General features: G+C 39.5%; 3 protein-coding genes and 1 long non-coding RNA gene across 4 annotated transcripts; 3 read left to right on the forward strand and 1 right to left on the reverse strand.

The window, feature by feature from the left end:
• Positions 1-17,957: 17,957 nt before the first annotated feature.
• LAMA4 (laminin subunit alpha 4) lies at positions 17,958-108,374 on the forward strand. The gene is made up of 38 exons (XM_015858724.2): positions 17,958-18,374; positions 39,170-39,271; positions 49,985-50,109; positions 53,757-53,837; positions 58,668-58,882; positions 61,642-61,737; positions 63,005-63,156; positions 63,295-63,405; positions 65,596-65,707; positions 68,878-69,045; positions 69,761-69,954; positions 71,492-71,608; positions 73,659-73,807; positions 75,852-75,993; positions 76,796-76,892; positions 77,418-77,534; positions 78,421-78,606; positions 81,837-81,976; positions 82,821-82,994; positions 84,146-84,288; positions 84,668-84,830; positions 86,495-86,628; positions 87,684-87,855; positions 89,251-89,382; positions 90,457-90,599; positions 93,059-93,194; positions 94,340-94,477; positions 95,936-96,069; positions 97,290-97,454; positions 98,148-98,301; positions 99,008-99,201; positions 100,684-100,873; positions 101,734-101,889; positions 102,677-102,836; positions 103,783-103,913; positions 104,761-104,854; positions 105,802-105,921; positions 107,818-108,374. Exons 1-38 carry the CDS (start codon positions 18,174-18,176, stop codon positions 107,961-107,963), a joined length of 5,484 nt encoding a protein of 1,827 aa, XP_015714210.1. The 5' UTR covers positions 17,958-18,173; the 3' UTR covers positions 107,964-108,374.
• Positions 108,375-112,539: 4,165 nt separating this feature from the next.
• On the forward strand, positions 112,540-126,934 carry TUBE1 (tubulin epsilon 1). The gene is given in 12 exon segments (XM_032443650.1): positions 112,540-112,564; positions 112,617-112,711; positions 113,967-114,019; positions 117,566-117,623; positions 118,158-118,273; positions 119,341-119,462; positions 120,795-120,982; positions 121,752-121,927; positions 122,452-122,592; positions 123,037-123,177; positions 123,959-124,133; positions 124,623-126,934. Coding segments are annotated over 12 exon segments (1,449 nt in total). The 3' UTR covers positions 124,782-126,934.
• Positions 126,470-129,426, reverse strand: CCN6 (cellular communication network factor 6). Its single transcript, XM_032443753.1, has 4 exons — positions 129,041-129,426; positions 128,451-128,693; positions 127,285-127,478; positions 126,470-126,772 (listed from the first exon to the last, which is right to left on the reverse strand). The coding sequence occupies exons 1-4, from the start codon at positions 129,414-129,416 to the stop codon at positions 126,491-126,493; spliced, it is 1,095 nt and encodes a 364-aa protein (XP_032299644.1). The 5' UTR covers positions 129,417-129,426; the 3' UTR covers positions 126,470-126,490.
• Positions 129,427-129,455: 29 nt separating this feature from the next.
• LOC116653199 lies at positions 129,456-131,452 on the forward strand. Its single transcript, XR_004306678.1, has 2 exons — positions 129,456-129,543; positions 131,387-131,452. It is a non-coding gene; the product is annotated as an uncharacterized LOC116653199 (long non-coding RNA).
• The last annotated feature ends 12,727 nt before the right edge of the window (positions 131,453-144,179 follow it).

Genomic DNA, 144,179 nt, shown 5'->3' on the forward strand with positions numbered 1-144,179 from the left:
CACTCTGCAAGTGTGAGGAGTACAGCAGGCTTGCCTAATTGAAGAGATAATGATGGTGGAATAGCCTCCTGCTGTAAAATATTCTAAATAAATTAAAATATTCATTCTGACTTTTTTAGTGACAGTATTTCATGCTAGTAACTCTAGTCTTATTAACGTATCATCATATAGAATCAAAAAGTAGTTGATGGTGATTTGTTTTACAAAATGACAATTTACTGAAATGCTGAACTGCTGATAAAGCAATTCAAATAATTTATGTTGGTGATATCCTTATCTCCAATAAGCTTTGTTAGGAGCAAGAAGAAAATTCTCAGAATTAGATTTTGATACTGTATGACTTAAATGGGCATCTTTATCTTCATCCTTCATTATCAATACAGTTACTGAAATAAATAGCCGAGGCCGAGTGCAGGCAGAAGCCCTTACATGACTGAGAATAAGGTGCAATTTAAAGCAGCTAACAGCATCAGTCTGACTGAAAGAGCAGATGTCATCAGATTTTATTAAGTTTGGCAAACTGCTTCTTTCATTTTTGGAAGTTATTTTGACAAGCTGACAATCTTCTCTTTATTTTCCGAATTATGTCAAACTCATGGAAATAAGTGGTAATGCTGCCACTTTATGAAATTTTTGTCTTCCCAGAAATCTCACATAATCCCATCTTTACAAAATGTTACATACAGCATTTCAAAAATAAATTGAGCTAGTTCTGCACTGTGGAGAGGTAGATGTAAGCATCTGAGAAAGCTTGGTCTGGGTAATTATATAAAAACACATTTATTTTATTGTTCCCTACTTGTCCTTTTGCCATCTGCTTTCCCATCTTTGTATTTGTCTGTCTTTGTCAAGCTGCCACAGACACCAGGCTTACAAGAACAACAACACTTAATGATATACACGCTTAAATTCAAAAGCTGATCTCTAGAGCTTTGTCCTTCTTCCTAGTATTGTAAGCCATCTGTGAAGAGGCTCTGGCTTACTTCAAAATAGATGCAAGTACTGCAGCCAATGGAAAATAAGAACCCATTCATTATTTCTGAGTAAGCAATTGAGTGAGTGATTTTCGGCATGAAGAGGGTCTTTTTGTTCTGAAGAGAGGAAGACTAGATGCTGTATAGCTACAGGAAGGAAATGTTTACTTGAGTGTCTGTGGGTTTTTCTTGCCATTCTGTGCCTGCTACGCCACTGCCCTGCTGGGACAGTACTTAGATACTATTTACAATTCCTAAAATAAAAGCTAGGTCCTGAATCTGATCGCTGCAAAGACCCTTCCCACACCTTATCTTTTTTCTGTGTCTTCAGGAGTGCACTTCCACAACATCATTTAAGCATCACACAGCCACAGAGTGATTTAGTATTGAAAGGATTTCTGGAGACAGCATAATTAGGAGTAGATGTCACAGACAACTGCAGTCCCATCTCCTTGATGTCAAGGGAAGTTTGAGTGACAGAGCCTGGGAAAGGGGCAAAGTGAAAAGCATGTTTCATTTCTTCCTGCACTGTGAGCAGAATCACATGAGAAGCCAATGAAAATGTTTCCTTCAGCAGGAGACCATAATGCCTTACTGTGGAAGTTGGAAAGTTCATAGGAAGCAATATGATTTCTGTAGCATTGCTCTAGAAGGTCCTCATATCCACATAGGAGGGACTGACTTCCCAGAATCTCAAATCAATCTCTTTAAATCACTTCTGACTTTCATGCCACTTGAATTATCAGTAGTAACCAATAAAGGGAAATCATACAGAGTTTAAAGACAGATGTTGAATGCTTCACAAAATTCATTTTTTATAGAGCTAATATTGTCTGATCCATTAAGAATGTCAACGGAACATTAATATGCACAGGTTGCACCAAAATAAATGCCTCTTATTTATTTTCATGGAAACTACAACAGATACAAAAAGTACAATAGCACTGTTTGATCAAGGAAATTTCCAGATACAAAACATTGTTTTTCATCATAGTCACCATCATTAGCTATGCATTTTTGCCAGTGATGAACAAGAGCCTACATGCTGCACTCACCATAGGAGAGGTAACCTACTGTTGTCACTGTTGGAACAAACCATCCACCACTTCACTGTGCCTCGCATCCACTGTTTAGTCTCTATAAATGTTCAGCAAGCATTGATGAATGTCACTGGGTGCCATTTTTTTCCACACAGGAATTCAATGACATACCTTTACTTCACACACACTTCAGATGTGATTGCTTCACAGACTGCCTCTCTGCTGCCATCTGTCACACAGAAACAGCATGTAATGGAATATTGGTGAAAAGGTTCAACCTTTACTGTCATACCATCATCATCTGCATCTGATATCATAGATCAACATCATAAAAATAGGAGGCATTACTTTTGGAGCAGCCCTCCTAGTAGGTCACATCTGGGCCCCTAAATAATGAGAGATAAGAGCAAGTAAGTGGGCTGTAGTATCAATTCAAGCTTTTTTTTCTCTAATTTTTCAGTTCTTCTTGCTGACTAGAAGATGAGAGTTGCTGACCTGTCTTAATAATAACGTCACCAGTTCAGAGTCAGACTCTCTGCTCCCCAGTTATGTGTATCCAGAGCAAGAGCTACTCTCGATTTGGAAATACTGGTGTTCTCATTAGCACCAAAAGAAAATAAGAATGGGAAATCAGCATCATTCCACTTCTGCTCTCAGGCTGTCTGCTGAGGTGGAAGGGATAGCTTGTCTGCACAGATCCAACAGTGATGTAGGGTATGGCTTGGGCAATCATTCACAGAGCTGTGTTTGTCACATGGCTCAGAGCTTGTTATTTTGGACACAGCAGCTTCACAGACAGCTGCACTCCTGGGTGGGCAGCCAGAAGAGCCACCGTGCAAGGCACAGACACAGCAAGCAGCCATGGGTTCCTTGGGAGACCGCACCGCAACCCATGACAGCAGCATTTATGAGAAAAGTGCAATCTTTTCATATTATTATGTATGACCTGGGAGTCAGCGACACAAAGTGACAGCTTTCAGTTAGCTGGGAAGTATTTGCCCTTTGACTAGGAGTACATCACATCCACAGAAGGAATTTACCCTTTGTTTGTTTGTGTCTGACCTCTGCCCATGGTTGAGATTGCAGGCAGCCCCTCCTCCAGGAGCAGAAAGCCATCTCAGAGCTGAAGTCTCCTTCCTGCATGAAGCTAATGGAATCTTTGTGCGCATAACCCCCAGAGTCTGAACATCTATCTACAAAATAAGAAGCTCTTTAGCAACACAGGAAAGAGAAGAACCAGTTCAAAGCCTGCTAAGCTAAAACAGGGAGACATAGTGTGGAAATTCCTTTGTTGCTACCTCTGGGTGAACAAAGTGTGGCTGCTGGAGTTCATCTGCATGTATTTCTCCAACTGGCATTTTCAAGTTTCATGTTGCTCATCAGAACATGATGCATGACTTTAGGGCTGCTCAAATTGCAAAGGTGATCTGGGAAAGTAAGATGAAAAAAAAAAAGAGAGAGAGAGGAAGGAAGGTGGAGAAAAGACCTTCCAACATTTGGGGGAGGAAATGACTGACACAGATTCTGCTCTTCAACACCAAAAGCCACCAGATTTACTTTTATTGAGGACTTCACCCAGAAACATATTAGTGGGGATTACAAGCGCTCACTTGCTGAAATTGGAAAGTGAGTACCACAGGAATTCAGATAAAGACTCATCTGTAGGGGGAAAAAATGGTACTGAAATTATGGTGGCTTTGCTAAGGCAACTCTTCATAGAGAGCCTGGGAGATGTCTCTCTGATGGCCAGAACGTGCTACATTTGTATGTGTGTGAGCTTCTTTCCTTCCCTGACTGCCTTCCTCAGTGCAAAACGCAGTGTTTTCGCAAATATTTAGATATCTGTTGTCAGTACATTTGCGTCAAATTTTCCAAACTTTGCTTCTTACATGTCAGAAGAAAAAAACAAACACTTTTTTATACTTTAGTAGGATATGAAAGTCAGTGTGCTGGAGTTTGTGTTGTTTTTTCCTTCTCTCACAAGGTAAATACTTAAGGACATAGTTGTCAATGCAGTCTTCATTTCACTCTTCTTACTATAGATCATTGCAAATGGGGATCTTGTAAAGAATAATATTAGGACTCCTTATCCAAGGAGAGGCACAAATGTGCCAAACTACATTTAACATATTAAAATGTGTATGTATAGAATTGTATCATCTTGGAGCTTGAAAATATTTATACTACCTTGGATACAGTCACTTCCAGATTACTTTACCATACCGGTAGTCTTTGTCAATGGGTCAACACTCCCTTTCCAAATCCCTCTGTTCGACAGTGGGGAACAAATGCAGAAGGCTGGTGTCTTAGAAGAAATAAACTATCTCCCATGGTCTAGAGAGTGTGATGGATTTCTTTTGCCAGAGAGAAAGGTATTGCCAACCAGTTACTGCCACTCATTATAGGCATAAAGCAGTGCAGCTATACTGATTGCACTGGAACCCACCATACCACATCCCACAACGTGATGTGTATTTAATGACAACCAGTGAGGAGGATATCTTCACTAAATGTGCCCAATTCTAATTTCATTGTAATTCTACTTTCTATGAATTCTCTACAACCAGAGAGGAGTAATAGAAAAAGTGCCAGCAATGGAACTATCCTTGCACTTGAAAATGCATCTGCAATCCAAGGCATGATATGATCCCTCTTAAAAAACTTCAGAAAATGTTTCAAAGGTCATCACGTGGAGATAATTTGGGCCTTGAAAGAGCCTTTGTGCTTCCAGACATGGAAAGTTTCTTTCTTATCCAAACTGAATTCAAACTATTTTTATGTGCTGACTTTTCCTCTTCTTCCTCTTTCTTCTTTCCCCCCTCCCCTATCTGGAGGAATTAATTCACAATACTGTTTTAAGGAAGTGAACTCATTTGGGTGGAGGGGAGTGAAAGATATACTCCCAAATCTCTATGTTTCTGTTCATGGAGCCTACTGTGAAAGAAAAACAGCTGCCAAGCATTAAGCCTTTTAAAACTTCAATGTTGTTGTCTCTAGAGTGACTTAGGAAGGGCGGAGAGCAACAGTACACAGTGCTAAGTAAAGCCAGGAAGAAATCGTCTCTATCTGTTTTTTATTTGTTTGTTTTGTTTTTCTCTTTTTTCTTTTTTACTAGAATCCCATGTATGCTGCAGCTTAGTTGTGTTCTGAGTGTCTGTGTATAGCTTTCAATCTTCCTCTTTTATTTCAAGTTATAGCTTTGACCTTTGAGACCTTTGCTTGGTTTTAGTGTTGAGAAATACTGATTGCATTCAAATTGTCAGATACACTGAAAGGGTTGTTTTCCATCTACCCAAACAAACAATGCTATACCAAAAAAAACAGCCCAACCTTGACAATGTGCCACGTGAGAAAGGAATCAGCCATAATATCTGCACAGTTTGCTTGTAACCTCCTCACACTTGAATTGTTTAGTGATATTATGCACAAATAAATAGAAAGACACAGTGAAAAATACAATAAATCAACTTCTGACCCTTCTAACCTGTTTGGTTCTGTGATCCAACAAATCATCTAAGAAAAGTATCTCACAGAAAGACAAACCACATTTGATTTATCTTGTAAAGAACAACACTGGATGTTTCATAGTGTAACAACTTCAGATATTCCACTACAGCATGTAGTGTCATTCACTATACTCTAAAAACCTAAAAGAAAGGTTCACTAAGGTGTTCCTTTTCTCGTAATCATCAACTGCTTTCTTGGACTTGATATTCCAATGATAAACATATATGGACAGTTGAAGAGTTTCTGCTTTGCTTCTAGTTTCTGTTTTAAGTCTATATTGTTTTTCTTCACTTATGAGCTTCCTCTTATATAAACATCTGTAACTGCATATAAAAATATGTGACCAATGCAGATGCAAAGAAAATAAATTAAGATTTTCTCCTTTTCACTCTAAGAGAAAAATCTTTTGGGTCAATATGTGGTCCAAGTAAATAAAAAACTCCTATCACCTTCAGTGGTGTCAAGAATTCACCTTATCTACTTCTTTAGAAAACCTATGAAATTCTGAAAATAATTTGGCCAGCAGATTGCAATCTTGTTATATTTTGAAGTGTTCTACTTACATTTTTTAGGGTGTGTGGGTAACTCCTAGTTACACTAAGTTCAGTTACTTATTTTGCATTTGATTTCATCAAGGAGTGTTTTAATAAATCACAACAAATTCAAAATGTGAAAACATACAGCATAGGGAAATAGAGATAAGCAAGTTATCCTAGTAAGGAAACTGTTTAATTCTAGTTTATGTTAACAAACTCCATTTAGAAGACAGGGACCAGATAAGATGAAGGATATCCAGCTTGTGAAGTAAAGTTTCCTCCTTAGAGTATTCAGTAAGCCTGCACAAGCACTGGTGCTTACTGATATTCAAGCAAGCAATGCCAGAAGTCAAACTAGTTTAAAACAATGTGATTTGTTTTGTAAGCTTCATTTTCAGGTTCTTTAGTTCCCTGAACTGGCTCACCCAGGATGAGAAAAATGCCAGCTGTAGCACATGAGAATAAATTAGAACAGAATAAACTGCCAAGAAGTTGAAAAACAAGGCTTAAAGGCACTTAGATAAAAGAGTGAAAATAGCACAGTAAGTGCTTAATCGGTCTGACCAAATTTATACTTAATGACCATGGTCAGTGTTTCCTACTTTGCTTATCATATGGATGGTTTTAGACAGCACTTTTGGAGTAAAACAGAAAGAAAGCCTATGCAAATAAGTAGTAGGGTTGTCCAGAAATTACTAATGAAAAGACCTGGCAGAGCAATTTCCCTTTTTGTATAATCAATTCTTGAGAATTTTACTATCTCATTTAATTCATAAATGGGGTATAGTTCTGTATTTAAGAGATTCTAACACAGCCTATGGCAAGATTCTGTTTGTCTTTCATTATACCATGTCTATTCCAGACATCACCATCAAAACTCAATTCTACATACCAAATCTGCAATGAAACTTTTAACTGCTGCTGGTCTGAGTTTGCTCACTTTTTTTTGCTGTTAGTTAGAGCAGAAATGCTAGGCTCATGCAGCCACACCCAGGATAGCCTGTATTCACCATCAATCAACAAGTGGTCAGAAGCAAGAAGTTCCAGAGCTGACCTTCCAGTGTTAATCCATAGTCCCCAGAGCTGTGAAATCTAACCTAAAGTAATCCCGCAATGATAAGCCCACAAACAGAGACTTAAAAATCCAGTGTTAAAAAAAATGGACAACTCATACCAGACAATGACATTCCCAGCATCCTAACCTTAAAATCCAAAAATATTTAAAATTTCTGGTGTTGCTACAAAACACACACACACACACACAAAAAAAGAGCTAAGGGAACTCCTAGGCACAAAATAACATCCTTAGATCAAAACAGTCACACGTTGAGAGCTGTGGAAGTGAAAGGGCAGGTACTACTGACATAAAAGGAAGATAAAGAATCAGAAATGGCAGGATATCACATATGATGAATAATGTTAAAACCATCAACTCTGAGAGAGGAGTGAGTCTGGATTGTCAACCCTGAAACTTGGCAAACAAAACATTTTTAGACATCTTTATTTTATCCACAAGAGAAATTTGTACTCAGCCCAGCAAGTACTGAGGACTCAAATGAGACCCACAGCACCTATTTCTGTCTTTCTTTAAACTCAACCAAGAAGGGAAATATCTTCTGTTAAATTCGATGGTCTGTAAGAGCAATTAAGCCTTTCATGCGAATCCCGTGCTCATGAAGTGTTACTGAGTGTGATGCTGGCTGTTAAGGATACACTGTGACAGCCATGAATTCGCCCATCACAATAAAATCCCATTGTATCATCTGATTCAAACATTTTGCCAACTGCAATAAGGTCTAGAGCTAGGGAAAGAGTGATGTGAAAGATCATCATAAATAGCAATATTAATTCACCTCTACCTGTGCTCATCAACTAAGTAACAATAAATATAGAAAAGAAGAGGTTAAAGACAGCTTGTGCAGCTATGAGTAAAACCTAGCTGGGAAGTGAAGGAAACTTCCTGGCAGCTAGCAGTAATTCCTAGTTTACAGAAACCAGTGATAGTCAGTAGAGAAAGTGGTTGGTTTCCTTGGAAACCACAATGGGAATGGTGTCAAAGTGTTAGTGGGTTTAATGTTGTCTCAGTACCAGGAATTCTGAAAGCGTACATTATTTTTTTTTTTACCATTAGATTAGTGGTAAGCAAAAATACATAGAGTGTTTTGGTTTTTTTTCCTACAGCTTTGGCAGGAGCTGACAGAATGATGCTAGCTTTGTAAGCCTCATCTGGACTTCTTCATAATGAGGGTAATGAGTGATGCTATTGAGACATGGTATATGTACTGGAAGAGTATAGCAGACACTGAGTCAGGGGAACTTGGATTCATTCACTGGCAGTGCTTTTAAAATAAATATAGATCCCAAAAAGTCTGAGTATGCCTTGCCATGTAGAATTTAATGACTGGTGAGGTGACTGTTTTGTTATTTTCCTGCCTTTTTATGGATCATTAAGTGCACACAGCAGCTTGCCTGGCTTGCTCCCTTCACACAGCATAGGACAAGGAAATCTGGGAACTGAGTGGAGCACCGAGGCTGTAGCCCACATGGCTTCCATCCACACAGATTATAGATCATAATGCTGTTATCAGAGCAGGCCAGGTAGCCTGTTACAGACCCACAGGACTGATCCATTATTAGGGTTGTTGATCACTTTCAACTCAGAAACCAAGTCTTGTTACATCCACCACCATAAGGAGGAAGAGTAGTTTTTCAAAAAAGATACTCTCAGCTTAGCCAAAAAAAAATAATAATTTGGGTTTAGTGCAATGTTTAGAGAAATCAAAAGAAATATCCCCAAAGGTATCTGAACAGTCCACCCAGCCTCCAAATGTCAGATATCCAACAGTGAGATTTTCTCAGGATGTCTAAGCTTCAAACTAAGAATTGAGTAGTTTTTCCTCAGAGTAGTTTGTGCCTTTAGCAACACACAGCAGATCTGTTTAATGCTCCTCACATCTTGTTTGTGATCATCGCATTTAAGTTAACACCTTTCTATTGGAACAGGCCACCACAGTAAACTTCTGATTATTGTTAAAGGCTTTGCATGTTTGAGATACAGTCTGCCTAAAACACCAGAGGAGAAACAACTGCCTCTGGTCCTTACAGGGGATGTGTACCTAAGGGCAGTTGCCTCACAGCACAGAACTCTTTAGGGTTTTACACAGTGCCTGTCCACATGCTTGCAGACATTCAGATCTCTGGTAGTTTAATAATAGTGGATAAAGCCACATGGATTCTCTCACAGCTATGAAAGCAAACGTCTAAAATGGAAGGGACTGGTTTAATCTGTAGCTGTCTGACTGCATCGCTAACAGCTTGGCAATTAGGGAACTACCAGGATTCATTTGTACGTGTGGAGAAGGAACTAAATCAGCCAATTTTCAACTTGCATGCACACTGCTCTGTCTGTTGGCTCCACCGTGGCTGGCTGGCTGGCTGCTGTCATAGCAAAACATTTTGTGCCAGCTCAAAGATGCTGCTGTCTCCCAAGCTCTTGTTCACTATGCACCATCATTCATGTGCATTACACACTAGGGGATGTCACTGCATGAAGAACATGTCCTGTACATTTGTAATGAAACTTTCCAGGGTGCGGGGATTCTCTCAAGGCAGCTGACGTCACAGAGCTGCTGCTCTTTTTCCTCCGTTCTGGACAGATGAGGATAGCACTTACACAGTTCATAAGCCATCAAGACATGCTATGGAGCAGGTTAACAGCTGAGATTTTGTAGCTGTTGCTGTCAGCGGTTTCTGGCAACGAGACAGGGGCCAGCTGCTCAGCCAGTCCTGTTGCTAGCAGACAGGCTGAGTTAGCTGGTATTGTGCCTCCTGTCAAACAGAATTGCTTAGTTTTTGTACTGAATCCATTGGCTGTCCAAGGTGAAAATCACAAAAAAATTACACAAATGTGAAACCATGGGAACTCTATGAATGACTTTCAAACCCATTTGTTGACAAGACAGGCCAAGGGAACCATTCAAAATAGAGTGAGCAATACTTTTTTTTCCACCTCCTTGCATGTCTGTTTTATACAAATACTTTAAGTTTATTATGCAAATTAAACTTTTTTTTTTATTAAAGTGAAATCATCAGTGTAGTTAAGCCCATTTGTGGTCAAGGACAAATGGAAAGTAAAATAAACGCTAAGATTAAAATATTAGCTGTCCTAGTTCACTGCCTTTCTCATTTAGAGAGCTTCTGTCATTCTCATGTCTTTGATTAAGCTCTTTTAGAAAATCCCAGGGAGCTCCAGCTGTCCATCACATACATCGATGAGCTCAGCTAACTGCATCATACCAGCCAGTGCCCTTCATCAGATAGTCAAGACTTCATGTGCATTCATTTAATGCCTGTAGACTTGACGTTACCAAATTAAGCTGTCAGGAATGCAGGTGGCACAGTGAAATTAATGTTTCTTCCTCTGTCTTGCTTACTGGGACATTCAGAAGAAAACACATCATTATCCGAAACCATATAGCTGAGAGAGAGCCTGCTCACAACTCTCTCCTTGTAAACAAATGCAGAAGAGTAGTATAGAAAACAAGGATTTGAAAATTCTCCATCAGATCATACAGCAGTGGATATTGTAGAAAAATCTGGACATTTATGAATGTTTTGAGTCTGCCTTGCTGAAGTGTTCATGTTACAGGGCAATATTTCTCTGTCCCATCACAGTACAGAAGGTTTTGAATGCATTTTAGGCTTGCTATGCAAGCCAACTGAGACTGTTTTCATGCTCTGCTGGCACAGAGCAAGTTTAAAACCTATGAAATGCTTAAAAAGGGAATGACTGAGCAGACAGAGCTGGAGGGTGTTGGGATGCTTGCCCATGGGACAAGTAGGGTTGGAAAACATCACTTTCACAAGTCCAAACTGTTATCTGCCTACATCCAGCACGTCTGGGTACGTTCAGATCTCATTAGAGGCTACAAAACCCACTCAACATGCAGGGAAACAGCTGCACTGAGCTGTTTGCTGCCTTAGTTGGACTGCTAGTGTTTTCAGTGTTCGTTCAGCTAGTTGTGTCAGACTCCGTTTTTGCTATTAGCTGTACGTGACATGCACCCTTCTGACCTCCAGCACTTCTTTTAGAGGAATAAACATGAAGAGATCTGAGGCAATTTTGTCTTTGTGCTGATAGCACAGAATCCAGCAGAAGCATTTTAACTGTGGGAGCTGGAATACCTACTTCTGTTCGCCTTTATGTCCAAGTCTATGTTAAGCATTGTAGGATTTGGGAGAGTTCTTTGTCAGTTTTATGGGATTTAGGTTTGGGGTTGTTATTTTTTCCTCCCCTCACCCCCACTTTTGGCAAGCAATTTTATGGGCACTTCTAGAGGGGATATAGAGTTCAGTGTGGATTTTTATGCAACGCATTTCTTTAGCCAATGTTCCATTATCATGATGAAACAACTACTAATGAGGAAGGGTGGGGAAATTTCCCTAGAGAGAGAATGGAGAATTGAAAAATAAATAAATAAATCAAAGTATGTAGTTTGACTTAGACAAACAAGCTGGGAGAGGAAGGGAAATATCTGAAGACTCCAGGCAAAGAGGAAAATGGTCACTGTGGTTCAAAGCATAATGGAATGGGAAGTATAAAGGGAAATGTTGCACTGTGTAAAAACACAATAATTAAATATGCCACTTTATCAGGCTGTGAGTACAAAAAACAGGTTGAGGATGACTGATTACAAATAAAAAGATTTTTGCTTTAATCTTCTTTGTTTTTGTTAGAGTAAACTCTTCCTGAATGAACTAAAAAGAATGGTCAGCCCTTTGCTCTCTATTACTGTGAAGGACACAAACTAAAGTCAGGGAGAGGATTAGATGAAGAATGTAGCTTCATGAAAGAAATGCAGCATTGAGACCTCTCCTGTAGAGGGGTTTCCAGAGTCAGTAAAAACACCACTGAAATCATGAAGAGTGGGCAATTTAAGAAATATCTTCTTGGAGACTTGGAGAAGATTGGCAAGGACAATAGCAAAAAGAAGGAAAATGTAAGGAAATTTACTGTTGGGATAGGCCTCCACTTAGTCTGAACTGGATCGGTATTGATCTGTTGTTACTCTGAATACAGCTAAAGTGCTGAAAATGATTTATCTTTCACAATGCAATCTTTTTCAGAAATAAATTGAGTATACAATTAACAGCAGGAAAAAATCCATCATCCACAGCCTAGACTATGAATAGGGTAAACATGAGTGCTGATTATGATTAATCTGTCCTATGGGTCTGACTTTGAAGCCTATTCCTATTGATTTCAAAAGAACTTGTTGACACTTTAGTTTCAAGGGCTATATCCTTCTTTTGTATAACACATTGCTGTTATCAAATAGGAGATATTAACAACCCCAGTAAACAGATACTTGCTGTGCAATAATTCTTTCTCCATAACTGCATACATTGATATTAGACACCATCATTTATGAGCAAAATACTTATGTCCTACTTTACTAACTTTATTCACTCCAGAATCACAGAAATATATATTTGAAAAAACTTGGCTTTTTCCTTTGCAGAAATAACATCTTGTGTTTCCTTTCCTTCCTTCCTTCCTTCCTTCCTTCCTTCCTTCCTTCCTTCCTTCCTTCCTTCCTTCCTTCCTTCCTTCCTTCCTTCCTTCCTTCCTTCCTTCCTTCCTTCCTTCCTTCCTTCCTTCCCCTTCCTTCCTTCCTCCCTCCCTTCCTCCCTTCCTCCTTCCTTCCTTTCCTTCCTTCCTTCACTATTGTTAGTGCTTCAACAGACTGAACTGATTTGACTTGGCTTATTTGATACTGAAAAGTAAGCAGTCACAGAAATCTCAGAATTGATATGAAAGACCATATGGAAATATCAAGTGTCGGAGGTGCAAGCCAAGGTGCTAGAGCCAAATACTGGGTCACAGGAAGCTGAATGGATTGGAATATTACAGTGGTCCACTCTTTCACAGGTGAGATGGCATGAGAATTGTAAAAGAAAATAAGATTTAACAGTTCATCTAAAGAAGACAATGTGGAAATGTTATTACTGGCTACCACCAGAAGAGGATAATGGATTGGGAAATCCACCATCTGAATCCAACTGACTTTAGCAACCAGAATACGCTGGATTTTTCAAGTATTCAGTACTACGTGATGCCATGGTTCATTTCAAGTCTTTCAAGGTCCATATAGTTCCCCAGTACAACACTTTCAGCAAGGCAGGTAGACAGCTGTTTCCCATCTAGTTGCAGTCTAGAGATGGAAACACTGAGAAATCTTTCACAGTACACAAGCTTGCCTTTAATAGTGCAGTAGTAAAGAACTGGGGCATTTTCATCAAACTTGCAAGATTTTGACATGCTTAATTGAATTTGAAGATTTTTACGGAGGGGAAAAAAATAAGCAGTAATAATGTATCAGGGCAGAAAAGAAATGCTGTGAAGATAATTGAAAGTAGTTTGGGATCAGCCATATCCTATGGTAGCTACTAACTAAAAATAAAAAGAGCAAGAGTTGTTGGCTTGAAAATGTTGTCACATGGGAAATTTATTACATTGTGCCCTTAACCAGGACAACCAAGAAGAGCATGCTCGTGTATCCTTTCACTAGCCTTTAAAGGTACTCTCCCTTTGAGCCCTACAACATAAATTCTATCTTCTACATGAAAACTTTGACTTTTCAACTAACATTATATAATCCAAAACACTTGAAATAACAAAAGTGTGGTTTTGTTTACATAACTGGTATTTTATTTGCATATCTATGACACAAACTGTGGCTGACAAGTCATTCCTTATTGCCCCTCACCTGACACAGGTCCCTAACACAGACCGTAGAATGCTTTTTTTAGTTGATGGTGCATGGATATACTGCCAATGTCTTCTAACCTTTACAAAAGTACTCAAAAACTGTTTCCGGAATATTTTATATTACTAACACCAGCCATTTGTCAACATGTCTACTGGACCATAACGCACCATCAAATGTTTAACTGGTAATATTTGCACTGGAGCTTGATTGACTGCTTGCAGATCTCCCACTGGGACCTGATAAGCCACCAGTGGCCCACACACAACAGCTTGATATTAGTTAATTTAGAATTTGTTATTTCTGATAAGTATTTCACTGGATTCTTCATTTCTGTCAAATTAATCCTAGCATCTATCACACTTGGAATCAAAATCAAATGTTAAGTCAGGGGAAGCAGTAGAAAGAACGGAAGATGATACTGTGAAAGCAGAAGGATAAACTGCTGTTTCCATACCCTGCCATATTGAACAATCCCTCTTCCAAATCCGAGATTGCTCACGCAACAAACCCATGTCATCTCTGCCAAGTATAAAGAAATGGGAAGTTCATCATAGCAGAAATTTACTTTCAGAAGCCTGTCTTTTAATAACATATCCTATGCACCATTTATGTTTTTCTTTATTTCTACAAAAATTGACAGTTTTGGAAAAGAAATACAGTATTTTTAAAGACTTAAAAGTAATTGCAGGAAACAACTTTTGTATGCAGATGTTGTTTATACATTATCTGAATCAGCTATTCTAATAATGCAAAGTATAGAAATATTCACTGATTTTAGTATATATGTTTTCTGCTCAGAAAAATTGGTTATAATTATTCTGGCATAATATGTGCTTGGGTATAATATTGGCATAATATTATTCTGGGACTAATATGTGCTTGACAGATTAAGATCGTATGAGCAGTGATGAACTGTGTAGTCTTTGGTTCCTGGTATTTCCTAAGAATTAATCATTATTTTTTAATAATTTTATCATTTTTAGTTATCTATATTTCCTTCCATATGTGGTTTCATCACACTCCAAAGGCATTATTTGGCCAATATACACAACAGCAGTATCTCAGCCAAAACCAAGTGTGCATTCATGCAATGCTCAGCTTTCCTTAGTCATCTCTGTAATAGAAAGACTATTTAAAAAATCATGTTGTTAAAGTGTAATAATTCAATTAATTTAAATTCCTCAAATACATTAATTTGTCAAAACAGAATCAGTCAACATTATGATTGATACCTAAAATTGGTCTCTTACACACTGGTACTTGTTGTGACATTCTCAGTCTTAAACTGTATCGGTATCACTTTATTAGACAGATGAAAAGACACAAAGTGAAAATACAGACCACTGTTAGAAAAGGAACGCTTTTAAAGTCTTTTATTCTAAAAATGTGTTTTCTAAAGTTAACCCCAAATGTTCTACTTATCAATGAAGCATAGCTGCTAAACTGTGAAACTGGAAGGAATCTTTTTTTATCACTGTTGCAACACAAGCCAGAAGAAATTAAAAAAATAATACAGTTGTACACCTTGTTTTTTGTTCCACTAGAACAAAATGTCTTTCTCTCCAAAGCCAAAATTATAGCAGCTAATGACTTCCGAGGAAAACTAAAGCTCATAGATCTAGGAAAAGCCTCAAGAAGGCATTTATCCATTCCTTCCCCTTTAACACTTTCATGTCTCAGATTTCTCCACTGGTATCTTTCTCTCTGTGATGGATATTGAACCAAGGATCTCCTAAATCATTAACTCATAGAGTGGCTTACATTGGAGGGGACCTTAAAGATCATCTAGTTCTAACCCCCTGCCATGGACAGAGTTGACAAGCAGCAGATTGGGATGCCCAGGATCCCTCCCAACCTGGCCTTGAATGCCTCCAGAGTGGCATCCACAGACTCTCTGGGCAGCCTGATCCAGTGCCTACCCACTCTAAATCATCATCTCATATCTATTGTCTTCAAAATTATATAATCTCATTTTCTGCCTTTAGCTTTCAATTTTTGGCTCAATATTTCTCTACTCAGGTGTAGTCTCAGATTTTACTTCCCATATTTCTTTCTTGAGCATCAGCTCCAGAAATTACTCCCAGATTGACCAAATCTTTTTGTATTCTCTGTCTTTCTGATTCATGTCATTCTTTCCAGATAACCTACATTCTTCAGTTCCTTTTTCTATTTGGCAAGAGAAATTTCTGCCCAAGTACCTGAACTTGTTGAAGATGCCCTACAAGAAACATGTAGATTTGACTTTCCAGTTCTCCTCATTTATAGGTTAATGAACATGAAGTAACTCTTCCTCAAGTTGTCATTCTCTATTGCTTTCTCAACAGTTCCTTCCAAATGGCTGGAAACAGATATAGGAGGGAGATTCTCTGCTAATTGCTCTAATTGCTTCCCCCTCAAAAAAAAAAAAAAAAAAAAAAAAAAACGGGTTCAAAAATTGTCTCTCACTTATAGTCTAGTAATTTGCTGCACAATTCATTGTGATCTTCATTGCTGTCACACTAGAAGTGATTCTGCCGCTTACTCTCAAGATGTTTTGTGCTCTCTTTTTAACTGTTGCCTTCACACCCTAAACTTGTAGTTTAACTTGGAGGCCAAATAGGAACTTTGGATCCTGGCTGGAAGTCTTCACCATCTTTTGCTCTACAAGCCTTTGGATCTGCTCCAGGCCATTCCCAGAGCTGCCACTGGCAGAAAGCTAGAAGAGCCCTGACAGCCCCCAATAACAACTCACCATCAGTCTCCTGGGAGGCAGCATACTTGTCACCATGTCAGGTCCCATCCACAGAGAGATGTCTGCATTGTGCTTAGGGTGGAATTACTTGCAACCACCTTGACCATGTTCTACTTTCTTCTGCACTCTCTGGACCTAATCCTCCCAATCCTGGGTTCCACAGCTTTTTCTCCTTGCCCACACCACTTCTGAAACACAGAGAGTTTCTTGATGTGAAACTACTTTATAGTTCCTATGTGACACTTGTGTAGCATTTAAGGGCACGGATCTTTACCTATAGGTGTGTGAAATCCACAGATCACCAGAATACTTTATTTTACCCTTAATTCTCTATTGAAAGCATCCTCAGTTCATAATTTCTTTAATCAGTTTGGAAAGGGAGGAGGGAAGGAGGAGAAAAAGTGGGAATCCACTCCTAGAACAAAGGCCTAAAAGACAATCTCTAGTACAATGGTGTCATAAAATCCTGCAAATAGAACAGCTAAAGGACAAGGTGTTGAACCCTTAGAAGGAGCAGTGCACTTTAGTATAATTACATCTTCATTTTGTCCCAAAATATAAGAAGGCTTTTGCTTTGTCTTTTTGAGATTGTAGACATAAAATTAGGTCAGCTGTGGGCAATATATTAAGCTTGCTTTCATACACTGCAGGCCTTGTTAGCAGGGCTTCACAAAGCATCTCTTGAAAAAGGAATACAAGATGCTCTTTGTAAATAAAAGTTCATGAGTCTGAGTGATGAAGTCATTTTCCAAAACTGCAGTGAACGATATTCTTTTTCACAAGCCGCTGAGAAGCCAAGAGGTGGGCTTGAGGAAAAGGGTTTGAATGAAACATGTCAGACCAACCACTTTGCCCTACTAGCCCATGGCACAGCCAGGCTTGCCTCTTCTTCCTCCCCCCATCCACAGCCTCCCCTCCCCCTGCCCAAAGAGAAGGGTCGTTAGGCAGCTTTTAATAAATTTGGCACTTTTCTGCTTTCCACTGAATAAACAAGATGTTAAATAAATAAATAAAACGTAGTCACAAATGCCCCTGTTTTGCACAGAGGGGCTGAGGGTACCCAAACAGAGCAGTGGGGGTGGTGGTAGGGGAAAGCTGACCTCACTTCTGAACGGCAAAGTTGGAGTGGGAGGGTCCCGGCACAAAAGGTAAAAAGGGAACGATGTGAACATGTGAAGGAAGACAGAGCACTGCGCACAGCGTCAGTCTGCATCCTGACAGGAGGAGATAAGGTGGCTGGGGAGCCAGCGGTGCTTTCCTGGAACACAACCTCCGCTTGACACTCTCTGCTTAAGCACTGCCCATCTGTGTGTTATTGAGCTGGAGCCTCTGGGGAAAAGAGGAGCCACAGACACAGAGAGTGAACGAGGGAGGGAGGCAGCAAAAGCGCTTTTCTTCCCTTCTTTGCTTTTTTTTTTTTTTTTTTTTTTTTTTTTTTCACCCTTTTAAATAAGGATCTGGTTAGACTGCCTTGAAGTGCCACATCTGGAAACTGAATGCTGAAAGAAAGTTAAAATAACTGAGGCACCACTAAGCCAAGGGGGGCTGATTGCAGAAGAGGGTAAACAATTACTAAGACGCTAGAAGACCACTGCTGGATGTAAGGGGAGGAAATGGCTTTGATCTCCGCCTGGCCCCTGGTTTTTCCTATATTATTCTTTTCGAGATGCTTCTCCTCCAGCACAGCCTCGAGCGCGGGAGGCGTCTTTCTGTTTGAAATTGAAGGTAGCTCAGCGGTCAGCACGCAAGAAGCTACTGTTATCAGAGGGCAGCAGCAGTCAGTAGCTACTGGAAGTTGGGTGCCTTTTGCTGAGGTACAGTAACTGCGTTCTCTCTCTGGTGTCTGCGCTTTTCTGCTTTCATCTGTCTGTGTCGAAGTTCCCATCTGGTTAACGTTAGCTTAATCATTCGATCCTTAAAGCAATGCCGGAGATTTTTGCAGGGGGTCTGAGAAGCTGCATTTGGAGACTAGATACAGTTTAAGACTTCAGAATGCACACATGCCCTGCCTGCTGCGAGCAGGCAGCTGCTATGCTTTGCCGTGAGACCAGGCTAGCACGTCTCCAACTTTTCTGCCAACATAACTAATCAGGCTTGTCCAAACAGAGCTGTTTTACAAGGGTTAATTGTCACTACACTTTTCTGCTTGCCTTATGTAGTGCTTGGGATTTTAACTTACTTAAATTGACAGAGAGCTTCTCTGTTTTGCGGGCAAACAATGTGTGGTAGAAGTTTATGCTTCTGTTTCTGAATGCCATCCACTTCCAAAAGTTCCTTTTGGTGATGAGAGCAAGGATAATAAATCAAACACGTGTAGGAAACTGCCTGCAGAGAAAACACCTGCAGAGATTTTATGCCTTCCAAAAAATATGGGGTTGGGATTAGTGACAAATGAAATTAGAGAGATCTGAGAAGAATTTTGACTGTGGAAAATTTTTCAGCAGTCACTGTGTTAGAGGATAGAGTAATACTTATGCTAGCAGGACTACATCTGGAATGAACTATAAAAAAACACAGCTTGGGAAAACAATAAATTACTCCAGCATGCACAGAGAGGGGGAGACAGTAATGTCTCATATGTGGGAGATACAAAGTAAAAGGCAAATTGAGTTACATAAGGTCATGGGAAGGGAAAGAGTTGTTCTAGCATGACATCCAAAAATGAGGTGTGATTAGCACAGCCAAGTCAGTATGACAATATCAAGATCTCATTCTCTTATATCACAAGGCTAATTCTACCCATCCACCCCCATACTCCACTTATTAGAGCTAATAGCCATGGAAATTAATGTACAAGCTTTTCAGATGGTTGGGGTTAATGCTGGACTGGGCAGAGCCCACCGCCCACATTGCTGTGGCTCCAAGCAGCAGTGCAGCCTCCCAAAATGCCTGCCTGCCTACCCTGTGAGGGACTTGCTGTGAAACATGACCCGTGTGAGAAAACTGGAGTCTAACCCCTGCTCTGCTCAGTGTAGGGACTCTGAGGAGCCATCAGAGGTTTGGATGGGCTCCATGCCATGGGATATACATCTTTGCTCTGTCGGCCTGGGATCAGTTCCTGGGAAGCCACATTGCCACCTGTTGCTTACAAAATGGAAAGTGAATGAAACGCCAGATTTTTGAGTTGAATGGATTTTGTGGATGGATTTCCTAGGATAAAAGCTATAAATCTCTTGTGGCCATTCTCAGTATGATTCTGGTATATGGTTTTCAAATAATTTATGTTAATAGGCTTTACAAAGGAATACACACTGGACTTTGCAGAAGAATGACACTTTAGCCCCATTCACCCATCTCAATCATCTCTGAAGTTTCACCTAATAGACTCACTAACTCGTGATTCTTCCAGCAGTTTATTTTAGCCCCTACAATGGGAACATTTACACACAGTTCAGATCCCATATTCCAAATGAAAGCTGCTACCTGCAGTAGTTATTGTCAAGGTTCTTGACATCAAGATGTTACTAGGGAGAAGCTCAGGCTCCTTTGCTACATGCAGATGTACCCCATAACTATGTTTTAGGACCCACCTCCATGCCTGCTACCAGAGAAGCCCAGTAGGATGTTGTTTTTGGGGTAGAGCTGATGGCTCTGTTGCAATGATTCATGAGCTGGTAATGGGAGCTTGGGAGCTTACTCTAAGGCCAGAGGTTAACTTGAAGACCAAAGAGTGATACTGGTAGTGTCTCTTCCAGCCCTTAGATGGTTTCCTCCTCCCAAAGCCCATCACCTCTCATTCAGTCCTGAGTAGAGGGCCTATTCCAGCAGTTTTGAATCAGCCTTTTCCAAGCCTGAGTTCTTAGCCCACAGCTCACAGGGAACCACAGTATAAACTCTTTTTACACAGCATGGCTTGATTCAGATCTCTCATCTAAATATTGACTCAGGCCCACAGCTCTCTGGAGCAGACAGAGGCTGTTAGTTGCGTTGAACTGTGCCAAGTTACACAAGGGGGTTGGTTAGCGAGGCAGAGCTAAGGAACCACAGGCTTGCTGTGTACAGACCTTCATGAGATCTGTGGTGCCACTCAGCTGCAAAGTCAAACAAGCTGCTCTGAAGGCAGAACACAAGGCTGATAGAAAACATGGCATTTCAGCATGTGGAGAACGTGATGGATAGTACTGGACCCACACACGAGTCTGCATTTCATAGTGTCTTCAGAAATCCAGATCTAAAACAGTATTGGCAGGAGCTTCTAATGCACAATGTGAGGTTCTTCATTCCTGGTAGGAGCTAATATTATGAACCAATAGAAGAACAGGCAACCTCAGTTAATGTAAACAAGTTTGTATTAGGGCATATTTCTTAGTTTTCCATTTCTTGTCCTCTCTCAAGTTTGGCAACATTGAACTTAGAGGCACTTGGAGAAGCAGTTTAAAAAATTCATAATTAATATTAATGTGGAGCTTTCCTGTGCCTTAGAGTTGAATGAAAATCTCTTCATGGCAGAGAGACTAACTACATTTTCACTACTAGGCTAACTTGCCATATTCCATCTCAACATGGATTGTGAGCATGAGTTGGACCTCAGGCAATACCTAAATAGTTTGGTGCCCTGGCAATAAATGAATCTGTAACTAGGGTTCAGTACATATAACTTAGGCATGTAACCTATGTGTAAACTTTCTTAATTTGAATCAGATATTGCATTCAAGTGTAAGCCCAAATTTCCCACATAGTAATGGAGGCACCAGGTTTTTCAATTCCCTAATTCCTACTGGTCTTCCCTCAAAGGAGGCTCTTCCCCTGCAAGCACTTACTTCAGGATGGCTCCATTAATTAGCTAAAGATTGGAGAACATTTAGATACTTAAATTAACTAAATTTCACCCAATGTAAAGTCATGTTATCTGCATAATGAGCACTGGTATTGGACATTATGAAATAATACTTCTAGCTCTATGCCACTGTTTCAACAAGAATTCTTATAAATTGCTGAACACTATTAAGAAGGTATCATTAAATGAATTAAATTGCTAGGAATTTGAAGGTAACTGATTCAACATACTTAGTTCAGGGGATTAATTGCATAAGGACATACACAGGCAACAGTTTTTCAATAAGAGTTTCACTGATCTAACTCATGTAGGTGCAATCACATGCAACAAGTAGAAATTGAAAGTAACTGTGTTCATACTAAAAGTTAGTTACAAATTCAAATTTTAAAAGTAATTAAGCAATGGAGTGTGGATCCAGTTACACTGCATTGCCTAGCAAGTAGATCAATATGAACAGCACTCTGTGAAGTACTCATCTCACTTGTGGAATTTAGGATGTTTAAATTCCTTGGGATAGGAGCATAATAAGGCATGCATGGGAGATGTTATGATGCTGAAATCCTGAGGGATCATGAGCCCAAAGCTCATCAGTGTAACCCTACTGCAGCTGATTGCATTAAGTTAAATATTGTTTTTTTCCAAATAAGGATGGATTAAAATATTTTGCAAGGAAAATACATCAGAGATGAAAGGATTTCAGACCAACAGCCCAACTGCAAAGGAAAGCAAACAAGTGAATTGAAAACTTGGCTTTGTGTTCAACCTGTTTGCTTTAAAAGGGCAGAAAGAAAAGGGGGTAGTGAGGAACAGAGACATGAATGAAAACTAGAGAATGAAATATGAATGAAAACTTCTGAGAAAAGTTACATCCCACTGTCTAAAACATGTCCTTAAAATAAGAGGTAGGTTGTACATCAACATTTGGATCTAAAACCTGCCGCTGTCAACATTTATATTTTCAAATTTCACTGACATGATTATTTTAATTATATAGATACAAATTTTATTTCCCAGTAGGATCAAAATTGCTCATAACCAATGGAATAGTATAGAGTCTGACTTGAGAGTAATCAGTGGGGCAAGACCTCAAGTACTGGAGAACATGGCAAAAGATTCCCTATGATTCACATTATGTATCACTCACTTTAATGCAAAATGAATGTAAGGTGATAACTGGGTGAAGTCACCTCATTCTTACATACTACAGGAGGTTCCAGAAAATAACAAAGAAAGCCCAGCATAGAAGAGCTGTGGAGAAAGGATTAGTGGAGAAAAGAGAAGATATTCTGTGGAGATATTTGCTAAGTGAGAAAAGATGAATTGAAACATGCTCTCTGGAAAAAAATTGAAGAATATAGTGCAAAAGAAAGTGAATAGTTGAAGAAGGAAAAAAGAAAAAAAAAAAACAGAGCAAGAATGAAATAATCCGAAGCCTTAAGGGTAAAATAAAATAAAAATAGAAAAATCTGAAGTAGCAGGGAGAAGGCAGAAAGCCAATTCTCAGAGTGCAGGAAAGCATGATATTGTTGGATAAATTAAAAACCACTTCCAGCATCAGTGCTTTTCACACAAAAAAAGGCAAAATAAGAGTGGTCCTTTAAAGGAAATTATTGCAATAGCCAAGGCAAAAATGAGCTATTTACTATAGAAGACAGTAAGAGGCAGAAGTAAACTGTTGGAGGTTGCACAGTAACCTCAGGTGGGAAAAAGTTTAGCCATCACTTTTTCCCACCTGACTTCTAGCAGCATCTGCTAATCTAAGTTTTCAAAAACAAGAAACAGTAACTGAGGTACTTTCTGGTTTTCTAAAGCAATAAGGAGTGCAGAAACTATAGCAACCTCACCTCTCTAGAATAGCTTACGTTAAATATCTGAAATATTATATTATTGAATAAGCAAAAGCCCTGGCCAGTTGTTAACAAATACTCAAATTATCACCAAATTGCCTTCATGGCTTTCCCAAAAAGCATTGGAACGGGAGGTCTCGCAGACTGTTTAGAGAAGGCATTGGGTGATCCTTACTTGTAGCATTATTCTGTTCAAAACAAACTAGCTCTAAAAGAAACAGCTGAAGACCTAATCCTGAGGTCTAAGCCAAAAAGGGTTTTAGCTTGACAGAAGTCTTTATATTCTTTTAAGCTAATTGAAACTGTACCTACCATTGAAAAAACAGATATTTAAATGAATTCATTTCAGATCCTTAGGGTCACATTAGGTTAACTCCCATAAGGGACACTTTGGATTTTATTTTTTTTCAATAAGGTTATGTTCTGAGAAGCTTCTGTTAGTGGGGAAGAAGTTTTACTGCAGATGTTTGTGATTCCAGCTTAAGTTTCTCATCAAAGCTTTAATGGAAATCAGCTGCTAGGAACAGAGCCATCAGATCCAAAACCTTTTAAATTGCAGGAAGCTAAAGTGAATAGAACCAAAGGACAGGGCAGATGGATAGTGGGAAATGTTCTTTATTTTGAGAAGGTGCATAAAGCACCCACCAAAATAATGCTATTTAAACTCTACTGCAGCAAATTCCCACAAAGATTTGGGCTGATACCAGAAAAGTGTACTAAAGCTTATTCAGGATTGTGAAAACCAATAAAAGGCATTACATGTCCATTCTTATTCATAATATGGGAAGCAAGTTAAGAACTAAAATTCCATGTTTTCCAGAGGTCGTGAGAAACAACAAAATAATTGCTTGATGAGAGAAAACATATCCTGATTTTATCTGATAATGCATCTACAGTTTTAATTACAGCTCTTAGCCTTCGTGAGCTGTTAAAGAAAAAATAGATCTTGTTTCCGATTAAGATATAACCAGCCACTGATAATCTACAGTTTGCTTCTGTACTTCAAACCTCCAAACATGGATGCATTTGGTTGTTATATTTTAATTGTTTCTCTCAAACATTTGGATTTGATCCCAGTTAATTTTCAGACACCAACATGAGCTGGGGATGTTTGGGTTGTGTATTATAATGCAGGATTCAACAATTGCTGAATAGTGCTGTATACAAAGCTGTTAGAGCTCCAAAGATTTTGAAATCTAATTCTTTGTCCTTAAATGATCTCTGAGAGGTTTTCTTAACTACCAGTCAGTATATATACAATGTATGTTTGGCCATGTAAGCATTGATTGTCTAAGTTGCAGTAAAAATGACCTGGTTTGTCTTTCCTCTTTAAATCTATGCTACAACTCTTTAGATGCTTATTTCCTTAAAATAAATACTTCAAATACACTAGCACTCCTTTTTTTTTTTCTTTTTTTCTTTAAATCTTTTTCATGCCAAATAGACAAGAAACAAAGATAAAAATCCAACACTCAAGAGAAACTAAAAAAAGAAATATGAGCCAAAGAATAACAAGGGGCTAGTGAAAAATATTTTATGTTACTATTCTAATTTTAAAATATTCCTTAAAGAACTGAAATGCTATTTCTTAAGTTCTGACACAGGGAATCTGGGGTGAATGGGAAGAACTGGCACATGAGCACTAAACTGAATCACAGTTTAACAGATAATGAATAAAGAAGAACCTACCTGTATGAGCAACTTGTAGTGACCTGGGTGGTTGGAAGTAGGTAATCTTTAAGGTCCCTTCCAACATAAGCCATTCTATGATTCTATAATTCCAAATACAGCCTTTTTATCTAAATGAATGATAGTTCTGTCTTCCCAAAAATAATTAATAAAAAATATATATATTTTTTTTCACCTTTCACTGCTAGTGCCAGATGTAGGAACATACATAGGGAATAAGTATCTAAACCAGATCATTTCTGGGCTATGTTGTACCCTGTTACCACCCAGTGATCCAGTTGCATCCTGTTGCTTTTGAATGAAAAGTCTCTTCACTGGCAAGTTATAAGCAGATTTCATCTTTCTTTGGGCTTATGTTTTTTTCTGTCTTTCTTCCTTCCTACCAATGGAAGAGACTGTCTGCAATGGCTCTACAGAATTACTAAGGCACCGGCTAATTAATTCTAAGTCAACTGAAATCTGGAGTTCAAATAAGGGATTTTTCTGAGGGATGGAAAAGGAGATGACTTTCTTCTTTCTTCCTGATGTATCTATTTTTCCCTTCCCTGAGACAATAAGAAAATGATTCCATCATTTGATGCTTTGCCAACCAGACAAGAAGATCACTGTATATCTCAACTGCAATTCCAAAATATCAAAGAGCTGTAAAATCAAACCAGGAAGTGCTAGAAACTTGGTGAGGTAGTTGAGGCAAAAGGGAAATCAAAGGCAGCTTCAGTTACCCCTGGCCACTTTTCTCTGGTTTTCCACATCCGATTTAATGCTGTTCCACAAGTATAGTACATGCTTTAAGAAACACTTTTATTGTCTATCTCTACAAAAATTTTGTGTCTGTCTGGAAATTAATCTGGGAATGCTGTTCTACATCAATTGATTATGGCCACCTTATGTGGAGGACTCAGGTGGACTATGGACTATGGCTCAGAGAGCACATTTCATGTGAGTGATTTTGTGGGGACTGGGTGGAGGGGGGTTAATGATGAAATGAAGCAAAATTATTTATCTGTTTTCCTATAAATTGTTTTTCTTGAATAAGCTTGGTGTTTTGTTTGAAAGAGGATGATCAAATAGCAGCCTTTCCAGCTGCAGATCTTCTATTTGCAGTAGTGAACATCTGTAACAGTAATATTTTAACTTAGTGGCTGTAGTAATAAGTACATTAGAATGGAGGCTGGTGTTAAGCTCTAATCCTTAGCCAGCTTGCAGACAGCTAAGACGTTTTAGCCCTTCCCCCCTTTGGAGAAGAATGCCTTTTAAGCAGAGGCTTTGTCTTTCTCACTGTATATGGAAAAAATGACTATGCACTTCGATGGAGAATGCGTAACTGAGAAGTGTTTATGTTGGATCCAACCCCATCTCTGTTGCTGAATGGCATTTTGTTTTTCACTTGGACAGGAGAAGGGGTAACGGTCTGGAAACATTTTCAACACAGGAAATTTTGAAAATTAAATACAATTACCTTGTTAAGGCAATAGATAATGTTGTTGCTCCACATAAAGCCATCTGGCTTTCAGCTTTGGATTGTTTTTATGGGAGTCACAGTTACTCTGTCACTATTGCAATGGAGGCATCCCCAAACTCCTCCAAGGAACAAGAATATTATGACAGTGGTCTGGGAGAGAATCTCTATGTGGCTTTTGCCTGTTGTCCATTCTCTGCTTTGCTTATTGGTTTGGGGATTACCCATGGATGACAAACCATATTCCCTATCCCTCTGACTCCAAACTTCTCTATGCAACAGGGAAAAACAGAAACAACTTTTTTCCATATCATCTCTGCCAACAGAATGCTATCTACAGTCAAAGCAACTGGTTTCAATCTTGCTAGTTTTAGTTTTAGCAACCACTGAGTGTTTTGTCCAAAACTTTGTGACGACAGTTTCTGCCAGCAGCATAATCTGATGTTCATTATCATCAGAAATGAAGATCTATTTTGGAAGCTGACAAGTTGATAACTCTTCAGGTGATACATATATATTCCCAATTGTCAGGGATAAGCCAGCAAGTGAGGTTTTCAGGTTGCTCTGTTATTTATTTAGGGCCTTGTCCTATCCCCCTTAATGAAAAAACAAATTTTCAGTGAGTTTCAAGGAGAGCTCAACTGTTCCTTATATACAAATGATGAAGACCTTATGGTGTTTCTTGTTTGGGTGGAATCAGATTAAATTCAGTCATTAGATATTCCTATTAGCAGTTGCAGACTGGCCAGACATGGCATACATGACTGCAGAGTACTGCACTTACTGAGACATCATCAGAGACACAGACAAAAAGGGATGATACTGAGATCCAGACAGAGGGGACAAGATAAAGGAGATTAGTAACAGGAGACAGTGCTTTATTTCTTTCATCACTCATTGAACTATTTGTTTACGGAAAAACATTATGGATTCAAAATCAGTGACAGGTTTTGTTCTTGTGGTTGATTGTAATGTTAAAAGATTCAGACTGCTGAGGATCATAAAAACACACCACTGCAGTTTTAATGACTATTTCATATGCATGAAAGCCAAATAAAACCCACTGTCAGATTCATTTGCCAAGTAAGGCCTTAATTTTCATTGAACTATCACACCTTGGGATTTAGTTTGAGAATATGTAATAACACTGGAGTTTTTTCACTGAATGGCATTCAGCAAGAAATAATTTGCCTTCACATTTGTAAGCTGAATAACAAAATAGAAAGCTTGTTATTGTGTAATTCAAGTAATTGCTTTAGTTTGTAATCTCATTAAATGTAATTAGAATTGAGATACCTGTCAAGATAATCAGATAAAAAAAAAAAAGATTACCAGTATTGTGTCCAAAACTTTCATCAACTTCTGGTTAATTCCTGATTTGCAGCATCAACGTAGCGCTGGAAACAATGAGTATTTCATAGCTAGCAATGTCAGAAATTGAAGCAAACAATACAGAAATTTAATGTACCACATCAGATTGTTTATTATAAAATCTATCACGGATATTTTAGAAATAAGTTTGAAATTGCAAATCGCCAACTTATGGGAGGCTTCTGTCCTTGAAACTGCAAAGTGGAGTGGCTTTTTGCACACAAACATTCATCTAACAGATGTAGTGTCCTAGTAAATGGAGTAATTAACCGCCTGCCTATGATGTCACACAGAGAATTCACTTCTCCAGTAATAATAGTTAGAATGTGACCTTTGTCATCCAGAAGAATTTGATACTGTAGACCAGAGGTAATGTAGGCTTACAGAAATTATAAATAGTGCTTGGGAGACTTAGGGGAAGCTGGTGAATAAGCTTATTTGGTTTTAATTCTCTAGGTTTGTAAGGTCTCAAAGCTCAGATTAATTTAGCAAATATCAATAGAGAAGAAATAAACTTCAAGAGATGATGTTTGGTTCTGTGTGCATATTGTGGAACCCCTCGCAGTGTAGAACAGGACTTCTGCCCATCTCTTTTTACAATGACTTTGCTGACAGAATATGTTTGGCCAGTGGGTCTTGTCAGTGGCTCTGTTACTAATTTCTCAGAGCCTCATTCTGTAGGGAAAGACAAAGATTCTTCTGAAATGTCACTACACAGGGATTTATAGGTTCAAGTACAAAGACAGCAAAGTGAAGTAAACAGAAATCCCTTGAGCACCTTAAAACCATTCCTACAAAGCTAATTTCACGTTTTCATGTGACATTTTAGCACTTTCTTTTTCTCCCTGACTAATCCAAAGAAGTTCTTTCAGCACTGGATCAAAAAGACTGAAGTCATGGGACTAGCGACAACTTTATAATCATAGCAGACACTGAAAATAAGTAATGGCTACCAGAAATGTTTGTCATATGGGGATATACATTATTCCCAGTTGTTTTCACTAGTTCTCTTAAAAGAAGTCATAGAATCATCATAGAGTCATGGAATGATTTGGGTAGGAAGGGACCCTTAAGATCATGTGATTCCACCCCCTCTGCTATAGGCAGGGATGCCTCCCTCTAGACCAGGTTGCTCACAGCCCCATCCAGCCTGGCCTTGAATGCTTCTGGGGAGGGGGCACTCACAACCTTGCTGGGCAAGCTCTTCCAGCATCTCACCACCCTCACAGTAAAGAATTTATTCCTAGTATCTAATCTACATCTACCCTCTTCCAGTTAAAAACCATTTCCCTTTGTCCTGTTGCTACCTGCTCTCAAGAAAAGTCCCTCCCCAGCTTTCCTGTAGGCCCCCTTCAGGTACTGCAAGGCCACTATAAGGTCCCATCAGAGCCTTCTCTTCTCCAGGCTGAAGAGCCCCAGCTCTCTCAGCCTGCCCTCATAGTGGTGATTCTCCAACCCTCTAGTCATTTCTATGGCCCTCCTCTGGACTTGCTTCGACAGCTCTATGTCACTCTTGTTTTGGGGGCCTCAGAACTGGACACAGTACTTCAAATGATTTGTTTCACTGATGTGGATTACAGTGGGTACACAGAGGTTCTTCTTGTGAAAGCTAGAGCTAATGGAAGGTCTGCAGATCATGTTCTTTGTTACTGCCTTCCTGAATTTGACACCAACTTGGGGAAACATGAAAAAATATGAAAAAATATGAAATATATGAAAAATATGAAATATATGAAAATTATGAAATATATGAAAAAATATGAAAGCCTGTCTTGATTTAAAAAAAGAGAGTGAGAGAGAGAGAGATCTGTCTGAATGGGAGCAGAGTTTTAAGAAGGCCTGAAGCCATGGGTGTGAATACTAATAATTATTATGGAAATAAAGCTGTTATGTAGCACTTCCACTAGCACACAACAAAGCCCTTTCCAAAGACCACTACTGACATTGTTCCATTTCACAGATGGAAAAACTGAGGGAAAGACTGATGAGCATAGTCACAAAAGACAAGCAGAATAGTGTATTTTATTGGGTCTTGGTATCTTTATGAATGTAGTTAGAGACAATGGAGCCCATGCAAAGAAAAAAGGCAATAATTTTCACAACTACACAGTGAAAAGCAATATTTTTCTTATGTTACTTTCAAACTTAATATAATGAAACTATGACTGTGTAGGTTTTAGTAGACTAGAGGTGATGGATGTCATGAAGTGGATGAGTGACTAGAACCAGGTGCAGGGAAATGCCAAATGGATAAGAGGGATAAGAGGACCAATGGAAATCCAGACCAGGAGGACACTAGCAAAGAACAAGACAGCAGCAGAAGGTCTGTGGGAGCTGAATGGAGACAAATGGAGACCCACAACCTGTCAATATAATGTTCTTATGCACCATTAATAGAAACAGCCCAAGTACAGAGGAGCTGTTTCCCCCATGAAGGTCCAATAAGCAACCGTCTCATCTGTATGACATTTACTGTAAGACCATTTAAATGACATTCAAGCCTTGTTGCCAATGAGAGAGACACATAATACAGACAGGACTAAAAGGTATCCTATAAATAACAACTGAAGTGAATAAATGTTATGAGTATAAACTGAGGAGCCACGGATTTAATTAATATCTCACTATAAATAAATTGACCTAATGGAACATGCTGTCTGCATTAAACCCCTCAAGGCTACAAGTAGTCACTAAGCTTTTGAGGAAACTTGAAACAACATAGTTCTCTATCAATAAAATTATTCCGTTTCCTTTGGAAAACTGAAATACATCCATATTTGAGGGACTTCAGAGCCAGAAGAAGAAACTGATATACAAATTATCAAGTTATCGGGTACTTTTATATAAGGAGCCCAAGGATGACTTCAAGAAATATTATCTACTGCCAGCCTCAAAAAATAAAATACAATAAAATGAAATAAAATAAAATAAAATAAAGCTGAGAAAATTTCATTAGGTAATTTTTATCCCAAATCACATGGTTCAAATAGGATTTGATTCTATCATATCCTTTCCCCACATTGCCTATGCAGAGTTGCATTAAATGTAATTGTAAAGATGGATCCTTTTGGCAGGTTTGAGGAGTAACAAAAATCAAAGTGTTTAAATGCAGTCATCTGATACCTCAACCATTTCTGCTACTGGGAGATGAAGAAATATCTCTCAGGCTTCTCCTGTAGAAGAGCTGCGCCAAGCCACTCATGCACATGGAGTGTACTGTACATCTGCCAGATTTCATATTTTGTGAGTAAATGGGTAGGAGGGCAGGAAGGTCAGGACAGTGGGGCACAGGGTCATTACAGCTTTTTCTTCATGAAGTTTCCCAGCAGACTGAAGAAGAACTAAATTTCTGTGTCTATGTTCATGAATAACATGTCTTTGACTTGAGGAATTTGAGACATCTGTTACTCTGCTCCAAGGGAGCAAGTAATGGTCAAAAGTCCATCAGTCTGTAATTGGCAGTCTGGATTTTTAAAAGTCTGTGTTTAAAAGTAGTAGACATCAATTATTCCTTGAGCTGAGAAGCAGAGGTAGAACTCATGTTGGTGCCTCCAGTATTTGCTAGCTGAATGAAACACTGTAAGTAAGAGTCTCGTACCTGCTGGAAGTAAAAAAGTTTGCTGTGTAATTAATACTCTACAAACATTATAAGCTGTAAAAATTGTGCCTAGTCACAGTAGTAGGGGTCAAATGCTTTGTTTACTTACATCTTGAGCAGTATTTTTAGTGCAGAAAAGGCATGCTTTTTGGAGGGAACCAGAATATATCCTCAGAATGGGGTTATGCTCCTTTCTTTGCTAACGCTTTGCTCTGTAGCTGTTCAAGGAATTGCCAGACACAAATTCTGCAGATTGTCCAAGTCGCTCACAACAACTCAGAGCAATTCTTCCTGGATGCATCTGCATTGCTCAATTGCAGCTTGAGCCAGGTGTAAACGTAGCAACCCTAATATGATAGTAAGGATCAATTTTATTCCTTGTAAAATGAGATAATCTTGTATCTCACAGGCACATGTTAGAACTAAAGTCACTGTTTTCAATGAGCAGAGTATCTCAGGTGACAATAAAAAGCCTGAATAATAACTGCCTACAAGTTTCTTTCATAGAACCACAGAATCACCAAGGTTAGAAAAGACCTAAAAGATCATCCAATCCAACCGTTCACCTATTACCAATAGCTCCCACTAAACCATGTCCCTCAACACAACATCCAATCACTCCTTGAACACCCCCAGGGTTGGTGACTCCACCACCTCCCTGAGCAGTCCATTCCAGTGCCTCACCACCCTTTTCTGAGAAGTAATATTTCCTAATGTCCAGCCTGAATCTCCCCTGCTGCAGCTTGAAACCATTCCCTCTAGTCCTATCACTAATGACACTTCTTTCATACAGTCACAGAACCTTAGAACTGTTTAAATTGGAAAGGACCTTTAAGGACCACTTAGTTTAATTCCCCTGCAATGAAAAGGGACACCTACAGCTAGGTGAGGTTTCTCCAAGCCTGCCTGATCTTGAATGTCTTGATTCCATGCTGGGTCATCCACCAGCTCTCTGAGCAGCCTGTTCCAGTGCCTCGCCTATTGTAAAAACCTTTTCCCTTATGTTCAATCTAAATCTCCCTCCTTTCAGTTTGAAACCATTTCCCCTTGTTCTCTCCTAATATGCTCAGTGCTGCCCAAAGCCATCAAACTGAGATGGGACTCAGTTATTAGCAGCAATAAGATCAATTCTCAGCAGTGCTCAGCAGTATTTTTTAACTCTTCATAAGAATTACAGCTTTACCAAAGGCGTTAGCATATACTCATACTTTATGCTCCCACTTCCAAGAAGAAAAACATATCTCAGGAATGGGTTGGAAATATTTGTGGATTTTTGAATGCACAAGTATTCAGTGGAGATGGTAGCACCAGTGCAGGGCAATATAATAGAAAGCTTTGAAAGCTAGCTGTAAAAATCAGAGACACTGTCTGAATGAAGGGAAACATACACTTTAAACTGGCCAGAATCAAGATTACTCAAATGTAGCAGTACAACTGCTTGGTTGATTCACCTACACCTGAACTAGCAAGTCTCCCTCTGCAATCAGTGATGAGCAATAGACACAGCTGACCTACTTTAGATGCATATAAAAGGAATTCAGCCAACCAAAGGAAATCTAATTAGCTTCTTCTCATGTTTATATCTCCACACTGATGATGCTCAGCCTGTTGTGGTTTAGTTGCCTTACACAGGCATCCTACTACCCAGCTGCAAGGGCTGCTGGCTGAGATGTCCATAGGTCAGCACAGCGTGCACCTGGGCTAAAGAGGTCTTATGAGGTTCAGCCTAGGCCTTTCTTCATGACGATTGCTATGATTCATTGCTGACATAGGCATGCCAGTGATATCTATTAAACACTGAATTTTTTCCTGTGGGTACTTGGTTGGAGATTGGGTATTTCCAAATGTGAATGTGACATTGTAGGCAATAAAGACTAGGAATTTCTTTGGCAAGGAATCATACCTATTCTGAAGAAAACAGAGAAAGGTGGAATAGCATCAAATGTAGAGGACTGCTTTTTCAGAGCTCTCCGTCTAATGTTCTAATTTCCAATAAATAATTAAATAAATAAAAATACCAGGAGATATCCAAGCAGGAAAACATCTTTATTTTTAGGAAGGGCAATTTGGCCTAAGCAAACAATCTTCAAAAAGGCCCCAGTACTGCATCTGCCAATTGCAAATACTGTACAGTAAAAATAAATAAACAAAAGCAAGTGTGTTTGGGTAGGGTTGATCCCCAGGGAGCAAATGGCTGTTGTTTCTGTGGCAATGCCATGTATTGCAGCAGACTGGTCATTCCCACAGACCTACAGATTTCAAAATGAGTGGAAGATTTTTAGAGTATTCATTCACCCCTGCATAGCAAAAGATTCCAAGTTTCAGAGAATTAATATTACATTAAGTCCTAAACTTCTGTTAAGCTAAACCATGCCTCCCAGAAAAACATTATATCTTGATGTGAAGCTGTCAAGAAGGAAATCTATTGCTTATTCAATGGGTCTAGTTCTTTTAATCAACTTAATGAAAATGTGCGCTTTACTAGTCGCGTCTGACTTTGACAGTTATCAGTGGCTAATATGATGCCTGATATGTCACAGGAGTAACGTTTTTCTGTTTTCCTTTTCCCATTCCCTAGTTTCTGAGGTGAGGCTTCATAATGTAGGGTTTCTTTTTATTATTATTTTTTTTTCCTTCTTTTCTTGCACTCAGCACATTGTACACTCAGTACAGTGAGAACTTTGAGATCTGAGCGCAGACCTGAAACCCTTGATCAATCTATGTCAAGTGATACTATTACACAAATAATTCACAGTATGTGTCACAATTCTCCACAGATATATTCTGTAAGTTGACATCATATCAGTTGTCATAGTTCTCAGACTGGGTCTTTCAAGAATATGTGTTCTGACAATATTTTTACAGAACAGATCAGTCTGCAGAAAAATGGAAACTCTAAAGCACAAAAAGTCTTTCAAACTAAAATTACACCTCCAATGTACTTGTACCATAAAGATAAAACAGGTGAATAAGCTGTAGTATGTGGGCTCAGCCACAATGTCTGTGTATGTCCTTGAGCATCACCAGATGACTGCTAATGAGAATTAATCTAATTCCCTTTCAGTGAAGGTGAAAATAAAATATTTTTGCAAGGAGCTAAGAGCATGCTCAGGAGCAGTCACCATGGGTTGGCTAGCACATCTTAATTTAAGCTATGGACAGTTCTCTACCCTTTTAACATTTGAAGAAGTATAGAAAAGCGGTTGCCAGAAACTAAAAAATTCTTCATTTTTTCCTCACAGAATCAAAAATTACAGAAAATCCAGGTGCTCACAACAGAAGTTATTTGTATTTTAATGTTTGGGATATTAATATTAAGCAACACCATGAGGTTTGATCCTTGCCCACCTATTGGAACATCTATGCAGCCCAGTGAGGATCCTCCCCAGTCTAGGGGGGAAGCATACCTTTGACTCTGTCTATAGTACCAAGGCAATAAATAAACAAAACCAGCTACAGCGTAGTCTCACAGGATACTAAACATACCAGTGACATGGCAGCTAATGAGCCTTGACTGTTACATGGGTGCTGTTCTTCAGCTTCAGTTCCCCAGGTGCCCTATGTGCCTCCTCTTTTACAACAGTCCTGGAGGCAGACACCATCTTTTTCTTCCAGACTTGTTCCATGTCAGATCCAATGAGGTCTCTGGTACAAGACTGGAAGTTGTGAGTATAAGGAATATAACAAAGGCTGAAGTTGTTTAATGTAGACCATTTAGCCTGAAATCCACATCTGTCCATATACTCCAGCACTCAAGAAAAAACCCTGGAAATAACAAATACTGGTAAGGAGAGTTCTATTGCCAAAGAAAGAGACCCTTTGTGCTTTATATATTCACAGGAAAGTCAAAAGTTCCAGTACTAACTAAAAAAAACATGCTATGTTTTTTACTGTTAGATGTCAGAGTCAATGGCTACATCTGAATTACTTAATAAAGCAGTCTGGGGACCTCCCTGTCAAGTAGCATAACACAGCCCATACCCATAGGCTTAAACTCTGTATTTGCTCTAAAAAGACCAGTCCCAGACATACTGCTTCATGGGAGTGTGTCCTAAGAGATGCCATGCTCTGAGCTGAGCCTGGACATTATCAGGAAAAGCACAATCTATCATCAAGTACAATCAAGGCAGAAAAGGAACCATCAATCAGTTCATAAGCCAGTGCCTGAAACCACGCCTTACCCTTCTTTAATTGGCTAACATGGATGAAAACACAGAGAACACTGAGTGCATGTCACAGCACATTTCTTTTGGGAAAAGCAAGCCAGAAGAGACAGTATCACAACAAACAGACCTACCCCAACATGGCTGCACCAGTGCTGCTATCTGGCAGCAGGGAAGGAATGGGGAACCAAGACCAAGAGCAGCTGCAACTAAATTGATGAAACTGTTTGGATAGCAATGGCAGTAAACTCATATCCTATGTATCGGGACTGCCATCTTCAGTCCTAGCTTACACTCATACCATCAGAAAGGCCTAAAGGAACAGAACATGGCTACAGGCTCCACAGCACTTGCAGCACCACAGCTGGTTCTTGTTTGTAAGAAATGTAATAACTAAAGCCAGATGCAAGGGGAAAAAAAAAAAAAGAAAATTAAATGCTCTACAGGGTATAGAAGATTTTCAAGAGCTCAGCAAGATCCACATTAGATGGGACTTTTCAGTTTGAACTGGAATAGACAGTGTCCCATGGGAAAAAAAAAAAGAAAAAGAAAAAGAAAAAAAGAATTGCGAAGGTGTAATTGCTAATGCAGACCTAGCTTTTCTGGCCTACTAATTGTTTTCACCCTTCAGAAACACCCAGTGGATGGAAATGTTCCTCACTCAGTTGCCTGCATAACAGTTTTTCGTGGGGAGGTATTTCCATTTTAGTTCCAGACCTGTTTGTGCTTTGCATACCATTATTTTCTGCTCCCAGAACATTTGGCCATTTGAATCCCTCAATTAGCTCAACTCTCTGACACTTCTTTTTATAAATACAGCATTGGCTCATGCCCTGGAACAACTAACAGATCACTCCATTATCACTAGTAGGGCAAGGAACAACACAAACATGTCAGAATAATTGAGAATGCCTGAGAAAATTTCTGAAACCCAAGGAAACAATCTGCATCCAATTTTCATCTCATTCCCATCTCCCTCATAGCACTTGTTGTCAATACCTCATTTCTGGTTTAAATTGATGCAACCCAGGGTTTAAAATATCATCTCCCAAGATATTGTGATGAACTGAATAGTTCTAGGAAGATGACGTTACTAGAAATTACCCAGGTGACTTAGGCGCCTGCATCTCATCTTTAAGTGTCTCTAACAGCCATGATGGCAGACACTCCAGACTGGGATAGATGTCTCTGGGAGCTGAAAAGTGTGTCCACTCAAAGTAGGAGGTAGTCAGTTCCCAGTATGCTCCTTCACCAACCATGCAACCAGGTCCATGCAGCTGGTTCCAGTGATGCTGTGTTATCCTGCTAACTTGCTTCTTCTGGGTGAGAAAACTGGCTGCAGGGCAGACTTACCCCTAGCTGAAGTTTAAAGCAAATAATATTTATGGCCATCTGAAGAACTTGTTTAGACACCTTTGCACATAGACATACATTTCCATGGTCCACATTCACCATCTTATGTCACAAACAATTCTGCTTAGGCCTGCACTGCCAGGCTTCAGGCAGACCTTCATGGATCATCTAGGACCACCCACCAGTTGCAGGGCATCAGAGAACATAGCATGCCTTATGGCTAGAGAAATATCGCCAAGAAAGACACTGTGAAAAGAATCTGTTTTCAATTTAGAAAATAATTGTCTGCCTTCCACAGTGTGTGGCGTAATCATTCAGCTGAAAACCTTAGTCTGGTGGGAGTCAGTCTACAGTTCTGTGTTAAGACTAAACAACTGAACGAAACAAGCAGCACAAACGGATAGTATTTCTGCTGTTCCAAAGTGGCGAGGTAAAGGCTTTTCCTCCCGGGAGCTATTATCTATGAAAGTGTTTCCAAAGCAAACTAGATAAAATATTGTGTGTATGAACATTAAAGGCAACTGAGTTCTCCATTTATGTTCATCTCAGATCCTCAGAGCTCTCTGGCATAAGATTGGACTAATGATTCATTTGTAAGCCTCATTTTTAAATCTTGTAAGTCATCTCATAAGATATGTTATTTCCTAAACTAGAAGTTCATCATCCATCCACCCTTGAGAAAGGAAGCTAACACACAAATGAACCTCAGTACCTTTTGGTATCTGGTGCTCCACACAGTGTCTATATCACCAGGCAGACATCCAAGATCCATGGCCCTGGAAACAATTCAGCTGTAGCTGTGCCAGGGTTAGCTCCAGCCACCAGCAGAATAGGGCTCAGGCTGGCTTCTGAGACACTGGAGGAATCACCATCCTGCACCCATGTTGTAGTCCTGCTGTTCACATCATCGCTCAGAGGGGGCATGAGAAGAAATGATTAGGCCAGTGCAGAAGAGAAATCATCCTTTATTTCAGGGCAACTTAGGAAAATGAGGAAGAGGGAGATCCAGAGGAAATTTAACCCTGATTCTATGAGTACAGTATACTTATTTCATACAAATGCAAACTATGTAAGATCATACCCTTCTGATTCCACTGAATTTCCCACTTTTTGCAGGAATAAGTGACATCAGGAACCAGGAAATACAGAAAGTACTGAAGAGGCAGCTACAAAAAATATTTCAGGAGAACCTGGTGTATCTCAGGCTCTTACTGTCATATCAGAGACAGTCTTCTTCAGTGCCAATTAAAAGAAGTTGGGATAAATAATTTCTGGAGATAATTCCCATCAGCTCCGAAACAACACTATAAGAGTTACGCAATGGTAACAGCTTTAAAATCCAAAACCACAAATCCATTGGATCAAACATCATCTATATAATGCAGGGAGTTTGCTACACAGGGTGAGCAGGCGCTGTCTGAGCAGCAGAGGTTGCTCCCAAGACCAGCTCATGAATGTCTCACCAGCTGCACAATGAGGTGTAAAGTCCTCTGTGGAGAACAAGTTACACATAATAGACCACACAAAAGCAATCCTCTTTCATTTTCTTCTTATCTTCTGGTCTTAGAGTAGCATCTTCATAGCTTTGTGTTTCTGCCTGCTTATACTATTGCTGTAATTAGCATTTAAAATAAGTGAATTTAGCTATTTACAATCTTCTGTTCTATTTTGATAAGCACAGTTACGTTAACTGGTGTAGGCCAAGCACAGCCACACCTTCATGAAGAAAATAAAAAAAAAAAAGGAAAATCTTAGCCTTCATGCAATCTCTCCCATTTATTTATTGTGCTGTATGAAGAATGACTGAAGAACTGTTGTGTCTCCCAGGGACTTATATAGCGCTGGCATATCCCACCAGCTCTCACTCAGATGGATTCTGTTCTTTATAGATATGGCTCTGCCTCCTCAGGGCTCTTCATTCAAAGCTCATAAAAGCCAATATGAAGACTGGTTTTAATAAGTTTCCTAAGGCTTTTCTAAGTAAAAACTTTTCTTATGGATATACCTTCTTTACTGAATAAGTCATCACTCCTAGCTGACCCATCCTCTAGCTCAAAATGCAGCTTCTTGTCCCCACTGCTTTAGGCACCCACTGCTGACCAGGGGCTAGATACAGGCAGGAATGCTGGCAGCTTGAACACCACTAAGCAATATGCAAGCATCATGGCAGAAAACAACAGAACAGACTGGAGCAGTGTGTGTGGTCTTCTGCGAAAGGGCTGTGGAGTATACTCAGAGGAAACCTGGTGGTTGTAATTCTTTCTTTCTCCTGCATCTTGCTTTCTCCTGCCAAACCTAACCCTCAGAATACATCAGCAAAGGCAATAATTTATTTTTATTTTCTCATTGCAGGGATGCCAAGAAGGATTTTACCTTACCAGCTCAGGAAAATGCTCTCCTTGCAACTGTAATGGTAATGCAAATAGATGCCTTGATGGATCTGGAATCTGTGTGGTAAGGAATTCTTGTCTTCTTAGTCATTCCCTCCCTCAACAACAGCACATTTGGTTTGGGGTTTCTATTGGTGATAACATGAATCCTTTCGCCCTTGCATGGGGCTTCACACAAGGAAAATATTCCCAGGCAAACTCAAGAAATTGTGGGCCATGATCTGACTCTTCTATTAACGCCAATGCTCAGTTTCAGTACATAGCAAAAACAGTGCCTGTCCCACAGGAGTGTTTTTTGGGTTTTTTTTGTTTTTGTTTTTTTTTTTCCTGAAGGGCAATCATAAGCAGGACCAAGATCAAAACATTAATAAGATTATCATAGCCAGATTTCATTCTCACTTACTTAGGTTATCCCTGCAGATTCCAAACACTTTCTTCCTATAGTATTTGCAAGAGTCAGTATACTGGGGAAAAAATTTAGTCCTAAGAAATATGGGAAGAGTTTTGTATTCCCCAGAGAAAAATGCATAAATTCAAACACAGTTCATTCTCCCTTTTACAAATACAATACTGTATATCATACAAATAATTTACAGTGGTGAGTGACCTCTGTGAACATATGTATATATGTTATCCATAGTAATTCTGCTGCATGGCAGCCTCCTGCTGTGAAGGAACAACATGAGGAGGTTGAAATAATACACCAAGCAAAGAAGATGCTGAACTCCAAGGTAGTACAATTTCCCACATGTTCAGGCACACTCATTATCAGCTCATACAGAAAGCTGTGAGTGAGCGTTAGTAGTTGATGACTCGTAGCTCCAGAGCAAAATTCAAGGCAGTAAAACTAACCCCAATTACTAATGGGTAATTTGAGCAGTAATACACTAGAGAAAGGATGGAAATTAATACTTTATTCTATCTGAACCGCATAGCAGGAGCGGACATTAGTGTTCGCTTTACAGGCTTGTATAGAGCCCAGAGCCCCTAGTTTTGCAATAGACTCACTGTGTTACTTTTGACAAGTCATAAACCTTTGCCCTCCATTTGTCTCTTCATAAAATGACCTTACAATATTCACATACTTTACATTGTTGCAGCCTCTGTCAAGTTTTCAGTTATATATAATTCCATGCTGCATGGCATATTTCCCATTCCATTCCCACAGGAGGAACACGGTGCAGCTGTTCAGCCCAAGAACAATTATTATGGTTTGGGCAGTGTAGCGTGCAGAGGATTGGTTAGTTTCTGCAGAATACATATTGACTTAGTGGATAAATATTACATTTTTTAAAATAGTTTTACACTGTAAAGCATTCCCAGCCATTCTCTTTCACATCGACATGGTTTTTGGTCATGAGACAATGAGAAGAGGAAATTTCCAATGGAAGAGTTGGGAACAAGAGTAAGAGCTTCTCAAATGTCTGCTTCTCATGATTCTGTAGAGCAGAGAATTTCTGGAGTAGAATATATGCACTAGGAAAGTGGTTATATCCTCAGTTTACAAACACAACAGAAGATTTGCTTCCTGCCTTCTACAAAAAATGAGGCCATTGTCAAGAGCTGAGAAAAAGAAAAAAAAAAAAAAAGAAAAAAAAAGAAAAAAAATGTTGCTGTATTAGCAGAAAATAATCTGAAAGGGTGTGTGTATTTGTGACTGATGTCCCTCTGGGATACTAATTCCATGAAGTGATGAGGTAGTAAGAAGAAAACTAAGGGCTAAAGCCTGGCTTAGTGCTTGAGTTCAGATAAACCATTTGAAGGCTGGTCTGAATGATTTAGTAAGTCATTACACTCAGGCCATTTACTTCTCAATAAAGATGAACAGAAAAAATGCTTAAGCAAAATAAGAGTCAAGGGGAAAGGGAAAGAGTGTATGGCTGTAAATTTCTGGGAACTGATAGAACGATGTGGTATTGAGAGTTCATTGGTTTCTCCCTCCTCAAACTTTTAGGAAGTTATTCCAATAAAAACTGCAGTAGCAACCACCACACTTGATAATAAGATATAAGACTCTCTGCATTGTTAGTTTTTGAAAGACTGATAAAAACAAAAGATAAAGAGAGAGAAAAAGATTCTGTACACTTCCTTTATTGTTGTTGTCATCCTGCATTTATATCCATACGAATCTCTTATCTCCCTGCTTCTGATATACAACTCTGTTCTGAAGTTTTATCACTTATGGACTCCCCAGTGGCACCTCAGGTTACCCAAACCCTGAGTTACAGACGTTACTGAACATCCTTACCAGAAGATCTTTAGAATAACTGATATCCAGCAAAGCTGAAAGATTGTATGTTCACATGTTTATTCACACAGTAGATTTATTTAAATATGAAAAACATATATATACTTTAACTGCTAACAATGGTGGAAGACAACAACAAAGTAATTGTAACACAGTATTCAGTTGGTGAATATTTTTTGCAGTTTAACTAATAACTAAGTTGTAAGGTCAAAATAAATGACCAAGCCTCCGGCAGTATGAAAATGAAAAAGTACTCTACTTTAAAAGGAATGAAATATAAGGGCCAGATTCCACACAATGCTCTGAGACCTTCACATTATGCAAATATGTGTGCAGTTCTCACTCGCTGCATACAAATTAATGAAATTTTCATTGACCTTTGCCCTGAATTTGAAATCAAATAAAATTAGACCCTTATCAGTGATGTGTTATGATAAAGTACTTGCATCCTTAATTCTGCTGACATTAATATCTAATTTCTGCTCTTGTTTTTAAACTTCTCTCAGCTTATTCACTGAGTGTAAATCAAAGCTGTGAGTCTCTAAAAGCTTATCAAATGACACAATCAATAAATCAACAATCTCATTAGGTAACCAGATGAAGAAATTAGTGCAAAGAGAGTCATTATTGCATAGATGTCCACATAAAATTGGTGCAGAAATCAATCATGTGGTCCCGTGATTATAAATGAAGAGCCACTCAGTCCATTTTTTAGTGCAGAAAATCACCCAAGTATTAGAAAAGCAGTCAGCATAGCATAAACTCCATTTATGATAAAATACATTACAGATGTCAAATAGTGCTTCATTTCAAATACATTATCTGGTGATGCATGTAAGGCCAATAGGGGAAGAAACACATTTTTTATACTGATGTTATACTTTGATATTTTAATGTAACCTTTTCAGTCCTAGCTAAAAGAAGAAAAGGAAGGCACTTGTAGGACCCTGCAGCTTTTCAGTTTGGTAATGTGTATTTAGGTGATGTTAATTGGATGAAACTGTAATAGCTAAAAGTGGAAATCTCCACATAAGTGTTATCCATTCCTCCTGAATAAAGCTTAAGGAGTTAGGTTTCATTACCGATAAAATATGAATATGTAAAGTGAATGTTTTGCTTCTGTCACCATCCCCAGATCCTATAACACCAGCAGTCCACAGCAAAGTTATTTCTTTAGAGTGCCTCTGTTAAGAGATCAACTGCTGAAAATTCAGCCATGGGAGTATGCCTCTAATGACTTCCAAATGACAGGCTGAGAGAGCTGGAGCTGTTCATCTTGGAGAAGGCTTCAAAACGGCCTGATAGTGGCCTTTCAGTATCTTAAGGGGGGCTGTAAGAAAGATGGGGACAGATTCTTAAGTAAGGTCTGTGGTGATAGGATAAAGGGAAATGGTTTCAAACTTATAGAGGCCCAGAGAGGTGATGGAAACCTTATCCCTAGCAACATTCAAGGCCTGGCTGGACCAGGCTCAGAGCAACCTCATTTGGAGGTAGGTGTCCCTGTTCCCCGCAGGGCAGTGGGACTAGATTACCTTTAAAGGTCTCTTCCAACTCTAAGGATTCTGTGATTCTATGATGACTTTGTAACTGAGCAGAATGTCACAGCAGCCATGATTGGAATTGAGTGCCCCCTTAGCAAGTTTGCTGATGACACCAAGCTGAGTGGTGCGGTTGACACAGTGGAAGGAAGAGATGCCATTCAGAGGGACCTCAACAGACTTGAAAGGTGGGCCTGGGTGAATCTAATGAGGTTCAACACAGCAAAGTGCAAGGTTTTGCACTTGGGCTGGAGGAATCCCAGGCATATATACAGACTGGGAGGAGCAATCCTTGAGAGTAGCCCTGCAGAGAAGGACCTGGGGGTCCTGGTAGTTGAAAAATTTAACATGAGCCAGCAGTGTGCTCTTGCAGCTCAGAAAGCAAATGGTATCCTGGGCTCCATCAGAAGAGGGGTGACCTTCAGGAACAGGGAGGTGACTGTCCCTCTCTACTCTGCTCTTGTGAGGCTCCATCTGGTGTAGTGCGTGCAGATCTGGAGCCCCCGGTAAAAGAAAGACAGAGGGTTGTTGGAGAGGATCCAGAGGAGAGACACAAAAATGATCAGAGCTGGAGCACCTCCCTTATGAAGACAGGCTGAAAGAGCTGGGCTTGTTCAGCCTGGAGACAAGGCTGCAAGGTGACCTAATTGCAGTCTTTTTGTACCTAAAGGGAACCTATAAGTAGGAGGGGAGTCAACTCTTTGAAAGGATAGATAACAGCAGGACAAGAGGAAGTGGTTTTAAGTTGAAGGAGGGAAGATTTAAGTTGGATGTCAGGGGGAAGTTCTTTACTATGAGAGTGATGAGGTGCTGGAACAGGCTGCCCAGAGAGGTTGTGGATGCCCTGTCCCTGGAGGTGTTATATAAAGTTATTATCTGCTCCATATATTTTATCTGTATGTATTGATGGCATCCAAACACTACACGAGAATAGACAGACAGATAGATAGATTTATGGGTAGGTAGGTAGGTAGATAAGACTTCTGAGGGAGTAAGAAAGGATAAAGGATCATAACAATGGAGAGTATATATTTGCTGATATCCTTTCCAGACATTTATGGGATTTTTCACAATAGAGCATATTGTCATGTAAGTGATTTGTGTTTTAGTGTTTGGGTTTACAGTTGAGTGGAAAAGTTGGAACTGATTTGGCAGTTCTGCCCAAGAGGATAACTTGTTCCACATGATTGCCACGGCAGGTCTGGAGAACTGCCAGTGGATCTAAAACCATCCATCAAACATGAGCACAAAGCAGCAGAGAGCCAGCAAAAGTCCTCAGCTTCAGTAGGTACTCCAGGCTTCATGAAGAGCCTTGCAGCTCTCACAGTTAATCATTTCCTTCTTTAACAATGGACTACATCTTTAAGTGTCTGAGATTATACATGTTTGGAAAGCCAAAGAGAGCTACAGCAGTCAAAATGGCTGTCAAAATGCAGCCATTGTCCAAAGCGGTTTTGTACTCATTAACTGTCAGAAATGCCACAGGTAATAGTCTCAGTGCCTCAGATGTAGATGCTTCCCTTCCTTTTGGCTTTCTTTTAACACATTTGTTGTCTTTACAGTTTTACTATTGCAGACTTGTAACAATACCACTAGCATGTGTGCACTTTGTTTTCTTTCCCTGAACAGCTTCTACAAGAGTCTTCTAGTAAGCCAGAACAAGGCTGCAAGGAACTCTGCCCTTGCTCATGTGCCAGCTCAGCAGCACATCCCACACTAAGCCAAGCCAAGTGGCGAAAGAAAAAAGCAGAGGGCCAGGTGTTTTGGCAAAACATCCCCTCCCACTTCACTAAATATAAAACAAGTTCTATAAACAAAAACTTTGACACTGATTGAGTACCTGGACCTAAACCAGATCAAAAACTGGGTTTTGTTGCTATTCTCACTATTTTACAAGTTCAGTCATCTTTACTTTAGTAGAGCTGTACAATATTTAGTATTCCTTTCTAGTCCTCATCACTTACATATAAAACTCCTACAGCTAACACTGCAGCTCATCCACATCTGCTGGAAAGAGAAGGATGAAATCATAAAGTTGAAAAAGCTAAAACATAAATACCACAGCTTTCAAGTCATTATGCTAAAGCAATTTATTTTACTATTATTTTGGGACAGCAATGAGTTTTGGCATTCTGATGTGGGCAACACTGTGTAGATCTGTAACCTCAGATAGGAGGGCATCACCCATATTTGGAAATGTCTAAATCTACATCCAGATATCAGGCCAATCTCTACTGGCCTAGCAACAAAATACAGCATGCACAACAATGTAAGCCACTGTCATCACTCCATCTGTAGACTTTTTTATTTGCATGCAAATGTATATGTATTCTGCTTTATCAATTGCTCTATTTACAACTATTACAAGACTACCTCAAAAAATCATAATTTTAATAAATAAATAAATAAATAAAAAGCCAGTATCTGGTAACAGGGACTGTTTTCAGCTGCAAATTAATATTCAGAATTCCCAAGCAAGGTTTGAGGACAATTCCAGATTTCACAAATAACATTTCAGAAATAGGATCTTACTTTATTTTACTTTTTGTTCACTTTGTTAGCCTCACTGGAAGCAGTGCTGGCTATGAACTTCTGTTGTCCTGGAGAGACTCAATACCACCCAGCATTAGGTGCCTAATATCATTCTGTGATGGGTCCTGTCTTTTTCCTTTAACTCTAGAGGAGAAGTAGAAAATTTGTTGGATATTTTATTTACCTGTGGAAGAGCTACATCCTGCTTAAATTGCACTGGAATAAATAGAGGAAATAGCCTTCCCAAAGTAATTGTCTAAATGGCACATTTAATGAAGCCACTGCCTTTGAGACAATTAAAAAGAGCTCTGTTCTCTTCAGGATCTTAATTTAAATTGGAGCAAATTCTACAATTTCTAGTAATACTGATTTGCAGAAAAGCATGTTTGTCTTTTGCTGGGGCAAATTACAATTTACTTCTCACTGTACCATTGCCTGAAAAGAATGAGGAAATTCTTCATTATTATTTGTGCACAAGCGTTATTACAGAGCAGAACTGTATCACACTAAGTGCTCTGTGATCTCAGAACAGCAATTCCAGCTTTGCTTTCCAAGCAGATGAGCACAGGAGCTCAGTGCTGACAACCAATCCCAAATGGCTTCACACAGCACCTTTTCATGTGCAGATGTGTGAAGTATGGATGGTTACAGTACGGGCCAGAGGTAGAAATGTTCATCCTGATTGATGTTACTCCATGAGACCAGTGGAGGCATTTTCTAACAGGAAAGTGTACTTCTGCCAATCAGTCATATGACAGGTTACTGTTGGTACAATGATGGTGAATGATGGTAGGCTGTAACCTCATATAAAAGCTTTCAGAAGCCAGGATGCAATTACATTGGATTACTTTCTCTGAAACTGAATTGGCCATGAAGGCAATTCTTCTGCCTATTTTTGTTCTATGAAAATAAAGGCTGTACTAACATGGGCATCTGGAAAGATTTCAGCTTAGAATTCCAATTTCATGTAAATTGAAAACATAGTTTACAAATCCCAGAGCATTTGAAACAGTGTTGCAATATTTTTCTCTGCATGGCTGTGTCTCTTTTTGTGAACCGTTTCATGTCTCACTCTGTTCTGTACAAAGATAGGCAGCAATTTTCTGTTAGCTTCAGTGCTTGATTTCCTAAGAGATATATCTAATGACTATTTTCTAGAGATCTTTCCTTCAGTCTTCCTTGCTGTTCATAGGAAACCTATATATATATATATGCTTAGAGTTTAATCATTTGTAAAAGTAAATGCCAATATCACTAGCCAGGTTGCTACAGATTTGTAAATACCTTTGAAAGAACCACTGAGACAGGAAAGGCTGTAAACAATCACACATAGCCAGCTTTATGACACCTACTGTAAATGATGCCTTTCATTCTGAAGCAGGTATGAATACTGGGAAAATCAGTACACTTTGTAACTCTTAGAGCAAAACACTTCTTTAAAATCCAATTTCTCAAAGAAGGCTATAAATGAAATCCTATTTTTATTCCCAGCATTATTTCTCTGTTAGAAGTAACTGGTTCAGCAGTGAAACATTTTTTCAAACTACCAAACTGGTGCCTCTCAGCACTGAGAATCCCTCGTGGGCTACAGGAAGAGTGTCCTACCTGCCTCAGAAATGTCTCACAGGCTTACTGTAGTCAGCAGCTTTGTATATAAGTATATAAAGACACTTTTTATCACTGTAAAAATGTAATTCTAAATACCCACAGGAGTACTGATTTGTTAAATAAGATAAAGCCACTTTTACATAATCACTAACCAGAGAAAAACCACAGAAGTGCCTCCAGCATTCAGCAACCAGGGCTTTTTGGATAAGAGGGCCTTTTAGCATTTCCCTTCAGTTTAGAAGATGAAAAGTACTGCAGATGTATGGAGCAGCATCAGCTACCCTGAAGCCCTGCTGTGTTCCTTACAATAGAATCTGTGCTTTGGAAGCCACTAATGGATTTATTCTGCTAATGCCCCAGTGTTGTTTGGGGAGCTGAGGCCAAAGGAGGTGATGTGAATGGCTCAGAGCAATAACGAAGAGCATGACGAAGGCTGAAAATGAATGCAGCCCACCTGAGGCCTCTGCCAGCACTTTAGATACAAGATTTTTGCTTCTCTTTGAGCTCTCAGTTCCTACACTCTCAACTCTTTCTTGCAGTATATCCAAATTGCATTTGCATTGAAGAAGGACAAATGCAAACTATTTTTAACACGGTGTTTGCCTTCTGCTTCCTTCTGGTTCACACTGCATGCCACAGTGGCCACACAATGTCTGTGCTCCCACAAGAGGAAAGAACAAGGGCCAGACATCTCCCAAGTGCTGCCCATAGCTCTGCCTTCATTTACTGTTCTCAGCTTCTCTGCTCTCACCAGGCTTCTTTCCTTCCCCTCCTCAGAATCAAATGTCCTTCTTCCCTCATCTTAGAGCCATTTTGTTAACAGTACTTTCTGGTTTTGTGCATACTAAATACTCTCTTTATAGCACGTATTACTGTGAAAAAACAGTTAATTCTGCAGCTTTTGGTCTCTAATATATTTAAAGACCCATGGAGAAATAGATTGACTCTTTTTTTTTGCTTTCCTTATCATATTCCACCTGCTGTAGGGCTCTCTGGCCAAATCACAGCTTTGTGGAAATAAATAGTTGCTGTGCAACGGGTTCTGCATGACTACAATAAAAAAAAAAAAAGAAAAAAGAAAAAAAAGCAGTAACATATGCAAAGTCTCTCTGAATCAAAAAGAGTCTAAACTAAATTAATGAGTCCTGGGGACATTTATGCGATTCAAATGAGGAAGATTGGCAACAAAAAATAATCTGATATGCTTTGTGCTCTGACAAGGATAATTGTCTTTTACTGAAATTATGCATTTTCAATGGAGATAGATGATAACTGCACAAAGATGTATGAAAACAACCCACCAGTGTTGCCAAGAGAAAACTCTGCCGCTAAAGTAAACTCATAGGATTTAGAGACGAAACTAATTTAACAATGCAAGCACAAGAGAAACATAACTATTTGTTTGCATTAAACATCTTCCCTAATCTCATTTCTCTTTTCTCATTCCTTTTTTCTTCAAAGAAAATGCTGTAGTTGGAGTAGAAAGTAAGGTTCAGATCTGGAGTATCTTGGCTCACCAGAAAATCAGTGAGCAAAGCCCACCACCCCAGCCAGAGCTACTGAATAAACTCTGGCACAGACAGTCCAAACTGAAGGCTCACCAGCAGTCCTGAAACCCAGCACACAACTTGCCACTTCTTCAAGGCACTGCCTGCTGTTGACAGCTCAGGGATTAAACATCTGCCTGTGGAGAAGCTGGGGGCACCATGGTCATTTCCCACCACCTATGCGAACTCTGAACGCAACGCAGGCATTTGCAGGGCCTAAGCAAAGGTTTCTGCAGCCCATACTGGGACTTCAGTGGTGGAAAAAGGACTTGTTTGGGGATAGCCCGTTAGCCTGGCCTGTGTCTGATGTCTCTTTGCTTCATACTTCATAAATGCTTATTTGGGCTTGCAGAACTTCTGAATTCAGTTTATAATTGTGTGCAGATAAATTTGACCTTTTGGGGGCATTGAAAATGTTATCTGAGAGGCAAAGTTTTGTACCTAGCATGATGAAAAATTTTGAAAAATACTCTGTATAGATTACCATAGCTTGAATTACTGTCATGGAACTCCAACAGTATCAACCAGTGGCCAGTTTCCCTCTGTGTGGTGAAACATATTTCCTCAAAAACATCAAACTGTTGACAGGAAATTTGCTTACAAAGTGAGTGATATTTTGTACCATTGCTCTGTAGTTTACAAAAAGGCCATTGCAAATGCAGTTTGTCATGAGAAAGAAATGTGTTAGACTCCTGCTTCTTCTCTCCACTTAACAGACCTCCTTTAAGAATAAGAAGGTGTAGTGATGAAACATCCCATGTCAGGAGAAAAATCATCAGAACCACACTGTGCATTAGCCACCATCTGCCTGCAGATTCCCCTAATGCCCTTTTCCAATTATCAGGTCTAAGAAGCAGCCTTACTGAAACCTATGGCTACACTGAAATCTGCTGACAGCATTTGCCAGAAGATATTTTTCATGTTGGTTTGGTAGCAGAAAAAGAGATCTTTCCTACTGGCACTTACAACTCAAAGCTGTCAGCTACACCTGAGTGCCCATAACATCTCTGACAATAGCCAGTGCTCTTTCTGCTGCAGCACCCTGCACACATATATCTGGTTTGTCCTGTCACATACCTTGCCAACACTTGTTGGCTGGCCAACATAATCATATGGAGAATCATATTTTTATTCTCAGCAGTAATAGTTACTACAGGGTCTTGCTTCCTCCATCAGTGCCTTGAAGGGCTGGGGTCTGGCATCAGCCCCTATTCTGCTTGGTCGGCTCTTTGAATAAATGATTTCTTTCTGAATTAGGCAGCACCTTCATTTAACTTTCATCACTCTCTCTCTTTTCACTGAAGGACTGCCAGAGAAACACAACAGGGGAACACTGCGAGCAATGTCCAGACGGCTTTGTTGGTGACGTTGTTGGAGGAGCACCCACATTCTGCCAGCCTTGCCCCTGCCCCCTGCCAGAAGCTGCCAAGTACGTAAAATAGTCTCTGCTTTGATTTGTGCTGGTCTGGGCCCTTTGTAAGCTTGAGTAAGCATCCCTGCTTGTATGCAGCAGACAAAATTGCTGCCCATCCCAACTGAGAAAACTAAGAGCTGCTTCCATTAATTATCACAAGAAAAAAGAAAAAAAAAAAAGTTTGTGACCTCTGAAGGGTAAAATCAACCAGGAGAAAGCACAGCTTGACAGACTTCTGTGCAAACAGTAGCTGAATCTGCTTAATGTGGGCACAACTGAAAAGAAAGGGTGGGAGGACACTGTGACCAGTATGGTACCACTTCAGTAGACACAGCTACAGGGGCTAAAAGCTTTGAAGCCCAAAAGAAAACCAAGACCAAGCTAAAGGACTGCAGGGTTATCCATTTTGTGTCTTCAGAAGAAACAAAAAACCACAAACTGTGGCCAGTTAGTAGAAGTCTAGAGGCACATTGGTAAAGCATCCGAACAACATATTATTAGCTCCCTCTTGCTTGAGATCTGTGCTACGTGAGAGGCATCCAGGCAAATTCCACTGTAGTGCACTGAGGAAATGCTACTAAATACTTGCCAACAGGTTGAAGCTATTTTTTACTGAGCTACCTACTCCCCGTGTGTGTTTTTTTTTTTCCTATTCCACTTGCAAGCAGGGCTCCTCAGCAAAGGGGAATTTTCTTGTGGTGTTTGTTTACAGTTGCTATAGCATTTCTCATCCAGCCCCAAGGTGGGATGAGCCTCACTTTGCTCAGCTGCTCTGTGGCACAGACTCAAAACAGCAACAGAGATTAAAATCTCCCCAGCCAAACTCCACAGATTACCTTGGCTTTCACAGTGAGCTGTGAACATGAGGAGGGTCACAGGGTGGATAACAGCTATAGCTGAAAACCTGCAGCTTTGACTGGGTTAGAAAGAAAACCCTCAAGAGACAGGGGGAGAACCTGGTTTTGCTTACAAATGAACACACAGACAAAACTTCCTGCTTCCTCCACTTTCAGCAGCATAAGTAATGCCAGAAATAGGAACAGTATAACAGTTGGAAGAACTGGTTTCTCCTTAGCAAAAGAAAGTTATTATTTCTAACCTTCTGGGCACAAAATGTGTAAGGAAAAGCACTGCCTACCACAGCCCATGGGCATCCCCAAGGCTCCAGCACATCTCCAGGCTGCCCTCTGTGCAGTGCCACTGGGTAGTGTGCATGGCCCACCTGCCTCTACCAAACCCTGCCCACACCCCACTGGGCTTCAGAGCAGTTACCCTGCCATAGGCTGCTCCACAGATATGGGGAACCTGGGATTAAGGGAGCTCTGAACTCCAAAGGGCACCAATGTGGGGTAGGAAAGAGAGAATAAAACTTGCAAGGAGCAAGTTTTTGAAGCATCCTTTGGATGCTTCAAGAGCAACAATATGTCACCCTTTTAAATCTATCCCAGTAAAAATCCACTTCAATTTTTTAGTGTTTTCCTTGGAGTCAAGTCCTGAAAGCAACAGTTAAAAGAGTGTCCTGTCCCTGTTTGCTTTATGCCCGTATCTAAGTAACATGTAGACATTCCCTGTGCAGTGTCTCGCGTGACAGAGACCTGGCCACAGCAATAGCCTTCAGCTGCATGTAGAACACAGGCAAATATTAATGACTGAGCAACATTCAGCTTTGCATAAGTAAATTCAAAGAACAGCCATCCTTTCATATTCTTGTATTTCCATCCATTAATCCTAATTCATGTCTACTAAGGCAAAACACTGTAACTCTACCAGAAATCAGAGAAGCATTAGAAGTCTCAAATAAAGAACTGTGTTGGAAATAACCAATGAACCCATAATAGTTAGATGAAATGACCAAATCTGTAAACTGACAGACTTATCAGACACATACTTTTTCTTGGGATTCATCTGTGTGTCTCCAGATTTTCTGGCAAGATCATGCCTATATCTGCTGTCCTGCAAACTTTTGGAGCAAACTACATGAAGCATAATGTCATCTCTTTGGAACAAAAAAAAAGGGGGGGGGGATGGACATTGCTTCACATTCAGCAGATGTTACTTCTTTTTAAACCAGAGGGAATTTTATGAACTTTTTTCCTCTAAAAGATCACAAAAAATATAAAGCCTGAGGAAGCTTTCAGCCGTATTTCATAACTTAAATTCACAGTGTGATTTGTTCAACTGCATGAAGGAATTAGCTTCTGTTAAAGAAGAGGAATGCTGCCAAACTCTCATGATTTTCTCAACATGTCCTCATAAGAGCCCTCCTGAAGTTAATTTGTGAATTCTATGAGAAGGATCACATTTTGTGTTCTCTCTGGTTATATGAAATGCTTTGAGACAACTCAAACCCAGACACAGATGTATTTGACCCTGGATATCCCACCAGCTAAGAAATGCTGCTGGGAATTTAAATTTTGCAGGAATTCTTGTCACCTCTTAATGCTGCTGATTCCTGGAAAAAGCATTGTGTGGATCATACTCTTTCCCATCACTCTGAGTCTTTTGAAATCCTGTGCAGAAGGGATGCAAACCGCCACAGCTGCACAGCACAGCTTGGCATCGCACTGAAACATGAGATGGACAAGAAGACAAAGACTTACAGTCATTCTTGATGCTGCCAGTTCTCAAGGGGCACACAGCCATTTAGGAACTGGAGCTGGTACTGCTCGGGATGAGGTTAGCAGTAGGACTCACAGTCTCTACTTTAGCAATCATGGGCCTACAGCTGGCAACTGCTGCTGCTCAGTATGCTGGTTGCCTTCCAGTGCTGGCAGGAATTTGGTCATGCAGATTGGAAACTAACTGAAAACATCTTTAGGACTGTATGCCTTATTACAGCAGATGTATTTAAGTCATGAACTTCACTGTATTTGGAGCGAATGGGATTTGCACTTTCCATATCTGGCTGTTGCTGCTCCTTGGATGTTCTATTTTGTTAAACAGTTGTTAAATCCTGAAAACATACAAAAGCAAGAGATCCGTGTTTTAGAGTCTTAGCAATGGAAATTACTGCACAAGACATTTCTGCACTCAGCAGAACTTATTGGCAAGATGGTCACACAAGAGGCACTAAGATCTTTCCCACTTTCACACCACTTTCACAGAGAGATGGTAGAGCAGCCTTTGTTGCCGTAAGTGAGGACAGCACCGATGAGTTCAGTATTCACTACTCACTAATCCCAGGTGAGATCTGAGGAAAACGGTGAGATTTGCAGAGGAAATTATTGCACCCATTCCAAAGTCTGAAGGGCTTTCAGCAGTGTTTTCTGTAAACAACATAATGTCCCTTAGAATAAAAGACAGGAAGCAATGAGGTTTGCACTATATACGCATCTATCCTAAATCCCTGATCTAAAACGTGTAGCAAAACTTGCTGGTGTCTCTGATCTACACTGCAAGACAGAAATTGGAATGTATCTGGGAACTATATAGCTCCATAGTTTTGTACACTAATTAGTGGTTCTACATTAATTAAAAAGACTAGACAAGGGGTTTAATATGCATCACATACAGAGCTTAGGGAAACCCATGAAGGAATATTCAACAGTGAAAAATCAAGAGCCAGAGTTTGCATGGACAATCTGTGACCATTGTTTGTGAAGAAACTCTCACCTGTTTGTCACTGCCTGCTATTCTAATGAGTCACTCTAATGAAATTCCAGCTTTGCAGTCTCCTGTTATCGGAAAAATGGAAATGTACGCTGTGTCTGTAAGGAAAACTATGCAGGACCCAACTGTGAAAGGTAAGAAACTAACAAGATGACTTAATGGTCAAAAATACTGAAGTTCTGGAGTCTTCAAGGGAGCCTTTACATACTGGGGAGAAACCCTGCACAGTAGATTCATTTGATTGAAACACTCTCAAAGAATCTCATTTAATTCCTAGTAAAATCTATAAAGACTCCCTGTGGAGACATGTCAGGTAAGACAGACTTTTACATCCAATGTTCTTTGACCCACTCCTTGCACTCTATGTACCTCTACATGGTTATCTTACTAAAAGGAATACAATTTAAAAATGAAAATACAAACCAGAAAGAGCAGCTGAAGTGAAAAATCACCACCATAGATGCCTCTTGCAGTGCTCCACTCTGACAACATAACAGGCTTCTGCTGATTAAATGTCTCAAAAGCAAAAGAGGAAATGCCTTACCTGGTCAAATTCGTGATGAGCAGATGCTTTCATTAAGTGTACTTTATATGCATTGTTAAACAAAGTCAAGCAAACAACCATAGGTCAGTGTTGCTTTTCAACTCACAAGCAATTCCAGTAAATGACGAAGTACACAAACAAATGGAGATTTGCAGTAGAAATATAACTTACTCTCCTGTCTTGTAAAGGGCCGTATTGCCATGGACACACGTGGACAATGCTACTGTGAATGTCAGAAATGGAATTATAATTCTCCTTGAGCAGACGATAAATTAAAACCACTCTAACACAAAGACTAAGGGGTATAGGACAGTTCAGACACTGAATTTCACAATGCTTTATTTTGACTTTTCTTAAAGCCTCTGTACCATTTAAGAATTCAGTCCACTTTCTTTAATGAGCACAGTTTGCATTTAGATGATACTTTACAAGAGAGGGAGAAAGGAGATGCTCAATATGCGAACAGAAATCAGTGTGTAAAAGGTAAGATGAAAAAGAGAATGAAGACTTTTGCCCTTACAGAAGATGCTAAAACATCAACGTATTACCTCTGCATCACTAACACAATGACAGCAATAGTGAAAGCCCTCTAGACAGATGGCACAAAATGAAAAGAGAAAAAAAAAAAAAAACCTTGTTTCCAGGGCTATGGCTGCATGCTTTTGTTCTTAGGAAATGTCAAATGTATACACAGAGGATAATGCAGACAATTAAAAGGTCATTGAGGTTTCCTAATGGTTATTAAAATGTCATCCTAGACTACAAGCAAATCACATCCCATGAAATGAGCAGCAGATTCACAGCAGCAGCGGAGAATGGCAGCAGCTTTCCTTTCTAACAGCCTCTACCCAGCCTTACACATGGCAGCTGTTTCAAAATATGTATAGATGGGTTAGAAAAAGTTACTAAAAAAAAAAAAAAATCAGCCTGTCCTGGTCACTGCTGTAAGCCCTTTGCAAACTGCTGCGGTAAGTGGCTTACAGTGACAAAGAGCCCTGTCCTTCAGCTAGGCTGCTGGTCCTGCTCCTGGTTCATGTCAGACAGGACAAAAAGCATTTCAAAGACTAAAAAGAGATGCTTGTCCCTGTTCACTTGTCAAAGAACAAACTAACACTAGCTGCTGGTGCTGGCAGCCATTGCACCATAGAAGCACCAAAGGAGACGGGACACTACTCCTGCCTATCCCACATCCCATAGGGCAGCTTGTGTACCCAGGACAGAGGAAGCCTACATCTTATCACCCTCCTCCTCCCCATGCCCCTCTCCCAACTGCCTGCAGCAGGGTTACAGGGCAGTGAGACACCCTTCTTTGGGCAGTGCCTGCATGACAACCTGCTCTGATCTCCTGGAATTGTGTAGGAGTCTTCCTTGTGCTATGTCAGGGCCTTGGCACAAATCTAGCTGGTTATGTGTGCTGGTGAATTATGTGAAATTATGGAGGTCTTTCCTAGGAAGTGTGAAAACCACCTCAAAGTTTAGCATTTTAGAATGAGTCATTTTGCTCCTGGACTCTAGCAGTAAAGAGCTGAGGTGACAGCAGATGAAATGCAGGTTTTGCTAATGTCCAAATGTTAAAAAACATAATTGAACGAATTATGCTTTAGATTCCAAAGTGAATAGAAGAAAATAGTCCCTTTGGCATTGCCAGGGAAGGGGATGTTAATTTCTTACTCACCAGTAAATGCAGGAAGCAAACAAGGCTGTAAAATGAAACAAAGATAGCTTAGCAGCTTTGATATTTCCACAATGCTGAGAAATCACGTGGGAGAAGAAATATTCTTTCTTAGCAACAAAGAGCCCCTTACTGATGCAGCAGAGGAAAAAGACATTTACCCCAGGCTTCTACTTTTTCAGACCATAAAGCACAAAGATGGAGCAATAAGTTTTCATTTAGTAGTCCCTCCTCTTCTTATGTGCTACCAACCATTCAAAAGAGGAAAGGCACAGTCCAAACCTCTAATGTGCCCTGAAAAGCAAAGAGAAGGGAATAGTGAGGGTGACACATTTATTCACAGCTCTAAAAATTCCTATTTGTTTTAGACAGCTACTCTAGATTAGCAGATATGGCTAATAACAGTGAGTTGTAAAAAGCAGCACTTGCTTTCAGGCCCACAGATTTATCTGTGAGGAACTGCCCACTGCATTTCTGGCAAGTGAACTGAATGGAGCATTTCTGAAAATAAAATAAAAAATCACCTTGTCCTTATGAGAAACCACAGGCCTGATGGGAATAGCAGGCAGTCATTGGTAGTTACTGTCTGAAAGCCTACACTGGCTGGTGGCACACTCTCACCTGAGCACTGCCCAGTGGTTTCTGTGAGCTGGTGGACACATCAGACAGATGATTCACTTGGAAAATTATCTAAGTACAGAAGATAAAAGAGAAATGCTGCAAGGTACTGAGTGCTCAGAATATAACAAATGGCTCAGAAGATTTAAACAACAACAGCAGAAAAAAAAAAAAAAGATATATTTCTTCTTTTTCAAACTTCATATACAGCTTGAAAATTTGAAATTTTGGACAATATGACTATCTCACTTTGTCTGAAATGTTAGAAAATTAGTAAACCTTTTGGCATGACTAAAAAAAAGCATCACACATAACTGCCTGATTTAACTCGTGTGGAAAAGGGGAGTAATTCCGCTCCAGTCAGTTAAATCACAATCTTATTTGAGTACAGAGAACTCCCAGTCACATTTTTATTCTTTACATCTGGGTCACCCAAGTGATAAGATCTGCAGCAAAGATTCTGGCAGCGCTGCAAAGAGACAAACAGACTCTTTGCCATTGGCAAAGACAGTATTTGAGGAAGCCAAGTGGTTTATGTTAAGATGCTTAAAATTTTATATGTGTTTTTAACTGTGGGGGTTCAGGACTGGGAAATGAACAAAAGAGCACTGAGGAAATTATTTTCCTTATTTTAAAAAAAAAAAAAAAAAAAAAAAACTTCAGCAAATGTATGAATAGAAAACTTGAAGCTCTTATCAGATCTCCCACATTTTCATTGTTGGGACAGGGCAGAACCAAGATTTGTCGATGTTCATATTTCAGGAGACAACAGATCTCATCTTGTGTCCCCAGCCAGAATCTTGGGAAAATTAAACTAAACTGCCTGAGAGCTCGCCCTCCTCACCCACAAAGAGCAGAACAAACAGTATCTGAATGCCAGGCTTAATGGATGGGAGAAAAGACAAGGACAACAGGGTGATAAAACAGGATAACAAAGATAACTCCTTAACTAAATCACTCCAACAACCATTCAACCCTCTGACTTCAGTGAGCAATCATTACACCAGATAGTTTCCCCTTCCCTGCAGCCATTCTTCATTCCCAGTTTGGGGCCACAAGTCCCCAGCATCTGTGGTGCAGACTGCAGGGTCACAAGCTCTTCTGCCACCCTGCAACAATGCCTGTGGCTACATAGGCTGTCTCCATCCTGCCAGCTGGCAGCCCTGGTTTCCTCTGCTTCCTAAATACCTGGGGCAAGTGGGAACAAGCATACTGCTGCCAGTAGAAACTTCCTTAACTGAGCGCTTGCCCTTTCCTTCCAGATGATGACACTAAGTCTATTGCCTGTTGTCTTAGCAGAAGGTCACAGCTCACCCAGGAGTATGACGTACTGCTGGTTCGTCTAGACTTCCAAAAAATCACCAGTTTTAATACCCATCCCATTTCATGATGTAGCAAGCATTCAACACAAATGCACCCCAAAAATGACCAAACATGAAATGCAACTTCTCTGCAGTGCCTGCTGCTTGTGTCCTGCTCTCCCTCTGCAACCCTCCAGAGACATCCTCCCCTCCTGGGCTCAAAGACATTCTTACTCTTAGGCCTCAGCCAACAGGCTAACAGAACAAACCAGAAAAATGCTGTGGATGTAAAGGACTGGTTCAAGACCTGTTTGGTTCTGCAAACACCAGCAGCCATCCCAGTGCCACATCACAGACATATTTACTTAGCCTTCTTCAGGTCAGAATTCTACTATCTGCATCATAATGAAAATAACATCTGAACTTCCTCTGAGTTTCCACATCACGCAAAGCAGTCTCTTGCCCGAGTTTCCTATATAACACAATATAGTTGGAGAGATCCAAAGCTGAAAGAGACCAAAATAAACACCAGAACTGCCTCTCTGCCAAGGTCATGCTGTTATATTTTAAACAATGGGGAACAAATCATTGCCCAGTTAAGTATACAAAAAATATAACACAGACTAGAGTGACTGAACCAGAAGTGTTCAAGAGGGAAAAATAAATAACAGGACAATATGAGGTTGGAGCATAAAAAAGCCTCTGCAGGAGTACGGCTCCTAACTTCTGTCCTTATCAGTTCGTGAGAACATCAGTTAGATAAGATAATAATGGTACTGCAGATGAGAATGTCATTTCAGGTCAACTTTGGGCTTGCTTCTCCTTTCAGGTGTGCCCCTGGTTACTATGGGAATCCTTTGCTAATTGGAAGCACTTGTAAAAAATGCGACTGCAGTGGCAACTCAGACCCAAACCTGATTTTTGAAGACTGCGATGAAGTGACCGGCCAGTGTCGCAACTGTCTGCACCACACCACAGGCTTCAAGTGTGAGCGATGTGCTCCAGGTTACTACGGGGATGCCATATTCGCTAAAAATTGTACAGGTATTGTCTGTAGTTCAATGTAACGGAAATGAATGAAGTAGGGTACCGCATGGGATACAGACTGTCTCCCATAGATGTTTGAATCAGTCATCAGATGCATGGGAGTGGGCCTGGGAAGCAGGGGGGTTTCTGGCCACACTCCCAGTGCATCAGTGTGGATGCTCCATCAGCTGAATAATCCCTAATACTAGACTGTTTTCCACTGACCATAAGAAAGTCTCAATAGCCCAGACCCCACATTCTAACCAAATGCCAGACAGCACTTTGACCTCATGCCTTGTCATTGTTTTGGCTCTGGGAGGAGAGACTGCATCTTTCTCCAAAGTGTTCAAGGTACAGTCCCTGGTGTGTTTGCAGTGTCTTGATAAAACTTCTATACTTCTTGCAACTTGATATGCACCTGGAATTTTTATTCATTTACTACAGTCTTGAGTTTGGGTGCCTGGATTATAGAGGCTGTGAGGACAGTCTGGACTCAAGTGTCTTTTGTCATCATTTATGTGAACAGTGCATGATACAGTTCCTTCTTGTTTTGTTCCTGTTTCCAAAGTGTAATTTGCTTCACTAAGTTACATTAATTCAATTTATGCTCAACAGGAAGAGGAGGTAATACACTGTAACCCCCAAAACAGATCACAGGTATCCAAACAAGCCAAAGACAGTGGCTGCAGGGAGCTGCACATCTTGAAGCTCAATTCATGTCTGGATCTGGGCACTCAGCATCTGCCCACAATTTAGGTTGTAAAAGCAAATCCTGCTTATGCATTTCACTGACTAACTTTGCTCAGCGCAGATGATGTAACTGAAGTTCTGCAATAGAGAATGGCAGTGTACTTCATGGCTCCTGAGCACCATGAGACAGAAGAAATGCATCAAGCTTTTTATCTCAGCCACAGCAATTGCATGTGCCTAGGCCACGTGCAAAAGCTGAGCTCCAAACAGCCAAGAGCATCTTTGCCAAAAGTCTGAGGATTATAAGGAGTTTCAAATGTCTAATTTGAAATACATTGAAAAATATCATTTTGGAAGGCCTATCTGAACATAAAGCATCCAAACAGAAGTTGTCACACTTCCATCAGCTCGATATAGTTTTGGTTTGCACCAATAATGAGTTGCAGAAATTAGGGTAAGAATGCCTCTGTAGTATTTAACTTTCTGATACACAGTTTAAGAAAAAAAAGCAAAAGAAAAAGAAGGCAATTGCTTCTATCCAGCTAAGATCATGATTTTTTCTTTCATGCAGAAGAAAACTTTTTTGTAGTTGTCAATAGCAGTTTTCAGCCTCCTTTCATTAAATTTCTTAATTATGTGTCCTTATCCACACTTCAAAGCTACCTACAAATGTCCCTCAGAAATGCAGGTAAATTAGGAACTTTCTCTACCAGTAAACCATGATAGCACTGAAACTATCAACTCCCTGTTAAAAATTTGGTACCTCCTGAACAAGTTGATGAAATATTGTCAGAACTGCTTTTTAAATGAATTTACTATACACATTTGTGTAACAAGCTAAGAGTTATCTAGTTAAATAAGAGAACACAATTTGATTTTCTTGAGTAGTAACCTAATCCAAACTAGAGCTACTGTGTAGATCATGTGGTGCAGATTAAGAGAAATCTCTGCTTTCAACTGAGATTTCTCTTTCATTTCTTAATGGAAAAAAAAAAAACAACAAATTAAAACAGTGTAGATTCAGGAACTGCATTACGCCAGTTCAAACTTGTGGAGAAGTCAAAAGGCTGATTACCTCACAACATTCATAACCAACTTCTTTCATTACTAGTACAATGAATGAATACGTCTACTAACTTTGGTTCAGTTACAAAGAAATACTCTAATGTTAGTGTGTCATGTTGACTTAAAGGTTACATTACAAATTTTCCTAGAAAATTCCTTGAATGTTCAATGTGGAATGTAAATATAAGGGAAAACAATCACATTATCACAGAGAACAATGAATGGGCTGCAGTAAAATGGCACTAAACAATTTTGTTAGTTATAACATTCCGCTGAAACCATGAATCACAAGAGTAAAACGAATTCCAGATAAGTCGCTGCTGTTCCTCTCTTTTACTAATTTTTGTTATTCTATCAAAGTGTTCCAAGAATATTTTAATCTTGAAAATAATATATTTTAAAAAGGCCAATTAAATCTTGAGAGAAACACTTTAGATTAAAAACAAAACTTTTTAAAAAGCCACTTGTGTTGGCAAAGGAAGTACAGCTTACTCAGTTTACAAAAATGTTAAACCTCACTTGTTCTTCATTTTAAGTGGCAGGAGATACTTACTTTTTGATATGATCAAGCTGGATTTAGAGTCCACTATCACTCCCTGACAGCTGGAAACTTTATGTGGTGGGAGCCTGACACAGCACTGAAAAGTTCCGTAGGCCTGCAGAGAGATACGTAACAAGTAATTAACATCAGCTGCTCTACTTTCCTTAGCACATCTCCTAAATGTCACCCTCTGCAAAATGTAACATACAATGGCACCACTGGACAACTCTGGCCTTTCTGCTTCTGCTTTTGACCATCTGGGAAGCTTTGAACAGGTCATTTCAGCACATACTTTCTGTGTTATGGCTCATATTTCATCTGGTCCGATCTATGTAATTAAGGAAAAATTAGTCAAGAAAGCCCTTGATTTTGGTTTGATTACCTTTGCACAATCCTACATTTCATTAGTATTGGAATGGGAAAACTGGGTTGAACGTTTTTAAGATTACTACTTTAAAACCCTTTTTATTTTTCTCCTCAGCATGTAACTGCGGTGGGAGAATGTGTGACAGCCAGACTGGAGAATGCCTTGCGGACAGTCCTCTAGTTTCTACTGGCACAGACTGCCCAACCATCAGTAAGAATAATATTATAAGAACACCAAAAATGAAGATCACTCTCAGATGTTTGCAGATACTAACTTAACAGCTCAGCTCTCTCTCTCCAGTGCACACTTGTACCTTGGTTCTGCAGGGTACTTAAACATGTAAAGATGCAGCGCCCTACCAACTGTGTACTTTAATTTGTACTTACTTGCCTGACTGAACATGTTCAGCTCTGTAAAACAGGCTATATGCTTAGGCACAAACTGCTGAGCAGTAGGGATATATCATGAAAGCTACTTCTCTAGGCCTAGAGCTACAGAGCCTGCAAAAAAGCCACTCGAGCCCTTAAACACTACCTTGCATATCATTTCTGTTTTTCTCATTTTATATGAAATATAAATTGTTACTGTTGAATCTGACATGCACACATCAGTCAGTTGCTTTGCAGCTATCTGCTCTATTCTAAATACAGGAAGCCTGGGGATTTTTGCAAAGCACTGTTATAACTTCTATTGAATACTGATACTTTTAAAAAGATAGCATGAAGACTATAGTATTATATAGACTACATATCACCTACAGACTCCTAAGCATGTTTCCAAGAGGGATCACGTGTCTAGAAGCACAATCAGAAGGAAAACATTTGGCAGCTGCTGCCATCAGGAATACAGACTGTACAATACCAAGCAAAAGTTCCTACAGGAATCTGTATTTCACATACATCTAAGTCTCCTGCTTTCACTGGTGGCACAAATGTCACTAAAAACAAGGTGGCATTGCAAGCATTCATACAGGACAAGGATGTAGCTCTGCTGCAGCACAATTCAACATGTCATAACTCCGCTTTGAGAAGTTGCCATTCTAATCAGATAGACAGCCGTGTGTCTGGCTGCTGGACATCCTTACTTCTCATACCACCAGATTTAAAATGCAGAGTTCTGGCTGTTTGGCAAAATGAACTTGTTTTTTTGACCCCCATCTGTTGTTCTTTGGGACACAAACACGTGGAACCTCTAGGGAATAGCCAGGAAATGCCTCATCTCCCGCTCCCTACTGATAGCAGTGCTGCCTCGATGGCCCTTCAGAGCAGTCCCATCTGGTGCTGCTCAGCTGGAAGCATCGTGGCTGTGCTGTGGGACCTTGGGAGTGGGTGGATGAAAGGGAAAAAAAAATGGATATAAATCAAGACCCATCCCTGTCAGAGAGAGGAAACCCCAAGGGGCACTCCAAAGTAAATTTAAGATGTTATTAAGTTTCACAAGCACTAAAAGTAAAATGACATTTTTATTTTCTTATCAGGCTGCGATAAATGTATTTGGGATTTGACAGATGACATCCGGTTAGCGGTCCTGGCTATTGATGAAAGCAAATCAACTTTATTGAGCATCTCTACAGGTGTTGCAGCTCAGAAACGCTTGAATGACCTGAACCTCACTACTACCCATCTCCAGGTACAAACATTGATGATGTTGTGCTTTCTTTTTTTACTTTTATGTAATTTTCATCTATGGATTTCCACTCCAATCATTGAAATTTACATCTCTGAAATTTGTTTTGGGATGTGCTGACTTCTTTTTCCCTACACACAGGCAGCAATGTCCAAAAAAAAGGACCACTCCACACTTTGGACCATCCAGGTTGATGATGCTGAGGATGACATGAATGATCTCCTGAGAGAGGCAGACAACCTGGATGACCAGGTTTGTTCACAGCCAGTGCACAGAGGCCCTGTGGCTTGACATATTCTCATGCTGGCAAACAAAGTTCACTGCACAAGAGCAAGAGTGCCCTGAATGAAAGATGAGATAACGTTTTATTTCTCAACTTTCTACTTTACTGAGGCTCCACATTAAAAGTGCTGAAGACCCACCCAGGAGAGGAAGAGCCAAACTCTTCTGAGTGTGGTCAGAGGTTTGTCAAAGACAGCAAAGAGACTCCCCTTGGAATCTAGTTCTTTTTTCCTCCCCTTACACCATAGGCACAGTAGACATCCTGCCTTGACATTTCAAAACAAAGAAACCAGCACTTAAGTAATTTGGACTGACTTTAGGAATCTTCATATTATATTTATTTTACACGTATGCCCTTGTAAAATTCCATTCAGTCTGACTAGTCACTTCACAATGTGCTACAAAGCTGTTGGTTTAAAAGCCTTTTGAGGTACCCACTGAGATGGGAGCCTAATCAGCACTCGAGATATATTTTAACACAATTATAATCATAAATGTTACATGCATATTCAATTGCCAGGCTATAAAATTAAGGTTATCTGCTCTCAGCTCACAGAGCACTTTCACTGCACCCTGAAAGAATACTGATGTGATATGTCACAGATTGGATATTGAGAAAAATTTATTCTCAGAAAGTGTGATGAAGCATTTGCATAGGCTGTCCAGGGAGATGGTGGAGTCACTGTCCATGGAGGAGAAAGGGCACTGCAGAATTACAAGGCCTCTGTGTTGGAAGGAGAAGTGTGAGTGCATGTGATAGATGTGATCTGTAACTGCTGGAATCTGCTTGGGATGAGCTCAGAGTAAAGCTGCGCACAGCTTATCCATGAGCGATTGGCAGAGATTTTTGGGAGCCGAACTTGTTTCCTGCCCAGGCTCCAAGCAAAGCACAGGGCAAGAAAACACACAGCTATGCTTCCCACTACAACCTTTTGGCCATCCACGGGAAACCCTGAGAGCAGTGAAGGACAAGCCCTTCAAAGACTGAAAACAAGCAAGCGAACGAGGCAAACCATCCGCTAAGCCCGGCCATGTCGGCGTGGCCTCAGGCGCCCCCTGGTGCTCAGCAGCAGCCCGAGCTGTCCAGCTGTTCATTCTCACGGTCAAACTGACTTTACAGTGGGAATTTTAGCTGTTGCAGGCCCTAAGAGGGCATTGAACTGAACACTGTGCCACTTCCAAGCGTGTGGTGCAGTCTTACACACATACATATGGGCAGCAGCCATGCTGTCTTCTGTCTTCTCCTGAAAATTGAATTTAAGGGTTCACAGAGTTAACATCTGTCCAGACAACATGATAGCTGTGCCGTGGTAAATGTTCACCTCCCTAACAGCTTCAGTCAGTGCCTCGCTTGTTTGGGCACAGTGTCACTTCATGCACATATGGGAAATGCAATGGGGAATTTCAGCCCCAGCCATAATACAGGACATCAGGAAACACCTCTTTACTATGGTGTGCTGTGAATGACGGAGCCCTGGGGTAGATTGCTGAGAGAGGTTGTGGAATCTCTTTCCTTGGTGATCTCCAAAAGCTGTATGGGGATGGTCCTGGGCAACCTGCTGTAGGTGTCCCTGCTTGAGCAGTGGGGTCGGACCAGATGACCTCCAGAGGCCCCTCCTTGACCTTCGCCTGCTATCTATAGGCTTTTGTGATAAGAGTGTGGCTACGCTCTTCTGGACCTTTTGAATCCTTATGCTTGCTTTCTTTTAACAAGATGCATAACAGGCAACCTCACATGAGGGAGACAGCAATCTAAAAATGGTGCTGAGCTTCATACCTTACTCTGCAATCTATACACTTATTCAGTAAATGCAATATGCAGCAAAATCAGCCAGCCCTGCTGAATGCCTAGGAGACTTGGCAGATGGGAGGTTTACAACTGTACATAATTTATGACAATTTGATTGCAGCAAGTGATGGATAAATGTGGGACAGATTTTAATCTCTCACTCTGCAATGCTGAAAATATCGACAAGACAGCCCTTCACTTCAAACACCTCAGTAAATACCACTTTATATGATAAATGGACTTTCGCATGCTTATCAGGAGAAAGCAAACTGTGTGTTTATTCTGCTCATCTCCACACATGCATACAGATCTGGAAAAAAAATAAAAAATAAAAAAAAATTTAATATCTTGCTCATATGTTTTATTCATAGGGAAATCAAGCTTCCAGCAAGGGCCTACTGATACAGAAGGAAACCGTGGAGACCAACAACCGTGCTACTCAGATCGTGCAGAAGCTTAGTAATATGAGGGATAGTATTCAAGGTAAATGGGTTTATTTCTTGTTCAGCTCACTGTGAAGCATGTATTAATGAAACCTCAAGCAAAAAAAAAAAAGGCCATATCTCCTGGGTACTCTGACAAAGCAACCCACACGTAAGGCCATTAGAGCCTGCAGTACCATGATGAAAGGTTGTCTCTGAGTTGGTCTGACAACTAGAATAAGCATGTCTCCTTTTTTCTCATTCTGAAAAAGCAAAATAATAATAAGTTTACATGAAATGTTTTAAGATAATTCAATTTGTAACCTCTGATTGTTTGAATAGACACTCGAGGTATTTATATACTAGTGGTAATTAAAAAATAAAAAGAGTTGATATCAGACTGGAACTGATTGCAGCCACAAACACAAGAATGAGACTGGAGCTAAGAATGTTTGGTATCTTCTTTTCTAGCAGGTTAATGCAAGTGCACTTTTCCAGTAATGCAGATAAATAACAGAGGACACACAAGGGGGCAAGTGGGCAGATTTTTATTAATTATCATTTTTCCTTTTGAACCCATGGCAGTCAGTTCTGACTAAATCTGGTGATTCCTCTGGTGAATCACCAATATTTTGCATTTTAGCAAATTGTTTCTTGGCAGAACTATGTTGATTGATGTAGCATCATGCAAATGCTCCTAAAAAGATGCTGAATAGTACACCATTTTGTGGGTGTACTGCTTTCCCAAGCTCACTGTGGAAGGTGGTGATTTTCTCCTCAAGTTTTCTATTGCTTTATCTGACCAAAAGTTCCAGTTGAGTGTGGGTTCAGCATCATTTGAACAGCATTAGAGGGTGACTTTTGTCTTTTTTCTTTTTCCTGAAGTACGGAAATATTGTTAGAAAACTGCATTTTCATTGGCTTCTCATTTCCCTTCAAAGTGAAATGCAGAGCTTAAAAGCAGATGGCTAGAACAGACTGTCAGAAATGGTTATAGTGATGCTGTCTCACATCAGGAGAGGTAATCATGATTAAGAGCTTCCAAAATTAGAAGAATGAAACCAAAAGCTTTTTCATGTTAAAATGAGACAAACTGTCTCCTGTTATCTCAGTGTCCTGCTCATCTGTGCATATGATATGTGGAGATGCAAGTGAAACTTATGTCCATCTTCGGGCAACATGTTGGAGCAATAAAACATCTCTAGAACTAACATAAATTTCAGAACATGATTTCTCTTCTGACTGTAAGTGTACGTATTTCAGACCTTCCCAGGAGAAGATTTGTTTGATTTACTGCCTGAGAACTGCTTGGATCTTCTAGAATTTTTACTTTACTATACATCAAAAGTTAAATGTCAACAGTGAACACCTTCCTAAGCACAACTGCACTTGAAAAAGTATTCCAAGTAAAATATGGTCATCTTCATCCGGACATAACATTATCATAATGGTATATAAAACTGATATTACACCAATCTCAGCTTCTTCTTCTACACCTGCAGAAAGCAATAAAACCCAAGTGAATGTATTCAGAAGCATTCCAGTCCCCTGTACATCTGCATCACAAAAACATCCATGCTGCCATAGAGCACACTGATTTCTCACAGTCCTTAGCAAAGCCAAGATTGTAAAATCTGCATATGGAACCAGAAAAGAAATCTGCCTGGCAGGTGAGGGTGAGGTTAAAGAGCCCATTTTCAATTGATAGAAATCCTTAATTAACAGACTTGAGTGGTTCTGACTTAGAGCAGTAATTGCAGGTTCTGTGGCAGCTTTTGTAAGGAAGAGCTGAGACATATCAATCCTTATCATTGCTAACCATTAGCTCCATGGGTGTTTTAACCAATGCTTTAATTTCAACAAATGTAGTTAACTTGTCACAAAGATGAGGCAGGCTAAGACCATGCACACATAATGCTAAAAATGTACTACATTCTTACATCTATGATTCTAGATCACCTTTAATTATATGGTCAACTGTGACATTTTATTTCTACAGTTTCTGATTACAGGTGTCAGCCTAAGCCTCATTGATTGTCATCAGTATACACTGGCTGACTTGTGTAGATAATTCTTTTTAACCATCAGCTGTTTGAGGGAAAAAAAGGAAATGCAGAAGGCAGAAATGTTTCTATTTTAGGACACAGATAGCAGAAGTCAGGTTGAGCTATTGTAGAAAACCAACACCTGTGCCTGCAATTCAAAGAATGCCTGTTCACCCAGAAAGAAAGTTAGAAACAGATGGGCGAAAATGATTTTCACCATACCCAAAATCATTCTCTTCCATCTCTCCTGTAGAAAGTGATCCAAGTCCTTCTGAAGGTAAGATCTACACTTGTGCCCATTTACATACACATATATGTGTGTGCATGCCAGAAGGAGAAGGAAAAAGAAAGCTGTGGAGCCATTCAGTTACTGCTGAGACTTCAGAGCTTCACTAATGAGAACAGGAGCCATCCCAAAACTGCATGAAAAGATACTCTGCCAAAGAATCTGTTGTGCCACAATGACACATACATACTTTATTAAAAATTTCAGATGGAGAGTACTGGCTTTGGCAAATCTGCATATCCACGACAGTAGTGATGAATGCAAGCCAGAGCTACTCACAGAGGATGTGGTTGGTATTTGAAGCCAAAGATGAAAAAGTGGGAAAACTTTATAATGCTTGCTCTGGGAATGGGTAAACTCAATTTCAGCTGCAGGGATCCAACAGCATTTTCTGAGCAGACTAAAAACTTGAAATAATACCCATCTCCAAACCAGCAAGCCATCATTAGACCAGAAGCCATATGTTAAAGGTGCCTCAAACTTCTTCAGATGGCCAAAGAGATTATTTTAGTCTCCTTACTGCTGTTGTTATTTAATAAACATCATATTTTTTCAGTAACACTTAAAAACATGATCCTGGATGAAAGTCCCAATCTGCTATGTGCCACAGAGCTCAAAAGGAAAAGATGATCCCAGCTGCCAAGCCAAATAAAGCACATTACCCTTGCCTGTTTAATCTCATCGTCTTCTGATGAGATCCCTACATATGCCAGAAAGCATTTATTTGCAAGTTTCATTTTAAGACTGGATTAAAGATAATAATTACCTACTGTAGAGTTGTAGGATAATTAAATTTTCTTTTGTTGCCAGCATGATCTGGATTCACAAAAATAGAAGTACTCCACAATGTTTACTTCTCTGTACCATGCTAGATTGACCATCTGTTCCTTTTTCCCACAGAAATCAGCAGCAAGATGAAATACTATGCGATTCAACAAGAGCTAAGCCCTGATGAAATTGCCCAGAAGCTGAATGTGGCTGAGGAGATGCTGAAGGAGATCAAAAGCCGTAAGCCTTTCACAAATGAGAAGCAACTTGCAGATGAGGAGGAACATGCTGCAGAGGACTGTGAGTTTTGAATCTTTCTTCCATTCACCTGGATGTTGATGTGCAGCTGGCTCAGGCTGGGCAGTTTAGGACATAATGCTGAGGTCTGTGCTGGGCAGCTTGGGAGGTAATGCTGAGATCCTGGGGAGGAACAGCAGGTGCTGGTGATTGAGCAGCCACACACATCACAGCTTGGGAGAATGTAAGAGCAGGTCACGTGAGACCTGTGTGTCCAACAGGAGTCTACCGTAATTAATTACTTAAACAAGGAATGAAGGAGATTAAAAATAATTCCAACTCCTGATGGTTTGGAGGAGAAAAAAAAAAGCACAAGAGCAAATCTGTGGGCAAAAAAGAAAAGTGAAAGAAGCCATTATCTGCCAACATAAAAGCAATCTCAGCTTCAGACAGCCAGTCTCCTAACCGAAGCTAGGGTAACTACTGACTTCAGGAGATTATCAAGCATTAAATAAATATCAGGGCCACAGCTTTTTCTTTTCCTGCCTTTCCCCACCCCACTAAAGCTGTGGAAAAGATGCCAGCAGCATCATGGCTGTGACAGGCAAACATAGTAAGCCTGTTACAGCAGCCCAAAGTGCCCCCGCTTTAAAGTGACTGTCCCAAGTTTCTGCTTGTTTCCCTGATGACAGGACAAGCATAAAAATACACAATAGTCCTTATGCATGTTTGCATGTGCCTGCTCTGGTTAATTGGTCATCTCTGATTTTTCTTTCAGTGTTACAACGAGTTGAAGAGTTTCATGAGAGGTACAATGACACCAGATCTCTGTTTTCTGATGTGGTGGAGCAGCTCAGCGAGCACAATATGAAGCTGTCAGATCTGGAGGAGACATTAGGCCAGGCACTTGACTATGTTATACAAACAGAGGCAATAAATAAGGAAAACACAGCCAATCTTCAAGAACATGAGGTATTATGCAGTCTATTTATTATCAGCATGTGAAATAGCTCATATTTACTAGTACTTAAAATAGTGAATTATCATTTACATTTAGAAATTACCATCTCAAAAAAGGTCCTGGAACCATTTACCAGGATGAGTTTAACATTCAAGTTCTAAACAAGCTGAGAAGTGCAAAAATTATGACTTTTTTGTGAAGTGATAATGCATGTTGCTTTTGGCACAGCCTGTCCTAGCTGGCCAAGGAAAAGATGATTACTGATGCCTAAACATAAGAAGATGTATTCCAAGTAGCACAGTTACAATAAATATTGTGGTGGAATTGTTTCATCTACTATGCACTGATTTATAATGTGGAAGGACTTCACAATGTGGAAGGACCTCACCAATGTAATTATATTCTATTGATATGTTCTGTTTATAAAGACTGCGCTGCATTTAGGTTCTGGACTGTGGCTGGGTTCATACTGCCTCATCCAAACTTTCTCCCTGCTCCTCTTTTAAGCAAAATGCCTCCACTTTTTTGTTTTGTTTTGTTTTTTAGAAGGAGCAGAGGACTGTCTTTGCGTCAGCAAGCACAAATCCATCCTCTAACCAGTCCTCACCGGATAGCTTGAAAATGGGTTTCCTACTTGCTGGGTGAATTGCCTTGCTATGAGGCTACAGTAGTTTTTTCTTAGGCACTGTTATATACTGAATAACTTCAGTGTTGATCAATTGAACCTGTTTTCATTTTAATGGCTGAAATTGTTTGGAGTCTGGAGGAGAGCAGTTTAGGGAGCAATCCACTCATCAAAAGAATGATCTTGTGAATTCAGACTAAACTCTGTGTTTAGTAGTACCACAGTGGCTCCATTTTGAGCTCTTTAAATCCGCTGTACTAGAAGTTCATGATGATGTGGAATGTCTAATAATACAGAAGGTAACTCAGGCGCACTATTCTTGTGAAATCATCTATGAGAAGCTTGAGATCCTTCATGTATCAAGACTTTATTTTTCTACTGTTTCATTGTTATAGTTGCAGTTTGCAGCTCCTGACGTGTCTGAAATGCAGCCTTATGTGAGCTAGCTAAAGTCATAAGTGTGCTTTGTTGGATTTTCATTTTCCCTCACAATGAGAGATTGTTCAAGTTAGCTTTATTATTGACAGTGAAAAGCATTCTCGATACCATAAATTTAAAATCCTACAGGAAAAAAGAAATTCTAGGTCACTATAATATGTCTGTGGTTGATTTGTTTATGCTGACCATTCACTGACTAATACTTAATTCCAATAACTGTTCCTGCTGTAATATATAAAGAAATTAATCCTTATACATGGTATCTATGAAAAACTTTGACTTCATAGTTATCTAAAATCCATTTAGTTTATCTCTTCATCTTTTCAGTTAACTTTAGTAACAAAACTAAAACGCTAACACTATTTGCCTGCTTTGGCAGGGGGGTTGGACTCAATGATCTCTAGAGGTCCCTTCCAACCCCTACAATTCTGTGATTCTGTGATTCTAGCAATTCACAGCAATTTTTTTATTGATTTGTTCTGTAGAAACAACATGAGAAATTAAAAGAGCAAGCAGATGAAGTGAACAGTACTGTGCTAAGTGCCACAGCTATTTTGGCAGAACCACACAAGATCAGCTCAGAGTTAAGTGAGGTAATAAAGGTAGGTACCTCAGTGACTTGTCTAAATGGTATGTCATGAATTTTTGAACTTTTACAAAGTCGTGCTTAAAGCACTGAATGAAAAGCACTCCTCTTCTCTTCTCTTCTCTTCTCTTCTCTTCTCTTCTCTTCTCTTCTCTTCTCTTCTCTTCTCTTCTCTTCTCTTCTCTTCTCTTCTTTTTTTCCCTTCCCCTTCCCCTTCCCCTTCCCTTTCCCTTTCCCTTCTCTTCCTTTTTTGACTGCTTCAGGAAATACTGATGTTTCCAGAATATATACGTATATATGTATATAAATTGTCCTGGATGAAAAGCTCTGTAATGACATTTTACTGCCTTGGAAAAATAATATATTAGAAGTATTTATTGTAGGCACAACTAATTGAAGAATTTTGCTGTAGGGTTCTGTCATTTCAGTAGGAGTGGCTGCCAAAAGGTGCTTTGGTGACAGACAGTACTTTTCTCGTGGCCTGCAAGTGAGCGCAGAAGGCAGCTCCTGTGTCTCAATTTTAAAACCAATCATAGAAGCAATGATGGTTAAAACGTAAATAGTACATTTAAACGTATTATTGAAATTCTTTTTTGGATCCAGTGCTATGAATGAGACAAGGTGTTGTGGGAAATTTTTAGAAGATCAAGCTTTCCCATGGTTTTTGAACTTTCTATGAAAAAAAAAAAAAAAAAAGAAAGAAAAAAGAAGTGGAATTTCTCCAAGTAAAATCTTTTTCATCTTTTTTCATCTTTTATTTTTCATGATTTATACTAAGAATTGTTGGTAGTTCAAGATGAATGAAAATTCTCTACAAATATTTATTTTGGCCACAGTTGCCCAGCACAACACAAAAACAAATATCAACATTTTTCCTTGGAAAATTAATTTTGGAAAACAAGAGGACAGCTTTCTTTAATTATAGCCATCCCAGGATAGTCAATCACTGTGATATTTTTCTTTCCTCATGTGTTTTCTGTAAAATAAATTGCTGTGGTTTATCATTCAGGGTTCCCCAGTCCTGTGGGTAAATCTGCACTTAGGGGATGTTTACATAGCAAAGGAATAGTATGAGAACATCACAGATCTTCCATCCTTTTTCTCTCCCTTTGTTTCAGCCTTTTATCCTGTATTTTGTGACTGCAGTTGTAATCATCAAACTTTCCGCCAAAGTTGTGTATTGGGGAGAAAGTGAGCAGATCTACATTTGAGTCTTAACTCAGATATTTCATACAAGAAAAGTCTATAACTAAAGCAAAGGGATAGTACTTCTCCCTTGCCCATGCACACAGTATTAGTTGTCTGATGTACACCTGCAAATCAGACAAACACAAGATATCCTCCTACTATAAGAACCATTTCTGTGCAAGAAGACAGAATGGGTCCAGGACTGTTCTCACAGCTGTGTGTGGCACAGCTTACATCTGTATTGCTAAACTTTGTCCCTCTCCAACAATATGCCTCCTGCACATTGCCCCTGGGGCACAGGCACTGACTCATTCCCCAAGGAGGTAGGCTTGGAAGAGTGGCAGCTGGCCAGGGCAAAAACCATGTCAGGGATCATGCACTAATGGGATGTTTTGTAAGCCAGCCCACAGCACTGTTTAGTTTAGTTTGCCTGTAGTTTAGAAGTCCCGAGAACTAGCTTTAAAAAAAAAAAGAAAGAAAGCAAACACACCATGGTTTCCATTTCCTAGTTTAGTGAATATCACAAGGGGATGTTGCAAAGATCTGGTTTAATTATTCTACCTAGTCACACTTCACAACTGTTATAGAGTAAACATAACAGATGGTAGGGCATCTCTCAATTGTCTCTTTTGTATTTCTCACATCTCTTTATAATATCTTTTGAAGATATTTCTTGAATTTTGGCTGATTTTTAATCTTCCTCCATTTGTCTCGCTTCACCAGCATTCATAAGACACCCTTTACTCTCTTTTATCTGATAAAAATGTAAAAGAAAACAAAAGCATTATAACATAAAAGGTAAAATAAAACATAATTTTTATAAATACTTAATTTTTTTATGATTTTCATATTCTTTCCTTCCTTCCATATTTATTTAGAATGTGTCAGGGTTCTACGCAGAAATAGATGGAGCAAAAAAGGAATTGCAAGAAAAAATAGCCAATCTGTCTCTGTTTGATGATGAGCTGGAAGAAAAGGCTATGCAACACGCACAAAACCTAAGAAGACTTGCTGATGAGTTGGACCGGTAAAATTTAACTCAAGCAGACTCTGTTCATACAAGTGCTAATTATTGAACAGCTGAATGAACCGAGACAAGCAGAAGGAGAGTGACATTAGATACACTGGCTGTAAATAGGCATTAAATAAATTGATAAGAACTCATGTATGGAAAGAACTTTCATGGTCCAGAGGGAAAATCTGAAGTTGATCACAGCAAAATCTATTCATCTTCTCAAAGCATAAACAAATGTATCTTGTGTGATATTCTTCCCTTTCTAATTTGGCATGTTCTTCTCTTGCCATAGCATGAGTAATAATAAAGTAATATAATACAGGCAGATTAAACGGGACTGGCAGATACTGCTTTTGTCAGTGAGTTTTTGAAGTATGGCCAATAAAATGGGATTTGTGATAATTATTGTTTAAGAAGTGGTTTACAGATATAATAGTTCTTAAAATGTAGATTGTGCCTCAGTGAAACAAGCCCTCTGTAATATCAAAAATTTACTGCAGGGCCTCCTATTTTGCTGGAAGACTAAAAATACACAAACTTTCCTTCAATTTACTAAGAAGTCACTCCAAGCAGATTTGAAATATGACTAATTGGTACAATGTATGAAAAAACGACTGCTGCAAGTGATTTCTTAAAGAAAATGCTTCTCCGGATTCTACTATAAGTAACATAATAGACATATATTTTCAGAGGATAAAGTGTTATAACTGCTCATCAAGCATATTATCTAAATACCAGTTGTTTCTTAATATTAGTACGCACTGGATGAGAGATTTAAACAGTGAAAAAATAACAGATGGCTTTCCTTTATGAAACTGTACAAAGCTGATATCTGAAATTCTTGTTCTATAATGCTACACACACTACAGACAACCTAGAAAGCAAACAATATGTTCAGTCTGAGATCGCCTAGCTGGGGGTAGTAGAATCTCTTGAAAGAAAATACCCCATATGGCCAGCCTTCATCCTTTCCTAAAATAATCTTAAAATGACTACCAACTTCAACATGTCAGGAATTTAATTTAAAATGAGCAGAAATAATTGTAATATATCCAGATGGAAATCTGCTGACTCTTTCATTTTTTGAGAAGACTGTCCTGCAGTGAAACTTTAATCCTTTAAAACATTTAGCCAGCCTTCATATCATTATGTTGTTTTTTGGTTGGTTGGTTGGGTTTTGTTGTTGTTTGTCTGTTTTTTAATGGATTGGCTTTATAAACTTGTTAGGCTTTTTGTTGTTGTTTTAGGGAGGAATATAGCAGAAAATTCTTACAACAGTACTGGTAATTGGAAAATTTTTCTGTCTTCAGCGTGCACTTATGCTGAATACACACAAGCAGATATAAATGTATATCTAATATTTATATAAATATATTCTCTGAATTCTGCTTATCAAAGAAATATAGAAAATAATAATTACTAACAGTTGTTACTAATTATTGAAGGTTTAGCCTTAAGCAAATTGTTTTGAATCTCCTCTGAAGATCATTTACCACCAAGTATGCATATCAAGCTCTACCATGCCAGCAAGGCTAAACTTTATTTCTGATATTATGCAAAATTGCATGACCAGTGGATACTTCATCTAATTCTCCCCTTTTTCCCATCTACATTTGGAACATATAAACAGTCTGGTGATACAGCTCTCCTAATCACTGGCACACACAGTTCTTTCCATTCACAGCCAGGAGTTATCTCCATAGAAGGACAATCCATTGATCTGTTATTCTGTCCATTTATGAAATATCTATCCAGATTTTTTTAAAAGATAAAAGCTTAGAAGTTCCTCGTAACTGCTCACATAGATGTGCAGGCCAAATTCCCAGAGCTTTAGCAAGTTGGAAACCCCTGGGATGTAACTGCTATCCACAGTAAAGCAATCCTGCTTTAGATTGGCATGGATGGTCATACCCAGTGAAGAGAATAAAGGTCAGGCCAAATATATTTATGTGCAAAATTACATAGTCAAGATTCACTGAATGTTAAGAAAGCTAATCAATTTGAAACTAATTTGATGCAGTTTGGTTTCTTCCTCTATTTCCTCTCTTTTTAACAGCAATTTACATGGTGTTGATACAAATGGATTGGTACAAAGGGCAATAAATGCTTCAAACGTATATGAAAATATTGTGGGTTATATCGAAGAAGCAAATAAAGCTGCATTGCAGGCACTGAACACAACAAACCGGGTCAATGATGTAAGTAGTTGTCATAATACCAGCAGTATTTACTTTGCAATACTACTGGGGCTTTGAAAACCTATGTATGAAGAAAAAAAAAAAAAGATCTAGCTTCGTTGTCTACATCAAAGTTCTCACTGCACATTTTGATTCACATATTATCTCCTGAATTAAATCCTAGGTGGTTAATCATTCTGCCTGTCTACATTCCGCTGTAATTTACAAAGAAGCAGTAGGTCCTTCCTGCCAATAATACAGGGAAATGCTTCTTTGTCCTGTCACTCAGCCTAAAATAGTCCTGTATAAGTGCAGACAAAATTCTCTGGCCCTGTAGGATCCCTGAGCTGATGAGTCATCCGAGTGCTTGAGTCCTCCTTTTCCACACAGTACCAAGTGGAATGAAAGGTTCATGACAGGATCATGGCTGTTTCTCATAGAAAGTTAAAATGAGTTCATCATCTGATAGATTGGACAGTCAAAGCAAACACGATGTCTAACTAACACATAACATGAATACCAAGTTGGTATACTAAAGCTGATATATGAAAAGGACTTTTGTGCTTTCTGCATCTTATTTATTCTTTATTGCTCTCTGAAAAGCACATATTTCTCTAAGCTTTTATTGTAGCCTATAGGAAATTTTCCTTTCAGTCTTTTTATATTCCAATTGCCAAACTTAAATGCTAACAAGGAAAATGAAACAGCCATTGACTTTGCAGTTACATTTATATTAAGCAATGCATTGTCTATGACTATACACATTAAAAGGAAACATTTGATAACCATTATTATTTCTTTCTTTTTTGAAATATACTTGCAGGCTGCAGTTGGAATTGATACTCAGATCATTTACCACAGAGGTGAAAGTGAAGAACTTCTCAGACGAGCCATGGAGCTACAACAGACAGCAGCTTACAGTAAATATACAAAGTTGATTTCATTTACAACAAGACCATTTGAAATATATCCACTGTTTAAATATCTGCACCCATAAACAGCTTTTAAAATGTAAATATAATCAGTTAAGCAGTTGGCTGAAATCAGTTCACAACAGTTTAGGCATTCAGGAATCTGGATTTCTACAGTGGAGGATAATAATAATGAATGAGAGCACTAAAATTACAGAAATGACCTCTTCAATTTTTCAGGAACTTTGGAGTTCCTTAGACTTTCTCCTGTGTAACTTTGGAATTAATCTCCACAACGCCAGATAGCACTGGCTGAGTGAGTTAAGGCAAACTATGGCTATGAGCATCAAGGTTGCTTATGACTTTAGATTATATAACATCAAGAGTGCTATTGTATCCTATGCTAAAAAATGCCTTAGCATACTACCTATGGTATATTAAAGGCTTAATAACAGACCTCAGTAAAAGAAAATTTATCTTTTTGAAATGCTACTTTGATATCATTCAATTATATCTCCTAACTTCTCCCCACAGGTAATGTTTTAACCATTGCAGACACCAGCCATCGTGTTAATGGCACTGTGGCACGAATGCATGCTGTGCAAAGCAAACTGATGAGAGCCATCACAAAAATGAAATCAGCAGAACTAGGTTGTAAGAAGTTTCCTTTTTATCATTCTTTGCCTTCAAATGCTTTACAATACATTTTATCTTTGCATCTGGCCTAAGAAGTCGATATTAAGATTTCAGTCCCAGGAAGGCTCAAACAGGTTTGATGGAAATGATAATACACAATCAATGCCAATGTGTTCATGATAAAATTATGTGTTTTCCATCAGAACTTACTAACATTTGTTTTGGTCCTCCTTCCGACAATTGTCCTCTCCCGTTGAATTCTTGATTTTTTCAAGGCTTGGAGAATTTACAAATCTGTGGATGGATTTCTTCTGTTGATTGTCAGAATCTAATACTTGTATAATCGCATACAGAGTATTTGGGAGTCTGGTTACTGACAGTCTTGACTGATAAAATCTCACTTTAGTTTCTCAGATATCCTAGAGCATCCGGCTTATAACCAAGGATGTTCAGTCTTCATTAATTCCTGCTAAAATTAGCTGGCTTTTTAATACTAAGATATCATATGCAAAATGTTATTTATTTATTTTAGTGCCTTGGATTTCTCTCCATGGAAAATAACTTTCACGAAAAATATTCAGTCTTTACATAAATTTTCTTTTAAAACAAAGAAAAACAGACTATTCTTGGCTGTGCAACAATCTTCAGAATCCAAAGATAACTATTTAGAGCTATGGGGAAATGAGGATTTGTTATACTTCAAGAATTAATGTAATGGTAGACCATCCACTAGGGGTTCTGAGTATTCCTTGTGGAAACAAAGAGAAGACCAAATAAGCAAGGTTGGATTCCATTCTGCAGAAGATAAAATCCTCCTAATCTCACCACTTTTGAAGTACATGCAACAGCTCATTTGAAACTGTCAGTGTTCATTTCCTCTCATCCCCTATTTATTCTGTAGTGGAGGCCAGACAGCGCTTGGAGAAAGCTAAACAGAAGACTGCAGAGGCTGTTAGCACTACTGTGACAGTAACACAGGCTACAGACCCCATGGATGAGAATGTGAGGTTGTGGTCTCAGAACCTGCAAGACTTCCACCATGACTCAGCTGCCTACGACAGCGCTGTGCACTCAGCTGGGGATGCAGGTACAGCAACCTGAGTTTTGCTATTCTGTAGTATTAAAAGAGAAGGGAATCATTGCAGCATCATGTTGTAAATTTGTTTACACTGCATTTTCGTTGCTTATGATCTTACAGAATTTTATCTATAGGAAAATACTGTAAAAAGCAGCATTTGCCATGAGGCTTGACTCCTCTTTAAAACTTTTAGATACATGAGCATTTTCAAAAATGACTTAAACACTTAAGGGCTGAAGTCATATTGGCTTCTATATCAGTTTTATTAGGGTACCATGGTCACACTGAAATGTGGGCAGATTATTTACACACTTCTTACCATTATGATACATGGTTTAGGTATTGTTTTTGTAACATTGGGAGGCACTGAAAAACAGAGCCATTCTATCCTCAGTGGTGCAAACATAGAGTTGAAAAGGTCCCTGATTTGATAAGCTTGTAGTCTAAAGAAAGGAGTCAAAGAGGAATAAGAAGGAAATACAATATTTAAGCAGGATGATTGCTAGAAAAGCTTGTAAATATGACATTAATTTCACTTTTACTGGGAGGGGCAAGGAAGAAGAATAGAGAACAAATGTGAGAATTTGTTAGGAAGAATGTAGGGTACCAGCAACATAGGAGGCTGCATTGGAAGTGCTCCAGTTAGATGTAGGTGTGATTCACAGCCTGAAAAAACAGATGTTGACTCACCTGAGGATAGCAGAGTGCTTTCAGATCTGCTGTGTGCATTGTCAGGAGTGGGTGACCTGGAAACAGGAATGTCCATCAAAGCCCAAGAGGAAGTCATGAAATATGTTCAACCAGGTGCCTACAGCATCATGACAATAACACTGCCATGGCAGAGAAAGCATCTGAGCAGATTTGCCCAAACTGCCCTTGCCCAAAGCCTGAATGATGTTTTTGGAAGGGTAAGAACATGTCATGGCTATGATGTTTGAGAAGACTTCCTGCATTGCCATAGTGAACAGAACTGATGGTTTTCAGCAGAGGATGAAGTGTAGTTTGGGAAAGAAAACACTAAAAGAGGAAGTATCTTTGTAGAAGGTCATAGTCAAGGTCTTTCCTACTTCACTGTTTGCTTTCTACTCTTTCTTTGTGTTGTATGGCTAGGAAATATTCATTTTTATTTTTATTCCAAATACTAAAATTAAAAATCATTATTCTTCTATGTTGAAGAATGCCATATAAAGGTTAAAAAGAAGTGGTTTATGGCAAGATTTTACAATAGTACTTGGAGTAACAGACAACAGTTTGGAGCTTTCATATCACAGCTGTGTTTCTGTCTTCATATCTCAAATTTCAAGCAGACAAAAAGCCAGTTTTTCAAGATATCTGATCAAACAGTTTTGATTCAGTTGGTGTTCTTAAACAAAACAAGCAACAACAAATAAGTAATGCTTGAAATTTGCTGTGTCACTATTTGAGCTTGGAATTTTTTCTTTTAACACTAAAGCGGGCTTTTTTTTTTCTAAGTGATTATTGTGATATGCTTCATTTCAAAAGGCAGAGCAAACTCTACAAGAGAATTATTCTACTGTTGTGTCTTTTGTTGATGTTTTTTAAAGTAGAATGCTTAATGCAGTCTGGAAATAATGTGTTACATTCTTTCAGTGTGCTTCTTTGAGGACTTATTGAAAAAGTGGCACCTTATATGCAATATAAGCAGTCCTACAAATATATGCAATCCTATATAGGTTATAAGGTCTTTCAGGACTTAAGAAGAGTAACTGGAGAACACAGTGTTTCTCACAGCTGTCTCCTACACTGAACTGGGAGACAAAAACACAAGTGAAAAGAGCCAAGCAAAGAGAGAGCAAGGTTGTATCAAATACAGCTTTCTACTGTGCCCAAAAGGATGCGGGCTGTGTAGGACTTCATGGGATCTTCTGATACTCTGTGCTACTCTGAGTGAGGCTGAGAGCTGCTTCAGTCTGTAGTCAACATGAAACAGAGAGTACAGAACAGAAATATTTTTCCCTTCTTTTTAATGCCAGTACAGCTGAGAATTAGGTTCTCCACCTGTCTCCCTATCTTTTCAGACAAGAGTAAAAATACAAAGGGAGCAACACAAGAACAGGTGGATGCAAGCTGATAACCCTTAAACCATAACTAAAAACCTGACAAATCAGATCTTAACCTTTGCAGTGAATCCATGTCATTAAAAATTAACCATGAATAGTGGATCTTGTCTGCATGAAGCTTGTGGCTAAAATCACATTTAATTATACTCAGCTACTTATACCTATACTTAATTAAAGATGAAAAATGATGTGATGTATAAATATCCTTCAAAAGGTAGCATTTCAGTGGAATCTGATGTGACAAAACTGATTATTATTAGGAGTAGTTATTTTCTTTTCTCTGTAATTTCTCTGCTTGTCTTTCTGGGGAAGCACTTCTCTGCCTTTGAACACATTCAAGCAGTTACATTTCCCTTTGACCATGATCCTTCTCCCACACATAACAAGAGACGTTGCAATTGAGACTGGAAGCACAGGACTGTGATTCATGACACTGTCGTGTGTAGACAGGAAAGCTGAGGAGTTTGGGGCAGATAGTAAGTACAGTTTAGGTGCACATTCATCATCTTCTGAGCTTCTCTGCCATTGTACAGCACAGAGCTTTTACCACAGGCTGAAAGCAGCAATGTTTCTGTTAGCACAGTGGGCTAATACATCACTCTGCAGCCATTGCTTCTATCTGGGTGGTAACCTCTGAAAGAAATGCACAGCTGAGAGCAGAGGGAAGCAACCTCTTCAGCTCCCCTAAACTGAATTTGAAAAGCTCATGAGCCTCTATGAAATTCCCAGGTCAGCCACAGATCTCCAGTGAGATGCCAGACAACTAATCCTTCTGCTCCAGTTGCTACATCTGTAAGATTGGGTTTAACATTTATCTGCCTTGAAGGAAGATGAAAAGGTTAAAAAGATTAACATTTACAAAGCTCCTTTAAAAAAATGGTAGATAGGTACAACACCATAGTAGTTACTATAAGTCCCATGAAGAAGTAGCTGTGTTTGTGCAAAGCAAATAATAAATTTTTTCTTCCAAACACTTTTGCACATACTGATAAGAGACTAACCTGTCTGAAATCAGTGCTTCTCACACACCACACCTAAGACTTGTTTGCAAGTACAAGGGGATAGGCTGGTTGAAGAGTGCAAGGAGCAATTTTCCTAGTGCAAAACTGGTGTTGCAAAGAGGAACAAAACAAGCTGTCATTTCTTTTATAACTGCAGTGAAGAAACTTACAGAAGTCTTTCCTGAACTTCTGGATAAACTGCGCAAAGTAGAACAGAAGGCACCAGCAAACAATATTTCTTCCAGCATTCAGAGGATCAGAGACTTGATTGCCCAAACAAGGAGTGTGGCAAGCAAGGTAAAACTTTGAGATGTGCTATTTGGTTTCTAGTGCTAATTATCACATACATCTTCCCAGGAGCTTTATTTTCTTGGGCTATATATAAAGACTGAACCTTGAAATCTCCTCCCAACTGCTTAAGCAAAATATGTGAAAGTCAATAAAAGATTTGCAATTCATATTTATAAGCAATTAACATCACTGTAGTGTTCACTGTAGACTGTTTCTACTGGGATAGCAGCTTTACTTAAGTGATAAGCAAAGCGCTAATAATGGCTACTGTAAAAGAACCATTTACAGGTAAAACTAATAGTTCATTACTCAACTGACAATAGTAGTTAGATGCCAGAGTAATTATGGCATCTTAACACAAACTCTCCTCAGTTGATAGTATTCTGTTGGTTTTTCTTGTGAATTAATTTTCTGCAGAGTAGAAGAATATTTTACTCATGCATGTTTAATAGAGAAAAGTGCTTTCGTTTTCATTCATTAATTATGAAGGGTTTTTTCTGTAACAAGAACACTGAGGTCAAAAATTAAAACAATTTGAGTTAATTCACAAAGATCAAGAATTCGGTCCATTATTACATGCTCACATTGCTGTCCATGTACATTTTATATCAATATTATTAAGCAGATTTAATGAGGAGTTTCAACTAGTTTAATATTAATTTTCTATATCCTCTTTACAGCATCTTCCATTAGTGATTGTTATAAACAAAATTCTGAGTAGCACCTCTATAGGTGCTGATACCATTCTAGTAGTAAGAGAGGCTACTGAATAAGATTTCTTGTACATTTACCTCAAGTAATTTCCACAGACAGCAATAATGTGTCTCACTTTGCACACTTGCAACTGCAGGTCCAGGTTTCTATGATGTTTGGAGGTGAATCAGCTGTTGAAGTCCATCCGAAGATCAATGTGGAGGAGCTGAAGTCTTTCACTTCCATGAGCTTGTATATAAAGCTTCAGAAAGACAACCCACAACTGGCAGCTTCTCCAGACAGATTCATTTTGTACCTTGGAAACAAAAATGTAAGAGAATAGCCCAGTTAATTTATATATATATTTTTTTAAATGTTGCAATAGGTAGGTTTATTTGCCCTTGTTTATTCCTCTCACCTTTTCTTCACTTCAAAAAATACAAGGTATCTACTGCCAGTTGATTTGAAAACTGTTACTGACTTAGTGCCAAGCAAAGTGCAAATGCTTCCAGCACCCCAGCACTCCTGTCCCTGAAACTTCTCACTGCAAGTAATGAAGGAATGAAGGGTTCTCTCTGAGAGGCAAACTGGGCGGCTCACACAGCATGCTTTTGTGGTTGCGACTGCTGGGAGCTTCACTTGCCCATTTGCACTGCCAGTACTGAGCAGTTGTCATTGCTCATATTGCTTTTTGTGGGCCACAATTTAGCCAGGTTTACATTGCTGAGAGTGACAATTTCAAACCTCCAAGGCCAGAAGTCCATAAGCTAAGAAGGCTCTTTGCCTGAGGCTTGTGCTGCTGCTGTACATCTGTACTTCACTGCTTTGAAACGCTTAGAAATGGCATATGCTCTCACTACCTGCAAATGTTGTGAAAGAGTTGCTCATTAAATTATGATTCCTGAAAGAAGAAAAATTGCATCTACAAGCCAAGTAGAATCCTGACAAGGTCTTACCTGAGAAGGGTAAAACAGCATGCTTTTCTTTTTAAACTTTTCTAAAACGTACGTCTACTGAATATAAATTAAGAGAAACCCTTCCTGGTAGAAGAATAATTTGCATCATAGTACCTAGGCTTCAGACAAATTTTTCTTCCTATTTAACATGTACGCACAGTAAATACTGGTAAGTAGCTTCTCATTAAACATGACCAATTTTCAGTCAGTAAAAATCTTATGACCTTGTATTTTCCTGATTAAAAATGGATAAAATGTCAGATGTTTTCTCTATTTGGTGAAGGAAACTAATTAGAGAATTAAGCTTTTAAATTATATTTATTTAATACGTAAAATATAAATCTAATATGCACAATTAAAAATATAAATACATTATATAATGTATATATTATTTTAATAGGATGTGTATGAAACTTTATTTTTAAAGCTCTCTTTTTGTTTTATATAGCCTTATGCTTTACCAGTGCTCTGCAATAAATCTGTTTCAATGTTGTAGCTCCGATATCCTTCTCCATTGGTGTTTTAGGTTAAAAATTACGTGGGGCTGGCAATTAAAAATGACAACCTTGTCTACGTTTATAATCTGGGAGACCAAGATGTGGAAATACCTCTGGATTCCAAGCCAGTCAGCACTTGGCCTTCTTACTTCAGCATCATCAAAATTGAGAGGTAAACAGGCAATGGATATCTCACCAAATTCAAAGAGCTTCGAAGAGAAAATAAATAAATAAATAAATAAATGAACAGAAAAGGCTGTCCCAGAATTGCCCATTAGTAGTCTTAAGTGTCTGGTTCTTTTCCTGCTGAAATAAATCGAAATTTGCTTTGCTTTTAGAGAACCAGGACCCATGGGGACATGAGGGGGAAGGGAAAGCATCTGTAATTTTTCTATTTCTTTCCCTGTAGAATACCAGTCTTCTAATGAAGGGAAGGGAAAAAAAACACCTTCCTGGAGCTGGAGGCTTGTTGTTGCTGTTTGTGGGTTTTGGGTGTTTTTTTTAAGTCTAGCAAACACAAACCTCTCTTCTCTTACAATTTCCTTCTGCAGGATTGGAAGACATGGCAAAATGTTTTTAACTATACCAAGTCTTAGCAGCACATCGGAAGAAAAATTCATCAAAACAGGAGAGAATCTTGGTCCTAGCTCTCTCCTGAATTTGGAACCTGAAAATACAGTTTTCTACATTGGTGGAGCACCTCCAGACTTCAAGGTTAGTCAGATAAATATTTCATATTCAGAGCTTAAATAATACTTGCTGGGCTTCCCTTTAAATACAGAAATGGTTAGGAAATGGAATGTCCTTACTTAGTAATTTATTATCCTAGGACTACCTCTTCTATCTACAGCAAAACCTACTACTTTCTCCAGTATATGCCATACAGTGGGATGATCAGATTCCTAATAGCTATCAGTAAGGTTTTCTGAAAAGTAATAATAAAAGTGATTTTATTTTAATTAAATTGCATAAATCAAAGCCTGGTAGCCCTGCTCAAAAGGGCTACCTGGTTTGCAAGATACCCTTTTATTTTAAATGCTGATGGATCTTTGGTAGTCAACAGTTTTTCTTTTACAACTATTACAAAAATGAAAGGTAAAATGCCATTTACACTAGCGTGGTGTAGCAAACTTCTGATGCACTGATTTGTTCAAATTTAAAGTGTCAGTGGTTTAAATCCAGCCTTGCAGTGGAATGAAGACTTGTCTGTGCAATACATGCCTGAAAACTTGCAGGAGCTGGGTGCTTTTGCCTGGCTTTTAGAGGATTGCACCCACCACATCACAGTCAGCATGAACACCTCTGTGAGGCAACTTTTTGGATTTAGAAAATATTATCACAGAATCATAGAATCACCAAGGTTGGAAAAGACCTAGTAGATCATCCAGTCCAAATGTTAATTATGAATGATCTTCTTATTGTAGAAAATGTATCACATAACCACTCAAAATCTCATACTTAAAATAATTTAATAGAATAGTAGAAGAAACAAAAGAAAAAAGAAAAGAAACAAGACACTTTGCCAAAGCACAGGTTTTTTGCTGCAGATGAGAATCTCACTCTCTCTTACAGCTACATATATTGTATGCATATATTGCTGCATTACTGTTACTATTTTATTGTAATCAAAATGGAAATAATGAGAAGTCAAATAAAAGTTGCTGTCAGTGATCAGTCTCTGAAGTGCAAGAGGTGTTATTAATATCACACCTATTCCACAGGGCAGAGTATTTTAATATTAAAAGAATTATTCACTAATGCTACCAGATTTATTCTTTTGTATCTTTCACCAGTGTGGCTATTTAAATTCCATTTGCAGTGACCTTTGTTAAAAGAAGGAGTTTATATATCCTGCTAACTGTTTAAAATAATACCTACTGAAGCTTATACACCGGTACAGTCTTCAAATCCAAATATACTGAGTTTAAAGTGCTCTTTCATTCTTTCTCTTTTGTCATGGTAGGAAATTTTTTTTCAGGGAACAAAGAATGTCTATACATTAGACATGAAATATCTTTGGAGAGATTCAAGTACTTCAAGCAAGATTTGGGATTAGTCAAATTCTAACTTCCTTTTTCCAAGTGCACCCCCTTCAAAACCATCAAACTACAACAAAAGTTCTTGCCTCACCTGCCCCAATCTCCTCTCTGTGAGGACATCTTTATGCTCCATATGCTCTTTTTTTCGTGTATGGAATATTATGTCTAATGGCTGTACCTTAATATGGACTGCAGTCGCTATTCTGAGGCAACAATATCCCATTTATCCCATTTTCTCACAGTATGAGGAGTACAGAGATAAACCTGATCCCAGGCACAAATGCTTTTGAGACAAACCAAATAAAGCATGTATGCTTTTACTTCTCTCTTTCTGCACAGCTCCCTCCCAGCCTGGACTTGCCTGGCTTCATCGGCTGCCTGGAGCTGGCTACCCTGAACGACGATGTGATCAGCCTGTACAACTTCAAGCACGCCTACAACATCGACACCACCACATCGCCACCTTGTGCCAGGTAGGGGACAGTCCCATAATCGCTTCTCGTTTGTAGGATGTGCCACTCGCGATAGTTCCAATCGGTTTCAGACAGCTGGGAAGGTGATACGGAGTTGTCCAGAAGGAACTTTGCCACTTTTAATTCCTAGTTGTGTCAAGAAGCTGAGCTTAGATATTTGCTCTCCGTTCATTCTCTCAGAACCTTGTTCCAGCCTTGGAAATGGAAGTGTGGAGGGAGTGTTTCAGCTATGCCATGAGGCAGGAGCTAGACTTTCCTTGGACTGCTTGCCAAGGTCAGGGTTGCTCCTGCCTTAAATCACTTCCCTGTAAGTGATATGGCCACAACCAGTTATCTCCAGCAGCCTGGTAAACTGGAGTGCACTCCCATGCCCAGCTAACAAAGACAGTACAGAAGTTACCTTTCAACCATACACTCTGAAACCCATAGTACAAATCCCCCAGATAAGCCATACATACACTGGGAAATGCGGTCCTTAAAGTAGAAGTGAACATTTACCACAGCATTTGTTTGTCACAGGCAAGAGTGGGCATTTTGTTCATACAGTGCTAGGATCTCTCCATACACAAAACAGGAGAGAATCTTGCAGATTTCACTGCAAGGGAACTGCAGAGGGAACAGAAGCTGAGAGCTGCTGCCCTCCAGGTCAGTGCACGTGGCCCATTCCTTGTCTCTTCAGAAGGACCCATTCTCAGTTAAAGGTCATGGAGAATACAGATAGATTTCTGCTCAAACCAAGCAACCTCTTAATAGAAATATATGTGTATCCTTATAATAAGGAGGTGTCATTACCCTTACGAGGATCAGCAAAACAATTTCCTGTCCTTTACATACAGCACATACACCTTCAAATCTATACATTTCAGAAGAAAATTCTCAGAATTTGAAAGAAGAAGTCACCAGCCTTATCACTTCCAGGAGAAAGCATCAGTTCAGAATAATCATTTCAAGAAAGTACTTTAATTATGGAGGCCTATAAATTTCTCCAAATGAGAATGGGGACTATAGTACTGACACTGTTGACTTTTGCTTCCCTGACTGTTTTTTTTTCATAGAAATAAGTTGGCTTTCACTCAGAGTCGAGCTGTGAGTTATTTCTTTGATGGTTCTGGCTATGCTGTGGCAAGAAATATTGAGAGGAGGGGAAAATTCAGCCAGGTGACACGGTTTGACATTGAAGTTCGAACACCGACAGACAACGGATTGATCCTGCTGATGGTTAATGGAGTGAGTATCAAATTCTTCTGGTACTCTTTAGCCATGAGTACTGCAAGTTCTCCAGTACTTGCAATATCATGGGAAATACAAAATGTTTAAATTCTGTAAAGTGGTAATAACTTTGTGTTCATCAAGTACATATTGGGAGAGAACTGGCATAAGCTTTGCAATAAGTAGAGCTGGACTCTGCTCTCATCCAGAAATGTTTAGGACTTTCAAATGGTAATGCCACTGTGATGACCCCGTGATGATACATCACTTAAGGTCAGATACATAACTTTGTTGAACATATGTGCAATTTGTGTATTACAGTGAAAAGTGTGATTTGTGGAAGAACATGCCTGCTCACAAACACTTTTAGAAAGATTGTGTAAACTGCCCCATTATTCCATTCTGCAAGGACAGCTCATAGTTACTATAAATGTAATCCCTGCTTAATTTTCAAGTTTAAAGTTTTCAAGACAAACCTAAGCTGTATTTTCATTTAAAAGCACTAGATTAAGACCAACTTTTATTACTTCAAGTAATGACTTCTGAGTGTGGAATAATTTGTGTCAGAGACGTTAGTGCATGGCTTCTACTTGCTTTTAGAGTGTTATTGTTCCCATGTTTCCATTAAGTGTGGGAACAACAGCAGGCACACTTGAAGAGAACACAAACAGTAGGATTACAAGCATTAACCCAGATCTGCAGCTACTGTAAACTGTCCTTTCCGCATCTTTTATGTTCAGATTCAGAATGATACAAAGTCTATGCTACACATCTTCATTTCAAGCCCTCCCTAGAGATGTCCTGGAGCTTCTGTTTATAAAATCTAGGACACTCAACCACTGAAGAGAATCCAAACTAAGAAGTAGGAATAGTTGGGAAATCTAGAAACCAAATATACAGTAAATACACTCTACTCATTGCTCAGTCTTCATCAAATACAGTGATCAGGGATGTGAAAAGAGATAATGCTGTGCTATTACAGGCATCTTGACAGAAGCTGCTGATGCAGCCCTAACTATTCTAGCACATCATTGTTTTTACCAAGATAGTATCTTTCCTTGGGGCATGTGCTATTATTTTGACAGAAAATATATGTGTTAACATTACATATACTTTGCTGGTGAACAATATTGACATACCTGTCATATTAAATACAATTTCTCTAGCGAAGCATTTCACCAGGCCTTCAAATATGTGGTGTTTCTCAAACAATTATGTGTCTACATACACATATGTTATGCATTAATCCAGAAATTCTGTTCTAGTTTTGGAAAAATATGATCTTTTCCCAGTAGCCTGATGTTTGTGATGTCAGATAGTCTCATTACAGTGTTTATTTTTTTCTTAATTCCTGACACAATCATAGTGTTTTTCTGACTGTTTTTTGTTGTTGTTTTGTATTGTTTTATGTAGAGTATGTTCTTCAGTCTAGAGATGCACAATGGATTCCTGTACCTCCGCTATGATTTTGGTTTCAGCACTGGCCCAGTGCTGTTAGAGGACTCCATGAAGAAGGCTCAGATTAATGATGCCAAATTTCATGAGGTAAAGATATGGGGTTACATTCATAGCCATGTGGTTAACTATCTTGGCAGCTCCAAAGCAGCCATGATTTGTTCTAACACCCATTAGAAGAGGAAAAGTATGAGAGGCCAGGTAGTGATGCAGAAGTGGGCAGAAGAGAAGAGTAGACTCATACCTCACATGTAAAAGAGCACATCATTCCTGTCAGCGCTGAGCCACTTGGTGGGGGTCTCTCCCAGATTCCTGGTGAATCAGTGCTTGTGGTTAGATTCTATGTACTGATAGACAAGAACAGGACTTCTCATGTGGGAAAAAGAAAAAAGAAAAAAAAGTATTTGAATTCAGATTGGAATTACTGCAGTGATAATTACATCCTTTGAATATACAATTCTCCTTAACTAAAAACACGGCGTGTTGTTAACTTGACTACCTTAGTTATGCATTGTGTTACAAGAGGTATTGTATTTCCCATTTCATTCAAAGTAAGAATTATTCAGGTAACAATCTTTTATATGCAGATAGTATTTTACTGACTTGGGCAGATCATAAACACTAAAGCGTATTGGTTTTAAGAGAATTTACTTTAAGCCAGTGTAACTGTGACAGTGGCAGTAGCAATAACAAATTCCCCCTAGTGGCTTGTTGTAAATGTGATTCAATGTAAACTCAAACTATAGCAACAGTTACTGTTCTGCTCAATTTTTTTTAAGTAGGAATACAATATCCCTTTTATGCTTTGACAATACATTGTGTTATAGAAATCTGCCCTATCTTGTATACATCAGGAAAGCACTGCAAAGTTGATGGAGTTTATCTGTTTGGTGCGGAGTAGAATTTGGTATGGGGGTAGTTTTGTATGAATTTAGTCATAAATGAAGCATCCTGTTTCCTCAGGCATTAGAGAAATCGTGACATGAAAATAAGTTCCCTATTAGTATTGACAGCCTATCCTATTTTACAACCAACTTTTTTGATAAATGCGAATAACTGTTCAAATAAAAAGTCATAAAGGTACTACTGATCTTGCAAAATCACCATGACAACTTACCAAAGGTGACATTTTAGTAACTTTTAAGAACATGTTTTTCTTTTCAGATTTCTATTATATATCATAATTCTAAGAAGATGATCTTGGTAGTAGACAGACGACATATAAAAAGCGTTGACAATGAAAGAACAGCTATGCCATTCACAGACATCTACATTGGAGGAGCACCTGCTGAGATCTTACAGTCCAGGTTAGGATTTAGTCATTATCTTCATGTAATTTAAGTTGCATGTGCTGAAAGGCTTGCAGTATATCACTGTTATTTCTCAGGAAGCATTTATTTAATGTGTAGGTGACTGAGCACTAGCACAGGTTGCCCAGGTTGGTTATGGAGATTCCCTCCTTGAAAAGACTTGAAAGCCTCCTGGACATGGTCCTGGGGAAGCATCTCTAGGTGTCTATGCTTGAGCAGGGGTTGGACCAGATGGCCTCCAGAGATCACTTCTAATTTCACTCCTTCTGTGATTCTGTGTTTTTCCTAGCTTCAGCACCTTGTGTGAAACAACCCTTAGGACAAACTTCTAAGCTTTTTTTTCAGAGTTCTGCAGTACCAAAGATTAGGATGGATCCTGCACAGCTAAATTCTGCTGAAACTGGTCCTGTTTCAGTTAGATTAACAGAAACTGTTATCTTCTTAAAACAAAAGGGCAGTTCTAAACACATGAATATGTAGAATCATTATTCCTGTGCAAAAATATCGTTGTGAAATGAAAATTCATTAGCTGAAGGATCAAAACCCTTCACCAACTGCATTTTCAAATCTAAAGATGATATCTTTCCTATTGTGCACATCAGTTCTGTTGAATCTTATTTTCTCTTTAGATTCAAGTCAGCTGGCTCTGTGTGGGCCTTGAAAGAAAATAAAAGTCTCATTTTCCTATCATACCATTTGACAGAAGCCAAGCTTAATCCCAGTGAACCATAATACTCCAATTTACTGTAATGGTAATCCACCAAGGCAGTGTCACACTCTGGGAGATCAGGGCAGATGCTTGAAGAAGGGTGTAGCAGGAAACATGCGTTCCCTTCAGCTCAGAGATTCAAAAGGGCTCTAGCTGCTAACCAAAGAGTCACAACTGCTAATAGAAATACAGGTTCTCCTTAAAATAACCTTGATATTTTAAAGAAAGAGAGGTTAAAGATAGTAAATGTTGCAGAATAATTACTAGGAATTACTGGTAAATCTCCTGAAACTTTATTTTGTTTCCAGGAAGCCCTTTTCTTGGAACTGATAAATAATGAGATGTAATGATACACACTTATAGATAGCGACAAGCCCCTGTAAAAGAAAATGATGCCTTTTGATCCCATGCAATTAATTGAACATGAAAATAAAATGGGAGATAAGGGAGAAGTAGCCTATGCAATATTCATAGCTCTTCATAACAGTTTGTCATAAGGGCAACTGAAAAAAACAGGTGGGATTGTAGGAAGGAAAGGCTGCAGTGGATTATAAAATGCCTGGAAAAAGAAAAAAGGACATAGTAGTAACTCCTCCATTTTCACACAATAAAAGTTCTATAGCACATGCCCAAAGGATCTCTCTTAGGTTCAGTATTGAATACGTTAATGATTTAGGGGTGGGGCAGGGTGTGTGGGGGGGGGGAAGACCAAAGGTTGGTGAAAAATACTTTCATTAATCAAGCTTAGAGAATACTAGAAGGATGTGGAAATCCATGCAGTTGAGTAGTCCCACGGCAAATTAAACCTATTCACAAGTAGAGGATGTCAGCACTGTCAGTATCATCTCATGTGAGGTGAGAACCCAGCACAAAGACTGTCTACATGTTTGCCAAGTCAAAACTCTGAATTTCGCATTCATTCCTTCAGTGTATTTGTTCCCTGATTATCTCCTAGACTGGTACCAAGTAAGCCCCATGTCATTCCCTGCTCTGTCACACACCCTCTCCAGTTTTTGGCAAATTTCTTCTTCTTCACACAGCTTGAATATTGAGGATAAATTCAGTGACATTTCTCCTGTGCTGTAATGCTGTGATATCTTGGTGAGGATTGGAGTAGAAAAACTTTGAGCAGTGAGCAGCAGCAGGTGGGATACAAGACTGTGCTATGCACCTCAAATCTGGCATAGAAAATATTCTTGAAGCCCACCTAGTGCTCTAATTTAAAACTATGTAATCCTATTCACCAGCAATCAGTATTTACTCTTACTTTCTTGACCTCTGTTATTAATTCTTGTTAAGAAATATGGATCCATTTGCTTCCCAGAATAAGAAAGGAGCTTGCCAGTAAGAGCAAGAAAGGAAAATCAAAACAGAACTTTTCTAAAATGATAAATGAAGGCATAAATCAATTTATTTTTACCATACGCGGGTACAAATCCATTTAGAAATATGTCCTTTTGTTTCAGCAACCATTTTTGTCTTCTTAAGTTATTCTGTATGTGTTTTCTCTCTGAACTCCCATACACTTCTCCCTGTAACATTCAGTTATTACAGCTGGCGCATCTTGACTTTTCAAAACCACTGATGTGGTTAAAAGGCTGTTTTACATAAAGATGTAGGAATTGGGCACAAGTGAGGCAAACGACTGAAGCTTTTCCAAGTTTTTTAGAACACCTTGGCAATAAATGTATACTCTGGAAGGCAAAGAATATGTAATTGCAGCTTGTTTGACATTGTTTTCCAACAGCATTAGTTCACATCTGGCAGGAATTAATGGCTTTAAAGGCTGCATGAAGGGTTTTCAGTTCCAAAAGAAGGATTTCAACTTGTTGGAAGAACCAGGAACCCTGGGAATCAGCTATGGATGCCCAGAGGATTCACTGGTAAGCATACCTGAATTGGTGTCAATGAAAATTTTGGCAATGAATACATTCAAGAGCTTGACTTTCACTCCAAACAGTGGAAGGTAACTCTTCAAAAAAAGGAAATGAAAACTAATTCATTTTGTGTGTGTATGTGTGTGTGTGCACATGCTAAGACTGCTGACATGCTATCCGATTTTCAGAGAACTGCAGCAGAAGGTACTTTACTTGACACTGTTATTATATATGAGACTGTGATATGAAGGCTGGATTTGCAATACATTGTGCTGTATTCTATTATCAGGTAAATTAGTTTTTAATAAAGAAACAAGGAGAATTGTTCTCAAATGTGTCCTACTGCGGGTATTTGGGATGAAAAAACAGCAAGATATTCAGCCTTCTAATGAGCTACAAAAACACCCCTTAAGTCAGTCCAGCTCTACCTCTGTGATACACAGGCCAACTGCATCAGCTGTAATACTGAGAAAACTGTCATTTACTTTCTAATGCTTTCCATCATTCATCATTTGTTCATTACAGTGAAAGACTGGTAAATCTAAACAGTTTTTGTGGTCTTTATACTATGGCTGTGACTACTTAAAGCCACACTGAGAATGCAAGGAGATGAAGGAGACCACCACTAGCATAATTCATTGCTCAATCTCACCTTCTATAAAGGAGGTATGCAATTTGGCCAGCTGCAGTTAGTCCTATCTCAGACCCAGTTTTCTTTCTCTCTCAGAGGGCTGCTGTCTGCTGTGTCCAATCAGTTCCCCACACCAGCATTCAGTGCAACATGCTAGCATGCTGAAGTAGTTCTTGGTGCCATACAACTCAGATAGAGGCTTAAGCCTCCTCTGCCTCTAGACTTCTTGCTCATTTTTAATGTCAGCAGACATAGGATGGGGCCAAGTATCCCAGGAAACTAAAAGCAATTTGGCTTACACTGTCTAAAATATCTGTACTTCCTTATGATTTTCACAGCATGCCAGGGAGAGCCTCTGAAGTTAGCTTAAGACATACAGAAAAAAGAAAAAAAAATGGAATTTTTATAGAAGAACTGAACTGATTTAGTCTTTAAAAGAAAAAAATATATAGCCTTATGCTTTTTATCATCTGATTGTTTTATGCAGTTTACATGTAAATTTGTTTTGTTTAATACACAGATATCTCGCAAAGCGTATTTCAATGGAGAGAGCTTCATTGCATCAAGCCAAAAAGTGTCCCTCTTAAGTGAATTTGAAGGAGGCTTTAATTTCCGGACATTGCAGCCCAATGGGCTTCTGTTCTACTATTCTGAAGGAGTGAGTACATTTTTCTTTACTGTTTGTTTTATTTTTCCTTTGGATTGTTTTCCAGGAGAATATTATGGGTATAATAGAATGTCTCCCTTCATCTTTTAATGACAGAGAAAGCAGTCTGCAGTATAGAAACATTCCTCAATGTCCTCATTTTCACGGTTCACATTTGATCCACAGATGAAACCCTGCAATTCCTAGACCTTATTTTGATAGAAATGCACATTGGATCTTACTGCATTGCAATCCCTATTTGGACCTGTAGATGCTACTAAAGTACAAATAATACTAAGGGCCTGAAATCTTCCTTCCAGGGGCATGTCCCTACAAGCAAAGACAGAAGGTTTGTTTGGATTAATAGGATGTTATTCTGAGCATTGCAGAGTTTTACAGAAACCAGCCAAAAAACTGCTTATATTCTCTGTACTTAGACCTCCATGCATGACCAGGAAAAGCTGAACCTGAGAATGGCTCCTTGCAGCCATGGGAAGCCAAATCACTCAAAAAATTCCTTTGGAGAAGTGCCATGGGCAGAAATACAGACTTGCTCTCCCAAAATATTGAGTGAACTAGAGTGATTCCAGAATTCTGCAGTTTCAGACCTGTATCAGCAGTACCCGCGAGCTCAGATGATGGAACATTTGCAGCCATCTCTTCTTTGCCATACTTGCAGAAGATCATAAGCAGTGCAGCAAGGAAGGCTGTACAACACCTAAAACTACTCCTGAACTTTTCTATTTTACAGTGTGGAATATTGCCTTAAATTGAAACCATGTTGGTTATCCATGCTGCTTGCAGAAATGAGACTCTGTGCACCACTTCTGCTTTTAACTCAAAAGCTCTAATCCTATGAGATGCCAAGTGCCCTGTTTAAGAAATGGAGGTTCAGCAATTTAGTACTTGACAGAATGAGACAGCATGATTCCTCTGAGTGCACGGTGGCAGTGCTTGTGCTAATGAAACTGATAATATTCAAGCTATGTGGCACTCTGATCCTGTATGCCTGACCCAGATAAAGGATCGTATGTCTAAGATAATTTTGAGTGACTGAACATGTCTGATTAGAGGGAATTAAGAAAAGAAAAAATGCATTGGTCTTATGACAGCAGTAATCTTGCTAAGAGCTAAGCTGTTCTGTGTAGTACCACAGCATTGGTGCCAGAAGCACAAATGAAATGTAAACATCATACTTCCATGCTGGGTAAAAAAAAGCTCCTGTGACAGATACATGAAACATAATCAGCAACAGAATTCCCAGAATTCAGGCTTAAAAAACCACAAGAATATCAATTTGAGATAATCTCCTGTTTTGGTTCTCAGTTTGTCTTTGTGCAAGAGACAGTAAAAACAGGAAAAACAGAGATAAGAAATCTCCTCAGCTGGAGAAAGTAAATCCAACAGGAAAATGTACAGAACTGTTAACTTTCCCTCTCATTTATGAAGGTTTTTTTGTCTGTATTTCAGTCAGATGTATTATCCATCTCTATGGACAGAGGTGCTGTTGTTTTAAATGCAAGTGGAATCAAAATTCAATCACCAGACAGAAATTACAATGATGGAAAAACTCACTTTATCGTTACTTCTGTCACACCAGAAAGGTAAAGCTGTCCAGCACCTTTTAATCCCTACCTTTAGCATATAAATATTTCATGTAAAGATTATGTTATTGCATAATATTGTATTTCAAAGTGATGGGCTTTTCATCGATATTTTTAACTGAAAGCCAAATCTCTGACTGCAGTTTGCCCTGTGACCTGAAGATGAGATGGTGGGAATTAAAACTAAAAGAAAAGAACAGTGGTTTTAAAAGCTTAGTCCTTTTTGTTCTTAGGTATGAAATCAGTTTAATATAATTTAAAAGTAGCATGAGATTCATTCTTCATCAGGATTGATTATTCTGATTTGTTAAAGCAATCTCAAATTGACCCTGAAATAATTGAAGCATCTTCAGAAAAGGCACTCATCAGGGATATACAGAATGGAACATATGTAAAATACTTTTAGTGCTGACAGATGCAAATGTAAGATTAGATATGGCAGTGGGGAATAAATCTATGTACTCACTTATCAGAAAACTTGAAAGCATTGTTTTACTGTTGCTTTCTGTGTTTAGAAATTTCTTAAGAAGGTCAAATAGACAAACAATCTTTCTTCTAGAATCTTGCCTCTGCATATACAGTCAGGCCATTCTTAGCCTTCTAACTGAAAGGAAGGTTTGCACCTATGCTTTCTAACATCTAAGAAATGTGGCTGAAAAAGATGCAAGTAAACAAAAAATGCCCCAGAACAGCGCTGAGAGATGTCGTGTTTCACTGAGTGCATTGATTTCTGAACTTGCCAAACAAAATACATATTGAATGTTTCAGCTATACTCAGTTCCTCGTTAAGGCAGTAATACTCTTCCTGGTACTTTCAGAAATTAATGTGTTCGTTGCAAATTGATATTAGGTAAAGAACATTGTATGAGGTCAAGCATCAACATATTGTTATGAAAGAGAAGGAAAAAGAGATAGGGACAAAAAGAAGCAATAGTATATGCTTAGAATTTTTATTACCCAAACATTGGTTCCATGCATTTATTAGTAATCCCTCGGTTTATATATCTTCAGTGGGTGGGCTGTATTTTTTTGGACTTCACAACCCTTGCCTTTGGACACTATGTTGCTGTTGGGTCAATTGTACTGATGCTTAATGCACAGCTGGAAGCAAGAAGGTCTCTTCATGACTTCAAGTGCTGCTATTCTGTTAGTTTATATTGCACAGAACATTTTAGGCTTTTCCAAAATAAGCCTACAAAGTGGATGCTTTGTCTTTCCAGATATGAGCTGAGTGTTGATGACAAGAAACAAAGCAAGAAGAATCCAGTGAAGGACAGAGCAGGGAAAAGCCCCGACAGCATCAAGAAGTTCTACTTTGGTGGCTCTCCCCTCAAAACACAACAAGCCAACTTCACTGGCTGCATAAGCAATGCATACTTCACTAGGTGTGTGGCATCCTTCCAAACACATTACCAGGCAATTGCTGCCTGGCAGCTTGGGTTATAACTCCAGAGAACTGATTTATTTTGACAATAAAAATCCCTCTCTCATTTTGTGAGGCTAGACAGTATGTGTGAATAAGTTTCTCACCTTATTTTCTGTGGAATCTGTTGGCACAGACTTGGTAGGTTGTGATATTGTTGAAGTGGGAATAATTTGATGTAAATCAGTTTTCAGTGTTGCACCTGCTAATGCTGTTTGTACAATGTGGAATTTGCATAGCTTTCATTTACATTTATATGATGTAGCTTTCATCTCGGCCTTTGAAACAAAATGATGCTACGGCGTCTCATAAATGCTGCTGAAATTAGGAGTTTAGTCATGTGAAAATGGTCCATATTTGTTGACTTTCAGAAATGTTCTAGTATAGAAGATTTTAAAGGGAAGTTGGTTTTGCAGATTCAGGCCCTCTGTTTTTGAAAGCATGGGTAGAACATACAAAAGCAGCATAGGCTGCCTACAATGCCCAAACACTGACTAGTATATCTGTATTTTTATTCACAACCCAAGAATGAGAAAAGTCCATGAAACATGATTTAAAATACAAATGTAAATTACTGTGATAATTGCATCACTGTAAAAAAAAATTAAAAAATAAATTAAAAAGCTGATTTTGTCATCCTCTCTTTGAAACATAGATTGGATCGGGAGGTTGAAGTGGAAGATTTCCAGCGGTACTCTGAGAAAGTTCAGACTTCTTTTTATGGATGCCCTGTTGAATCCCCACCAGTTGCTCTCCTCCATAAGAAAGGAAGAAACTCATCAAAAGCCAAAGGAAACCGTAATAAAAAGGTTTGCTACAAATAGTATTGTCACAAAGTTGGTACATACTCTGTTGTGTCTGTAAATTCTGTAAAAAGTTATGGATCCAAAAATGTAATACTTGAGGAATACTTTCTGTGTAGAAAAGGAAAGGATTCTGCTCTTTACACACTGAATCACTGCAAATGACTGCCCTGACCAGGTCGATCTGGCCTACACTCAGAACATTTTCTTTTACTGGAACTGTAGAACAAAATCTTTGACATATTTTAAAATGTCCTGCAGAAAAAAACTCTTTTTGGTTTCTTCTACAGCCTAAGGGCAACAAGCTTTCTTCAGCTACTTCAGTTTGGCTCACTCTACTGGGTGCAGTAAGCACACATATGTATAAATGAGAAAAAAATCCCTCTTCCAGCATGCAGCACTTTTGGTCCAAACATGCTCATTTATACTCATGCTGTCGCTTATATTATCGAAAGCATAGAGGAGTAGTCTATCAGGAAAACTGTAAAAGAATGGATTATACTTATATACAGGTGTTCTGTTTATCCCTTCTGCTCTAAATTAGCATCTATAGTAGATCTCTGTAAGGAAAATCTGACTTGGAACCATTCCTTGTATTTCTGTAAGAAAACAAACAAACAAAAATATATTATTAACTTATATGTAAGTAATCCTCTTTTTCAATGTCCAGCCTCAGTTAAAACTTCAGGTTAATGGTTCTCTTTCTGTGAAGGTGGGTAGAGATAAGGACAAGACCTCACAGCCTTCAACTGGCCTCAAGAAACTGTATCAAGAAGTGAATATGCAAAGAGACCCTCAGTGCCACTTGCCTATGAATCCCAAGGCAACTGAACACGCGTATCAGTTTGGAGGTACAGCAAACAGTCGGCAAGAATTTGATCACATACCAAAGGATTTCAGTGAAAGGTAATGGGACTTCAGAAATAAAGATTATACATACTGAGGAGGCAAGAGATGTATATGGAAAAAAAAATGAAGGAAGGGGTGTATATTTGCTGTTACTGTGTTTTGGGTTTTTTTATTTTATCTTAGGCAAATTTTTGCAATGCTCTTTCAGTTACATTCTTTCTGTAGAGCCTTCATCTGTATTGTATATTTTTTTATAAAGTTTCTTTGCTCATTTGCATGAAGATTTCAAGGATTTTAGTTATGTACAAGCAGTGCATCATCAGTCTCTTTGTGTGAGAAGTAATGGCGTTAGATTAGAGCTGGAAAACATGATTGTTCACCAAGAAATGAAGCAGTTATGTGTTGACTGGGTATTAGCAGCTGTTTAGTGCTCGGGAATCTACACCATGCAATAGGACTTAAGGCAATGAAAACCACGTCCAGTTCAAGCCATAACATAAATACAGATAATTTATAATGAGTCCAAATATAGTTGATATTTAACTTCCAGGCTCCCACAGAGTATGCCATATGGTATGTTTTGACCAGCACAGGATTTTGGCTTAATACTTTCCATGAAAGACAATAAATTCAACAACACAGTGTTTCCATACCAGACCACTAATTCAGAAAAGAAGAGTGCTGTTTCCTGACTTAGATAACAAAAACAATAGGTTTTAATTCAGTGTTTCATTTAGAGCAGTCCTGATGTTGCCCATGTGAGATAGAACAAGGAAAACCCAAACTCTAACATTTCTACTCATCCTTCCAAGACATATTCCTGTTAGAACTGTTATTACAGACATTTATTGTAATGCACATTTTAAAAAACCAATGACTCGTGATGTTTTACTACAGCTGATAATGGCTGGGCCTCTAGCATGCATGGAATGTACACACATGCAATGGGAAATGCATAGGCCCTTCAGAAAATGCGAGGAACGGCAGCTAAGCTAGTCATCTAACATGAGAAGCAGAACTAATCCATTCTGTCACTGCGCTACACTAATACAGCTTTGCCTTTTTTTAGACCTAAATAATAGGCCTAATACTAATCATTGAAGTAATCTTCACTGCTCACTATGCTGAACTGAGTCAGCGTAACTTGCCATGTTGCCTTAGATGTTGTGAGGACCTACAAGTATGAAGAAATTTAGAAGCAAGTGTAGAGTAACATTAAATGTTCGTGAACAGAGCCACCACTGGAAAAATGTTAAAGTCCTCCAACACTGCTGTGAACAAAAATGTTTATACTGTCATTTTCTAGTGGTCTGTATTGATTTTATTCACTCAGTAAATTTTGATGTTTGAAAATCTGCCTTGCTAAGAAGGTTCTCCAACTTCTACTTTGAAACTACCAAAAGGTTCATCAGAATCATCGCTTCAATAAAGGAGATACATATTGCATATGAGACGAAAATTTCAGTCATCTTCTGCCTGCAGTTAGATTTCAGTCAGTAAAATCTGCTTTAATACTAAAACTGTATTTTTGTTTGCTAGAGCTCAGTTCTCTATCAGTCTGAAGACTCACTCATCTCATGGAATGATTTTCTACGTCTCAGACCAAAAGGAGTCCAACTTCATGACCCTCTTTGTTGCTCATGGACGACTCGTTTTCATGTTTAATGCTGGTAATCAGAAGATAAGGATTAAGAGCCAAGAGAAATACAATGATGGCCTTTGGCACAATGTAAGTAAAAGAAAATAATCAGTATGATGATACATGCTATAATGCTGCAGTAAAGACATGACTGATCTGATAACTCATCAAGTTTTCATTCACATTTACAGAACCACACCTATATGTTGAGAAACTTCTGCCAGTACTATTTAAACTTTCACAATATATTTTATAAATTATTTAACTAGGGATAGGAAAGTGAATCAGCTATAAAAATGCAGAAACTCCCAGAACTATCATGTGAATAGAAATAAGAGAAGTGTGCAGAAATGCAGAATAGTTGGTGGGGGGGGGGAAGGAAGTAAGCTAGGAAAGGAAGGACTAGGATAATTTTGTTCAGCAAATTTTTTTTTGAAGTGCATAAGTCAGGAACATAGCTATCTTAGGAACTCTTTGTAGTCAATGAAAATAAAAAGACAGTTTTAGGGGCAAGGTGAATTTCCTTCTGTATATATCTGTTTCTCCCCACTGGCTACAGAGGGAGCCTACAGTCACTAAGATCCTAACTTGGGTGCTTAGGTCTTTAAAGTTGGTTAAATGAATCCAGGCCATAAAACTGGAGACTGACATGAAAATACTAATAGTGATAGTACTGTAGCAACAAATCATACGTGCAAATATAAGATGAGCAGATCTCAGTAGACCCTGTGACACCTCATAAACCAGAATGGCAAGAATGCAGTTTTACAATCTAACCTTTATACAAATGTGAAGAGAGAAGGTTGTCCAGCAATGGCAATTAATAAAATTGATCTGTGGAGTATGAATCACAAGCTTCTCTTCTTAACTTCTTACTTTCTTCCACTGTACCAGACTGTCCCCATAACATATCAAAGTAATCTTCCTGTTTTTTTTCCCTCCCTTTCTAGGTGATATTTATTAGAGGCAAAAATATTGGTCGCTTGATAATTGATGGTCTCCGAGTACTAGAAGAACCTTTCAGTGGTAATGCTAATACCTGGCAAGTCACTGAACCACTGTATATTGGGGGTGTAGCTCCAGGAAAAGCTGTGAAAAATATCCAGGTAAATCAGACAGCTATTACATCACCCGTACATTTATGTACAGCTAGAGCAAAAGCTGCCAATAGGAATGAGTCCAAAGAAAATTATGTCTCCAGTCCTCAGCATGTTGAGGAGTTCACAGCTCAGTTCACATTATAGCAAAACTCCCACAGGGCTGACCTAGCAGTAGCTGGGCTGGATTTCAGTAGACTTGCAGCAGCATCTGGAAAACTGGTGGTCCCTGAGGAAGAGAGAAGTCTTAGCAATATCCAAGCTTAGATGAGTGAGGTAAAATTAGTTGAGAGCAATTTCACCCTGAGATCTGAGATGTATTCTGGAATAGGCTCCCCAGAGAAGTGGTTGAATCGATATCCCTGGATGTGTTTAAGAGCCGTTTGGATGTGGTGCTCAGGGATATGATTTAGCAGAGGGTTGTTAGAGTTATGGTTAGGCTGGGGTTGGACTTGATGGTCTTCAAGGTCTTTTCCAACCTGGGTAATTCTATGATTCTATATGTTAAGTTTTAATGTTGTCTCAGTATCTCTGAGACATTATCTAGAAATCAGTATTCTGCTCTATATCTTTGATATTAAAGTATATAGAAAGGAGTGTTAAAGGAAAAATCAACATCATCAAAGACTCCTTCCAGGTAATCTTTGATGATAAGTGCCTAACAAGATAGCTACACTCTTCAGGAAAAATTGACCACTGTCTTGCTTTGAGGTTATGTGATATGCACAATACTTGCCTTGCTCTACTTGCACATTGTTTCCAATGGTTCTACCAATCATGCTCTTTCTTCCCCCAGATTAATTCAGTCTACAGTTTTAGTGGCTGCCTCAGCAATTTGCAGCTCAATGGAAGATCAATTACTTCAGCTTCACAAACGTTTAGTGTAACACCTTGCTTTGAAGGCCCATCAGAAGCCGGAACATACTTTTCATCAGAAGGAGGATATGTCGTCCTTGGTAATACACTGCTGAAATATATTCAGTGATGAAACCATAGTTTTCACTGTATTTCAAAACAGTATATTTCGCTAAAGAATGTGATAATTTCCAAGGCTACAAAGATTATTAGATACAGATCATTATTGTGGTAGGCAACTGATGTTGACAGGTAAGAATGTCCCCATGAAAATTAACAAGTTGCTACATGGATATATCTGTATGGGTGTATGAATGCATATACTTAAAATAATTAGAATAATTTCACAAGGGAACAGATTCTAATATGGAAACATTTATTATAGACATAGAAGTCAATTTGGCTAACACCAAGAACACCAACATTCCATATTTTTTACTTAACAAAATAACACATCATTCAAAAATTCTAAAAAAAAGACTTTCTGTACATCTCGATAATGAACAGTGTGACAGACACGTCTTTTCTGTCATTGAGGCCACCTGTGTTCCAGGAAATGTTCTAAGAAGGCTTTTGTTTGGGTCACATTTTGCAACCCCAAGAAGAATGATGTGGTGTTTCTAATTTGCTCCCTGTCCTGCCAGCAAATTGAAAAAGGGACTTTCTGCTATTGAATCATCGAAGCTCAAGTGAACTCCCACTTACTCTATAAAGACTGCTGAATGTCTAGCAAATTGCACTATGAGAAACTGCCAAAAACCCACATAGAACCTATTTTCTAACAAAATATCTTTTTTTTTTTTTTTTTTTAAATAAAGAAAAACCCAAGCAAACTATTATTAGTACTTCATACAAAATCAAACAAAAGTGTAAATGGGTTGTTGATGGCAAACCATGCTATCTCTTCAAGATTTATTGGATATGTATTGGACAGGTTCTAATACTTCTGAAGACAGAACAAATTAGTTCTACGCTGGGACTCGGAGTAGATGTGCAGGCTCACCATTAACTTGGTGCAAAAATAATGTTATTCTTTCTCCCTCACAGATGAATCCTTCAGTCTAGGTCTGAAATTTGAAGTTGTTTTTGAAATACGTCCCAGAAGTAGCTCAGGAATTTTACTGCATGGCCACAGTGTGAATGGAGAGTACCTGAATATGCACATGAGAAATGGACAGGTATAATGGTCATATTTCCTCCACTTCTCTGACTGGTTCCTCTACTACCCTAGTTGGGCTCTGCTATATGCAGCTTTTGTTTTACAGATTTGCCATTATTTGATTCTTTTCCATAACCAATGCAATGCAGTATCTGACTGACTCAATATCTAACTGCCAGCCAAAGAGAAGGATATATAAGTGAGGCTGGCTTGGGTTGAATGGAACATTAAAGTTCATCTAGTTCCAACCCTGAGTGGCTAGGCTCAGTGTATGATGTATCCAGTGGTGACTGGGAATCTTGTGCCCCGCAAAAGGGACGTGGTGCTGCTCTGATACTACAGTGGTATTTCCATGCAGGAAGGTATTCATCCAAATGATTAAAGCAGAGGTACAAAATTCAAAATTAGGTACACTTTCTAGTTGTGCCAGAGGTTTCCCAGTAAAATTGAACACTTAGCCTAAAAGTCATCCTTAAAGTCCCCTATCTGTTTGTTTCTCAGACCTTGTCTGTTTATACTTAGGTTTTTCATGACTGTTTTTCTTATTAAGTGGCTATCAAGATGCCAAAACATCATCTGATGCCTCTAAACACTAATTTAACGCACAGGAAATTATAGAGTAGCAGTACTAGAAAAACTGAGTAAAATTAGCTGTTATTTTTGAATCTTTTCTTGAACTCTAATCTGAGCTCAAATCAGAAACCAAAGCTTTTTTATTTGGTATGGTATTTTATTCTAAATAATTTCATTATTTAAAATATTTACACTTACATACTGTTCATGTACTGAGTGGGGAATACTGCGTTATCACAAAAGAAGATGAACAGAAGGGGTTTTACAGCAACAAGTACGTTGTTTTCTTCCAGGTTACTGTGAAATTGAATAATGGAATCAGGGATTTTTCAACTTCAGTGACACTGAAACAGAGTCTCTGTGATGGCAGGTGGCACCGAATCGCAGGTCAGTAAAACAAGATCATACCTTCAAGAAAGGTAACAGTGCCAAAATCTCCCTTCCTAGCTAACTATCTCCATGGGCCAGTGCACTGGAAGTATGTTCAGGTCTTCCCTTTCTCTTTGTCAAGGTGCAGTTTGTGTGAAAGTGGCAGTCCTTTTCATCACTCAGATATGGGAACTGTATTGTCCTGGGAGGACAAGACCAAGTTCCTACCAAATACAAAGAAAGATGAGTGCTTGTTGTTCAGGGAACACAAGACTGCCTCATAGAAATGCTGGCAAACTTTTCCAAGATGTAAACCTGATGATATTCTTCTGTTCCCATTTTTCCCAATTAGAAGTTAAATACAGTGGTAGAAGCCAGTATCAAGCACAAGCATGCTGCCCTTAAGAGGTCAGCAGGATAGATCTGAGGAACCCCTACCTCACACAGAGAGAGAGAGGTTTACAGTCAGGATTTTACCCCTGTGCCAGATAGGCATCCTTCATTCCTGGGTTTGAAAGTCAAAAAAGTACACCTAAACCTCAGGTACTTTAGACTCCCTTACTTTTCTGTCTGAATGCTGACTTGGGATGCCTCCCCGTGTTGCATTCTCAGAAGATACATGAGGAAAAACTCAGTGCATTCAAATAGGTACCCTACTGGGAATGATTTGGCAACCAGTTTTATTCAGCAGCCCACCACTGCAGGTGCATGCCCTACAGTCTAGACATAGGCACCAGCAATCAAGAACCTCACTCAGAAATACCCCTGCTTCCACTCTCTTATCTTGCTGTGACACTGTTCTGTGCCAGGATCTGCCCACACACTAGCACTGACAGTAACCATAGCTCATAGCCAAGCAAAGACTAAATCAGACCGCTTAGATCAAACAGATACACCTCTCTGTCATAAAGACTTCAAATGCTACTTTTGAGAATCTTTTTGATATCTGTTCCTTCTCCTTTCAGTTATCAGAGATGCTAACGTGGTGCAGCTGGATGTAGACTCAGAAGTCAACCATGTAGTAGGACCACTAAACCCAAAGGCAACTGACCACAGGGAGCCAGTATTTATTGGAGGTGTACCAGGTGAGCGTTCGGCAGCTTTGTTCTCAGATTCAACACAGTTTCCACAGGAAGCATAGAAGCTGTAGAAGGACTTTTCATGAGGTGGTGTAGTGAAAAGACATTGGGCAACAGTTTTAAACTTTAAAAAAAAGGTAGATTTATATTAGACACAAGGAAGAAATTATTTACTGTGACAGCGAGGCACAGGAACAGGTAGCCCAGAGAAGCTGTGGATGTCTCATCCCTGGATGTGTTCAAAGCTGGGCAGGATGGGGCTTCATGCAACCAGGTTTAGTGCAGGGGTTTGGAACAAAATAGTCACTAAGGTCCCTTCCAACGCAAACTATCCTATAATTTTAAGGATAATTTTAATTTCAAAAAAGAACAAAACATCCCCATGTGAACAACCTGATAAAATTCAAAGGCTCAAAAGCTAATCAGAAATGTTGTGCCTCACATTCTCAAAAGAAAAATGTCTTCATTTAATTTAATACATTCATTGTTTCTGGAGAGTTGGGTATGGACTCAGTTCTCTGGTCTGCTAACAAGAAAAAAAAAAAAAAAAAAAAAAAAAAAGAATCTTATTATATATTTTCCTTTCCAGTAAGGGTTTACCTTTTTTTTTTAAAGACGTTATTTATTTACTCGTTCATTTATGAAACTGGAAATTGACTGTAACTGCAGTCTCATGGATTTTTTGCTGGTAGGATGCTTTCCTCTGCTTCAAGTAATAGCATCTTTGAATACAATATAAAACATGAAGATTCTTATTCTGACTAGCGCAGTCCTATTGCACAGATGTCTGCTAACATATAAACCATCTGTGTAGCATGGGCCAAGATTACTACATTTACTTCCCTTATTCAACAGACAGAGCTACTCTGTTGGGGTTCTTATGCAAACTGTAATCAACACTACGTGATCCAATTTTTAAACCATCTCCTGTACATCTCTCATTGAAAACTTGCAGCATTATTTTTTTGTGCCTTGCATGTCAATCAGAAACATCCCTAACTACACAATTTATTATATTGCTTATCTTGGACTAGTGTCCTCAGTGCATGATGTTCAAACCCATCCAACACCACCAGGAGGAAAAATTAGCCTAAAGGGAATCATAAAATCTATGCACACATGCCTGTTCACTCTTTAAATCCAAATTGGAGTTTTATTAGGACAGAATTCTTCCCAGAGAGGTAATATAAAGTGGTAATTGCAAACGGTGTTCTGCCTCATAATAGAGCTTTCTCCTTCTACATAAATTACAGAATACTAAAGCAACACCACACATTGGTTCTATAATATTATTATCATTCTGGCATAGAAGATCCTTATAACGAACTTCACAACAACAACAAAAGATACAGTACTAACTAATAACCTGTAAATATAGTAAACTAAAGGCAGCCTAACAAATCAGACATGGATGACAGCACATGTAACATTAGAAAGAATTACAAACACATTTATTGCCTGAGATTCATCTACTCTGTTATTTAAATAAAATGCAGCTTTAAAAGAAAAATGTAAGATTGAGCCTCTACTGATAATATATTATTAATATTTTTACATAAAAGTAGATCAATCTTCATGTTTACTCCAGTGTCTTACTAGTCTGCAGGCACCAACCCTCCTTTCATCCATGCAAGCTGTTCAGTGGAACAAAACTATTTTTCATGTATTCTGACTCTTCCAAAAGATGGCTACTCTACTCCAGCAACTAATGAATTTTTCCACACTATTTGGTTTTATGGGTGGTTGGATCATGGATAGTATCAATTATGCCACAGGCTTTGGAATAGAGCACTGAGCTGCAATTAAGAAGACTTAGGTTCTACTACAGATCACTCTACCAACCTGATTATTTTAGTTTTCACAAGCTCTAACTTCTTTTTCCTTAAAATTTGTTTCTTCCAGAGTCTCTGCTAACATCCAGCCTGACTACACGCAACTCCTTCATTGGCTGCATTCGTAATTTCATGATTGATGAAAAAACAGTGAGTTTTAGTAAAGCAGCCTTGGTCAGTGGTGCTGTAAGCATCAATTCATGTCCTGCTGCCTAATAGTGCACTGCATCAATCCTGTGAAGTGTCTTAGATCACGAGAAGGAATTATAGAAACCATGTTCTATTCATCGCCAATGCTGAGAAAAAAATGAAAATATCAAGGGTCCACTTACAAAAATCACTTCTTTCTGCGCAAAACAAAAATCACTGAGGAATAGAGCTGTTGCTTCTGCAGTTCTCTTATTATGCCACAAGAGTGAGCTTTACCATTTCTTATAGTATATGTGCAGCCAATCTGCTACATGAAAATGTGGAATTTTGAAAGAAATGAAAACTATATTAAATATGTTTCTTCCAAAATAAAATCCTGTACATCATTTTGTTCCATATCTTGGAATTTGTTTCCCAGAAAGAGATCCACTACTGCATATTAAAGAATAAAGCCAATTAATAGACTTATGTTGCAAATAGCTGTGTTCAAGGATTTATTTCATCATTTTCTATTCAACTCATTTAAATATTCCTCAGTTCAATTGGTAGCAGAGAGTATACTTAATTATGTAAGCTAATAAGCAGTGAAAGATTAGAATGTTTTTATCCCACTTCTGGATTTTTGGAGGTGTTCTAGTGAATGTGAAGAAAGGATGTGTATTATTTAGAACAGGTACTTTATATAAACTCACCACTTACTAAGTAGATAATTTTAGAATTATATTTGGCTTATGGAGGAAGGGAGAGGAGAGAGAAAATTCCCAATTTCGAGCTTTTTCTCTACAGTGTTAAATATACTTATTTATTTGCACTAGCATAACATAAGTAAGCACAAAGTGTAAAGAAGAGAATCATAGTCACAGTTTCAGACAAATCCGTATCTCTCATAAATTGTCACTTCCTTGCGAAACTACTGCAAGACTCCAGTTTACAGAAGCAATCTTCAAACTAGACAGACATTCCTGCAGAATGTATCCTGAAAGACAGACTGCTGAGGAGGAACTGGGAGTGAAAGATGTAAACAGGAGGGAAAGGGATGCAAAGGGCTGCAGATGTGAGCTATGTAAGCCTGTGTCTTTATAGGAGGTGAATGGAAGTTAAACTGTAGGCCTTTGCAGTATGCTATAACATCAAGCGCGCATAAATCACCTGCAAAACTTGGTCTCTTCTGTGATAAGCTATAAGGTATCAAAGACATTTCAATATATTTTCTTTGAATAATGAACTGCTGTTGATATGAAGTTGTATTGGGCAAATTATTGATGGAACCAACTCAAATATGGCCAGCTGCAGAGTGGGAAAAGTACTAATTGCAAGAAGAAAGGACACCACCACCCAGACTAAAAATTAATAGGAGCTCATCTGGAAAACACAGAAGAGACAATTGTCTCCAAAAATCTTGACATGATGGACAGCTGGAAGAACCACTCCAAGAAGATACCACTCAGTACCTTCCTCACTTTCAGTAGAAAAAGGATTTTGACATACTGAAGTGGTCTGGGCACACTGTGTGTGAAGAACAGCAAGCTCTGGATACGCTAGCACATGGACTCCTTGGCAGGCGGGATGGCATCACTCCTCTCCGCTTGTCTCTAGAGCTCACTGTTATCAATTACAGTGATGAATGAACAAGGGAAGCCAGCATGACTCCAGCAACCACAGCCTTTCCTTCCACCAGCACTGTCAGTTTGCACATGCTTTCAGTCCCATGTGTTCTCCTGGACAAACCTCCCATTCCACTCCCTGCAATAAGCCAAAACACTCCCGAGGACCAATGGCTTCTATTCTGGGGATGATGCTGAGCCCTCTCTCTTCATCACTCCACAGCCCACTGTTCATCATTCAGAAGGAAGCAATGAGTCCCCCTCTTTACCAAACATGTTGTGGGGTTCCCAAATCCAGCTGCCTTCAAATGTATTTTTCTCAGATATCAAAAATAATACAGCTACTCAACAATTTCCTGCTCCCAGCCACTACCTAGAATGTAAGTAGAAAACTTTCAGGGCTTCCAGACTGAGATCTTACTTTTGGAGTTGGAGTGAAGTTCTCAGATCAATGAGCTGGTCTCCCAGTTGATACCAGAGGCTGTACAGGGTCAGGGCAGGGCAGTGCAACTGGCACCAGGAGTAAAAAGGGAATCAGAAGTCTCTCTCTATTCATTGGCAGACAGTTGACAGATAGCCCTCATCTATCTCAAGATGCCACAGCTTCAGCTAAACTTCCTCTGGCCCTGGTCTCCAGGATGCTATTGCTGGAGAGAAAAGCACAGCAGATTGTCAGTTTAGATAGATTTTTTACAAGGATTACTGAAATTCTTTTCAAGGTTGTCTGCAGCTGCTAAGCAGAGATAGCCAAGAATAGCATATGCTGCCCCCTAAAAGCATCACAGCTTATTGAGCACTGGTACTAACTGGAGCATTATATGTTAACTGGTACACGTACTCCGAAAAAAATAACAACTATCCATCCTAGATCTTCATCAACCTGAAGCTTTTTTCTCATATCTAAGCTGTGGGAATAAACAGTATTTTTCTTAAGACATACTTGCTGCAATTAGATTTAGTTTTGTTCAGTAGTTTTATATAGTAAAAAAAAAAAAAAAAAAAAAAAAAAGAAAAAAAAGCAAACAAGCAAAGATTTTTCTGATTAATCAGTCCACACTTTATATATGGAAAACAAAAAAATACAGTAAAATAGTAAATGAATAAAAAACACAATAAAATCCATAAACTACTAGAGTTCTGTTTATTTCATTTTAATGCATCCCCAGCTAATCAAGCACAACAGTGGCGAGTTTTCAGTCTAGGCCTCAGAGATGCAGGTTTTTTTCCTCTGCAGAAAGAAAAGATACTATAAACTGGAGTATTCTTGCATAGGCAGGAGAGAGCAGAGAATAAATTGAGTTCCACTGCTCCCAGCAACCACATGGACCTTGAAATTGCCATTCCACATGCACCAAAAAAAGCTCACTATCTGATGAATCACATCACATGTACCTTTGCATTCATTTCGAAGCTCGTGGTGTTTAGGAGAGGGAAACTGCCTAAGCAGAAATCGGCCCAGAATTCAAACTGTCTTATGTATCTATCTGAAAATTCATACTTCATCTTCAAAGATCTGAGAAACAGCTCCAAGTTCCCAGGTGCACTGTTAGATTATTCATTTGCATTTTCAATATGAATGTAACTAACTCGATTCTGCAGAAAGGCTATTAAAAAAAAAAAAAAAAAAAAAAAAAAAGAAGAAGAAAAAAAAGACCTTAAGGAGATTATACTTTTCCTCTGCCAACTTCAAGTTGTTAATAACAGTGTTACTATAAAGTGCAATATTCTGAAATTTGACATTTGCATGGCTATGTTGGAAAGAATTGAACTTCAAGTTGAAATACTCAACTGGTTCAAAACAGAGTATTTAATTGGGATCTCTGACCCCCTATTCCTTATTTCTGAAAATCTCTAGAAATCTCCCACAGACAAAGGTTCCTACCAACCTTTCTCTATCCTCAGGAATCAAGAGTATAGACAGTAGCCTGGAAAGGAATATGAAAGATGAAGGTCTGACAGCAAAACTTCAAATGCCAACAATACCAATTATATATACATGTGTGTGTGAACTATGTCCTGATAAAATTCTGGGAGTAACTTTAGTTCAAATTCCAGTATGTTCTTCCTAAAGCAGCACGTTACCCACACAGTTGAATGTCTGTTGTTAAGATGCTGAAAGCATAGCACATATATTTAAGTTATGAAACACATTTGGGATTTAAGGATTATCTGCTGATTCACAGCGGTCCATACAAACTCATTTCCTCTCAGTAACGCTGTATGCTACTCCTACATTTTGACTCACGTTCCAAAGCTGTGGTATACAATGGGTGTATAACAACAATATTCACAGAGAAAAAAATAAAGGGTAAGAAACACAAAGTAGCATAAGACAGGTGATTAATTCTCATAGACAAAAAGTCTCTCAGGGGACACGACCAAACTCATAAAATCACAGAATTGTAGGGGTTGGAAGGGACCTCTAGAGATCATCGAGTCCAACCCCCCTGCCAAAGCAGGCTCCCTACACCACGTCACACAGGTAGGCGTCCAGGTGGGTCTTGAATATCTCCAGGGAAGGAGACTCCACCACCTCCCTGGGCAGCCTGTTCCAGTGCTCTGTCACCCTCACCGTAAAGAAGTTCTTCCATACATTCGTGCAGAACTTCCTATGCTGTACTTTCATCCCAATACCCCTAGTCCTGTCCCCACGTACTACAACGGACTCATCCATTTACACTATCCTAACCAGGAGCTTCCTCTGCAAAAAAAGTCAGCGTGTGGCTATTTCTTTTACACGGATGAACTGCCTTTTCCATTGAACCTCAAAAAAGTGCATGCAACAAGCCAAACTGGCAATTACACAATTACTGGTAATTACATCCACTTTCTGCCCTTGGACTCCTATGTGAAGATAAGCCTAATTTGTCCTATTTTCTCAAAAAAACCGCCATCCCACAACAAAATCTGGCTGTCCAGAAGGGCAGAGACAGAACACAGCAGCTCTGGGGCGGTGCTTAAGGCGTGCAGCCACCACGGCCCGCCCGCCGTAGTCGTGATGGGAGCGCGGCTTCCGGGCGCCGAATTGGAAAGCGGTCATGACGCAGTCGGTGGTGGTGCAGGGTAAGGGGCTGTGTGGTGTGGGGCCTTCCCGCTGCCCCCGGCCCTGCCTGAGCTCTGTCGCTCCTCTTTGCAGTGGGTCAGTGCGGGAATCAGGTGGGCTGCCGCTTCTGGGACCTGGCGTTGCGGGAGCATGCGGCTGTCAACAAGGTAACGCTGCCCGGGGGTGGCTGAGGGGAGCGGCCCCAACCTGTGTGCGGAGCGCTGTGCTTGTGTATCCCGGGTAACGCAGCTCCATTCCTAACACAAGTGTCCACACATTGTTACCTGCTCCAGTCTGATCAGCTTTCTCGATGCTTTCCGTCCGGAGGAGTGCGGGCTGAGTCCCTGCAGGCTTCCATTACCAGGGTTGGGTAACACAGGGGCGTTAACTCACCACCTAGTGCCATGGCAGTACAGCAAACAAAGCCGTGCTGAAGCCTTTTAGGAGGAAATTTTTCACACAGATAGTGGTGATGCACTGGAACAGGTTGCCCAAGGAGGCTGTGGATGCCCCATCCCTGCAGGCATTCAAGGCTGGGCTGGATGTGGCTCTGGGCAGCCTGGTCTAGTGGCTGGCCACCCTGCACATAGCAGGGGTTTGAAACTGAATGATCATTGTGGTCCTTTTCAACACAGGCCAGTCTATGATCAGCCCACGTTTCCTGCCCCATGCTTGTGCATGTGGTGCTGTCAGAGTCACTATGCTGTAAAGAGGGCACAGGATTATGCTAAGTGCTTTCAATGAAAGCACATTTTTCTTGGCATGATTACAGAGATACCGGCTCCTAACAGATACCTTCATTTAACAGGGGTGATAGTGAGTGAGCGGTCCTCAATGCCTTTTGCTGAAGTAGCTGTAAAAAGGCAACAGGTGGAGTTCTGTGTGTATTAGGAGTCTCTTAGTTAAGGTGTTTCAGAGGTCTTCCAAACTCTGTCATGTATATATATATATAAATGTTGGTTACATCCTCCTGGGAGGTTTTAATATCAACTGACTCTTGAATGAAATTCAACAAAGCTGCAGCAGGGATGGTTCAGGTTGGATATCAGGAAAAGGTTCTTCACCAGAGAGTGGCCCAGCACTGGCACAGACTACAGGGCAGTAGCCATGGCACCAAGCTTACCAGAGTTCAGGAGATGTCTGGATGACACTCTTGAATGTAGGATTTGAATTTTGGGTGGTCTTGTGTGGAGCCAGGATTTGGACTGTGTGGTCTCTGAGTGTCTCTTCCAACTCAGGGTACTTTGGGGTTCTATGAAATTTTCCTTTTAATGCTGGATGGAGCTATAGAGTTTGGACACAGATGTTCTCCCAGTTTGGAGAGTGGGAAGTTTGACCGGTGACCTCCAGTCCACTGTAACCTAAGCTGTCCTGTGAAAAAAGAGTACTTCTGATGTATCATCTCAAATTGTTTATTTCCAGAAAGGAATTTATGACGAAGCACTCAGCAGTTTCTTTAGGAATGTAGATACAAGGTAAGTCTTCTTATCTGGAAACTCTGTGTGGGTTTAACACAGCAAATTAACAACTCTAGCATCTCCTCTTAACCTAAGTTAAAACTCCTTTTTTCACATCAGACATACAATGCAGTAGAAGATTGTTTCTTTTTCATTATATCTACTGCAGCAGTTAAATCACATTTTCCCTCACATAGGGAAAAATGGATAGTCAAGACCTGATAGTTTTTACCATTGCCAGTCAGGATCACACTGCAAGCTCCCTGAATACTAAGCTAGCAACATTCACTGAAGGCTTGTAAATGGAATTATGTATAAGGTGGTCAGAAAAGGTCTTGTCCATTTTAAAGTCTGTTTTATCTGACTTTTATCTGTAATTTGCTGCACAGAGCAGTGGCTGTGATTTATTTTAGTTGGCCTGTTCATACCATAGGAGCATTTCGTCATTACCTGCCTACCCAGTTACAAAAACTTCCAGTTTGCTGAAAAGAATGGAACAATTGGACACCTAGGTAATATTGTTATGTTCCAATTAGATAAAAAGCATTTGACCAGTGTTTGTTTCCTTCCATCACACAGCAAAAGCACAGCATGCGATTTTAACTAAAATGGCATTGAAATAGTGTTTTATCTCAATTCTGTGCTACACTGTACCACTTTTCTGAGTAATGAATCTAGGTGGGTTATCTTGTAAGGAAAGTCTATAAAAACAGTGGCAGATCTAGACAGACTTTATCTTTTTTACTGATACTTATTAAATGGCGTAGGATTGGAAGTTTTATGGAAATTCTCTGATTTGTGACCTGTTTACACTAGTACTAAAATAATGAGGGATCTGAGCATCCAGACTTAACTCTGCTGCCGATTGCGGTAGGTTGATGCTTTGGTTGCCAGTGAAATGCAGCATGGAAAGTAAGTTTTATTTAGTTAGTTTTCAAGTAAAAAATGTATTTTCATCTTTGCTAGAATTGGCCCTTAATTGCTGTCTGAAATCACTTATTTTCACACTTCGGTTACTATATTACAAATTCTTTTGTCCTTCTTTTCCCTTTCTCGTCAGGGAATATAAAGCACTGCTAGCAACTGAAGCTGTTGGCATATGTTGTAAAGGGGTCTGGTTTTTGAGTTTAAAAGTTGCTTGGTTCAGTCTGCAAGAGTTCATCAACGTGATGATCGCTCTTACAAGTGCCCCACGTAGACCTGTTTGAAGACAGAAAGTTCTGTCTTCCACTTGTATCAGCCACTTCCTCATGTGCTGTAAGAACACATACTTTCTACAGTAGAGGTATTAATTTTCTAGAAACCAGATGCCAGAGCATTCAGGAAAGAGAACGCCTGAAAGCCTTCCGTATTCATGTTAGCAATGGCAAGAAGAATGTCTGTATAGGATGGCCGTGTAACAATAGCTATTAGAAACATCTTAGATCATACAAAATAATTACCCAGGTATGTAGTGAACACATGAATCACAGAATCACAGAATTGTAGGTGTTGGAAGGGACCTCTAGAGATCATCGAGTCCAACCCCCCTGCCAAAGCAGNTCGCACAGGTAGGCATCCAGGCGGGTCTTGAATATCTCCAGAGAAGGAGACTCCACCACCTCCCTGGGCAGCCTGTTCCAGTGCTCCGTCAACCTCACCGTAAACAAGTTCTTCCACACATTTGTGCAGAACTTCCTATGCTGTAGTTTCATCCCATTACCCCTGGTCCTGTCCCCACGCACTACTGAAAAGAGACCAGCCTCGCCACTATGGCCCCCACACCTCAGGTATTTATAAACCTGGATCAAGTCCCCTCTCAGCCTTCTTTTCTCAAGGGTAAACAGACCCAGTTCCCTAAGTGTCTCCTCATAGGGGAGATGCTCCAGGCCCTTCACTGGACTCTTTCCAAGAGATCCCTGTCTTTTTTGTACTGAGATAATGAAGTGTGCTGATGGGCTAATTGTATAACACACTTGTCATGTTTGAGTGTTCCTGTGGTAAATTTAGGTACCCAAACATTATTAAATATAGAAGATGATGTCTTACTCCAAAGATCGTGCATATTTTATTCAGTCAGCAAGAACTGGTAGTTATAGGATGGGCTCAATAAAAAAATGCATGGCTTTATATGCAGAAAAGCATGTCTTAGATAATCCAGGGAGACTGTAAGGAGTACAGGGGTTTTTGTCAGCAGATGAATGCAAGTGATTGAAAGTACAGGAGGTCATGAATGACCATGAAGACCAGTAAGAGAGAGATAAAGATGCGTTCTTTTTGTTTTGTTATTGTTTATTTTCTTTCCAGGTTGTATTAGTCCCTGAAGAGAAATAGAACTTACTCTGACTCTGGACTTGTACAGGGCTTGCATAGGCTGGAGTAACAAGTGTGAGTCCTGTAGGCTGCTGTGGGCCACTCAGCTAGGGAGGAGTGTTTGGAAAGCTGCTCTGGATGAGAGTATAGGAACTCTCTGGGAAATCCAGTGCAGGCCCAGCCTCCTTTTTCTCACTTGTTTGTGATGGGAATGAGCACAGTCAAAACATTTGGTGCTTTCCACTGACATTTTAGAATATTATTGCTATTGAATGTAGAATAGTATAAGATGTACTTTTCTTTGCTTAAACTTAAGGTTGATTTGCCCCTAAACTAGGTAGATTGCGCAATCTTCCAGTGTCCTTTTTCTTTTCTTTTTCCTTTATTTTTTAAACAGTCTTGAATACAGTTAGACCAGAATAGATGTATCCTCTGAGTGCAAAGCACCAGCATTCATTATGGGAATCACAGAATCACAGAATGATCCGGGTTGGAAGGGACCTCAAGGATCATGTAGTTCCAACCCCCCTGCCTAGCAGGGCCACCAAACATACACATTTACTAGATCAGGTTGCCCAGGGCCCCGTCCAACCTGGTCTTGAACACCTCCAAGGACGGGGCATCCACAACCTCCCTGGGCAGCCTGTTCCAGGGCCTAACCACTCTCCTAGTGAAGAACTTCCCCCTAACATCCAACCTAAAGAAGTATGAAGAAGTATGGGAAGAAGTATGGTTTTATGCAATGCACAGCCCTCTGGATGATTCAGTACAACCAGTCCTGGAAAAAAGGCTGATAAAGCTGTGTCAGCACAGCATGACTTCTGAGTTAGTAAACCTTAGTGACAAAATAAGTCAGACACAGTGTGATACTGCTTTCAAGCCTGGAGCTGTACAACAGTGCTGTGCTTCCCCCATTGTTACTTGGTGCAGTGTGTTCCTCTATGTGATGTAATATACCACATGCTAGGGAAAAGGATGTTGCTTTTGATTTTGGCAGTGCTTGTAGAGTTAGAGCAGAGGCTGTGTGGGAGAAGAAACTCTCCATGCTTACCTTTTTTATCCTTCTGAAGTACTGCTTAGGACATTTCTCATTGAGATTGTATTCTGTAGCTGCATTCTTTGGGGAAAATATGATGCATGTTGTAGCAGGGTATGTTTGTTTACATTGTAACAATACTCTGAACAATAAAAATTAAGGCAGAAATTATATTCCAATATCTATTGCCTTATTTTCTATTACAGTTCTAAACCTGGAATGTTGTTGTTTTTCAGAAGTGCTGGTGATGGTCCGGATATTTACAAAGGAAAAATCTGTTCTTTAAAAGCACGAGTAAGGCAATTTATGAAGGCTGTTCTTTTTACACCGCTTATTTATGTCTGATTGCATAGGGATTCTCCTAATGCTCCATGTGTTTTCAAGTACTTTGAGCAGCAAAATTTCTAATAGTAACTTTATGGTTTGGGGGAGTTTTGCTTGTTTGAAAAGTACAAATTTAATAAAACAATTGCAGACAGTACGAAGTATTTAAAAAATAATAATAAGGGAAGTGGGTTTTTTGAACTCCTTAAAAGTGATTAAGAAGGAACAAAACCTGAAATGCACCTATTTTAATTCCTTTGCTCCTGAGTATTTGGGAAGAGTGTTTCTAAAATGCCAGCAGTTGCAGTATCTGAACTTGTGTGCTATTTGTTCATTAGCTAACAAAGCAGTCAAGGTGAACTTTACAAGTTGGTTAGCAACAACTCTCTGAAGCACAATAATAACAACGTACCTTTACTATTGCAGATGTTCTTCCTTTTTTTGTGATGATTTCAAAGAGCAGTTTGCTTACTGACCGAATTTCAATGCTTTCCTTTTTCACAGGCACTGTTGATTGACATGGAGGAGGGTGTGGTGAATGAGATTCTGCAGGGACCATTGAGAGATGTGTTTGATAGTAAGCAGCTTATCACAGATGTTTCTGGCTCAGGAAACAACTGGTGAGATCCTCCTCAGAGCAACTATAATTGGATAGCATTTGAAAAGGAAAATGATAACATTAGCATTCTGGTTTGTTCTGCTGCACCTGGGGAGCTGCAGCGCATTACCAGTGAACTTTGGAGTCACTGTTGCCTGGAGGAGGGCTTTGAAAACCATTTTACAGAAAGATAATTCTGCTGATAAATCATTTTGTCTGCTTTCTTTTTCCTTTTTCTTTTTCTGCTTCTTCTTTTTCTTTTTCTTTTTTTCTTTTCTGCTTCTTCTTTTTGATTATTTTTTACAAAAAAACCATGCTTTATATTTTTGTTTCTTTGGCATTCAGCTGCTTCCATTTCTCTGTCAGAGCCATAATCTAGTTTGGGACTGTGTGCTCAGCATGGAAATGATATACACTATATTGTAGATTTCTAAGTGTGGTGGGTGCTGGCATAGCTCAGATAAATTACATTATCAAAAAGAAAAATTCAGAAGAAAAAATAAAAAACATTAACATAATAAATTTCACATTTTCACTGAGATGTTAATGTATCTCTGATAATATTCAGTCCAGTTCAGGCTGAGAATCAAATGATTAGCAAATATACTGAAGATATATTGGGAACAGCCTCACCACCTAATAGCAGGCAAGTGTGCTGAGAATGATCTGTTTGGTTTCTTTGTCACTGATAGCAAATGACTCACACAGAACTCAGATAAAGATCAGAACGGTTGTACAAGGATGTCCTCATTGTTAACTGATGTAACTTTCAGTTCATAGTTAGAATTCGATCATTCAGCATGGGTATCTATTTCCTTACTCATGTAAAATTATAATGCAGGCACAAAAGCTGTGAATTGAGTGATACTTGCATTCTCAAATTTAAAACCACATCTCAACTCCCATGTTTCTGTGATGTAGTCACAGTTTTGCAACTAAAAAGTTGGGGGTTACATCCAGCTCTGGACTCTGAATTATTAAGCAATACTATACAAAACATCAAAGAGAAGGGGCTAAATAAAATGAAAACTGGAAGATTGGTTATTGGAGTGTTTGGGGCTTTTTTTAAAGTCTTTTTCGTATCTTCAGGGCTGTAGGTTACAAGGTGTATGGCTGTCAGTACCGGGAAAACATTGTGGAAAAGCTGAGGAAAACTGCAGAACATTGTGACTGTCTCCAGTGTTTTTTTATAATTCATTCTATGGGAGGTGGTAAGTATATTTCTCTTTGTTAGTATGGTTGCAGCTGCCACAGGTAGATAAAAATGAAAACCTAAATCTTGGGGAAAAAAAAGGTTGCTGTAATGATCTACATCATGAAGAATGCAGAATGAAATAACACAGTCTCATTAAGTGGACTTGTATCTGAGGAGCCCTAATTATGAACTTTTACTTAAGTAAGTGCTACCTAGAACTGAAGTACAGCTTAAATCTTAAAGACAAGGAAAGGCAGTGGGTGAATCAAGATAAATGAAAATACAAGAAGCTGAATAATAATGATCAGAAAAGCCAGTTGCCTCAGAACAGTGACATCATTGCTGCGATCAAGTTTTTAATAGTGGGGAAGTGTTTTCAGACAGTCTTTGTAGACATCTGATGTTGCTTAGCTTCCTTTCCAATTTAGTTTTTTTACATTTCCTTCTACACAGTTCTTTTTGCATTCACTCTTAACTACTTTGTTAATAAATGTGAAGGAAGAATCCTTCAGGTAAGAGAGATCTTTTCTGTATTGCCATTGAGCAGTCCTCTCCCAGAAACATGAAAGTAGCAGTTATTATAAACAGTTATGATCTGGAAAAAGACACTGAAAATAGCTCTAAGTATGATGCAAGAGTTTTATCAAGGGCCATTTTTGAGGTCATTTACTTAATTTGAGAGGGAATTTCCATTATTATAGAAAATTTGAACTTAATGCTATGTGCTTAATGCTAATGAGGAAAAGGGGCAAAGGGGCTATTCTGTTTTAACTGGTGAACAAGAAAGCTTTATAAAAAATCCTCAAAAAATGTAGATGTAAATAATTTGGCTTGATTCAATATTTTTAAACAAATGTTTTATTTCAAGGTTGAAATTAAAGACATTAAAATGCCAGGAAAGGTCAGAGAAAGTCTGGTTACATATTAGGACTCTTGCATAAATGTTTCTGACTATAATTGTTTAAGAGGTGGTGGAGTCGCCATCCCTGGCAGTGTTCAAGAAGCGTCTGGATAGGGAGCTAGGAGATATGGTTTAGTGGTTTTCTTTAGGTATGGTAAAGGAGGAACGTTGGACTAGATGATCTTGTAGGTCCTTTCCAACCTTGTGATTCTATGATTCTATGACTATTCACTTCATCCTGTCTAGTTAAGTATCATTCATTTATTTATTTGTCTTGGGAAAAGGTTTTTTTCTTTCATCCAGATAGCCCCCGCTGTCTTCAAAATGCTGGAACATACATAACATTGAAAAATAGTGTGTTTTCAACATATGAGACTTTTAATAGAGGATTTTTATTTTTACTTATTTACCTTTTTTCATTCCATCTTCCTTCCTTCTTATTTTTAGGGACAGGATCCGGTCTTGGAACTTTTGTGCTAAATTTGCTTGAGGATGAATTCCCAGAAGTGTATAGATTTGTTACTTCTGTTTATCCCTCCGGTGAAGATGATGTTATTACTTTTCCATATAACAGTGTTCTGGCTATGAAGGAGCTTAATGAACATGCAGACTGTGTGCTACCAATAGAGAATGAAGTAAGAAATGACGTACTATTTCTGTCCATTTCTTTCTTATTAGATTGCACATCTCTGTGCACTGAGTACCAAGTCTTAAAAAGCTTCTTTTTTCTAAATCATAACTGAGCTCCTAAGTAACCTGCAGACTTTTGAAGTGAAATCACTTAAAAGATGCTCTATACCTTGTTTCCACCTGCAAAGTAGTCTGGAGTGATTTTTCTTTTTGTGTCTGATTTCAAGGTAAAAAAAGTGAGATACTCCTGTTTACTGAGGTCAAGTCTTGCAGTGTTTTAGTGTCAGTTTGTGTGTAGTACTATTAAAGTACTACAAGGGAAATAAGCGACTCATGACATCAAATTCAAACTGACTTGGCTTTACTCTTTAGTGATACAGTATCATAAGTATACCTGAGTGCACAAACAGAATAAAATACATTTAGAGAATGTTTTTTTTTTCCTCAGGAATTATGTGTGTTTAAATATATTTCTTAGAGGATGAAGATTTTGAATAATTAATCAAAGTCAGATTTCTGAGTCAAGCTATGTACATTTGTGTCAAGGAAGGAACGGATGTTCAGGTTTATTTCAGCCAGTTGGAACTGGTCAGAAGTTGAACTTCAGTGTATTAAAGTTGTAATGTTTGAATTGTCGTTACCATATCTTAGTTTTTTTCTTTAAGATTAACTGAAATGGAAAAAATGGGGTACGGAATTTGAATGTTCTGTGGATGAGACTCATATACTTTCTGTTATTTTTTTTTTGTGTGTGTGTTCTTTCTCCTTTCAAAGTCTTTGTTTGATATAGTTAATAAAATTCATCAGATGGTCAATTCTGGGAAGCTGGGGTCAACTGTGAAGCCAAACAGCTTGGTAACATCGAGTGCAGGCACTGCAAAAACTGTGCAGGAGAAGCCGTTTGATGCAATGAACAATATCGTAGCCAACTTGCTGCTGAACCTGACAAGGTAAAGTCACAGATGACTCCTCTGTAAAAGCAGTATTGCTAGAGGCAGTGTGTGCTGCAAATATGTGTGCCTGCATCTGCCCAGTATTGTTTTCAATTTGATATTAATCTTTTTAAGGACTAGTTCTTAAAGTGATGAAAACTTGGAAGTGTTTGAAAGTATTCATATTGCAGTGGTGTTGCTGTAGCTGTCTTAGAACTCAAGTGAGGAAAGGTTTCTGGTCTGAAGGTTATTGTCTTCCATTAGTGTTTAATAGTGCCCAGGGAAGTTAGAATTTGTAGGCCAATGATGTTATTTTATAAATACCATTTGACAGTTGTTCCTAAACTGTCTATTACTGTAAGGAATTATGTGGAAGCTTAGTTATATTTATATGTAATTATAGGTAAAAAATCTCTTGGACACTGTATTGTTTTACTGTTTTATTGCAGGGAACCATTGAAATATATATTTAATGAATGTTTATGTTATAAAAGTAACTTCCTTAGTTTATAACTATTTTGTAACATCTGTTAACTTTTCAGCTCTGCTAGGTTTGAAGGTTCCCTCAACATGGATCTTAATGAAATCAGTATGAATTTGGTTCCATTTACTTGACTTCATTAGGGGCTTTCAAGCTTGATTCTGCTGTATACACTGGCTGATGTTAATATACCTCCTAGAAGGTAAGAAGAAAATTTTATTGTGGAGACTTTACAGCTGAAGCTTAATTTCTGATTCTTCTGTGGTTTCCATTAAAATAAAATAAAATTCTATAGCAAAACTAAGGATAGAAGTCCTAACGGGCTGCCACATGTTCCTATTCATTTGGAGCACACCTTTTGTCCCTTTTCCCTTTAATGGTTGAGTCAGCAAACTTAAACTGCGTTTCAACTATGTCTGCTGTGAAACAGTTCTGCTGGGAACATCGTATTTCTAGATATTGAACAGTACCCACACAATTAAGTTATTTTGATTGGTTCGAATCTTTTTGCTGTACTACGTGGTCCAAGATAAAACGTACCTTTATTTCTGAGATTTCATGAAGTTTTAAACCCTGAAGGGTGGGTATTTTGAACTTTTGCAGCCTGCATTAATAGAGCAGATAACTGGTTTTTTTCTTCACCTAGGTTGGATCAAATGTTTTCAGATGCTTTTAGTAGAGATCATCAATTAATTCGATCAGATCCAAAGCATAGCCTCTACCTTGCTTGTGCACTTCTTGTTCGAGGAAATGTGCAGGTCTCAGACCTTCGCAGAAACATTGAAAGGTTTGTAATAGCACACAAAATAATGGTGTTATTTTTCATCTAAATATTTTTCAGTTGTCCAGTTTTTCAACTGAGGAATTTCAGTACCAAGTCTGTCTAACTTTTTTTTCTTAATTGAAGAAAGGAAGAAAATGTAAATAGCTTTCTTAACAAGTTAGAGTAAGTCACGGCATTCTTTGATTCCCAAATAAAGGGAGCTGACTAGATGTGCCTGTTTTCCTCCTTTCACTCTTAATAATGTAAAAAAAGTGAAGGTTGGCCTTCCAGAGGGCTCCTGCTACTGTGGGATTTTGGAGGAATAGATTCTCTGCTTATGTTCACACTTAGTTTATACCCTTTGACGCTATTGTGATCTAACATAGTTGCAACAGGAAAGGTGGAACTGAGTATGGAATGGAGATTACAGGCAGATGGGTGCATCAGGAACAGTTCTGAGCATCAAAATAATTTTACCTGTATCATGTAGACTCATCTCCACACAGTTACTAACTTACCTCTCTCATAAATGTGAGTGTTTGCAGTTGCTTTTATAGACATATGTGCTTGTAACTTTACTTTTCAAACCGTGACATATTAAATTAACAAAATGAAATTGGTGCCTACTGTGTAAATTTTAAATACGTGATGTTTCAGTCTGAGATCTAAAATGCCTTATTCAAAATACTAATTCTGACTGGCTTAGTTATGAGAGCTTCAAAATTAACCTTTTCAGACTGTTTCAGACTGAAACTCTGAATTTCTGCTCTCTATATAGAGGTAACTGTACACTTTCGTATCACAGGTTGAAGCCTTCCCTGCACTTTGTCTCATGGAATCAGGAGGGCTGGAAAACTAGTTTGTGTTCAGTTCCTCCTGTGGGCCATTCCCATTCCCTTTTAGCTTTAGCAAACAACACCTGTGTGAAACCAACTTTCATGGAACTCAAAGACAGATTCATGAAGCTCTACAAGAAAAAGGTATGGCTGTGTTGTAAGTACATCATCCACAACTACAAATCATAGCATCTTGGATTACAGGGAAACAAATTTAGATCACAGGTCTGCTTAAACGTAATGTTCCAAGATTTTTAACTGTTACATCTATCAGGGAATCATTCTAACAGCTGCTGCTTAAAAAGAGTGAATCCCTTATTAACCCCTACCTACTTACTGTGTGATATATTTCCTTCTTCAGCCATGAACCAGTATCCAACAGATGTGCCTACCAGTTTGTTTAGGTGTACCAAAGACAGAATATGAAAAGATTAATGTGCAAGAAATCAGTAATACCAACTGCAATTGTACAAATTGATACTGAAGTTGTTAATTCTGTAAGCAAGGGTCCTCAATGCATGCCTTCAAATCTACTTTATATGGTTCCTCACTGCAGGTCAAATAATACTTGAAACAAACTGATTATGTCATATGCCAGTAAAGGGAATAATGCTGAACTTATTATTCTCATAGGCTCATCTTCACCATTATCTGCAAGTAGACGGGATGGAGCAAGGTTGTTTTTCTGAAGCCATATCATCCTTGTCTGACCTAATAGAAGAGTATAACGAACTGGATGCCACAAAAGGTGGGCTTAGGACAGACCCATCAAGACTGAAGATAGCTGTGTAAAGAACAACTGTGATAAAACAAAAAAAAACCAACAAAAATCCCCAAGCATCCAACTGCTTCCGTTAACCCAAATGAATTGCAGAGTGCTGCCTATCGTCATTCTCAAGTCAGACTGGGACAACTGCTTCCTCAGCTCTCTGAGAAGTGTCACGTAAAGTGACAGGCCCAGCCTGCAGGAAAGATCTGAAAGCACCTAATTATGGCAAATATCAGTAACACTCTTCCAAACTGTAGAGTAAATTGACATACCATACGCTGCAAAGAGAAGAAAGAGAAGTTGTAGCAGCCAAAAGGTAGAGCTTTTCCCAGACTCTGAGCTTACAGTGAACTAAGAGCAAGCCTTGATTCAAAGAAGAATTGCTATTGCTTGGTTTTTTTCCTTTAGTTGTTTTAAAAAGCAGCGATGAAGAGAAGAAAAGCTGCCGTACTCTTCAAAGATGAAAGCAATCCTCTAATGGAACTTGTTTCTTAAACTTTGCAGGCGAACAGTCATTTTGGAATGCTCTAAGCTATGTTGATAATTGAAAATGTTTTCACTTCATTGTTACACCCAGCTATACTAGAGTATTCTGAGCCGGTACTAAGGTTTCAGGGAATTTACCAAAATGCATTTTCTTTGAAGTTTCATATTTGGAGTATTAATTAACATTATATTTATTGATTCATGTTTATAAGTGGTGAATTGCACTTGATAATGAGATGATACAGCATACCTCTGATTAAAAAACACACAGTAAAGGCTGGCAAATAAAAGTTTCTACATTTAAAAAATGCAAGTAAAATAGATGTTTTAATATTTATAATTACCAAGGTAAGTAGATTGTTATATTACATCATATTAAGAACTTTTGCAGAACGTACTGCTATTTCATGTTTACTTTCCAACCTTAACCATCTTAGAACACAAAGGCTGGTGAACTGTTAAAAATCAGAGTGGGCCAATGCAGTGATCTAGAGCTTGAAATCCTTCTAGCAGAGGTTGAGTGGGTTTATAAGTAGGCACAATTCTCATTGCATGAGTCCAGAAATAGTCAATAAAACCTTGTAATAACATTTGTTGAGAGTTTTTGAGCATTCCAAATAGTCATTTCCTTCAGATGTTGTAGTTCTTTTATCTGTAGATGTCTTCTGATGTCTTCCTTTACCAAGGACATTGTTTATATTCACAGCAGCAGAGAAAGATTTATCTGCTGTAAAGAGCATTTTGGTCTTACGGTTAATTTATCCTGTTTACAGCAGCATTCATGCATTTTGTCTTTGAAGATACATGGCAGAAATCATTAGTTTGATACTCAAGAAGAATAGATGATATTACAGGGTAATGTGGCTTTGGCTTTGTTTTGTTTTTTGTTTGTTTGCTCTTGTATAGATTAGTCAGAGCATCTATGTATCTAGATGTATTTGTCTTGTTGGACAAGGTGTTACAGTAGGTTACCAAGCAGTCTCACTGTGCTTTCTTGAATATTGAAAGTTCTCCTTTTGACAGTAGTGTTATATATGTAATTCTTAAGAATGTATTTCCACACACAGAAACAGTTAATTTTAAATGGATATCTTCTTACTTGGATTTTTCAGATGTGCTTTTTTTTTAAATCAATATTGACATTTATAGTTTCACTACAGACATTGCTATTGTGGCAGGTAATGCTGATTCTTCAGGGTGTAAATGTGCTGTCACCCTTGCAGCATATTACAGTCAGTGGTGTAGTTCATAAAATTTTGAGTTCAGAAAATATATCTCCTGGATCACTGCAGATCCTCTGGCATACACAAGATGTTATCCACATCATCTTCCACTTAAAGAAGCCTTCATTGGGACACTCAAACTGGAGAGTGATCATTTTGGACTTATTGGGTACACAGCACCTCTTGTCTATACATACCCCACAGAAAGTTAACTTGTAGCTTTGTGTAGTTGAACACCCAGAGAAGACTAGTTTCTCTGCTCTAGGAAGCTGGAATGTTGGTTGGCATGTTTTTCCTTTTGGAATCTGTAAAACAACAACAAAACGTATGTTTATACACATAGAAAACAGAACATATAAAAAATAACAAACAAATGTGTGATGTTTACATAGGAATATGTTAAAAATTACGCCCACTAAAAGCTGTCTTATTTTTCTTTCAGACAACAAGTAAAAATATTTTGGTTAGAGAAGCAGCATGACAGCAGTTTGAAATTATACATCTGTAGCTTGCTATTAAAAGTTGAAGACTAAAGGTAGAAAAAGAAGAACTGTTGTGTGACTTAAAAGTATTTACTAATACATCAGTTTCTCCATTACTTCTGATATTTTTATTTTTTACTAACAAGTCATTTTACACAAGTTGCTCTGAAAGTAATGTCTCCTGTTTATAATACAGCAACAAAATGTAATGGAGTATTGATGGGAAGGTTCAACCTCTACTGCCATGCCACCAACATTTGTCTCTGATGTTGTGGGCCAACATAATCAAATTGGAGGTGTTACTTTTGTAGCAGCCCTTAGAGATGAGAAGGTACCTTTATTGTCTTCAGGATGTTGGTCAGACAAGGCTGAATGAAGCACAATCTCTTCTCTTTTTTCATTTCACACTTCTTGTTTTCGTTGGTCACTCTGCTGGATATGCCTATGCCACAGGTCCTGGAACATGGCGTCCAAGGGGTTGCCTGAACCAGGCACTTTTTCTTCAGAACTAGTGGTAAGTTTCTGTAAACTAAAGAAGCAATATGTTACTTAAGCAGCAGGATAACCCCAAAAGGATTAACTGAATATAAAATGGATAAGCATTAGGCTTCTCCTCATGCAAGTAAATCTATAGATGGGGCCTTAAAAAGTTATTTAGATGACTTAGTGCTGAGCTGCCATTAAAATTTAATGATGCTCGTATCCTAGCAAAGACCATAAAACTGCATGTACTGTATGGCCCTTCTGTTTAATATGGAGAAAAGAGTATGTGAAGGGAGTTACCTGTGGGATTTCTATAAATTGACCAGATTGAAAGAAACATTGATTATTTAAGGCTAAGCACCATTCGAATGGGGGGGGGGTGATGTGAGCGTTAGGTACAAATTCCTGGTAGACACTGTGAAGACCAGGTTTTGTTTAAAGAAAATAATAATTGCCTAGAAATTCTGTGTGTCTGTGGGATCTGCATTTAGATGACATCTGCGTGTAAGATGACAGGTATCCTTGTAATTCTGCCTGGAGATACCAATTTTAAGGTCTTTTTGTTCCCTTTGTTGTTGATGGATGTCCCTCTCTGATCAGATTAGCAACACTCTCTAGAAGTGCACTTCATTTGAAGTTGGTTGCCTTACTGAATGTGGTTTTACTCCCTGCATCAAATAGATTTCTATAAGAGGTCTTTGACACTAGGTATTATAATTCTGAAACAAAGATGTGCTTCCTTTTTCATTTTTGGCAACTCGCATAGACATTATTAACATTTTAGACATTGTCCAAAGCGAACTTTAGACTGTATCTTCCATCAGTTTATCTGTAGTTTGGCTCATGTTCTCCTGCAGTATTTGGGGAACGCTTCTGTCAGTGGTTCTTCCCTAAAGTAGATGAGAGGACTGCAGTGTTAGCAGCAGAACAAGGTTGAAGGGAGTATCAGGTGACCATGGCAGGACTGCATGGATAACCTGTTGTGTGGTACAGTTATTAGCAGCGTAGCAGGGCACACCTGACATAAGCCTGTAGTTGGTTGATTGAAGCTGCTTGTTCTGTCTGGTGCCGCACACAGTCTGTCCATTCTTCTTCCTACCCGTGCCACTGGAGCAGGGACTTGCTGCTAATTTTGGTGTAAATACAGGAGTACATCCGATCGCACCGCTGATACACAGGCACTTATAAAGTGGGTTAGGCTGGAAGGTCTGCCCATTGAGATAGTAAATGCCATTGAGCTCGCATCCTACAGCAATCAGATCTGCAAATGGTAAACAACAGTTACTGACAGCAGTTACTGCTGGATGTAATCATCCTTTCCTGCATTCTTAGCTTCAAGCTCTTCCCAGCCCAAGCACAATTTTGTTTAACCTCAGTGATAACTACAACTGTCCCACTTTAAATCAGCCCTATAACATATCTGCAAATAGCAAGCTTGCGCACAATGAGCCGGTTGGCAGAAAGTATAAAAACAGATTCTGCTCCATTCTCAGATTCTCCAACCAGTGTGCATTTATATAAATCACACAGCACAGAGCTGCACAGCTCCAGCAAGCTGGGCTCCCACCCTCCTCCATTTGCAGAAGAGAACATAAAAGAACGACTTACATGCACATACGCCTGTTTCATACCTAGGCTCATCCTGTGAGTAGTCACAGTAGAGGCCCTTGTGGAGATCACAGACGTCCACTTCATTGCAGACTTCTCCAGCCTGCTTGGCACAGGTCTTGCAGCAGCCACAGCCGTCCTTCAGCAGGCTCACCCCAGGGCTGCAGGTGGGTGCTGGTGGGCACTGGCAGGGCCAGCGGCACAGCTCTGTGCGTGGTTGGGTCTCGCCGCTCTCAGGACGTTTTCCACCAGGCCTCGTCTGTGGGCGATGGGCTTGTGCCCTGCAGAGAAACTTACATACGGTGGGATGCTTTGAGAGCTGCATGTTCCCTGCATAGCTGGTACAGCATAAAGCTCCTAACATCCCGGGATCCATAAAAGTGAGAAGCTACAAGACTTTGGTAGGGGGAATCAGTTCCAACAGTGAGCGCGGCCTAAGCTGCAGGTTTGGAACGTCACTCGTTGGTCATTCCTTCAACAGGAGAAAGCCCATAGCAGATAAAGTAAGGAGAGAGGGTTTTAAAACCAAAGGTAGATCTGTTTAAATTAGTGCTTCCTACAAGCCTTATATCAAATTAACTACCTTCTGATTCACTTGGCAACCAGCCTTTTGTAACACTTCTGATGGCAAAAGCCTTTCAATACAGGGGAACATTCAGAGGGTTACTTTGGCCCACAGTAACGCTTTGGGTGTTCTGAAAGGAGTATTATATTATTTTCAAGTTCTTTTAAACTAGCTGGAACAACTGCATCCTGTGACTAACTAAGGGAGACTGGTAATTGTACTGAGCTTAATAGGTAACTTTCTAAGCAAATACCTACTTGGATTAGTAAGTGTTCCTTAAGCCTAGAGCTTACATTGCAAAGATGGAACTCTAAAAGAGTTTACCTCAGCAGCAAAAAGTCAAGATCTAGTCAGGTTTTATAGTTTTGCGTTCTGTCTCAGAGTTTGCATCTAAAAATGTCCTAAGTAGATCTTGACTGACTTATTTATCTTTCTGAGGCATTGGGGAAGATTAAGTCTGCACAGTATGAAAGGATTTATTTGAGATAGATATTCTGTACGTTTTTGTGGAGGATTACATCTAAAACATACCGGTTTAGATCTAAACAGCAGGTATTTTCATGCTGAGTTTCAGCAGAAATGCAGGCCATGGCACTGCTGTTCAGCAAGGGTGGATGTGCAGGGAATGGGGGCACATTGGGGTGTAAACCTGGGAGCTGCTCTGGCTAAGCAGCTCGTACTTCCCAAAAAGCAGGAGGGAAAGATGAGACCTAGGCCCTCATCACTTGCCAGTATCACCATCCAACCCTGTCCGCAGCAGGCGGTTAAAACCAGATAATCTTTGAGCTCCCTTCCAACCTAAGCCATTCTACAGTAAAGAAGAAGGATATTTTGTATTTTTGGGGGCATGTGCAGTCCCAGCTATGTGTTTCTCTCCATCCCTCCTGCTGCAGGGCACCCCTAGCAGAAGGGAGGGGCTGCAGTGTTTTTTGGGCTTTCTGCTCTCAGCCTCTGCCGAATTCAGCATTTCATGTGGCATATCACATGAAAGCTTTTGCAGTATAATTGAGCTGGCCTAATTGCGTGGAGCATTAAATGACCTTTTAAAGGGCTCTTTTTTCTACCATTAGCTTCTATTTTTTATGGTCATTTGGAACTATGCTTACGATATCTTAATCCACATTTACTAATGAAACTCCAAAGTAGTAGCTTTCAAGACCCTTTGGCTGTCTGATTTTTAAGATACATATTAATTCAGAAATGTGGTTCATGCAGTAAATGAATAGCAGTCTCTCATCTTGCATTCTACAGAGTAGGCAGAAGATATTTTCATAAATGTACTATTTTGCTGATCATTAATAATGGACTTCTTCTAACCCCTTATCTCTAAGTGCAGCAATAATACAGAAACAAGTAACCAGTTTACTATTTTTCAAGCACCTAAGCTTTCCTCTAAACCATAGCATTAACGTGATGAACGTGTGCACAAGAGTGTTAAAGGCTATTAAATGCTTGTTCTGGAAACACCACATGGAAAACAGGTGTTCCTATAAATGTCACAGTGTTTAGGAAGCTCTGGTTGCTTTAGGAAATTCCCTTTCTTGATGCTCAGTGGGTTTTTTTTTTCTTTTTAAGCAAAGTATGATTGTTATTAGTTTGACCCTGTGCCAACAATATGTGTGTATGGGGTTTAAATCAGGCATCTCATTTCAAAATGGGTGCGTGTAGCAGGAAATGATCTGTGGGCTTCACCCGGTAAGTTTAATTTGTACTACAAATTAAAACACACTTAACAACTACAGAATTCTATCTAAGCAAGCATTTTCCCTTTTCCTTTTTAGGGACAGATGTCAGCTGAGAGGTGTAAGACTTCAAAGTTGCCCCATAGGAAAACACCACTGGGCAAGTACCCGATTGTTTTAACTGTGGAATTAATGAATAGCTCTGTCTGACTGAAGAATCTTCAAAAATGTTATGTGCTGATGGAATTTCTGCTTATCAAATCTACAGGCTTATCAAATTTTCTTGTATCCCAAAGCTTCTCTACAAAGCTATCCACATCACACAAGCCAACTGCATCCTCTTACTGATCCTATGCACAGATCAGAAGATGAGACCATTGTATAGCAGCTCTTGTTTGTTTTCATGTGTTTTAAGGATTGAACAAGCTGATATAAATAGCAGAAGTAGGCAATGTATTATTACTAATGTTCAGTTATCTCAGACTAGCATTAAATATGCCGAAAGTTTAGCAGAGGCAGACAGTCTCTCGAAAATTTTCCATTTGGAAATCATCTTGATCACAGAGGAAAAAGACACCTAGTACAGGGAATGTGTATTTTCAGAATTAAGTAAATAATGACATAGGCCCTTGACACAAGAGGGAGGGGGAAGGGGGGAAGCAAGGTCAGTGGCAATTTGAGCTTCCCTAACACTTCTTTTTCTCAAAGAGTCATATTAACGTACAGGATAGAGAGGTAAAAATACAAGATCAGGACAGATGCCGTAAATAAGCTGCACACAACATTTTCTCGGGAGTAGGGAACGTCTCCTTATTCCTTAGGAGCAATTTGCTTCTCTGAAATTTATTTTGTTGTTAAGCAAATAAAAATTTTAAACCCAGACAGGGCGAGGAAGGGAGAAATCTTTTTCTCCTATTTAATGAACTTACCTGCTGGGTGCAAGGGATGATGAAGATAGTGGGGAAAAGGAGCCACCGCATGTTCCTGCACACTCAGAAATGGAACTGGGAGATAGGGAGCAGGCTGGGCTATGTCGGAGCGAGCACTGCACACAAAGCTCTCCTCTGTCTCCCTTGCCAGCCCAGCTTTCCTCAGCACATGCACGAACACATAGACACATTCACACTTGGAATTCTCCACTTCATGCAGATCCAGCTTCACACTAAAGCTTCCAACCTATCTTCTTTTCTCTGTCCCATTCTGGGGTCCAGGTTTTCACACTCTGCTTGGTGCCATCCAGCTGCTTCAGCAGATCCTTCCTGACTGAACTGGGGTTGGGTGGGGTGACAGTAGATTCTTAAAACCTTCCTGCTGGAGATGCAGTGTTATTTTTGACTTGTATTCAAGACCATGTTGCAGGAATTTCTGAAATTTGAAGGGCAGAGCCCAAAATACCTGTATTTGTTGAGGTGAGGAAAGCAGCATTTCTCACAGTTTCTGGTGTGTTTTGCCTAGCAGAATCGTAACATAAAAATTAAAACCCTTGATACAAGCTTTCCAAGTAGGCAAAGAGAAAGATGCTATGGTATGCTATAGTGCTTGTACACACTTTATGCTGCTTCTTTCCATGGAATCCTAATGTTTTCTCCCACCCTGCTGGAACACCCTGCTAGAACTTCTAGCTTCCAGCTTTCCTCCCCTCAGTGCTACTGAATTGACATGCCTGACTTTTAAGCTTACAGCTCAGTTCATCATTTGTGCTTTCCATGCAATGCTTATGTATGTAGAAACTAGGTTTCTCTTACTCTTGGAAATCTCTACCATATTGTTCTGTAGTGTCATCTAGGTTGGAAAAGATCTTCAAGATCAAGTTCAGTCATCAAACTGACCTATTGAGCTTCATCACCAAACCGGGTTCCTTAGTGCCACTGTGGCATTTCAGGGCACATCTTATTTTACAGGACTGGTGGATAGCTGAGGTTGGAGGGGACCCAGGAAGCATCTTGTCCAGCCTCAGCTACAACAGGGTCAGCTCTGAGGACACCCTTCCTGCTTTCCAGATTGGAGGAAGCAGAAAGAAATGATGTGTTGTGTGTTATCCTGCTAGGACCACAGGGGAGCACAGCATTCACTGGGAATGTGTTATTCCTCCTTGTATCCTAGGAATAAAAAACATGGCTGGAGCTGAGCTGGAAATGTCTGTGGGAGCTGGCAAAGACTGGTCTGTGGTAGTGATGGCTCCTGGTCTTGGGAAGCAGGAGGTATGTTCCTATAGAATTGCCCATCTGCTTTTGGTGGTTTATGAGGCTGGAATTCACCTGGAGAGTGCAGTACTTTCAGGATAAGAGTGAGACTAAGATTCATCTTTTTGAATTTGAGATTCATTATTTCCTTTATTACTGTAATTAAGCTGACAGATCGTGTTGGTTTGAGAGGAATAAGAGGAAGATTCCACCCTGAGGAAGGTGAGATGATATTAAAATGTGACTGTAAGCATCTGGGTGGCTTCCCACTTGTGTGCAAAGCAACCTGCATGCCCCCACAACTTCAGATTTAATGTCCTCAAGGCTGTGTCCAGACCCAGCAGAGGTTTATCTGTATGCATCCTGCTTGCCAAACCTCCCTAGCAGATCTGATTACACAAAGAATCATTCATTTACTGAAATAAACCTGCTTTTTTGTCTGGTGCCATTCTAGTGCTGCGCTGATGGAAAATGTAATTTGATTTCATATTCAGTGATCTCTGCATATAGCACGTGCTGTGAAATATGCCATGTAAATCCGTTGTCTAAAGAGACAGAGATGGAAAAGTAAGGAATTCAAACCTATAAATGAGTATAACGGTTTTCGATAGCAAAATGCCATCTCAGACAAAATGTCATATTTGCTATAGGCTGGGATTTTCATTGCTCCTCCAGGGCTCGGTGGAGCCCTTGTGCCAGCACCCAGCAAAGCCAAGGCTGGGTTTGGCTGCTTCACATGAGTGGGTGCCAGTCCTGGAGCTTGGCACTGGCAGCAAGGTTTTGTCCTTTTGTCTCTATTCATGTACAAGTGCTACAAAAAGTCTCTTCTGTTTCACTCGGTAAAACCTGCTGTGTGTCTGCTCAAAAACAGATGAGTGAAAAGAAATGAGCACATTGTACAGTAACGTATTGCCCTTGGCACACCTGAAGCATTCTCTTACACGTTGTTTGGAGAAGCTGCCACCTCCAAAACAGCTTTTCAGAGCTAGAACGTGATACCCAATTGATCAAAATATTTAGCCATTGATTTAAGATGTCTAAAGCCCATTTTCAAAACTGGCTTATGCAGATAGGTGTCTTTATCACGTTGCCTTCTAATGAGCCTCAGATTAAGAAATGATGCAATAAAGTGTGTGTTCCTGTGGAGGCATCTCTGAAGAGTTTTATCTTTCCATGGCTATTGGCTGTGTGAAAAAAAGAAATTATCTGAACTGCTTCAGCTTAGTATTTGTCAGCAGATGCAGGCTTAGCTTTCCCATTAGCTGACCTTTCAAAAATTCCATGCACGTTGAGCAAGACTGTCCTGCACTCAGCCCAGCTGTGGGCTGATTCTGTGCAGCCCATCTGGAGAGCCACAGGCTACAAAATACAGCTCAGGGAGAGCAAATGGACTAAAATTGAAGATCAACTGGGGACCCACCAGACAAAGAAGTGTAACCATGCTGTACTAACCCATTACGTGCTGAAATTGGCCAGTTCTACCTACAGAGTAGAGGCTCAGCTTTCTTCTCTTAATTTGATTATTGAATTACCTGTGACAGAATAAACTTGGATCAACCGAAATAGCGTGATCCAGCCCCCAGCACTGTGCAGAGCATACCCTGCTGCATGCTGGGGAAGAAATGTCATTACCGTGCCATGTTGGGGCAGGGTAGCCAGCATTGCATACCAGGAGATGTGTGAGCTGCTGCTGAGCCTGGGTGACTCTCAGAGAATTTCCACTGTCAGTTATAGGACGAAAGAGTAAAGCAGCTTCCCAAGCTCCTCTGCTTTGCACATGTAGCTTGTGTGCCAACTAAAAAACATTCCTGATGGAAATGAAAATAAGGGCCCAGCCAACATCCTACTCAAGGCCTCCTTGAGGTGAGAGCACAGAAGACACAGTGGAGAAAAAACAGAGCTGTATTTTCTCCCAGAACACCAACTGGGGAAATTTTTTCTATTTTATTTCCAGTTGATATTAATAATATTTTGAGAAATGTCTCACCTAAATATTGGTCTGTTCCCACTGCTATCTCCAGATTTATTTTGTCTCCAAATCACCCGAAAAACAAACTCAGCTCATCATTCTGTGGGGAAAGTGTCTGAAGGTCTCTGCAGAGATAACCGTACATTGTTTTTTTCATGTTACGTGCTTGTCACAAGGGGGAGAATTCCCCACAGTGGTTTATTTTCAGTTTCCTCTAAACAAAAAAAAATCAAACCAAAAATGTCCAAGCAAAACCTCACACCAGTTCAAACTCTCCAGAGGGCCTGCAAGCTTCCCAGGCTTACGAGAAAATGTTGCCACATGGTGCTGGGATTGCCACCTCAGCAATTTAGCCACATAGCTGCCCTTTCTTCTTCATGGCTGCAGCAGAATTCCTTGTAAATCATCAGGGAAATGAAAACCCCCACCTCCGCCACACAGCTGTGTCCATTCACTTCACCCAGCGCTCCATCCAGCCCTCACCACTGAGCCAAGGGAGGAGAGGCAGCAGCAGGGTGAGTTGGAGGCAGCCCTCTGGGAGAGAGGAAAGGGAGGAGGTGAAGGCAGAAGGCTCCTCAGTGAGCTCACATCCAGAAATGCACACATGAACCACCGAGTAATGACTCCAAGACCCACGTCTCTCTCACTTCTGCTTTGCAGAAAGGATTGTTAAAGAACCACCTTAAATTTGCAGAAGTGCTCTATCTTGTATTAGGTACTGCCCTGCCATCTGTCGGATTTTTTCTTAATTAAACCCTTGTTTAATATAAGAGGAAAAAATAACCAAACCAAACCAAAACCAAACAAAAAAAACCCAACCCTGTGACAGCAATTGCTTGGTTTTTGTTTAAGATATTTGTTTACTTTGCTACAGTAGTTCATCAGCAGTCTGGGTAATCCACAGCCCCAGCCAGACATCCTTGAGACACAAATATTTACCAGAGGATGAACTACAGCACAATATGGGGAGGGAGGTGACAGGCCTCTGCCTTTTGGGGTGAGATTCCCCTGGATGTCCTTCAACACTGACAGCTCCCAGTGAGCTGGGATCCATCCATCTCAGTGGGGGCAACAGGCTTTTCCTCGGTGCAGTTCCTCTGAGCAGAGGGACACTTCTTCCTCAGGAGGAGATGAATCACATCTCAGTGTACCTCCGTGCCTTTTTCTCCCTGCTGACCATAGAGGCAGCAAAGGATAACATCTGGTCAGAGAAGGGCACCTTTTGTTGTCTGGGGATCCTTCTTGAAGAACAGCCTCAGCCAAACATGGAACCTGGCCACCCACAGCAAGAGTGGCCAGGTGCAGTACACAGCTCAGCACTGAAATGTCCTCAGATGATTTCCCATTCCCATCTGGCCTTAGTTCCTGCACTTCTGTGACATGGGGCCATCCCACCATTGGATGACCTTGGAGATAAAGGCTACCTACCTTTATATGCCTATTGCTCCTGGGTCTGTGCAAGGGGCAACTGAAGGGAATGTTCAGCCTCAGAAATGTATGGATTATCACTGTTCTGATAAAGCTGGTGTATTCAGAGCGGGTAGCTTGTCCTCTTCTACAGTGGTCTTGTCCAGTTGCAGAGTGCCAATCTTTTTGCTATGATGTCAGAAAACAGGCAAATCTATCTGAAGCCAGAGTGCAGCTAAAGGAAGCCACCACAGGCTGACCATGTGTTGTTCTCTATTATCTCTATCAAAAACATCAGAAAAGCTCACATCTGGTCTACACCTGGAAGGTTTTCTTAGTTTGAGATGTTCATCTCCATAAAGACCTCATGCAACGTGTCCCAGGGAACCTGCTTCTGCTCTGCCTGCAGCTGGAGAAAGCAGGCAAAACTGCCTCCTGGAGCCACATCTGTGATTTAGGGCAAGGTCCAGCATGCAGGGATACAGCCTGGGGTGCACACACATGGATGAGTGATGCTGGCCAGTGTCCAGCTATGACATTAGCGAGAAAGTGACATTAAGTGAAGCACAGAGTGCATTCCAGCATCTTGCCATGGGCAAGGGCACTGCTTTGGACATATCCCAGGGTTGTGCACTGGGTGTGAAGGGTCAACTACCAACTATAATTTCTGTAGATCTAATGGAAACAGATACCATTAGAACATCCAGCTGAGATCCTACAAACAACACGGTCGTGGCAGTGCAGAGCTCAGCCCATTGGAGATGTCCACTTGCTTTTCCAAAGGCAGCAAATGCTTTGGAGCATCTCATGGGTCCTTCCTGAACACAGACTCACCCCGGTCTGTTTAAGTATCAATTTGAGACCCAAAGCCACCTCAGAAAAGAGGTAAAACCAGGGTCTAAGAGGTCCACTGGGGTCAGGAACCTGTGCAAGCTTGGTGTGACATATGAGCAAGCCACCACCAAGGGGACACAGCTGCTGATATGCCCTCCCACAGATGGCTGTCACAGCTGTCACTGCTGCTATCAAAATTACCTGGTCATAATTCCCTTCCATTTCTTTCTTTCTGACAGGAGAAATTGCTGTACTTGGAAAGTAAACAGCTTTTGTTGCAGTTCTGAATGTCAACACTGCTCTGAAACATCTAGGAAAAAAGCACATAGAGTTCAGGAGAATAAACAGCGCTGTGTACCAGTTGTTAGTGTGTTCATCATGCCCCAGGAGCACCTGATGTCTGAATGAAATTAAAAAGGCAGCTTGGAGAATCAGCCTTTAGGACAACTGGCCTCACTTCTTTAAAGACTGCAGGACAAGCTTCCACCTGCAGAGTGGCTGTGCACAGCAGCTGTTGGCCATGCACATAGTTCCAACCCTGAATACCTGCAGGGCTGGAGCCTGACCTGGCAAACACATAAAACTGGAAAAAAGTAGCCAAAGAGGCAGAGGAATTCAATCTTGATTAGATAAAACTGAAGCTGAAGCACTTGGCAGCATCAGAATCCAATCTGTACCAGTGAGAGAAAAACACAGGAGCTGCTGTTAAGGGCACAGACAGGTTGAGTCCTTTCAGACGTGATGGTTCAGGGAATGTAACTGTCCCCACCTCTGTCGTGTTGCTCCCTCCATGTGCATCCAGCTGTGCAGTGATGAACATGGGAAGAATGGGGGAATCACTCCTGGTCTGTGCCATGAGGCATGAGCCATAACTTAAAACCCCTGAGGCTCCTACACAGAAACATAGCATCACCCAGAGCTTTCTGTTGAGCTGGACAGCCCCAAAGCCATTCACACTTACATATTAACTTCTCTCTGAAGTTGTCCGAGGCACTTACTTATTTATTGGAATTTGCTGGAAAAGCATAATAGCAAAAAAAAAAACACCTTAGTAACAAAAAGCTCCTACAGAAGTTCCCTGCTTCCCAGCAGTTCATTGCTGAAATGTCCCATAGGACAGCACCACTACCTCTGTCCCCCTTGTGACCCCCATGAGCCTTGACACCAGCAGTACACCTGCAGAGGAGCCACTGCCTGCTTCCCAAGTTCAGATATTTCAGGATTGCAGTGCTACTGCTCTTCAGTGAAACTGGAGGATGAAAGAAAAACGAGGGATTTTTGTTTTGTCTCTGGGTTTTGTTTGGTTGGATTTGTTTGTTTGTTTGTTCGTTTAACTTTTAGAGATTGAGAGGATCATCTTTTGCTGGGCTGGCAGATGCCTGTGGTGTGCATCTAGCAAGGGAAAAACAGGGAGAGGTACTGAACCAGCCAAAGGGAGGCTGTGTGGTGACAGCTTCCCACTCACATTGGCCACCTGGTCTCCTGGATTTGTGCAGGCTTTTGTGGGTGATGGCCTTGGTGACGCTGGCAGGACACTGCAAACCCATGGACGTGATGGCAACACTGTGAAACAAGAGGGTAATTTGGGCTGAATGTAGCATTAGGAGGCAGAGGCTGTGTTTTGCAGATCCCATTGTGTCCTGCCAAGATCTTGCATGTTGCGGAAACTGTTATTTCTATTGAAAACTGTTATTTCAGCAGAAGGTGGAGAATCTGGTTGGAAACAGCAGAGAGTCCCTGCCCCACATCCCACATCAAGTCCCAGCACAGCCAGCAGTTCTCACTACTCCGGTGGTTAATGCTGGCCGGAATAGCCAAACAGCACTGTAGGTGATACAGGCGCTGATTATCATGAGAAAAAAGCCCAGCAAGCATGAAGGTGGCTTTGTTGTGCTCTTCTTGTGTGGATGCAGCTCAGAGGCAGCCCCTGAAAGGTTCCTTTTGATACCATCAATCACTCCAAACAGCATCTGCGAATTTGGGTCAGAATAAAGGGGAACTTGTGCAAGAAGGACTTTTCCAGAAGTGGCTCTGCTCTGCATGGTGCTGCCAAATGAGCATCAGCAGGTAGAAGTGACACAGGGGAACATTGCCCTCCTACCCCAAAGCACTGAGGATTCAGCAGTCAGGACTCACAGAGGGACATATCTGTGCTGTGCCATAAATCCTGATCATTCCTCACACAGGCAGGAAACCCTTTTCTGAACTTTTCGATCCCAGAGATAAGCTACTGAGCTGATGTCTAAGCAGTTGTCAAGTCACATGGTCAAGCATGGAGGACAAAAATCATTGCTCTTTCTCTGAGGATTTCAAAGCATCACTGTACTTCTCATACCCTATGTTGGGAGAGCACTGAAGAGGGCAGAGCTAGAGGCAGGTCCAGCACAGAATCATAGAATCATTAAGGTTGGAAAAGACCTTTAGAATCATCAAGTCCAACCATCATGCTTTATTCTATGGTGGGAAGGAAGCTGGCTTCACAGAATTCTCTCACAGACATCCTCAGGAGCTGAGTGAGTAAAGAAAAAGTATGTTTAAATGTGTTGGGGAAAATATTAATAATGTATGGATGGTTTTTGTAGTGGAAATAGGTTAGTAAAGCAGGCTGTTCAGCTGATCAGTGGCAATCTGGGAAAAGAAACAGACAGTGATGTGCTGATTTTGCTAAGAATAGAAATACATTTAATTTAGCTTCAGCCATACCATGCTACTGAGGCTACAGAGATATGTCTTCTGTGAGCATTGCTGTGGTTTCAATAGGAGAAAAGGGAGCTGCAGCAAGAGATTTGAGCCTTAAGAAGTATTTCATGGTATAATAACACCTGTTCACATTCCCTGCTTTTTCTCCCTTGGCCCTTACCCTCATATCAGATCCTACAAATACTGAAGTGCCCCATCGGTACAACCTCTTTTATCCAGTGTACATTCACACTTGGTGCTGCAGTTAAAGTTCGGTTGGGTTCTTCACATCTGTACTGACTGACAGCATTACTGCCCACTCTTGTAGCTGGTAAGAACAGTGCAGCCCCAGCCCAAAGTCCCGATTTCTCCCAAATTTGTGGCAACTCCAGAATTTGATCCTTCAGGCACTCTGGGGAGCCCTCGAGTGTCACAGAGCAACGCATTAAAAAAGCTAAATTGCAAATTATATAGTCTTTTTGCTAAAAAGAAATAAAAAAATAAAAAATATACACAGCAATAGTTTTGGGCCAAGGGGGACCTATCTTCAAAATGAAAGCAGCAGCCACTTCAGATGCCCTAGCCCATGTTTTCCTCCAGGGTGGAAGGATAACAGCTTTCCTCTACCAAAGGGCAGTGGAATTCTGCAGTTCGCCTGGAAAAGTTACAGATTTGAGCTCACTGGAGCAGCATCCGAGCTTCAGTCACTTTGTCCCCAGCATCATCCTCCCTAACACTAATTGATATTGCTAAATTATCATGCTCAGCAATCATGCCACAAACATCAAAACTCATATAAGGTTGTTTTGAAAAGCACGTGATAATTAAAAATGAACTTCATTATTATTTTCCTGCTTACTCAGTCTCTAAGCTGTCATGCTCTGAAGTTGGCCCTGCAGCCAAAGGGCTACAGTCTTTTTCCGAAACTGAAAGCCAACATTGTCAAGGAATTGTCTAGTCACAGAAACTGAGACCTTAAGAAAAAAACACCAAAGATCACAAAACTTCTGATTATTTGCCGGACTTGTCATCATGTAGGATTTGTCATGCGAGCCTGTAGACAAGAATGGTTTCAAAATCCTCAAAAAGTTAAGAAAGAAGAATGTTAAGAATGTTAAGAAAACTCATAGAGAAGTGAGTATCGGGTTTTTCTTTCTTCCCCTTTTGTTTGGTTGATTTGTTGAGTTTTGGGTTGTTGGGTGGTGTGTTTTTTTGGATGATGTTGGTTCCTGAAGCACTTTTAGGGTATTTATGTACTCAACATTTCAGATGTTGGCTGTGTTGGGGCAGCTGGATTCATCTTGGAACTTCTGACCCTTGTCTGAAGTATTACAGATTCTCAAATAACATGAGAGCAGAATAAATACTAAACTGGCTTCTCCAGTTGTAGAGTCATATGCACCAAGCACTTGTGCAACTCAACAGAAAACAGAAACAGATGCATAATATACAAGAAAACTGAACTTTTAAAACAGGCAAGAAGAGATGCAGTTCCTCTTCTGCTCACCAGTTCATGCACACTCTATTGAAGTGTGTTGCTCTACTAATAACATGGAATTCTTATTTTATTGTAATATTTCTGCTTCTTACTCTCTTTCCCTAAAAGAAATGAGAAGTTCCACAATACCTGTCTTCCCAACAGCACGGGCCACCTCCTAAAGGTTAAGTACCTCACGTTGCACTGCTGCCTCAGCTTCTCACATGTCATTATATTTTCCCTGTAAGCTTGCACACCCCTCATCTCACAGCAATTCATAGGGACATACTCTTGTGGCATACTCTTCTGCCAGCCTTTGGAAATTGTCTGTTTTCTGTGAGATTAAGTTCTTCCCTCCTAATTAAATGAATTTGGTAAAATTAATTGAATATAATATTAGATGATTTATTTTTAGTTAGACTTCAGGGAAAATCCAGTTTTAGATTATAAAGTCTTGCAGCACCCCTCCATCTTCTCCCTTCCCCTCAAGAAATGATTTGTGATGAGCCAAAGCCTCCCAACCTTTCCTCACAGCAGCACACCACCACCACAGCAGGCTGATGGGGCAGCCATGGGTGATTGTCCCCATGCCACCCTGTAGCCTGACTGCAAGCGACTCTGGGTGGCTGCTGCTCCCTCCACCAGCTCGAATGTGTAGAAGCCACTAGGCTTCCTCTGTAAGCCACAAAGGAAATCCATGTCATGGTCTGGGGAGATAAGAAATATCCTTCAGCTTGAGAGGTTCCTTCTTTCATCTTCTGAATTTACTTTGGATTATCATCAACTCCGTGTGTTTGGAGGGAAGGAAGGAGTTTACAGTGTCACAAGTAAGAACTAGCTGTTAGCAGTAAGCAGTGCACTTCAAAAGTATGTTTGCTGCACCAGAAATAGAAGTGTTACATGTATATACATACACACATCACTACTACAGATATGCTGCATGGTATTTCTAATGCATGAGTAGCTATTGTTCAGGTGGAAAAAAAAGAGGATAAAGAATGCAAAAAAGAAGAAGAAATGAGGATGATGGCACAAATATACAACACAGTTATACCTGCCTGTTGCTGACTCACCCTCTACAGCCTCAAGGCCCAATTCAGTGTTTGCTGTCACTCATCCTGCTGCAGTGACCACCATGATCTTAGAAATGAGTAAATTGTCCAGCTAGCCACGTGCCATTTTCTGAAACCTGCTGTCTCTTTTCACAGAGAACTCCAGATTTTCCTAAAGCACTGAGATAGTGTTCTGGTAAGGTGACATCCAATGCCTATCTTGTTTTATAGAATCAGAAAGAGGCAGGAGGAAGCTAAATGGCCGCACAAAAGATCAGCAAGCTATGTCTAACAGCTTCCCATTGACCTCAGGAAGAGAAGATGGCTGCCAAACTGCCCAGCAAGGAGATATCGCACCTTTAATGCTGCAGTGAGACTCACAATTTATGTTCAGACAATCACCTGTCTATCTTAAATCTTACTGATATATGGTTGATTAGATATACTGGCATAAAGATTTAGTCCTACCCAGTACAAAAAGTCACTTCATTTATGTCAACTCTATAGGCTTCTTAAGTTGTATTCCTCAAGAAGACTAGAGAATCAAGAGCAGAGACTCTGCATGAATATTGTTACCAATGCAGCTTTAATTTTATGAAGTAGAAGGTGGGAAAAAGAACTCATTTAGATTGCTTATCCAAAGTTCTGTAGTAGAAGTGGGGAAATATGTAGTTAAATATGATCAAGAGTTGGTCCAAGAGAAGCTGACAGTCAGGAGACCTTCCTCTATCTGGATGTAGAACAGGCTCTCTGCACATCAGGAGGCTGAGCAATGGATGTATTTCAAGTGGCAGAGAAAGCACAGCTTGCAGGAGGCAAAGCAGAGAGCAGTGGGCACAGTGGTACCATTGCTCTGTGTTTATGTTTTCTGGCTACCATGGTATAAGTCTCACTCTCAACTCCTGCCAAACTCCTCTCCCAGACTCATAACACTTATGAGGAAGCAGGCTTTCTCCTAAATTATATTTTTCAGAGTAAACAACTCTATCTAATAATAAGCACAGGGATTGTAGACAAAAAAAATGTCTATTTTTGTGACAAATTTAATGAGTACAGCAGTTACATCTATCAACTTCTTATGCACCTACTTCTCCTATGCACCTCTCTCCGTTGGAGCTCTCACTTTCCCAGCATGCTCAGAAGATCACACATGGCATGGAAAACAGCCAGACATCTGTGCCACGTTCAAGGTATAGCAAGTGTCCTCTGTTTTCTCCCACAAGAATGATAAGGCTTTCTCTGGATATGTTCAGAAATAACAAACCTTTTGCTCTGCTATCAAATGTTCTCC

Source organism: Coturnix japonica, chromosome 3, assembly GCF_001577835.2.
Source record: "Coturnix japonica isolate 7356 chromosome 3, Coturnix japonica 2.1, whole genome shotgun sequence".
Lineage (NCBI taxonomy): Eukaryota > Metazoa > Chordata > Aves > Galliformes > Phasianidae > Coturnix > Coturnix japonica.

Excerpts from the sequence above, each read along its gene's own strand:
- LAMA4 (XM_015858724.2), top strand. The coding sequence starts at position 18,174 with ATGGCTTTGATCTCCGCCTGGCCCCTGGTTTTTCCTATATTATTCTTT. Across the intron at positions 50,110-53,756 it reads CCCCTGCCAGAAGCTGCCAA|CTTTGCAGTCTCCTGTTATC; the intron begins GTACGTAAAATA and ends ATGAAATTCCAG. Across the intron at positions 96,070-97,289 it reads ACTTCTGTCACACCAGAAAG|ATATGAGCTGAGTGTTGATG; the intron begins GTAAAGCTGTCC and ends TTGTCTTTCCAG.
- CCN6 (XM_032443753.1), bottom strand. The coding sequence starts at position 129,416 with ATGGATCCCGGGATGTTAGGAGCTTTATGCTGTACCAGCTATGCAGGG. Across the intron at positions 128,694-129,040 it reads TGAAACAGGCGTATGTGCAT|ATCTGATTGCTGTAGGATGC; the intron begins GTAAGTCGTTCT and ends TACCATTTGCAG. Across the intron at positions 127,479-128,450 it reads CAACTACAGGCTTATGTCAG|TTTACAGAAACTTACCACTA; the intron begins GTGTGCCCTGCT and ends TTGCTTCTTTAG.